The following is a 111,505-nucleotide window of genomic DNA, read 5'->3' as shown; positions in this document are numbered from 1 at the left end:
ATTTTCATTTTTAGAACAACTAATATAATTCAACAAATAAACAAAGGAAAAGAAAAAGAGAATTGTATCAAATTGGCATAACACTTACAACATAAAAAAATATTTTAAAATTTGATATTCTCCTATGAGTGATATTGATAAACAATGATAGAAGTTTATATGTGATTATCATAAATAATATTTTAATCTATTTTATTATTTTAAAAAATGTTTAAGGGAAGGAAACATTCACAAAATTGGAAATAAATATGAAAAGGAAACGATAGCAACAGACAAGAGAGAGGGAGAGTTAAAGGGGAAGAGATTAGAATAGCAACGATTGTAGTGGGAGATGTTGAAGTGGTGAGGAGTGAGAGTGACATTGAAGCAAATCACATGCCTAACGATTCTTGCCATTTTTTTTTTCTTTTTTGAAAAAAGTTATTATAAATGAGAAAATGTTATAAAATATTTTTAAAAAAGGAAAAGTTCATCGATGTATAATAGAAAAACAAAAATAGATATTAGGAATGGTCAAAATGATAATAATAAAAGGGTGTGAAAGTGTAGTAGTAGGAGAAGAAGGGGAGGTGTGATGTGAAAGGGTAAGGAGTTTCTTTGTCGAAATGTAATTGGTTTAGATTTGCCAATATTGTTGGGGGAGATTACCATGTCAATGCCATGTGTCATCGTTTCATTTTGTCCACCTTTTAATGTGGCTTTGCTCTTCTTCTCCTTTCTATCACATCCAATTTTTTGTTCAACAACTACTTCTATTGGAAAATTGTCAAAAAAAAGAAAAAAGAAAAAGAAAAAAGAATATACCATAATTTTTTAAGTAAGATTTACAAAATATTTACAATTTATAGAAAATTTTATCATGATAGTTATTGATATACTATAATGATAGAATTTAAATTTTTGTTGAAAATATTTTAATTTATTTTGTTATTTTTAAAAATATTTCAATTTGACCGTATTTAAACTTTATAAAAAAATATAATAAATTTTAACTTTCAGTGGCTTTGTTACCTGAAATCTAAATATTTTATCAAAAAATTTATTTGTGAAAAACCTCATTTTTGTTCTTTCTAACTTTGTAATTTTGCATTATAGTCCCTTTGTTTTTCATTGGTTTAATTCCTATAACGTGAATTTATATATTTAATAGGTTAGTTTTTTATATATATGTTATTGAGCTTTGTCCTACAAGGAGGACTTGTTATACTAATATAGGTAGAGATTGAAAGGGTTGGATAACAAGAAAAGAAAAATAAAAGTAATTGTACGTATACATAATATTTAGATTTTATTATGTGTTTTTTTAATCTATACCTCATGAATGGGATGAAGTCCGAGGAAAACACATAGGCTACGTGCATGTCTTAAAGTAGAGCCAAACTCGCCACTTACACTCTACAACGTTAAGCAACACACCCATCTAATTTATTATGAAACTATTGACATTACAACATATCATAATTCTTTCTATGTTTAACTTCGATAGATTTTTTATTGAGCTAAGTCACGCATGAAAATGACTTAGCTAAGTCTATCTACTTTTTACTTCAATTAGTTTTAACAACCTGTTTGAACTATAGGAATGAGTGGAAAAAGTGCTTTTATTTATTGCACGAGTTTTTCATGTTAAGAATTCAAAATTTAAAGAGTAAAAATAACTTATAATGTAACCAATATTCCACAAATATTTCCATCATAACTAAAAAAATAATAATTAACATTAGACAGAAGGTTAGGTATAATTCCACCATAAAATGCCAATGATAAGTGCTTGTGGAACTTTTGTAATTCTTTTAAAAGGATGGAATGAACTACACCTAACCATTGACTCTATTTATTAATTTTAACAACAGAGATGAAGACGAAACTTACAAAATAAAGTTTCCAATAAAAACATGAAGTTCCTTCAAAATAGACGTAGGAGTGATCGATCGGACGAAGTCAGTTTTGTACAAAGATCAGTATCGAAAACCAACTTAGTCGATTTATACTAAGGAAAACCGACAATGATGTTTAGACAGATCGGTTATGGTCAATTTCGATCGGCTTTTCGAAACCTTTTAATTAAACCAATCATAGGATATCGATTAGGTCAATTAGATCGGCTTTTCGGACGTGGATGTTCACCCCTATTATAAATGTGTAAATTTTTTATAGGAAAGACTACAGAAAAGATAAGATTAGGGTGAGCCAAACAGCCATTTACAAATTATAAAAGTCAAAATTGGAAATAAAGGAAAAGAGGAAAGGAAAGGATTGGTTGGAAAATGACATATTTTTGCACATAGAGTTAAATATATACAACTAAGGATTGGTTTTGATTGAAGGAAGGTACAATGAGTGAGAAGTGGAGGAAGAACCGTACACTGACAAGTGATAGATGAACAGAGAAAGGATCAGACAGATAATTGCAATTTAAGGGAAGAAAGATAAGTTGTTTACATTCTTATCTCAAACTTGACTTGTTTGGAAAAAAGAAAGACTCTAAGACAATCACCACGAATGGATGGATGGAATGCAATCAATATATGTATATATATATACAAGTGAAAAGGCAAAAACATCTAATAATGCCAAGTCAATCACATTTGCTTCCCTCTGTTCATTTCAACTATGTATAACACTACAAATAACACTCTGTCCTGAATTTAATCATTTGAATTTGATGGAAGTATAATTAAGATATAACATAGTAATATGTTATGCTTAAGAACGATAAATCTACTGATCAGCGCAAGTTTGTTTGTCGTTTTAGGTAATGATATAACTAAACTTACCATCAACTATCAACTTAAATTTAAGTTTTTTTGGTCAATTGATTTAAGATGATATAAGAGTAAATTGGTTAAAGAGATCCGATTCAAACTCTTATAGTGTTGTTTTTTCTCACATGAATATTGATTTCCACTAGATTGTTTTCTTGTTTCAAGCTTGTAAGTGAATGACCATCTTAAGTTTTGAGTCACAGTTTAAAAACTCAAACCACTTGAGTTTACGTAAGTCTTAGTATCTCATGTTTAATGAGAAGAATACATCCAGACATAAAGTCAGCTTGAATCCTTAATGGTCTACGTATTGATTTTAAGAAGCAAACTTGTGATAGCTCTCAAAATGAAAGATGATCAAGTCCAATATCGATATGCAGACAAATTCATAAGAGATTTATGAGTGAGATACAGTACCTCCAGTTTGGAATGATATGAAGAAAAATGTGAATATCCACAAAGACAATGGCCTGGAGAAGTTAGAGCAAATTTTACAATCAGCAAAACAGCAAACTTGTTTAGATTATGGTAAACAAGAAGGCAGTAAAAGTTTAGTGACACTACAATAACTCATATCAAAATACAATGATGTAGTTTTCAGGAGTGGATAATTTCACAGGGGGCAATGTAGCAAAATTATGTTGCCCCACTACCCTATATATATTATATTCAAGGAAAACCCCAACCCTCTCCTATAATCTGGGTTCCTCCTAATAATCAAACACATTCAGGGAGATGATAACAAATACAATGACCAAACAAGACAAGGGAAACTCATTCATAAAACAACGTTAGACACACTATGTTATTTCCAGTTACAAGCTAGGTAGCAAACACCGCGAAAAAAGCGCAATCAGCAGTGGGTTCCTTTTTAAGCAGCCACATAAATCATTCTTGCTAATCTTTCCATCGCCGTTGGTATCGAATAGTTTCAAGAGCTCATGAGCCTGCAATCACTCGTATATAACAAAGATGGAGTTACGATTGATACTTGAAATATACTGAGTGATTAGTTTTTAAAATGCAGTTCATTTTCTATATGAGAATGGAATGGCACAATGAAGACAAGTACCTCTTCGGCATTCAGATCGGGTGTAGCTGGCCGTATCAATTCTTCTAGCTGATGTCAGTAACCAGAGAATGAGAAATCAGCATTCATCAAAATCTACGAAGGTATCTGAAAAACCAATAAAGGAATGACAAGTTCACCTTTTGTTCTGAAATTTTATCTCCTTCGTTGCTACATTCAGTATAGATCAGCTCGCATGATCGCTGAAAACCTTGCAGCTTCATGACATGCAAAGAACCGTACAGGTACTGGAAGAAACCAACAACTTTAATTATGAACAACGTGGATTCAGGAAAATTAACAAGAAAGAAATCTATGTATGCATATGGATAAAATGTGATTGTTTGAAACTTTAGTTTCCGACATCAAGCTGATGACACGGTCTAAGGTTTCGAATCGAGAATGTTTGCACTCTAACAGGAAGGGAGAATAAAGGATAGAAACATAAAAGAAGTGCCGAGAGAGGAAAATACCTGCTTGTATGTTATTGTTCCCATCTTCTCTATATCAATAAAAGAAAATATCTGCAGCAAATAAGCAGTAAAAATGGACTTTCAATAATTCAGCTTGAAAAAAAAATCTTAAAGAACAAGGAAAATAAACAAATGAAAATGAAAAATAGCAGTAGGAATAGATAGAGAGAGATCTAATTGGTAAGAACAAAAAACATGAAAGCATCGACATGATTACATCAACACCGATATTTTCATAATAGATAGAGAGAGATCATATCTTTCCACCGAGCAAAGTTACATAATCTAAGGACAAAACAACTGCTATTCAAGTTATAAGAATAAGTTAACACTACTCTTTGTGGAGGGTGAATCTAATTGCACCAGAGAATAGACTTCAACGATCAAAAATTTTAATTGTGTTTACTGTAAGTTTAAGCATAAGCAACGTACATTAACCATTAGAAAAACAACTGCTTGTAAAGGTATTGAAGCTAGAGTCAACTCACATCTTCAGCAACCGCACAAGCCTTGAGTCTTAGAGCTCTTACAAATCCATCATATGTAGCACGGCCACTACAAGAGGGACAAGACAACGATATCAGAAACTTTTTGCTATAGGCATGTGAGTGCTGTCTTGTATGAAGAAAGGTTGGCAAGTGCTTATTATCATTGCTTTTTTTGGGTGGAAAAATTAACCTTGATTGGTTGATTTTTATTTAGTTTTAGGAAGTTATATGTCGTGCCATATTATTTAACATAATAGCAGTAATAGTTTTTTTGGTGGAAAAAATTAGCTTTGGTAGGTGAGAGCTTTAAAACATTAGGGAATTTTTCTAGCTTATTGAATCTTCGTATTATAGGCACATGGACGCAATATATATTTTGGTCCCTAATGTTTAGGTACTTATTCTGTTTTTTAAAAGGTAGGTATTTATTCTATTTTCTTATAACAAATTCTCAGTCTGTATCCCCCAGAATAATTCTATTCCTTACTTTATCACAATCAACACTACCAACAAAAATAGAAAGACCATAAATATTCTGTACATGTGGAAGTAAAAAGTAGAATAGTACCTGGAGTCAGGATCCATTGATAGAAACTTATCAAGAAAATCAACAGCTTCAAGGCTGCTCACCTAGAACAAATAGGAAGAAGAAACTGACCTTTGTAATATAGATACAGAAGCGTGTGAAATATAAGGAGTGTTAATTCAGAAGGTAATTAACTAAAAGTCTAAAACAATACAATTGTCATAGATACTGAACAAAAATTTGATCATACCCTGGGCAGCACAATGCTCGTCAGAGTTGAAATTTTACAAGAAAACCGTTGCACCAAATTTAATGGAAGATTAGAGGGGGGAAACTCTCTTTAAAATTGCATCCAAAGTGAATGAAAAAAATTATTAACTTTTATGTCTACGGGGACTTACTTGTTCCATCTGCGACATTCCGATCATATAATCAGAGGGTCTCTCCTGCAAAATTGTTACAACAACCAGGTAAGGATAAAATAAAATACAAGCATTAATACAAGAAAGTAAACCAAATGCACTAAGACCATGAACATCAAGAGAAGTTTAACATGACAGTGCATGAACAAAATGACAAGACAAATAGTGTTAAAAACCATAAAACAAGTCAAGTGGAGATCGGTAAAGCAGGTGGTGCATGATAAACCAGATCCATCATTCAAGGTTAAACTCTATGTACCAAATAAAATATTCATCATTACTCACTACTGAAACTTGCTTAAATAATATATCAATAATTAGCGGAAAATATAAGTTGAAAAGGGTTTAAAGGAAACAATAGAGATAAAATATGAATAGTTGGGCAGAATATAGATATTGAATGCAATACTAAAAAGAAAAAAAAGGTACATACTTGATTTGCCTGGGCAGCCTTGGTCAGTAGCATTAAATCTCCATATGAATGAGGTGTTTGGACAACATTCAGTGCAGTGGCCATTGCACGGCTAGTCTGCATGAATAATTCCAATTTTTAACAAGAACAAATATTAAACTGTCCGCAAAACAGAACAAGTGATCAAACACACAAGTTCTCAGGTCATAAATAACTTGATTGAGGGGGGAAAAGATTATTATACACTTTTGTCCGGTACTTTGAAACTTGTTCTATTTTAGTCCCTCTACTTCCAAATGTTCAGATTTAACACATTTAGTAAATCTTTAAATTTTCTTTGAACATGTGAAAGAACATAAACGAAACCCAAAGTACAAGGACCAAATTGGTATTTTAACCACACAAAAAAATAAATAATAATTAAAAAAATCTTTAAAAGGCACAATACACACACCGTCCAGTTCATAAGTAGTTTCCCACCAAATTAGGAAAGAATCACTAGCTATGAATACTTTTCAATCACTGTTCAAGCAACCTTGATTCCACAAACATTAACTGAGTTTTACTGTTCTCAGGTTTGGAAATTTATCAATTATCCATCTTTTTTTTTTAACAAGAGACACCTTAATATTTAAATTCATCCAAAACAAAACGGAACTTGGGGGTGCAGGATAAAGAATAGTTTGGAACAATGAAAATGAAATGTAGGCAATTGGTGATCTAGAAGATAGTGTCCATACGCAGATTGAAAGTTTTTCAGACAGACAGTTTTAGTTAAGGAAATTTACATGATGATTAGAAAAGGAAACTAGACTACTAGCTATGAAAGGAGCACCCACAGCATACTTCAAACTTTAACTAGTACAGATTATAAACTTGAAAAAGCAGAACCTTACCCTCTTAGCAAAATCAGAAGAGCTTTCTTTTCCATTATATCGTGGTGAAATAATAGGAAGATACTCAACCTGTTCAGGTAATAAAGTGTGGCAATAACATTGCCTAAATCAAATAAAATCGGAAGGTTGTAAACAGGTGAAGGATATGAAAATGAATGGAAAAAATACCTCCATGTAATTGTGAAATTGCATAAACATTCTAATCATGAGCTTTGGTAAAGAAACAAGGCCCCTATACAAAATAGCATTATCACAAACATCAGAGTAAGACAGAGTTGGCACTAGATAAACAATCAAACGAGGAGTAGATACCTACCATGATTGGTCAAAGTGAACGTGAGGGTAACGGACAACAACAGGTTGGATTGAATAACCAGGAAGGAAAGCACCAAGTTGAAAAGAAATAAGAGCCCTTCCATTTGTAGTGGTTCCCTCCGGAAATAACAGAACTCTTGGAAATCTATTGCAAGAAGCCTTTCTCTGTTTTCACATCCTTGAAAGCACAGTTTTCTATCAAAGATCTTATCACATCTATTCAAGTCAATCATCAAACAAGAAAATGCAAGAAGAGAGATATTATATCATTCATTCGTCATTGTCTTAGTACTACAGCTTGCCATAATTTTTAACCTTAGTTTAAAATAAAATATAATAAACAAACAATAAACAACAGTTTAACTGAAACTATTAATAGTCCCTTTGAGGACATCCAATAAATTGGAACGACAAAAAGAGACCTAAATGCTAAAAACTGATTGATGCACAAACAGCCCAAACAATGTTTTTTATTATTTTCGGAAAAAAAAAGAGAATATGTGTTAAAAAAACAACCATTCTTGAACGGAAAATTTTCCATAGGTTGTACCACTAAGTCCTTTGAGTTCTTAGAAAATGTGTTACAAAAGCTCCCAATTCATCCAATGGTCCATGGAAATATATCGATCGAATAAAGAAGTATGTTTACAGGAATATCAATTTTAAGGTTGGCAACGACCCCAAAACACAGTCATCTGTTTATTTCATGTTCCTTTTCTAGATCTTCTTGGGCTTTTATCTCCCAGAGTTTTGGATGGCCGTTGACTTTGCCTACAAATCTATGGTCTCTCTTTCAGATATTACCTTTCTTGGCCATCTCTTCAAGAGCGATAAGGAGACTCTTTGGCTCAGTTTCATACTATCCCTTTTATGGTTTTTGTGGCTTGAAATGATCTCACACATTTTCTCGAGTACACAATATATTTTGAACTCTACCTGCTCTTGCTTGGTGTAACGATTTCTTATATGTTTTTCAATGATCAACACTGTGAATATGTCAAAGAGACGTTTAAGTACATGTGAAAGTTACTGAAACTTTTTACCTTTATTTCACTAATGGCATGCTTCTTGGATGTAGGTGAAAATCTATCTACATATATCACCTGAGAAATGTAAACAACAATTGAGTCTTCCTCTTTTTTTCCCGCAAGAAACAGATATCATGTCAGAGCATATAGCTAACTAAATATGAAATGTTTTAAAAAGCCAAGCGCCCCTAGGGCGTTAGGCCCGCCCCCAGCATTTCCCTTCTTTTACTTGGAAATAGTTAATCGAGAAGTAAAGGACAAGAAATAACCTGCATGGCTCTGATGATGGTCCCAACAAAGGGTATGGAATCATGGGACTCAGCTGCGACCATAGTTGGAAATAACTCGTAAAAATAAAATATAGGTTCTATATAAGATACATGATTTGATACAACAATTGGTGCAATTTCCCTAGGAGCAGGCTTCCCTTTTCTTGTTATCCAATGATATCTGAGAGAGAAAGACAAACCGGGAAAAATCACTAGATTGAACAAGAAATAACAGTAGAAAAAGTTGAATCTCAATTAAATTATATAACAAAATCAGCTCAAGAGAAAAGATAAGCAGTCAAACAGAGCAGGAAATCTAATTTCCACCAAAATTGAAAACTATACAGCAAACCAAAATTGTCTAACTCGAAAATATCGATTGATCGAAACATCCAAAAAAAAAAAAAAAAACACGAACAAAGCATAGGTAAAGATAAAATACAAGTATATCCCGGTTCAACCAAACAGAAGCACATCTTACTTACCCAAAAGAAAATAGAATACACCGTCCGCAAAGCCTCGTAACTCCCATAAGCCTACATCTCCATTTAGGCATCGGGTTCTCCTTATCCTTCCACCCATGAAGCGCCGTCTTGGTAGCAATATATCCAATCAAAAGACAAAGCCCAAATAACACAAGACGAGCAAGCGCAATAGGTATGCAAACCACAATCTTAACCCACTCATAAATTCCATCAACACAGGGCGTGTTGTTTCGAAATGGATCCACCGTAGTCGTCTCGGGAACAGAGAATCCATTGGAACCAATAAACCCGTAAGGATTGGTAAAGCAGAGTCGAGGATCGTGATGATTGCCGTTTTGATTGTTGATCTGCTCCGGTGTAGCGCCGCCGTCGTCAACGTCGTCGTCTTGGATTCTGAGGATTACGTCGGCACGGTCTGATGGTTGTTGGGCGGGGAGCAGCGTGGAGGTGAGGTCGTGGTCCGTCATTGTTGGGATGGGGGAAGAAGAAAAGGGGAAAGAGAGAGAGAAGAAAAAAGAGAGAGAGATGAGTGATTTATGGTGCCAAATTGGCGTCGATGTATTTGCGATCTGTAGCTTTCCCAGGATTTCTTTTTTCCTTTTTTTTCTTCAATTGTGATTTATTATTATATTATAAATCCACCTTATTAAGAAAAACTAGTATTCTAGCACGTGCACGCACGTGAGGGGAATTTGTGTGTTTATGTGTGTGTATATATATTATGAATTTAGATCTAAGTTTGAATATTTAAACAACATTTTTTGAAGTCTACTAAACCACATGTTATTATTTGGTCATGTGAGTTCTCTAAATGCGTTTGACTTTGCTTCTATCCCCTAACATGTGGTTTTTGTGTCGTACTTGTATGTGATTGGTTGTGTTTGTTTTTCGATTAAAATGATTGGACAGTTCGGAATTTCTTATTGTTTTGAAGTTGTTACGTGGTTCTATTAGAACTATTAGAATTCCATCAATACAAGGTGGGTAAGAAACTCTTGATCATATATGGCATGTGTTAAAATTTTAGTTGTGTTTATATGTCTCGTGAGTCTCTTATGTGTGCAGGGTGTCGTTGTGAAGGTGTGGGCTAGATTGTTCGTGACTCCATAAAATCTCCAATTTGTGTTGGTTGAAGGAAGATTGTGCACGAGCAGGCATTAAGTTGTTGGAAGCTTGAGTTGTGCTTAATAGTCTTTTGCATGGATCCTCTATTCAAGTTAATATCATCTCATTGGTTAATTTGATAAACAATACTAGTCAAACTTCAGCGAGGTGAATAACGCAATTGTTGTTACTATGAGGCATGACTAGGAATGGTTTATTTTCCTTAATGTCCACATGTTTGTAATTTTGTGACCTATTCAGAAGCTTGTTGTGTCACTAGTTACTTGAATCTTATTATTTTATTGGTTACTTCTAAATCGAAAGTTTTTGTTAGAAGATGAAATTCTCACTAAGTAGTTCAGGATGTAATTGTCAATAGCCCTCGTCCTTCAACTAGTTATACACATACATACATAAAGTATACACATATACAAACGTGCAGGTATATATATATATATATACATAACTCGTTCAATATTTGTGGCCTGCCCAATTTATTTTTATATTCTAAAATGTATGTATTCACTTTAAACAATATTTATAAAATTTAAATTTCATTTTTATAAAAAAACTTAATAAATTTTATTAATATATATTATCTAATTCATAAAATGTGAAATTTGATTATATTTAAAAATGTCCGATTTTTAATGATTTATAAATATTTAAGTTTATAAAGTCCATAAAATTCTAAGCAAAAAAGGATTTATGGATTAAAAAAGAAGTCGGCAGGAAGAAACGAACGGCAAGTACGTGGGAGAGAAACGCAAACGAGAAAAGGCGAGACCTTTTGGACGCATTCAGCGGCCATGTATTAAATTGGAACGTGAGGCCACGAGTCTTCTATTTTTCATTATCAAACATTTAATCTTAGTGGACACCTCTTTACCTTTCTTAATTTACGCATTTTATTATAATTAGTTATAAAAACAACCTTTTCTAAAATCAATTATTATAAAATCTGTCAAAATAGACCAAATATTTATAGACATTGATAGTTGATTTTAATTCTCCAAATTATTAATTAAATCAGACGTGTGTCTATTAAGAACCTTTAAAAGTTATCTAACAGATCTAAAAAAGATGTTCTTGAGTTAGATCAAAAGTTGATAATATTTTAATTGTACTAAAAATAAAGTGTTACATACTCTTTTGCTATGTTCAAAATTCAAAATTCAAATGATTACAATTATTATACAAATTTAAGATATTCATAAGCTTGTAAAATATTTTTAAACTTTGATACATGTTAAACACTACTATGAACAAATATTTATTTAAAAGTAGTTATAAGGATAAAAGCAAATTGATTTTTTAAATCATTTGCAACAAAACTGACGAAGTTGATGAGAAAACTCAAAGTCATCAATATTTGCTTAAGAGTATATTTGGTTAAAAATTTTAAGTCATCAATTTAAAAAATTTTTAGGGGGGAAAATGATGTATTTGATCATTGCTCGGCTTTTTGAAACACATGATAGTTAATTTTTTTAAAAAAAAGCTTTAAAAAATATGTCATTTCCAAGTACATGTTAATCCAGACACATGCTAGCTAATACGAAACTCATGAAATTGTACTGTTTCTAAATTCAATCTAAATAGACACTACAGTTAATAATCTATGATCATCCAATTATACATTTTAATATGCTAATATGGACATAAGACAACTCAACTCAGTTTCGACATAGTTTAACTCGTTAAGATATGTACCTTTGACCAAAAAATTAGACATTTGAATCTCCGAACAAGATTTTCACTTCTTCCCTGGAAGAGCATGAGAATAAGGCAAACAGAAGATATGGGAAAAGAATATGTTATATGGGTCAATCTTCAGGCGAAAAGGATCATAATATTATTTTGGCAAAATGATTTGGATGTGATATGAAGCAACCAAGAAACTACTCACTGTCACTGTTACCAGAATGAAAGCCCGCATCACAGTAATCGATGTTCATGTCTCCATCACGACCTCATCGTCAACACAACCTGTATTCCCATCAACATCATCAAAGGTCTCTCTGACTGTAAGATAACCAGTGTCTAAGGGCTGGTAATCCTTGCCCCTCCAAACTACAATCTGCTCCTTATCAAATGTCACCAAGATACAAGGCACGAGGTCCTGATTCAAGAAAATAAAGTTGATCAAAAATGGAAATAATTTAGCCATGAAAAATGGTGATCGGATAACAACACTCATGTCATGGCATATTATAAGGCTCTTTGCTTTATAAGATTTAAGAATTGAAGAATAGTTATGCAAAGGCATGAAGGGCATGGCCATTACCCGAAGCTTGCAGCCAATTTTCTTGTAATCACTCCTCTCAAGGCCTTTACAGTCAATTCGAACCAACTCACAGGAGAGAAAAGCATCTCGAACCATGGGTACTAAACTACCATAGTAACCATTCTTTGCTAAAATCCACAGATATCATGTGATAGTTAATGACCTCGTGATAATACGATAATTAGTGGAAAGAAGTTTTACAAAAAAAGGTTCTCAAACACATACCAAGCTTTGTCAAAGCAGGAACAGCTAGTCCTTTCTTTCTCATTTCTTTTGTTTCATCGATGCTTAGTCCATCAATCGTAGTTTTAATCAGCCTGGGATATATAGGTTCATGGGGTCTCCATAACATTAAAGGAATGAATGGCCTTTTCTTGGGATTATAGTTCCTCCCTCTGTATAGAACAAGAAAACCACCATGCCTATGAATGATCTTTCCAAATGTCTTGTCCTGCAATCATGAACAAAGCTTGAAGTAAACGGACATTAAGAAAAGTGCCAAAGGGTGTGAGTGACTCAAAAAATATTTTTAATTAGTTGATATAATTTGTGGAATGCAAGCCAATATAACTTAAGAAATGAAAAACTAAAAACTTGTATCTAAAGCAAGATGATTCCAGCCAAAGAAACGAAAACCATACCTCAAGTTGCGTGCACACGTTTTTCATATCTACAGTGGGAACTCCTAGACATTTGATCCTCACTGCTTCACCATGTCTCCAGTGATTATGAATATCATTCAACATATTGTGAGTCAAACCATCTCTTCCTACAACCACATAGAAAAAAAAATGCCATTACTACTATAGAGCTAGTCATTATAGGGATCATATTATAAGATTTCTCAGTAATATAGGCACAGAAAATAAGATATTTTCAATATCCATGTAGCACCGGTTAATTAAAGATGATGAGGAAACACCATCCTCTATACCAGACCACCGATCTTATCATCCACCTCAGTATTTTTTTCATCGAGGGTAAGAACCAAATAGTGAAATAATGCAGAAATATAAACAATTTCCAGGTATCTAAAGTTCCTCGAACTATTTCAAGACCTACAACTTTAAATCAAACGATAGATTAATGAAGCTTCCGCAAAGGAATGCCCAACATACATATAATATCTGAGATGCTTTGCTATTCGATTTCAACATTCGAAATCAACTTATCAGAGATAATGCCACAAAATAAAGGGTTCATGATATAATAAAATATCTACCAACATGTCAATATTTCCCTAAACCTCGTGGTTCAAACATCGGAATGAGGAGTTGGAATGGTAATCTATCATTGAAATGACAAAAGAAAAACAAAAAATTATAAAAATAATATCATTTACATGTATGCTAATAAACAAGTATAACAATGCCCATTCGTTAGTTCAAATATTATTTTTTCTTGAACTACTCCAGAGTACAGACTCTAATTTTGAGAAAATCAAACACAATAGTCTAATACAGCAAAAATACCAAGGTAACAAAATAACTTGCAGATTACAAGACAAACATTGAACAACCCATTAAAAGGATGGAAAGAAACAACCACACGATCGCCTAAATTTTCAAATACTTTCACCACAATTCCACAAAATTTGGAACAAAATCATCAAATTTCCAATCTTTGCAGCTAGCAGACCCCATAAAATCACATACCCAAATTAATCTGCCTCTTTGTTTTATTCTTTTGACATTTCTCCACCAAGGCCTTTCTCTCGGCTCCTGGCAATGGCTCCCCTTGAATAGCCTCTCTCATGACCCTCCTCTTTCCTTCCAGTCTTGGATCTTCCATGCCTTCTACAGAGGTCGCCTTCGGGTTCGCCGCCGGGGCACACACCCCAGTCCATTCCCGATCAAGTCGGCCAGGACCAAACGGCGAATACTTCGGTTCTCGAAGCCCAATAGGCCTCACAGAGGGACTAGTCTCTGTGTAACTGTACTGGAAATCAAACGGCAAATTTGAACGCCTTGGCTTCTTGCCGCCAAGATCGAGCGACGACGGCGGCTTGTACCGCGGCTTCGGAGGTTTGTTTGAGCGGGGTTTGGGCTCCGGCGATGGGGAAACCGAAGGTGGGGCTTCAAATGCGTAGAGTTCGCGGAGTTTGGAGTAGAAGAAACATGGGTTGAAAGATGTATAAGGATGAGAAATTGATTTTTGGCGGAAAAGTGTTCTGATGACGAACATGAGGCAGATTGAGCATTGATGAACACTGACAAAGCACCGGAAAGGGTTTAGGGTTTATCGGCGAATAATCGAAGAGAATAAAATTGGCGGTTTTTTCTTTCTATTTTCCCCCTCGACTAAATTAGGTTTTTAGTCGTTGAAATTCGAACGATGTGTATGTATTAATCTTTTGGTTTTCTATATGAAATTTTTAGTTCCCAAACCTAATATTAAGTTCATATAACAAACCACATGAATTTTGAGATTTTAGTAGTAAATTTGTTAGTTAACCTTGTATTTACATTTACTTGCAAAAGTAGGTACGAATAATGTTAGTTTTTTATTTTTCAAATTATACAAAATATTGATCTACGTTAAAATTATGCCAATTTTCACGAATATAATGAGACACTGTTATTTACAGAAATCACATAAAATATTTTTATAAATTTCATATTTGATATTTATAGTACGGACAATTTGTCTCTTCTCTTTATTTGCAGTTTATTAATCATCTATTATAGATTTATTTCGCTCAATTTTTTTTTCTTCTTCTCGCTCATTTTAACAATCGTTTGTCTAGTCAACATGATCGTTTATATTTGAAACATTATTCACATAAAAGAACTACACGATCGTTATCATTATCAACGTGATCGTTTATATTTGAAACATTTTTCTCATCGTTAAAAAAAAAAAAACCACTAATACTGCTACACGATTCGCGTATGATTATTGTTTATAAGAAAATTACACATGTTGACTAGGGCATTTGTTTGGATTTCTCACCGCGGAGTTAGTAATATTTTTTTATATTTGTCACTGTTGACCAACATAGTTTTTTTTGTATTCTTCACCGTTGGTCTATAGTATTTTTATGTTTTCAAAATTATTGTAAATATTTTGTCTATTCTATTTTTTAAAACACCTTATCATCGATAAGTCAAAGTTGATTCGATAATAATCGATCTAGTAAATGTTCGACTTGATTTGAGAATGTGCTCGTCCGTTTAACTATTCCAAATATTCTTCTAATTTTTATATTTGAAAAATTTCCTAACAAACACTCACCAATCTCTTCGGTTCCATCCACTCGGTTTTTCTCTTGGACTATAAAAGAAAAAGTAATCGGAAACGAATCATTGAAAGAGGAAAATTTCGGTTTAGAAAACGGAAGGGCAGAGCCCTAAGCTCACAAACCAATCTCCCGCCGAAACTCACCTAACAACGTTTTAGACTATCCACTCCGAATTCCTCTCAGCCTCTTTCGCCGTGCAAAATGGCGTCTCCGGTTGAGTCTCATCGTCCCGAACTTCGGAAGGACTCAGTGACGAATCGTTGGGTCATATTCTCACCTGCTCGAGCTAAACGACCCTCCGATTTCAAATCCAAATCCCCAGCTCCTTCTTCTACTGACTCTCCTCAAACATGCCCCTTCTGCATTGGTCAAGAGCACCAGTGCGCTCCCGAGATCTTTCGATTTCCTCCTCAGAACCCCGATTGGAAAGTTCGCGTTATTCAAAATCTCTATCCTGCTCTCAGTAGGGACAAGGATCTCGATTCTTCAACTTCCCTGAGCTCCGATTCACTCTTATGGGGTTGCCTTTTGGACGGGTATGGGTTCCACGACGTCATCATTGAGTCTCCTGTTCACTCAGTTCATCTCTCTGATTTGACCCCCGAGGATGTCGCTCAGGTTCTTCTTGCGTATAAGAAGCGGATTCTGCAGCTCGCAAGCGATGACAACATCAAATATGTTCAGGTTCTTATTCTCTTCTGGATAATGCTCGTTATTGGGGGTTTTGAGATGATTTGAATTGCTATCTCTTTTCATTTCCGATAGGTGTTTAAGAACCATGGTGCCTCAGCTGGGGCATCAATGACGCACTCCCACAGTCAGATAGTGGGTCTTCCAGTCATTCCCCCCTCTGTTACTACTCGACTCGATAGTATGAAGCAGTATTTCAATCAGACGGGGAAATGTAGCCTTTGTCATGTTCCTACAAAGGACCTTTTGGTCGATGAATCAGTCCATTTCATTTCTGTTGTTCCTTATGCAGCTTCGTTTCCGTTTGAGCTCTGGATCGTTCCCCGTGACCATGTTTCTCATTTTCACGAGCTGGACCATGAGAAGGTAAATCAAAAGTTAAACCATATAAGTTTGGCTCTGAATTATGTTATGTCTTATAAGATTCATTTGTTAATTTCATTATTTTAATGCTTACATTAAATTGAGTTAATGGTATGACTTACTAGACACAAATTTTAAAAGAAGTAGTAGATTGATACAAACCCTTAAGAGTTCGGAAAGATGTGAACAACATTTGTACTTGGTCTATATAGACACAATTCTAAAACTTCAAGAATCAAACTGTAATCTAAACTTTATTCAGAGTGGATAGATACACACCCTTACGAGTTCGGTAAGATGTGAAAAACATTTAAACTACATAAACTAAATAGATACAATTATAGAACTTCAGGGATCAATCGTGTAATTCTAACTTTATTCAAATCATGACTCTCATTTGATGGGCACAACAACATATGGTGTGATTCATGTGCAGTGCAGGCTGTTGATCTTGGAGGGCTATTGAAAGTGACACTCGTAAAGATGTCTCTGCAGCTGAACAAACCACCATTCAACTTCATGATTCACACTTCTCCCTTGCAAGCTTCGGATTCAGACTTAGCTTACAGCCACTGGTTTCTTCAGATTGTTCCTCAGCTTTCTGGTGTAGGGGGGTTTGAACTTGGAACTGGTTGCTACATCAATCCTGTTTTTCCAGAGGATGCTGCTAAAGTCATGAGGGAGGTTAATAGTTCTATATAGGCTCAGGCCCAGGTATGTTTTATTCTGATTGAAATCTCTCCCTTTTCTTTTTGGTGCGAGATTAGAACTGGCCTTCCTTTTTCCTTAAGAAAAGTGTGGATTTCAGCTTACAATTTGACATATTTACATTATTTGAGATTTATACATAGTTGTATTGAATAGGTTAACACTAGTTTTTTTTTTTTTTTCTGTAAAAAATCTGTCATAACTTCACTTGGGATGTTTATGGGAAGTCGTTCGTGAGTAATGGCTACTTGTCTGTTGATGATTCTCCTATTTGGCCCTTAAAGCGAGATCTCTTACTTTGAAATCTATTGTGCACAGGATATATATTACATAGATAGCACAAGAACAATAATGAGATGGACACAACATGACATGGACCTGGTAACACACTCTTTAACATATATCATTTTTATACATTTTGATGAAAACTGGATCTTAATTTTGATTTTGTTTCAAAACTTTGCAATTAATCAATTGATTTGAATCAGGGTATTGCTCTGGATAAAGAGACCGGGAGCACGTGTTATATGGTTGGTGCAAGAGACCAGGACACCAAGAATAAGAGAATGTAGATATTATTCCCACTTTCAATCCAGGTGCTCAAATAACCCTTATATTACCATTAGGTCCATATTTATTGATGTTTCTGATACATTTCGTCAATTATTTTATGATAATGGAAACTCCATCTGAGATCTCGTGGTAGAAATCAAGAGCATAATCATTCGATAGAGAAATGTTGGTGTAAATGGCCATCATCATCATACTTTGGCAATTAGTTAAGCAGACAACGTTATGAGGTATCATTTATGGAGGTTGTGAAAGAGTGCACAGAATGGTGTCTCTTGATAGCAAAGCCAACTAGATAAGTTGCTATGAGGATAGGTAGGATGCCTTCCCTTCTTTAGGAGACAGGGCAGTCTAAACTGCTACTGTACACCATGGGAGCTCCACGAGCAAACTAGTTGATTGATAGGACACAGGGACTGACTCACTCTCTTCGATATCATCAATCCTTCTTCTAAGAAAAATGAAAGAGCAAAAATCATAAGAGAAGCAAAGTTTATTTGATAGAATTACGCACTCCCTCCCTTCAAGTTAATAGATTTCTTGGACTTTTCTAAGCATGGATTAGACATGAGATTTTGAGATCCATAGTATGTTTGATAACTATTTGGTTTTTATAAACACATTCTAGTTGAAAGTTTTTTTTAAAAAAAAAAATAAAATCACGGAAAGTTGTAAAAATTTAGTCAAGTATTTTTCCAAAATTTGTTTTTGTTTTTTTAAAACTAGTAAAAATTCAAATGTTTTTTTGGAGGATAAAAACAACTATAAAAAATAAAAACTCAAAAAACAAAAGATAATTAATTTCCCGTTGATCACCATTTGATTTTTAGTTAGTTTGTCATTTTTTTTTAAAGCTCATAAACACTATTTCTACTTATTAGCAAGCTTAATATAATCACTTTTTGTTCGTGTTTTAAAAATCCAAGCCAAGGTTTGAAAACTAAAAAATGTACTTTTTAAAAGCTTAATTTTGTTACCGGTTCTAAGAAAACAAACACAATTCTCTATCAAATAGTTTATAAATAGTGATTAAATGAGACGTTAGATATTAGTGTGATTGTGTTTGGGAGGGAGATTTGAATTTAAGATAATGTATGGTTTGTTTGGAATACGTTTTCAAGTGTTTAATTTAAAAATAGACGATTTGAGGGAAAAAATATAGTTTCTAGCAACTATTTAAAATAGCTTTGAAGTGTATTTTAAAGATTTTAAAGAGTTATAACCATTGTGGGGTTGACCTAACGGTTAAAAGGAAATGGAAATGCGATCTCAATCATCTTGAAGACAAAGCTTTGATATCTCAACTCCACATATTGTCCTAAATATCTGAGAGATCAATGACCACTTTTAGAGAGCTTTCTACTCATCAAAACTTGAGGGATGATGGGAAATTTTGATGGAAAAAACTGTTAGAGCTATTGAATGCAAAACAAAGGGTAAGGATATATCACAAACACTAGTTCTCTAAGAAGAAGAAAAAGGTTGATGATATTTATTACCAAAATATCAGCATGGTATTGTTGACATCATTTTTAAGTGTTATTGTAACTGATGTCATGTATGCTTTCTAATTTTTAGACATGAACTATCGTGCGGATTTTGATTGTGGGATCAGAATGAAATATATTTCAAATTTCGTGGACATAATTTTAAGCCTATGCTAATTAGGAAATGGAGACACCAAAGGCTTGTTTGAGAACAATGCCTCCAAGTTGTCCACCACCAACCTAGACAATCCCTCCAAAGTTTCATGTGTCATAACAGCAACATGTGGTGATAATACAACATTATCGAAATTAAAGAGCTCTTCAGGAATTTCAGGTTCATTCTCAAACACATCTAACCCAACTCCCCCAATCTCTCCCTTGATCAAACATTCAACCATAGCCTTCTCGTCGATTATCGCCCCTCTACCAACGTTGATTATCACTCCATCTTTTCCTAATGCAGCCATCACCTCCCTATTGATCATATGTTGGGTTTCTTTCGTTAACCCACAACAAAGTACGAGGCCATCACAGTTGCTTGCAAGTTCATGTACATTGGAGTAGTATGAGTATGGAACTAATGGCTTTTTGGTCCTTGAGTTATATGAGATTTTGCACTCAAATCCCTCCAGCCTTTTGGCAACTTTAGACCCTATTTTCCCCAATCCAACTATCCCAATTCTTTTCCCATTTAACTGCAAAAAGTGATAAAAAAAAAATCAATTATGAAATTCATTAATCAAAAGGGTTTTTTACAAACTATTTACAATCGACAAAACCAAATTTTTTACATTTAAATATTTGATTATTTTTTTGACAAATTTTCATTTTAAAGTATATTTGTTTTTTCTCCCAAGTTAGCATAAGTATTTTTTTTTCTTTTTAATTTTTTTTTGTAATATCTGAAAACAACAAAAGAAATTGGTCAGTATATAGTTTTCTTAATTTTTTTTATATAGAACAATTTTAACTATAGTAAAATAAATTAAAATATAGCATTTTTATCAGGGTTACTCTTAATTTTTTTTCTGTTAAATTTATCATTTTTTACTATTCCCTTTATATATATATTTGGTAATAATGACAAATTCCCTCGAAAAAAGTAGTTTTGAGTTAAAATAGGAAAATCCATGGCACCTTTAATCCGAGAGGCGGAAATTCCGGGTTGGTAGTAGGCGGAAGCCGTAGCCTAAAGCACCGATCTCTCGCCGAAACCTTCATGAGAACATCAATCAACAACCCAACCGCAAGATCAGCGACATCTTCAGAGTACAAGTCCGGAACGTAGGCAATAGCAATCTGACGGCGACGTAATTCCGGCAAGTCGAGGTGGTCAACACCGGCGCTAGTAGTGACAAGGAGCTTGAGCGCCGGAAGGCAATCGAGGACGGGGGAGGTGACCAGAAAGCAGCCGCCGGGGATGAGCAAGGCTTGTGTGGATTGGGCATAAGAAGAAAGGAATTGGAGGAGAGGGAGATCGGAAAGAGATGGTAGGAGGAAATGGAATCGGTTTGAGAATTGAGATTGGAGAGCGGGTAATACCCACGGAGAACCTAAAACCAAAACTTGATGAAGGTCGTTGCTATTGCTATCGCCTTCAGTTTCTTCTCCCATTCTTCTTCTTCACTTGGGTAAGGCCGCTTCTACCAAAGTACATAAAATGCAAATGGAAATGGAAATGGATTTTCCCAAATTTGTTCTTTTTTTGCTTGGATAAGACTCCCTATAAAGATTGTAGTTTTGTGGACACAATTATTTCATAATATAATATATAACTATTTTCTAATATAACGTAATAGAATAATAAAATTTACATAATATCGCACGAACTAAAAAGAAAAGAATTTAAAAGTAAAATTAAAAGATTTTAAAGACATTTTTTTATTAGTATTTAGATTTTATGAACTCTCAATCACTTAAATAATTAAATCATATTTTTGCACGATAGAGATTAAGATTCAGTGAAAATATTAAAATATAAGAATTAAATCGATACATTTTAGAGGTTAAATTAATATGTTTTCATTTAAATAGAATAGTGATTAATTAATTTGATTATATTTTGCTTTTTGAAAATATTAAATAATAAAAATAAAAAACCGCACAGTTAAATACGAAAGATTCTTTTCAAGTGCTGTGTCGAAGGTTTTGTCACTCGCAGTCGCACCACCACCGCCTCCCTCGCGCGAACGACGTCTTTCTCCCCGCCGTTTTCTTCTCTCGCCGGAACCTCGATCTCAGGTACTTTTCTCAATTCCTCTCTCTTTCTTTCACGTAGTTGAAAGATATTTCTTCGATCTTTAAAAGCAGTTTATATTGGGATTTCGTTTGTTGCGTAATTCTGCAATTTTGAAAATAGGGCATGAAGCTGTGGGGGTTATTTGGATTAGCTTTTGTATTCTAGACTAGGGTTATGGAATTATCTGTTATTGATGTTAATTTCACACTTGGATAGCTTGCGCGTTAGCCATCTTCAGAGTACAAGTCCGGAACGTAGGCAATAGCGATCTGACGGCGACGTAATTCCGGCAAGTCGATGTGGTCAACACCGGTGCTAGTAGTGACAAGGAGCTTGAGCGCCGGAAGGAAATCGAGGACGGGGGAGGTGACCAGAGAGCAGCTGCTGGAGATGAGCAAGGCTTGTGTGGATTGGGCATAAGAAGAAAGGAATTGGAGGAGAGGGAGATCGGAAAGTGATGGTAGGAGGAAATGGAATCGGTTTGAGAATTGAGATTGGAGAGCGGGTAATACCCATGGGGAACCAAACACCAAAACTTGATGAAGGTCGTTGCCATTGCTATGGCCTTCAGTTTCTTCTCCCATTCTTCTTCTTCACTTGGATTTTCCCAAATTTGTTCTTTTTCTTCTTCTTGCATAAGCCATTTGTAGTTTGGGATATTATCAAAAATAGGATAATTTGGAAGGGTATAAAGAGTTTTGGAATGAATTTTCAAAAAGATTAGTTCTTTGCACCTAATAGCATCTTAATATTCTTTGCGCCTTCTACGGAACTCAAAAGTAAGAAAGAGAGCCTAGCGAAGTGAAGCTAATGGCGCAGAGAATATTACTCTCTTTATATATTGTGCTCCCTCCTCAGTCGCAATTTAAAAAGGATCCAGTCCAAAGGTTAATATGGATTTCTTAGTCCGAAGGACTATCCATATTCAATCAGAACCTTCTACGTTCGTTTCTCATTGTTAGGACAATTAACTAGAAAAAGCCTATATTACCCCTAAGTTAAAAAAAAAAACTCTAAAATTCTATTTATGGAATTCTTTCTTTTCTCCTTCTCCCTCCGTTTTCCTACTTCCCAAAAAAATATTTCATTTTTCTCTCATCTCTCCCTCAGTGTATTCCATTTCCCCCCATTTTCACAAAATTTTCCATTCTTCGATTCGTTTTCTTGAAATCCCTTTCTCAAGCTCCTCTCATAGCCTCCCACCGGCCTTTGGAAACTTGCTGTCGTTCCTTATCACCACATCCTTCGCCTTTTTCAAGCTTCTTCCTCTCTCGAATTCAAATCCTCTTTCAAAGAAGACATTCAAGCTATCACAGCTCGCTGCCATGGCCGTCCCCCACTCTATATCATCTCCGATATCTTTCTTGGTTGGACTACCAATGTCGCTAAACAACTCGGCGTCTACCATGCAATATTTTGCGGCGTTAGAGGTTTTGGCCTAGCTTGCTATGTCTCTCTTTGGCTCAACCTTCCTCACTGGACCGTCACTGCCCACGACTTTCTCTGCCGAATTTTAAAGAAGGTACTGTTTAGCTCCATAAGACCCAGTTGCCGACTAACATCGTGGAAGCTGATGGTGAAGATGGTTTGTTGATTTTTCAAAATCTCTCTATTTTAGAAACTTGCAGCCCGTTGTTACTGTAGCTAAAATTGAGCAAGAATTTAAATATTTTGGTAGATTTCTGCCTAATGGTGTGTATTTATTAGGTCTCGGAGGCCCTTGCTATTGATTATTTGTTTGGATTGGCTCACATGGATGGTTTTTGATGCATTTATTGGTGGTGCCATGAACAGGAAGGGGAGGAGGGAGAGATAGTTACCAGTCAAATGCTCCTAGGGGGCGGTTTGGTTCTCATAGTTTTGGTCGAGGAAGCAGCCAGGAATGAAACGACTATAGTCAGTTGAGAGGCAACAACTTTCCTCAGTGGGGTTACCACGAAGTTCAATAATAATGTTAATTTGTGGGGAATTGATTATCAAGATAAGATGGTACTTTTTCCCCTTATATGGTTTTTAAGATGCAATTCAAGTGGAAAAATTTTGGCATTTCAAGTACAAGCACTTGTTAGACAATAGGAGGGAAATAGACTTGAGAGATGATGACCATTTTCATTAAATCTTATACTGAAACTTGTTTGCTTTTACCCTTTTGTAGTAGTTCTGTAGTCAATAGGTGAGTATTGTTGCCATTTTACAATCAAATAATGTATGATTGAATGGGCATCTTGCCAGATGAATGAACAATTTAGATCCTTGAATGCCAGTTTTTTCATCCTGCTTTGTAGTGAGATTTCGTTAATATATATCCATTTTTTGGTTCAAGAGATTTTGGTATTTGATGACCGTCTGAATTTTGAAGTTTAGTTTGAAAAAAAAAACTCATGTGTTGCGTATAATTTTTTTTCAAGGATAACGTTGGATCATGATGCATGTGAGTCTTTTGATGTATAACAATGACACAGTGGAGTATGGAAAAAAATTAAGTGAATTTTTGTTTTATGTTTTAGTTATTTTTCTAATTTTGCAAACATATATATCCATTTTACGCATGTTTAGGAAGTCTTTTTAGGTACATAGAGTAATTCTATGCATGTTTACTAAGTTTATTAGGTCATTGTGCTATCTCATACCTATCTTGCACGCTTCTCGATCCTATCTCATAGCATCTCGCACATTTCAAGCTTTTACAATGAGTTTCACAATCAAATTGCTATCGCTCCTCACTCCTAAGCCATTTAGAGTGATTTTATGCATGTTTAGTAAGTTTATTAGGTCCTTATGTTTTATCTCGCACGCATGTCGCACACAGTATTTGGAAATAAGAGGTTATGTGAAGATAGGGAAAAATGGAATACAACATTTCACACACATTGTTCGGAAATAAGAGGTTATGTGAAGATAGGGAAAAATGGAATACAACATTTCACACACATTGTTCGGAAATAAGAGGTTATGTGAAGATAGGGAAAAATGGAATACAACATTTCACACACATTGTTCGGAAATAAGATGTTATGTGAAGATAGGGAAAAATGGAATACAGATACGATGAGAGGTTTTTTTTAACTTAAGGCAATATAGACTTTCCTAGTTAATTTGTCCTAAAAGTCGTCTTTTAAAAATCCATTCCAAAACTCTTTATACCCTCCAAAATTATCCTATTTTTGATAATTTTCCTTGGTAGTTTGTGGATAGAATTATTTCAGTTTCTCTATATAATATAATATATAACTATTTTCAAATATAACTTGAATATTTGCAAAATATCAACTTAACCAAAAAACTTTAAAATTATATTCTATGAGCATCTTCCTACTCTCAATCACTTTAAATTATTCTTGCCTACTAAGAAATTTTATTAAATATTATTCATATTTTTCACTGTAGAGACGGATAATCGTTGAAAATATTAAAGTATAAGAATTAAATTGATAGATTTCGAAGATTACATTAATATGTTTTTATTTAAAATGTATAGTGATTAAAATTGACTATACTTTCTTGTATAATTACCAAAATGACATTTTAATACGTTTATGGACTTTGTTTGTTATTAACTTTTATGATAGAGACTAAGAATCGATGAAAATAGTATGCCAAGTTTATCAAATCATAATGAAAATTGATGTAATTTTAATGAAGTTTTATTTGATGTATTAATGGTAGTGAGTTAGAATTGCAAGTGTAATTGGATTGTCTTTGATATCACATACTTCAAATCCATAGAATTTAGTGTTAACAATAACTATGCGATGTAATCCTTAGGCATAATCGAATTGAACACTCTTCATTCATCAAATAAATTAAGTTATTTTATTACCGATTTGAATATGAGTTTCATGTGTCAATACAATTGCATAATATATATAAACCACTTCAGATCTACTGGTTTATTGCGTTTTCACTCCATAAACATGTCTATTTAATTCATGATATTTTAAAATAAAATAAAAAATTATATATCATAAATTTACGAGACGAGAAATTGTTAAAAAGTAGTTTATAAAAACCAAACTTTGTTAAAAAACTAGGTAAGCATTTTTTTTCCTAACAAGCAAATTGAAAAATAGTATATAGAAAATGTTAAAAATAAAAAAGAAAAATTGTTATGAAAATATTTAAAAATGAAAATATTTACAAAATATATATGTAAAAAAAAATCGGATTATATTTTGCTTTTTGGAAAGGTTAAATAATAAAAATAAAAAACCGCACAGTTAAATACGAAAGATTCTTTTCAAGTGCTGTGTCGAAGGTTTTGTTACTCGCAGTCGCACCACCACCTCCTCCCCCGCGCGAACGACGTCTTTCTCCCCGCCATTTTCTTCTCTTGCCGGAACCTCGATCTCAGGTACTTTTCTCAATTCCTCTCTCTTTCTTTCACGTAGTTGAAGATATTTCTTCGATCTTTAAAAGCAGTTTATATTGGGATTCGTTTGTTGCGTAATTCTGCAATTTTGAAAATAGGGCATGAAGCTGTGGGGGTTATTTGGATTAGCTTTTGTATTCTAGACTAGGGTTATGGAATTATCTGTTATTGATGTTAATTTCACACTTGGATAGCTTGCGCGTTAGCCATTTGCTTGTAGATGGGTTATAGAAAGCTTTGGATTGGAATCTTACAAATAATTCTTGATAAATCCTAAAACATGCTCTTCATTAGTTTTTTTTTCACGGTTAAATTCTAATGATAGAGGATTTAGATAAGTTAGCTCATAAACTTAAATACTCTATTCTCACTCTCATATCCCCCTCCAACCTTTAATTCAATGATTTTACAAAGAACGAGACCAAAAGAAAAGTATGGAAGGAAATTAGAATCAATAATCTTCAGCGTAAGCTCATGCCTCCAGATAATGAGAATGGAGAAATTAGAACCAGGCCCGTAACCGTGAATCTGCTTCTGCAAGCTATTATGAAAGCCTATAACTTGAAGACAGGTATCCATACCAGTCCAATCAACGTTATTATAGCGTTTTTTTAGTTAACTTCCACCAATTCAATGCCCTTGTAGAATGACCAACAACATGCAAATCCCCACAATGCAGATTTAAACCCATAAATTATAGGTGGGGTCTATTCACTAGAACAAGAGTTTTGGCATGATTTAAAAGTGTAAATTTAACACCGAGAGGTATTTACTTGCTCGGTCTATTCTCAAATGTTAGTGTTGTTCGTGAATCGTGCTCTATTCGCTACTTTATGAAAGAAAGTTCTATATCATCTCAAGCTTATCATCTTTTGTGTTATTAAAATCAGGATTAAACCATTCAAGTTTGTTAGGCCCCAACTTATTGATATCCCTCCAAATTTCTCTCTTCGGTTCAAAGAAAGCTTTCTAGTTTCAAGTTTCCCTCAAAAGAAGAAAAAGTATAAAGAAGCAGGTTAATCAAATGACATTCTACTGTGCGATGGTTCAAGGACATAAATTTTAGTTTATGATTGCTGACTTGTAAATTGTTTCCAAGAAAAATTAGTTTAGCAATATTTTTTTGTTGTGTTTTCCTTTTTTATGGTTGTCCATCTAATTCTGTCATATTTCTCCTTGATTGAAAAGTTACTTAAAATCTTACCAAGTATTTGATGGGGGAAAACTGTTGGTCAAGTCATATAATTGTTATTCTTACTACTATTTTTTGCTTGCTAACACATTCGTGTCTCTCTATTAGATGAAAACTTCAGAGTTGATTGTTCAAGATGAAGAGGCGGCTCAGCAGACAATGAAAAATACTGAATGGCCAGATGGTTTAGATAAAAAGGACGAAAAAAAGAAGAAGAAGAAGAAGAAGAAGAAGAATAAGCAGAAGGAACATAAAACCCAAAAGGACGAGCAGAAAGAAGAGAAAGAATCTGATACAGAACCTTGGGTTAAGAACGAAGAAATAGGATTTGCTACTGGGTGGCGAGATTGTTCAGATAAAAAGGACAGAGAAAAGAAGAAGAAGCATAAAAAGAAGCAGAACGAACATAACGCTCAAAAGGACGAGCAGAAAGAAGAAATAGAATCTGATGCAGAACCTGGGGAATCTGAGACGGAAACTTATGTGAAAAAAGATGATGAAAAGCCAAAGAAGAAAAAAGCTAAGTTGTCTGAAGGCATTGATGGAAATAATCATAAAAGAGAACCAAACAGTGGTAAGGAGAAGAAGAAAAAGAAGCAAAAAACTGAGGATTCTACAGAAAGTTCTTCTCCTATTACCAAGGAGAAGAAGAGGAAGAAAACTAAGTATGTTGAAAAGGTTCAGGAAGGAGGAGCAGGATTGAGGGAGAACGAGGAAATTAGTAGTTCTCCTGAAAGACAATCGCCCAAGGGATCATCCAAGAAAGTAAGATTTTCAGAAGATGTGGAGATCTTTCCACTAGTTGATGACCAAAATAGTGGGAAAACTAAGGAAGATGACGGTTTAATTAGAGGGAAGCGGTTTTCCAAAGAAGAAGACGAGATAGTGAAAAAGGCTGTCTTCGAATACATTGAGAAACACGCTCTTGGTGATGAAGGTCTCAAAATGGTTCTTCATTGCAGGGAGTATCCAGAGATCAAAAGTTGTTGGAAGGACATAGGAAAAGCCATACCTTATAGGCCTTATTTGAGTGTATATTATAGAGCTCACATCTTGTTTGAAAGGGATGAGAAGCGTAAATGGACTCATGAGGAATATGAACTTGTTCGAAAGTTTCATGACACACATGGGTCAGATTGGAAAGGATTAGCCGATGTCCTTGGAAAACACAGGTTTCATGTGAAAGATACATGGAGGCGTATAAAACTCCCCAATATGAAGAAAGGGCAATGGACACAAGACGAGTACCAGAAATTATTTGATTTAGTTAACAAAGACCTGCGACTCAAGGCTTATGAGGAAAAAAGATCCAAGCATGGGATGCTTCGTGACAATATCTGCTGGGGAGCAATCAGCGACGTGTTGTCCACAAGATCAACTGCTCTTTGCTGCCAGAAATGGTATCGCCAGTTAACATCGCCAATGGTTGCTGAGAATGAATGGGCAGATGTAGACGACTACCGGCTTGTTGATGCTCTCTCTAGCTTGGATGCCTGCTCCATTGAAGATGTGGAATGGGACCAACTGCTTGAACACAGAGATGGTGATGTATGTAGAAAGCGGTGGTCTCAAATGGTCAAACACATAGGTGATAATGGGAACAAGTCATTTTCTGAACAAGTTGAAATCCTCTCCCAGCGATATAGCATTGATGTACTTGATGCAAGAGAAGCCTATGACAATGCGCCTGTAGTTGATTAGGCAAAGCATAGTTCAAATCTCGTCAAATTTCTTTTCATTCAGGAGGTATAGTATCAAGATGTCTAATTGCAGTAAGTTGTCTTCCTCACAGCCCAGGATTTCATGCTAGGAATATCAAGTTCTTTATGATCTTTTTCGACAAAGAAACACATATCAAGTTCTTTATGATCTTTTTCGACAAAGAAACACATAGCGTCCTTATCAGTTGTTATTGTTATGTAATGGTTATATTAGTTGCTACTTTTGTAATTTTCCAAGTACTCTACCCAGGTGAAAAAGTTTTGGGAGTTTCTTTTTCTTATGTCTTTAGTCCTTCAGTTTCTCTTATTTTTGTAGATCATCATTTTTAATGTATGGAAAAATCCTCCAAAGCAGCAAATCCCTATTAATTTTTCTTTATCTTTTCATTGTTTGGTAAGACAATCTAGAAGTTGAGACTGGAAAATCTGGAAACCAATTCATGTGGAGAAGCAATATATTGAAATTGTATAGTTGAGAGTGCATCCTTCTTACATTTGTAAGATGAAATTTGAGAGAAAAAAATGACAATAAAACAGGATCCTAGTAATTTAAACCAAGGGCCTTCTCTCTTCATCCTTTTCAATTTCTATTTGATGAGCCATTTCATTGTCTTTGCCATTGTTAGCAGGTGGTTTTGAGGTCCTGACATTTGAAGAAGCTTTGTTCTTGGGCTTGTAATCAGGTAATAACTTCAACGTAATCCCCATGCCTATGAGCAGCAGCCCCGTCGCATGTTGTTCACTTAATGGCTTCGTGAATATCAAGTAAGATAGCAATAATGTCACTGCCTTTCTAGCAGTTGTTATCTGTGACAGAATTCAATTGTTATTAGTTGTTACAACTAGGATGATCACAAATAGTACAAGGTTTAAATCATCACATATATTCTCATTCTTTAACATTTATGTTACCATCCATTTTTAGTTCTAGATATTTATAGATCAACACAGATGAATAGGAAAGTTTTATGACCAAACTAGGATTAACGTAACAGATGTATTCAATGTTGATTCACAGACCATATCATCTTTAGAATGCTGAAACCTAGAGGAGAGCATCATTTCTGAAAATGTTTAAAAGAAAAGGCTAGGACAATAGTGACGCTGTTGACATTTATGGCATGCTTGAAAATGCATTCAAAACTCCCTAACTTAGCACATGGAGGAGTGGCAAGTAAAGTGTGAAGTGGTTTAAGAAGCGAATAGTACCATGGCTGTAGTAGCTGCCCCAAATAGGGCAATGAGTGAGAGAACAGAGACTTGGCCGATGTATGTTGCCATAGCTTCAAAAACTAACACACCGTATACGTATTTGTGCTGCATACAACATGTGGTATTTGCTAAGAAAGTGTATTTCACCCAGCAAATTAGGGAATGAAAAGAAGGAAACAAGGGAGAAAGGTTTTTTTTTATCAAATGTAGAAAGAGAGAGAGATTACTCTTACCTGAGAACATGAAGTCCATGCTTTAAACAATTCACCCGTCAAAAGCATGGGTGGGATCAAGAAAGGCAATCCAACGACGGTTGAACAAAAGAGCATCTCCATCTGTTCAATCAGTTTGGAATTAGGTTTCCCTTTTTCATATGTTAAAGTCAACCAACCACAGGAGAAAGGTTGGGACAATGAGGATCACCTGTGTGGTTTCAGGATTCATAGTAAAGATAGCTTCTTGCAAATTACCAAGAAACGAGTCCATGATTAGAGCGCCCGATATCATGACCACACCAAGAATACTAAAGTTTGGAGATGTTTGTGCATCTGCTAAAGTGAAGATGATCAAACCCACCACCAAAAGTACAGCCGAAATGTATTCATGAGGTGGATATTTTCGCCTGAGGCCGGGTATGAAAGCACCCATTATCATCACTGGCAAAACCTGCAACATCAAATCTTGATCAATTCAATAGAATTCAAATGATTAAATCTCTAAATTGGACTAAATATTTGGCCATTTTTTTTTTCAATTTTTAGTTTAGTAAATGTTCTATACCCCTTTGCAATTCCATGTTAGTCCCAAAATTTCAAGTCATTGTCACATCATAGGCCTCAATTTTCATTCTAACATTCTTTTGCAACATTAAAATGAATTTATGTTTTTTCATTTGTTCGAGAAAGAAAAGAGTGAGTTTTTAAAAATAAGGGTAAAGTTCATATATTTGTGGGTGTGTATGTAAATTAGGCAATATAGTTTATTAAAAAGATTGCAAGCACTAAGCCTGTCTGCCCATTAAATACAAAAGCTACCAACTGCATACGACCTGCGACGTAATAATAGCTTAAAGTGAAGAGCTCTTTTCACATTTAGGCTCAGTTTGTTTGTTTGTTTTTTCAATTAATCTTATAATCCACACCCATAAGTTTCTATATTTTGGAATTGATGTTTTCGAAAATGAAAAACCATTGAAAATTTTGAAAACAGAAAGAACAAGTTTTTGAAAACTGATTTTTATATATATAAAAAATAGCTGAGAATTCAAATGGTTCTTTAAGTAGTCAAAAAATTCATACAAAATTTCATTTTAAAAAAAGAAGAAGAAAAAACTGTTAAGGGCCCCTTCGTAATTACGAGAATTTAATTGAAAAAAAAAGTCAACTCAATTTAATTAAAAAAAAAACATTCAAATTAAGGGTGTTATGAACTTTGCTCGTTGTTTGGCACAACGAGTTTACATCAATTTTATACTTTATCAATTTCGTACACCGTGAAGCTCACAACTCTCAACTTATCATTATTCAACTTCTAACCCCGAAAATGCATAATTCAACTATTCTAAGAGAGGAAAATAAATCCTTCCATTCGCTCTATTTGTCGGATCAATGAAACTCAATCGAAAAAGCTATCAATGAGATTATCAACCGACATTCGTAACGCCAACTCATAAAGACAAGTTAGTTTCCAATATGTTGTATTCCCAAACAAAAAAGAAAGAATTCCATTTCATATAGAACAAGCTCAATTTGCCAAAAACTGCAAAATTTTACCTTTGTAGATTTGAACATAAGCTGAGCTGGATAGTTAAGAAAGGCCAAAGAACCTTTGGTGAGGCCATGGGAACCCATCAACACAGCAGAAAGCTTGACATAAGTTTTCCAAGGATTCACCATTTGTTTAGCAGTGAAGCCTTGAAGATAAATCAGAAACAGATACACAAATCCTTGAATAAATGTGAAGTACCATCCATAGCTACACCAACAAACAAACATATAATAACAACACAATTACTTGAGTTATGAAATGAAATTTCAAGGCCATAATTTCTTTTCTTTTTCTTTTTTGTTCTGTCAAAAGGCTCACCTGAATTGTAGCTTGTTATATACATATTCCTAGAAATTAGACAGAAAAATTGAGATTCAGTTCAGTTAATCTTTGGAGAGTTTGCAAGTAAGAAGATCAATGTCAAAACTAAATATCAGCAACCCATATTCGTCTCATAGGTTATAAGATTAAATAGAAAATACGCCCATTTGTGGATCCTTGAATGAAAGAAGCAACCCCACCAATAATTGGCTAAATTATTTAAAAAATTCATAAGATAAAAAGGATCAGAGTGAGGCTCTCAAGAGTTGTAGACTGAGAGGCTCTCAGCTTCTCTGATCATTTCTTGTTTCGGTGTTCATCTCTCTTTCTTTCTCGTGTTCTGAACATCAGAGGTTGTGGTTCTTGCTTTGTGCATACCCCATTTTTGTTTTTTAACTACCCTTGACATTCATAGACTTTCATAGATGTTTGAAAACCATTGATGGAGAAGAAATCCATTAAAATTATAAATAAAATTTAGGACAATGAACGAGTGTCGTGATGTTGGGTCATTTTTAATTCTTTTTTCTTCCTTGATATTGATGGGTGGTAGTACCAACTTACGAGTTACCCATGCTTCCCTAACAACCCGCTTTATCCTACTATGTTTGGGTGTTAAGAAAACTAGTACGACTTAACCTACGATGATTGAGCACAACCCATTCAATCTTAGCCTAGGCGAACAAATGATGGTTATTGGTTAGTGTTTGAATCCCAATTTATTTTAGATCACCGCCACATAATTTCCAATCTCAATTGTAGTTGGATTTCCAGTATAGCAATAGTTTTGAAACATTTACTAATGATCAAATATAATACTACAGCTTATGAGAGAAAATGAAAGTGGGGATATTTTCTGACACAAAGGTCAAAGTTCATGACTACTATCATGTTTTTGAATAATTTGATTTGATTTAGAAATGGAATATCAGGGAAGAATCTCTAGCTTGACTGCTAAAATCGAAGGGTAATGAATTTTCCGAGTGATTTTCTTTCCCCTCAGACTTAATTTTCTCGAGAAACAAACAGAGTAGTAACATGCAACCAAACAATCACAAAATCCTTCCAACAACAAACCGAAAACTAGCAATAGCCTTCCGAAACTAATAAAAACAGAGCAGAAAATCCATTGAACCATAAAACAAATTTTCTCAGCAACCAAACAGAAAAACAAAAAAAGAAAAATACCTCACAGATGCCATTGACTAAGTAACCAAAGAAAAACCCAGAAGAGCAAATGAGGAACTGATGCCATTTAGGCCTATCAGTAAGGGAAATCCCAAAGAGAGTCCGGACTTGCTCGTCGTTCTTCATAATGTATGTTGATGGAATGATGGGCAGTAGAGAAAATGGGAATTGAAGGGATCAAGAAGATGAACCGACGGAGTCCATTGAAGGAAGTTGCATGTTTGAGAAAGAGAGAGAACAAATTGATTGAAAAATGGGGTTTTATAGAAGTGACGAAACGTAGGCGCGGGGGAGACGGTGAAGGGGAGAAAGTGAAAGTCTCTCTCTCTCTATTGTTCACGTTACGTTCCAACCGAGTTGCTGTGCTGTGCTGGCTTTTCTCGTAATCCTCATTTTCTTTTACTCCATTTTCCATCTTAGCAATCTTATTTCTCATCCCCTCCTTCTCAATTTACTCCTCCTCTTACGCCAAAATTAAACAAAAACCACTCAAATAGTTTGAATATTTACTTAACCGATCAACCAATCCGAGTGAATCACTAAATATTTATAGGAATAAAATGTTAAGATTTTGTTTGATAGGTTAATGTCAATTTAGTTTTTGAAAATTAGATTTAGAGACGATGATTTCACAACTAGATTAGCATAAAGTATATATATATTATATGCTTTAGTTGTTTAATTTGTATATTGTTAAACTAATAAAATCAGGTTAGTTTCACTTATAAAAATTTAAGTTAAACTAAACTATTTTAGTTATCCAATCGAGAATATAAATTTGGTAGAAATTTGAGTTTTATTTTTTAAATGTCTTTTTTTTCTTTTTAATATCTATGGAAGTCAACAAGACGATGTAAAATTCTAAAAAGAAAAAAGAAAAATCAAACGATTTAATAAAATTAAAATGCATAAGTTATCTTCAACAAGTGTGTTATTTAAATCTATCAACATCTAACTTCTAATCATCCACTTACAATGAAGAATTAAACTAAAAAATGTGTAAAATAAAATTAAGCAAAAGAGAATAAATTGATTAAGAACAAAATACTTTGAAATAAGAATTTAAATTTTGAAACCAACGTTTTCAAATATAACATAATAAATAAAATTTCAAATTATATACCTAATAAATATATTTAATATAGATGATATAAAATTTTATTATATTTTGTAAACTTTTTTTTTTTTGCATCTAAATATATATTCAAAAGAATATAAGATATTAATATCCGCTCGAAATTATACACACAAAGGGTAAAGGGGACTGCCTCCATCATTGACTTTTTTTGCGTCATAGTCAATGTCGTCCATGCGATCATATGAGGTTTTGATCTAACGGGCAATAGACACTCAAATGTTTAGATTGGGGTGTAGTAGATTGCAGCTCTACTCCGACGTCGTTTAATTAAAAAAGGGAAATTCCACACGGGTGGGGGGCAGGGGTATATAAGTAATTTAACAGTTTACACTTTAATATATCCAAAAATGTTATGCATAAAAATAAATAATATGTAAAAAGGAAAAGGGGATTTCCCTAAATATTAGAAAAGAATAAAGCAGTGTTGGTCTAAATTTAATTTTGATATTATTTGATTTCTTTTAGTTTTATTAGTATTATTATAACATCTTTTTGAACTTTTATGCACATATATATATATATGTGTGTTTATTTTTGTATTTTATTAGTTTTCTTTTGGGAATTTAGCTACAATATAAAAAGAAGAATTATCAAAAATAATAAAATTTTAAAAAATATTTATAAATATAGTAAAAGTTTTCGATTCTATCAATAATACATATTGATAGTCACTTATGTGTTTCCATCAGTGATATTGGTATTGATAGACGGTGAAAATTTTACTATAATTTATTTTGCTATTTAAAAAATCTATAATTTGAAACCAATTATTGTATATTGCAAAAACCAACTAAAATAATTAACGTAATGTTATACGAGTTTACTTAATAACACCTAATTTTTGTAAATAGAAAAAAAAAACTAACAAAAAGTTAATACACACTTTTTGTAGGGGTTGGACTCGAATTTATTTCAATATTAAAGTTATGATTAATAATGATTAATTGTACATGAAAAAAAAGTCAACTTTTAGATTTTTTTTTTTTGAAATAAACATTTGGAAGCCGATATACGAGCATTTTGATTACGAGTTCTTAACGACATCACTCATCTCCATCTTGAAAGTAGATTGATAGATGAGGAGATTTATCGCTTAATTAGCATCTTCCTTTAGTGTTGTTAGTGTTCGCTTTGTCCATAGAGAGCGTAATTCGACAGCTCACACTCTAGCAAACAAGGGTTTCTCTATGATCTATCATTCTTAGTCGAAGTTTTTTCCTAATTAGTCAATGAGTGGTGGTTTATTTATTGGGTTCTTCTCTAAAAAAAAAGTAACTTTGTGAAGTTGTTGTTTTGAGTTGTTAGAAATTTAAGGCACAAAATATGTTTAGGATTAGGCAATACCAAACATTTAAAAATATACCATAGGGATTGAAGAAATAAAATGTACTTTGAGAAACGAGATTATTAATTAAAGGAAGAAGCAATAGGATTATTTAATTACCAACATTAACTTTACCCAATGACCTCATTTTACTAATTTCCACTTTTCCCTTTTGTCTTCTTTCATTTTTCTAATTATATATATATATATATATAAAAGATCCCTTTTGTCTATATATTTCTAGTTATTAATATTTTATTTATTATCAACATGCATAAATAAATAAATAAATAAATGTATGGGAAATATTTAAAAAGGTCAAATAACTTTTTTGGAGATTGGAGAAAATCTTCCACTCTAAGCCTTGAAAAATTATATTTTAATTAACTTTTTGTGAACTATTGAGATATTATTTGAAACAATATCATTTTAGTGATTACATGAGTGATTGACTCAACAAGTTACATTAATAATATAATATATATATATATAGACAATTTGCATAATTTATGCATTAAGTATTTAATTACCCTTATGAGTTAGAATTATAAATTTGATATATATATATATATACTATTTAGAATTGACTCGTGTATAGAAGACTTTTAACTTTATGTTTTTCTTTTATCTACCATTAATGTGTTGATACTAAAAGCTAAACTTGTTTAACAGAGGAAATAACATGACCTTGCAAAATGAGAACATTTATACACAATACGACAATGCATGTCACACACGATTAGATGCTTGAGTTATAAAGTGAACAAGTGCAAAAAGCTAAAGGGATTGTGACAACCAAATGATATAACGAGAGCATACTTATTTGGTCGGCTCGACTTTTAGGGGTTTTTTTTTTTCTCTATTCAAATATGTTATTGTTTGACTGTGATCGTAACTTTTTTATTATTATTAACTCCACGTAACAATTAGCATTGGCTAATGAAAAAAAGATTAAAACATGTCTTCTAGTTGGTCTCTAACATTTATGAAAGCAAGAAATAATTTATTAAAATTAGTTGAATGAAAATGGGGGTTTGATTGAAGAAAACGATGGAGTTTTGGAGAAATAAAGAGAGCAAATAAGACAATTCTGTACATGTGGGTGAAGTCAAAGTAAAAGGTTTTGCCCAATCGCCAAGCATGCCTTTTAATTATAACATTTATCAACTATACTTCTTAGACTTAAATCAATCTCACCTTTTTAATTAATGTGGCCTTTTCTATTGTTTTTTTTTTTTGTACATTAATTCTATTATCACTATGAAATTCTAAATTTCTTCAATTAAAAGAAACAAGATTATTATATTAAGGTTGAATTTGGGTTTTGAATAGGATTGTTTTAAGTTTGTAATTAAAAGTTATATTAAAAGAAGTTCTTCGTAATATGTGTACAAGAATTTAAGGGTATGTTTGAGAGCGATCTTTTCTTAGAATTTAACAATCCATTCATCTCTATTCGTCAATGGCCCAAGCCCAAGTTGTCAAATTTTGCGCAATTTGGTCGTTAGGTTTATGACAAATTTGATTGAAAACAATAAATTTTTTCACTACAAATTGGGATGAAGGATCTGAATTTGAGACATTTAGTGTGAAGTTGATGATCCGATCATCCATTTTTCATTGTAGTACGAAAAAGATTGGATTATTGGCAAAATTCATTTGTATAAAAAATGATTGACGTTTAAATTTCATAACTACACAAGGGTGTTTAAAAATAAAATTTAATTAATAAATGGTCCATTTTGGCTACTATGGGAAGAGTGAATAAAATCTTCCATCTATACATTTTACATGCCGATGTTTGGTAGGATCAACACGTACGAATGTGACGATTTCTTAGGCATGTTAATTCGAAAACGAGACCAAACCGAAGATCAAATCCTTGAGTGGCTTGCACCAACAACGCTTGTAGACGAGATCTCAACCCCGACACATTTGTAGAGGAAAAAATAAAACTAATAAAGCAACTTTTCTAACAAAATGTTATTTGAAGTTTGAAGTTTGAATTAATCTAACAAAAAACGAAAGAAATATTTTCTATTCATAATGAAAAAATGTCAAGTAGAATTTCATCAACCAAACATCCCAAAATCTCTCCTTCAATTTCTAACCCTAATTCAATTTTCTCATCAACACCAAAAATCTCCCATTTCCCTTCCCTCTCCATTTCTCTCACATAACTTTCCTTCCCTTTGTGAGACAAAAACCAATCACACACATATTCATCATCTTTGCCATTCTTCACCCTAATTCTTCGATCATCGTTTCTCACTCGTTCGTCAACGTCCTGAACATCCGCAAGTTCACGTCGAAACAATTCTCGAATCAACCAATCCAACCCACAACGCTCTACTAATCTACAACTTTTTGATAATGAAATTGCTCCTTTAACTTGCTCTAAAAGTCGTCGTGTACTTTCATCTAGTACCTCTTGTTCTTCATTATCCTCTCGTATCAATAATGCATTTACCTGTAAAACAAGTAAAAAACTTAAATGAGCCGCAAAGATTTCAATATATTTTGTTATATTTAGTAAATAGTTTCAATTATTTTTTTTATTTCACTTAATACGGATAATAAATAATACAAAATTTAAGGATTTAGATAGAAAAATATGAACAATAACATGTAAAAAATAATGATGATGATATCAAAAGATAAAAATCTAGAAAACAAGTCAAATATACTACTAAGTTTAGTTTAAAATCTACTTTATTATTATTATTATTATTATTTTAATTAAACCCTAATTTTTTTTAAAACATACGGTGTCGTTTCTTATTACACGGGCGAATCTAGTATTGTCATAAGAGAAATTGATTTAATCTAACGGTTCACAATCGCTCGTTCTAAATCTCAACGAAAATAAAACGGATCGTAGGGTAGGAAAAGATTGACCAAATATAGAAGATGACAAATTCCATTATAGGTGTGAAGTACTTTGAATTATTGCTCACCTCTTCGTCGTTTTGTGCGTATGCGGCTGTCGTTTCGTTCGAATCTTCACCGACACATGGGAAGTACATTTTCCCCATTGTACCGTCGTCGGACCAATCTCTCCACGACGGCGACGCCAAATCCTCCGCCGTGAAATCGCTCTCACACCAGCTCGAACTCTTACTACTACTCGTCGTCGTCGTCGTCGTCGTCGTAGTCGTAGTCGTCGCGGCTGCCGTGTAAGTGTAACGATCCGGCGATTCGGCGAAATCAAGCGGTGGAGCCGCCGCCGTCGTCTCGTCGATCAAGTCTCTAAACGATTTCCATCGAATAATGTCCTTAATCTTAACAACAAAATCGCCTCCGGTTTCTCTCTCATCTCTCTCTGTTTTCTTCAAGAGCCTCCGCGAGAGGCTTCTGGGGAAGATCCTGGGCGATTTCACAGACGGAAGTGAGATCCTCTTAACGGCGGCGACGACGGCGTGGAAAGCGAGAGCTTTAAACGACGTGGGTTTTGGTTTAGGAGATGCGAGTCCATTTGGATTGGTCTCGTGAAGAAAATCCTTGAGCATTCTGGTGGGTGCTTCTCGATTAAGAGGAAAAGGGGGAAATGAGAGAGTGGGCGCCGCCATTGAAACAGCTTGAAGAAGAACAGAGGAGAAATGAATTGAAGTGAGTGAATTGAGTGGGAGTGATGGGGATGTTTATAAATGGATGGAAGAGGGAAAGTGAGAGGCAATTTCGAAGATGGAGTTGAAAGTTTATGAAGAATTAATTAAGGGTTATTGTGAAGAGTGTCAGTGAGTTTCAGCCATGGCTGAGTGAAGAAAGCAATGTTGAGAAAGGAAAAGGACAAAAGAGGGGGCAGAGAGATTTGAGTTAGAGAAGAAACTAAGAAGGATGCTTCCTTTTTCTTTTTTATTTTAATTTATTTTTTGGGTAAATTAAATTATATTTACATCAAAGAAAAGTTATTTGTAATATGAGAAAAATGGAGAAAGCTTTGGGATTGAGTGAGATCTTGAATGAATGATGAAAAAAGCATATGTTGTTTTGTTTTGTAGTTTTGGACATACAAAAATCACACATAACATATGCTTTTTTTTTGCTTCATATTATTATCACTATAGACCTAGTGGGGACTAGTTGAGTTGATTCTATGTACCTATGTTGGAAATAGAGATGATGCATGACAATCGAGCATAGTTTAAATAGAAGATAAAACTATAGGTGATCATGGGTCAATTGGAGTCGGTTTTTCAAAAAAATGACTATATAGTCGACTTAGTAAATGACCAATCGACTCGATTTTTCAGTCTATCATGCTCATCTCAAGTTTAAAAGAAAAGAAAAACGACAGTAGAGGTCAACCTAGCATGAGAGTCCTCGGTTTATGGTTTATTTGTTAAACTTAATTTGGTTTGAAATTGATAAATTTTTGTGACGTAAATTCGTTTTAATGATAGTTTTTTCTTTCTTTCAAATTCACTCCAATTTTTTGGATTTCTCACAATTTATATCTCACCCAAATCTACCAAATGTTAGTGTATAAGCAATTTGACAACAAAGATGTGATATTAATAAGATACATCGATAATAGGTAAAATACAACATTTAGACTCAAAGAACATTAAGCATGGAAATCTATATTACACCTATATAACAATATATATATTCAAGCTTTCCCTTCTCAAATTTAATTTTTAGTCTTACAACCAATATATTTCTTTTAATTAAAAAGAACATTTTCTACTCATTAAATCAACATGAGAAATTAAAAGAAAATGTGTACATGTTTATTTTTTTCTCAAGGAGAAAACGAGAATAAGAGATTATGTATGATTTCGCAACGTGGGGTGTGTGATTTGGCCCAAAATTTAGACATATTTTACAATCTCACTTTCAATTATTATTCCATAGTTGCAATGATTTACACATAATTAGGCAATATTCAATGAAATCATATAGGACAATATATTTTTGTCCCTAAATTTTTAGATTTACATGACCGATAAAATCTAAAACTTTACTTTATTTTGTAAATATTTTGATCATTTTATTATATTTGATAACACTTTGTAATCTTACATCATTTTCCATGTTAAGGTCTATTATTAGTTAATTTGGTATCCATACCATTTTTATCATCAATTTTGAAACATGTTTATCTATTACAATTTCTTTTGCATGAGATTTATTGTTATCATTTAATTAAATTTCATTTTATGGATGATTGTGTTTTGGTAGCCATCATCCTTTACTAACTTTAGTGACCATTTGTGCCAACCTCTAATCACCGTTTTTTACTAACCGCCATTTCAAACAATAGTTTTTCGCAGCCATTGGTAACCATCTTAAATTGTTAATTAAAGATATATGTATTAAAGTTAACAAACTTCAAATTATTATTATTTACCTCGATCTTTATAGCCTATTTATGTTTTTTTTTTTCTATATTTTTGTAAATAGCTTTGTACCGAAAGAAACTTAGACGGCACAGATGTAAGAGTGAAGACGGCGTCGTTTCAACAGTTTCCCAATTCCCATCCACACAGAGCTTCGAACAACGCAACAGCGTCTTCCTCATCCTCGTGTGCCGTCCTCCGAAAAGATAATGGCGGCACACGTGTCTCTCAACTACTTTCCCTCCTCCTCTTCCTCTTCCCCTTCCCTGCTTCGCTCTCCTCCTCTATCCTACGCCAAACGCCACCCAGTTTCCGGTGAGTTCAATTCTCTACATAAATTTACACTGATTAACCTGCAAATCTACTTCATTGTTTCCTCCATTTTCCAGCTTTACTTAATTTTTGTGTTTAATAGCCGTTCCTCTTATCTTGTGTTCTTCTATTCCAAATTTGAGTTGGTGGGGCTTGTTTTCTTGTCATATGAGGCATTTGGCTGCCCTTGTAGTTGTGGCCTTCTCACTTGTGCATTCCCATTGTGTTATGTTATTGATGATTCTCTTTTGTTGTTTTTTTTTTTTTTTAATTTTTTTAGGATATTAGCAGTTTGTATCTGGGTTTCTTTTAATTAGAGTAAATTTCAGCCTTCTGTCCGCGGAAGTTTCGTTACAGATTTTTGTTCATTTCAATTATTCAATTTCTGGGATCTTTGTGTCTGGTGGAATTTTGGAGGTTATTCTCTGAACTGCATGCTTTCACTAAAGATATTTGGTATTAGTGAACTTTCTTGGTGACCTGAGTCGATTGAGTTTATGATTTTCAATTGTTTCAGTTGCAGCGCTGGGTGATGATCCTATAAAAGAATGGATTCTCTCTGAAGGAAAGGCAACACAGATAACAAAAATTAGCCCAGTTGGTGGTGGTTGCATCAACCAGGCAAATCGTTACGACACGGATGCAGGGTCTTTCTTTGTGAAAAGGAATAGGTAAGAAACTCTGGGTTCTTATAGTTGACAGGTGATAAAATGAAGTAATAGAAATTGTGAGCAGTTATGAAACTTACTCAGGAGCATTGGACCCTCAATGTTTGAAGCTGAGGCTCTTGGTTTAAGTGCAATGTACGAAACCCAAACTATCCGTGTTCCTAAACCATTCAAGGTTCGAAGATTTTCAGTTCTGGGAAAAGTTATACTTCATTGCCCAGTCATTATTCATTCACCCATCGTTTCACTAGAAGTATGAACTAAACTTAAACTTATTTTACTTGTTACAGTTCGGACCATTGCCTTCTGGTGGTTCATACATCATTATGGAATTCATTGAATTTGGTTCCTCCAGAGGAAACCAGGTGAGAAATGGAGCATCCTCTTTTTCGTGGGAATTGATATGATAACTTATAAATCTACCCTTTTACACTGGCCTCAGTCTGAGCTGGGAAGAAAGCTTGCTGAAATGCACAAGTCTGGAAAATCTGATAAGGGGTTTGGTTTTGATGTCAACAACACCATTGGCAGGTAGTGTTTCAAGTAGAAGCGTAGGTCGGAGATAAGTACCATTATTAGCAATTGAAGCAGAGTAATCTCAGTAAGTTCTTATTCTAATTGTGTGACTTATGCTCCTAGTACTCCACAAATGAATACGTGGTCATCGGATTGGGTACGGTTTTATGCGGAGGAAAGATTGGGATTTCAGCTGAGGCTAGCGGTTGACCAGTATGGCGACAGTACGATTTATGAAAAAGGTGAACTTTGTTTTTGGAGAATAACACTTGTGTTAGTTTGGTTGACATTCAACAATATAAGTATAATCACTTCTCTCAACTGTCTCATAAAGATAAATGAGATGACATTTTAGTTGGATGTTGAACGTGTTTTTCAGTTTTCAGTTTTGAATGATAAAAGGGCTGTTATGTTCTGACCACTTTCTTCAAAGTTAGTAATGGACCCTAAAAGGACTAATATAACCTTAGATTGCTTTAGAAGATTAGGTATTCAGATATGTATTGTAGGATTTAGTAAATTCTTGTCATCATGTTGTGATGAAGAATTGTGGCTTTATTCTTTGTATAGACAGCTGCCCTTGGCTATCTTTCTGATTGAAAATTATGGTGCTACGAGAATGCTTCAAGTGTAGCTTTTGCATTTAACAGGACAAAGGCTGGCAAAAAGTATTGGACCTCTATTTGATAATGTTGTGATTGAACCGTGTTTGCTTCACGGGGACCTGTGGAGTGGAAATATCAGCTCTGATAAGAATGGAGAGCCTGTTATACTCGACCCAGCATGTTATTGTAAGTTCAACTTTCCTTGTGCTTTATCAATTTGGAACGAAGCAAAATTGTGCTTGGTTACAAAAAGAACAGATAGATTGAAATAAAAGTAAAAGTAGAAGCAGAGATAGTAGATCTATGAATGAAGGTCGGAACGCTAATACCTCCTATTTGATTGGGTTCATAGGAATGCCCTTTTGTCTTCAAATTTCTGTCCAAAGAAAAGTCATTTATCTTAGCAAGTGTATGGTTTCTAAGGCTAGATTTTTCAGATGGACACAATGAAGCAGAATTTGGAATGTCATGGTGTGCTGGATTTGGAGGTTCTTTCTATGATGCTTATTTCAAGGTATCATTCCAAGTTAATGGACTCCTGATGTAGCCATTCCTCTCTATTTCTTTGCTTTTAAGAGCTCTTGGATATTTAGTTTTTACATTTTGAAATTTTTGGTCAACTTTTTCAGGTTATGCCCAAGCAACCTGGGTTTGAGAAGAGGAGAGATCTTTATCTATTGTATCATTACCTAAATCATTATAATCTTTTCGGTTCCGGGTACCGTTCATCTGCCATGTCTATAATTGATGACTATCTGCGGATATTACAGGCTTAGAAATTCTTTTTCCAAGAGAGGTTTGTTTGGTGGTTCATAGTCCATTTTGGTGCTGGCTGCTGCTTCTTAGAGCTGTATAGAATATGTATCCATTTCTCAACTTCTCTGTATTTCTCTATGCCATGCAGCTGAAAGCTTAAAGAGAAGTCATTTCTCTCAGGCATTTACTTCCAATCTAACAGTTAAGTTCATGTAGAAGGTGTACATAATTCTTAAACCACCAAGCATTGCGAAATATATGTTAAAATTCTAAAGAGATTAATGAATGACAAGGGATTCAAATAAATCAGAATTGGTGAATTATTTTTTTGTAGGGACAATAGTGGATATTGGAACTAGTAACAGAAAAAGGAAAAAAAAAAAAAGATCCAGGTGACTCGGAGAGCTCGTGAACTTTTAAATTTTGAATTTTTTTGAATTAGTAATAAAAGATAAGAACTGAGTTTATTCATTTGCGTAGGATTTAACATTTAATAACTTACGAGTTTTTTAGTTATCAAATATTAGAAGGTTTGAGAGTGATGGTCGAGATGGTCAAAACATGCGTAAGTTAACTTGGTTATTTATTCTCAATTCTTAGCCTGGTTTTTCCTTTAATGTTTTAAGTTTTAGAAAATGTTAGTGGGAACTACATAACAAGAGTGGAATGAGTGTTTGATTTAGTTTTCAAAAATTAAAATAAAAAGTTTAGATGATTAATAAATGGAATCTAAACTTTTAAGTTTGTTAGTTTTGATTTCCTGTCTTGCACAATAAAAAGTTATCTAATAATTTAAAATTTAGTGCTAAACAATAAATTGAAAGTTTAAAATCTGAGTATAAACTTTTTAAAGTTAAATTTATTCAACACAATTTTGAAAATTCAAAGAGTACTTATGATCCAATTTAATATTAAAATACACCACCTAGACACCTAATACTAATATATAATATATCTCCTACATGAACTTTTTTGGATCTGCCACCGCTCATATCTAGCATGTACGGTGTCTAAAACATAAAAATAAAAAAATAATCTAGCATGCTTAGAGATCTTCAACCATTAGTTGAAGTATTAAACATTCCAATCCAAAGGAGCAGCTCATAATACGTTCATTACAATCCCAACTTCTCAAACCTAAGTTAAAAATGGGGTCATTTTCAGTAAGACAATGAAAAACAATCTGAATCACCAAGGCCCTTGAAGTTGAAAGTGACCTCTCAATGGGTGCTCGATAGTTCACATATCAAGTACGCAATTTTCAAGACTCGAAGATGAAGAAGACTGTAAATGGATTTGCCCAACAAAATGAAGGGATGCATGATTTTAAATTTCAACTCACGGACTTCTATCCTTTCCAACACTAGAATTCAACTACATACAAATACAACTAAAAGAGTTCATTTCATGCTAAATATGAACAGTAACAACAAAGTTGCTCATATAAATTACAAGTAAAAGAAGGAAAGAACAAGAAATTAGAAGAATTGAACCTGCTTTTTCGCTTACGTAGCTTCCAGTGAGTGATCCTTCTCTCAGAGCTGTTGTGGACGCTGCCTTTTCCGTCTCAGTTGACTTCACATACTCCATCCCCTTCACTCTCCTTCCTTTCTTCTTTTATGTTTAGGTTAAAAACGGTGAATGAGGAGATCTTATACTGATACTCCTCCTTCCAAACTTCTTCGCAGAGCAACCAATAGTGTGTTTCTTAGATTCTTAACTAGTGATGGTTTCCAAAGTAGGAAATAGTCATCCTGTAGGAACTTGAACTGATCATTTTTTCAAGTTAATGCCACAGTAACTAGTGTTTCACTATCAAATTGTGCAACTTAACGAAATCGTCTAAGCTTAGCTCCTCCGGTCTTGACTGCAAACAAATCAAATATGAAGAAATCAATTAACAGATTCTGAGGAAACAAAAAATAGGCAGAGTAGAGATAGATATGCGTTACAGTTGGGAGAAGGCTAGAATCTTCTAAAGCTTTTTCTATTTCTAGGGATGTGCATATGTGTTGAAGAGACTTTCTTAACATTTTACGCTTTCCATTGAATGCTGAGTTAACCTGTAATACATTAACAATCCAAGGCGTGTCAAAAGACAGTAGCAAATACGTCAAGGAAGAAATTAAGACGCAGTAGCGAATTTAGTAGCTCACTAATATAAGTTTAAAAGTGTAAAATTTGAAAACATGAAATTTGTATACAGTCATATTATACTATAGCAACACGGGCTGTAGGCACTTTCTATGCAAATGCAGTGATATATTTTGGTCGAGCCAAGATTTTCACAATAGTGAAAGAAAACGTGTGAATTCAGAGCAAAATATATAACCATTGAGAAGAAACTTTTGGTGGATGAAACTGCAGGATAGTCTGCAGCTCGCTTCAGCTTGAAAGATACAACAGCTGCATCAACCTATAAAATCGTAAACAAAAAAAAATTAGTTTTCAAATTCTGTGTGAGTGAAGAATAAAGTTACGGATAGAGTTGGAAGTAATTTCATATGTCAAATGTTCTCTAAATCGGAGTTTCATTATCTTTTTCTCCTTATTATTCTCATTCAGGTGGCCGGAAAATGTAGGAAGAAGAGGCTATTAAATATGTAAAGACTTTGGTGGTTATTTGACGGATACTTCTAGGAAAAGGAAGAGAAGCAATTAGAATACTTCAGCAAATTACAGATCACTTACATTAGGCTGAGGAAAAAAGTTTGTCCTCGGAACTTTAAATTTCAATTCAGGATCTACAAAGGAAATGAGAGAGAAATTTTATATATAATTTCATAAAAAAGTTGCAAGTATTGAAGTTATACGTGGAGTTGGTTATTTGTTTATCGATGCACATAGGAGCAACTTATTTTATTTTTCATCCAAGTCTAATATAGTTTAACTCTGCTTAAACAAATTTGAAATATTTAAACCATAGTTTCCATTAGTTAGATCTGAATTATTTGTTTAAGATTTTGTATACGTTAATCATTAAAACCTGACAAAAAAGTAATAAGAGTGAAATAATTTCCAACTTTAGAAGGATAATGCTTAGATAGGTTGTTAAGGTTTGGTAATTTGAATCAAGTAATCGATCATTAAATCAGTTCCTTTTAGGAGATAGAGATCTCAATGCATTCATAAATTTTGAAGCGTGTCTGGATAAGAAACACAAAATTGTGAACAATATGGAAAGAGTACAACTAGTAGGGTACCTGAATAAAAATTCACAAATACATTGATGGGTCGATATTCAGATGTCCTCAGAGATGTTTCCACCAAGCGTAGAGCAGCCTCTTCCTGATAGTTTAAATACAGATCAGTTTCACTATAGAAAAGACATAGACAATATCGTAGCTAAATTGAAACTTGAAAGTTTGAAGATTTGTTTTTCTTTTTTTTCCTTTTCTTCCCCCTCTCTCTCTCTCTTGTTTTCTTGTTTTGTATCTTTTCTTCTTTGTATAACGAAAATAGATTTTAAAATTAACCAGATAAAAAGAATTAACCACAACAAGAAAGTCCTAATCGAACTTGTTCTCCAGAGGTAAGAAATAACTAGATAATGTAGTGGTTAGAGCCGGTCGAATATACCTGGAGTAAAAGAACAACTTCTGAAAAAATGTCTCCCATTGGAAGAAGTTGTTTAATTATATCTGTACTTATATTGAAAGGTATGTTGGAGACTACCTGCCGACAAGAAATTCAATTAAGCTAATTTAGAATAAAATAGTTCACTTCAAATAGGTACACTGTTTGAAGAATAAACTAAAACATACAACATACTTGAGTTTCCCAAACAATGTATACAAAAATGACAAACGCTTTATGATCAAAACAAAAACTTCATGCAACCATTGAAAGATATCAATCTTGCATAAGCACTGGTTCTTGAAATTATCTAAGAAAATGCAAGAACTTGAGAACCACTGCATAAAAAATAAGAAAGAAAAAAACACCAACACCAACAACGACAGAAAATGGTTACTGTACTGGGTATATCTGACACAATACAAGCAAACGTGAGAAGTGAAGAAGCATATCTAGCAGAAGTACTCACTTTAGCAGGTTGTGATCTTGCTTCAGACAACTCAATACTTTTGAGCAAAGACATCATATGTGAGCTCACATTGCATTTAACAAAGTCCTCATTCAAAACCTGCATGTTCCAGTTGGAATAGTACAACATTGTCTAGACTGTAAGATTAAACATGGCAAATTTTATATTAACTACCTATGCATCAAGAAACTTTTAAAAAAAAGCTCGTCATATACATAGATCACAAAATTTATTGGCACCACCAATCTTAAACATGGCAAATATAATTATTCCTGGCACCACCAATCTTATTAATGTCTGCTAAGCAACCCCACAAGAAGCATTTTTTAGTGATTTTTTTTTTCTGAAGAAACATTTCCTAATGATGAAAAATGAATCTGAAGAGGGTGCTTGTTGAATGGGGAATATTCAATGATGCAACGTCAAGTGTTGCATAAAAGATTGGCTAGTTACATGACCCATCTCACCAGTAGCTTTCTCGATTGACTTAATTGTGAGAAAACTTAACAAGAAGAAAATGAAATACCGCCTTATAGGAATGATCTTCTTAAATAAGAATTAAGATGTTTTAGTCCTCAAAGAAATTTGATCAGCAATCCTTCTAAATTATCACGAAAGGGGAAAAAGATAATAATACTGATGATGTCAGATATAACTTACCTTCAATCTGTTTGTGTTAGCGAATCTTTCATCTACTAGACCAGCCATATATGAGTCCTATACTTGAACAGTATATCCAAAACAAGAAAGATATGAGATGTCAGAGTGCATAGTCAAAGTAAAAGATAAACTTGCATCTGAGAACCAAAATTTCAAGTTCTTATTTTCATTGAGTAAAGGATCCTTTAAAGACTTGACAGGTTAAACAATCATGTAACATTTGAACAAAGATTCAAACATTTTAGGTTAGAATGAGCATTATTTGCCTAATAAATTTCAAAACGCATTTTCCCATCTGGATCCAATAATTGATATCTGACAGAAATCATTCATGAGAGAGAGAAAACTAACCTTCTCAACTGCAAGTACCGTTGCTCCTGAGTTAATAAGGACATTGGTTAACGACCCAGTTCCAGGCCCAATTTCCAGTACCACGTCACCCTCTTTAACATTAGCTGCAGCAGCCAACTGCTCGTTAATTGAAGAGTTCAACATATAATGCTGCAAACATATAAGATGCCAACAAATCAACCGATGCTCATCTTTGAGAAGGGATCATCATCAAATCAAACTTGCCGTTAACAGTTTTCATACATTGAATTAAATCCTAATAATACCCTCCAATGTCCTATGTTCAATCCCCATATTCACAACTTAACTTAAAGCTTCATTGTCTCCCTAGTTTAGGGTAGGCGAAGCTTCTATGGGCATTAGTAAGATGGGCTGTGAGCTGACCATAATGCAAGAAATAAACCTCAATACCCATTATCAAAATAATCATTTCCTAATGATTTATGTGAACAAAAACGTTAAATACACATAGAATAAATCTCCCCAAAATTATCCAGATACATGGTGTATTCTCAAATCTCAAATGCTATCCAGAAGAAAGGCCACCTCCCGTATTCCAACATATAATCGAAGAATATATTGTATATATCATCTCTCTCTACCTCTCCATGTACATATCGGGACTTCCACACAATTTAGAATTTACAAAACGGAAATTACTGATTATCATAAACACTTCACAATTTCCCCAAACTTTCCCCGTATTTCAAACGCAGCTATAACAAATTAGCATCATACATTACTTAAACAACTAGAAGATAATCATATAAACAGGGTGTCGGGGAACGAACCTGGCCGAGAGATTTTCTAGGCACGCGGCCTTTGGAATTGAGAGCTCTTATAGTTGAATGATAATCATCTGGATTGACTCCTTCTCCAACTCTGACGGAAGCAGCAGAACAAGATACAAACGGAGTAGCCCACCGTGAGCCGACGACGGAAGTACTAGGTGGAAAATAGAAATTAGGGCTCTGTGTAGAGCTCGTGGGTGAAAATGGCGGGAGGAAAGGATTTGGAAGGGGAGATGCCGCCATTTTCTTGCTCTCCGCAACTCCCAATGCGAACGAACTTTGGATAAAAGTATTTCCGAATTGAGCAAAAATGTTGTTTTGGTTAATGCCATGAAAAAATTGTATATAACAAATTTTTATTATATTTATACATATTTTTATTCATTTTTATTATATTTCAAACTAATTTTATTAATTTTGGAAAGTAAAATAAATTTTAAATGAATAAAAATATTTTAATTTTGATTTAAATAGTATAAATTTAAGGAAACACTTAATCGAACCGTCAACTTTTAAAATGATAATGAGTCAATATTTTCTATATAGTTAAAATAAACAGTGGTGAAGAGTTCGTACTTGATAGTGTGAATATATGTAATTTAATTAAATAAAAATGGAATTGTCTATTGATTTCTTCGTTAGTGAAATTGATTACAAGTGAAAGTCTAAGTCTTTTAAGTTATTAGTTTACTAAACCTCGATTACTATGGATAATCACAATGTCGCACTTAAAAAACTCATTTGTATTAAGATATTTTGGAATGTTTATACAACAAATTTAATGTTGTCTAATAAACATATATCAATCAATATGAAATTTTCAATCCATCATTAAATCGTCAATTCAATAGATTAAACATCAATATAAACACGGTATAGTTGTAAATGGGCCGAATTGGATTGTGTTGGTCAAACTTGGTTTTGAACTTAGCTTATATCAAGTCAGATCGACCTTTAGGGTTGGGATTCGGTGAGGACTGAGGAGGCCAAGGTTAAAGTGAGGGTCGGTGCACGTAAATTGATAGAAATTCGATGCGTTTGTTAGACAAAATGATGATTTTGGTTTACTTTTAAATTCTTCATTTTGTTTCTTGATATTTTGTTAGAACAAACAAAATGGTAAGGTGACAACAGGACTATAGTCTTCTACTATATTATTGCGTATGATTTATCAATGAAAATACGGTTGGCTGTTTAGTATGGACATCATCCATCCTTGAATAAAAATTTGGACGAATTTATCATAAAAGAAACTCATTACTACCAACAAACCAAAGACAAGTTTTGATAAGTAAAGGTATCAATACTCTATAAAACAGAACAAAATCAAATTTGACATCGTCTTAAAAAAAAAAAAATATTAGAAACAACAAAAGAAAACAGTAATCATACGAGCAAATTTCTTAAAATTGGAAAAACATAATCGTTTCAAATTTTACAAAATTTGTTCGGGAAAAATATTGCAAAGCAAAGTATAATAAAAAGTAAAAAATTGACCCCAATCTTTTAAATTTGTAAATTTCGTATCTATCAAACAAACATTAAAAATAAAATTGAATCAATTAGACTAATCAAAACTTCAAAAACAAATGAATCGATCAAATCTAACCAAACTACGTAAACATTCATACTTATATTAACAACGAAAAATAATCGATTAGATTAAGTTAGTATTTTCAATTACCTAATTTTAGTTTTATATCTTAAAAAAATTAATTAATTTAGTCTCCAATAATGGTTAATTTAATTTTATTTCATAAAACAAAATTGAATAGATTTGATAGGAAGAGGCTAACGTATTATTTGAAGCTAATAAATGATTAGAAATAGTTATCTTAAATTGGACTCAAAAGCCAAGTTGTTGAGATGTGGTTTCCCAGAAAGTGATTTTCCTATCCAAATCAAAACGACGCAGTTCTGGAGCCCACAAAAAGTATAATTCTCCATCCAATTGCTATATTCCAAATATTAACACTTTTGTCCTTTTTCACTAATTATTTTTTTATTTTTACAATTAATTTATGTTGCCGATTTTTATATTTCTAATTTAACGCTCCGTTTCTACAACACAACAAATTCGAACGGCCCGTTTTCTGTCCGTTTTCTCCTTTAGACCTTTGCTTTCATATTCTTAAATTTTCTAACATTTTAAGTCAAATTTCGATCATTTTTAAACTATATATTCTATAAAATTAAATTTTAAATTAATATCCCATTTAATTAATTATATTATTTAGGAATTTTTTCAAAAATATAAAAATTCCACCAATTATTTACCTTATCCGCAACAAAATCACTAAAAATGACAAAATTTATTAGACTTTATTTTTCTATAAAGCGTAAATATTTTATTAAATTTTTTACAATTTTTATTAAAAATTATATATTCACATAGTAATTTGAACTAAAAAATAGTAATTAAAGACATACATATTTTTTAATTTAAGAGTATGCTTAGTTTTTTATATTTAATCTTATAATTTTAACAACTCACGAGCCTAGCTAATTTACAAAATGACTCATTTAGCTAGCATTTACCTTTTCAGGTTTGTTCATATCGGTTTTTGGCTAAAATTAGTGTTGGGCCGTTGGCCGCCAATTTTCTTCATAGTGGTATTGTCGACCCCGATCACTCGTTGACGTAATCGATCAATTTTCATCCATTGTTTTGGTCTCCATTCAAGATAGTCATAAATTTAACCCTAGAAAAATCACACACATTATATAACATTATCATAATCATATGTTAGATTAAATATATAAAATGTATATCACTTAGTATGAGTGATCATTAGTCGGTCGAAGTGTAATTTTTGACAAATCCGACCTCGAATCGACCAGTAAATAATTATTGAAAATTTTTTATTTGAAACTTTTCGAAATCGACATCTCTCGTTTTCTGACCGACTGACTTCAATTTGATCTGTCGCCTCATTTTTTAGTTTATTATACTCACCCTTATCACTTGGTAAGAAAAATCTTAAACAAACATCTAACCGTTGTTTTTAGAATCAATTATTTAATATTATTTGTTACTATTAATTAATTTAGAAACCATATTATTTGTATTGAAAAATGGCAAATTATTGAAGGAATAATCAATATCCATTTAGCAACCACATGAATATTATACAATAAGAATTAAAGTTAGGTTTAGGAAAAATCCAATCTTCACCTTTCGTTGCTTATTGTCTTCTTCCCTCGAGCAACTTGGTGGTTGTTGCACTTACTTGTTTATTTATTCTTATATTTTCAAATTCAAATCGATACGGTTAACTATCAGTTATCTTCTTAAAAATCGATGGTTCAATTTTTATCATTAAAAATGTAATAGTACAAGATTACTTTAGCTATAGTAACAATTTTCTATTACTCGTGAAATATAGTTTGAAGTGACGTGATTCAAATTTCATGTCACTTGAATTACGTTCGTTCATCATATGATATATATACCTTTAAATTTATTGGAGCTTTCAGGGCATGATGATATAGATTGACTAGAGAGTAAAAAAAAAAAACGCTTTTTTATAAATAACTTTTATTTTAACTATATTGAAAAGAATATACGAAGACCAAAATTGTTTCAAATGACTTGTTTTTCAAATTAAACACTTTGATAGTCAAACTCAACGTTCGTGATCATAAAGACTAAATGGCAACACGAATATATCCCACAAACAACTATTTTATTTCAACCTACTATGCCAACAACTTATTTTTATCAATACAAGCATACCCAATAATAACTTATATTTTACTCTCTTGGATTTGTTTGATGAGACGTAATATCATCAAAATTACTCGAAATGAGAGTAGTAAAAAAAATTGGTATTAAAATCGGTTGAAACATAATGATTTAATATTACATTACAAACTCATCTCATCAGACACTCGTTAGAGGTTTAAATAACACCATGTCGTATTTAAGAAGCGGTTTTATTTCATAATCCACAAATCATAAAGAATACAAATACTAAATCTATTTTGAAACTCCATTAAAATATATCAAAGATCCAAAAACCAAACAAAACCCAACACTAATTTGATTAAGATGGGTATATGCCCTTCAAAATATTCACAACTTTTCATCAATATAAAACCCTTCAAATTTCTTCATCTTCTTCTTCAATTCAAACACCAAACAAATTAAAGAAAATCAATCCCACAAAATCCCCATGGCCGCCGGCAGAGAAACCAAGAGATCCGCCACAGTTTCCCGCTGCATCTCACATTCGCAACCCAACAAATCACCCGCACGGAGGTTCGTCGGAGTACGGCAGCGCCCGTCCGGGCGGTGGGTGGCGGAAATAAAAGACTCTTCTCAGAGAGTCCGCCTTTGGTTAGGCACTTACGACACGCCGGAGGAAGCCGCCCGAGCCTACGACGAGGCTGCCATTGCTCTTCGCGGCGAAAACGCAAGGACCAATTTCGTGTCTCCGGCGACCGGTTGGTCACCGGATTCGAAAGTCTCGAACATCGGCGTGTTGAAAGCGAAATTGAGCAAGAATCTGCAGAGTATTATAGCGCGAACGAGCGAACAGAGCAAATCGTTGAAGAACAGAGTGAGCGATCGGTTCACCTTTGGGAATATTTTCAATTTCAGAAGCTATCAGTCGGCAACAATGGCGGATTTGACGGCCATTGATAAGGCTGCTGTACAGCCGAGCATAATTGTACCCCATGTAGAAACCGATCGTTCCGGTTCGTGGGATAGCAGCGATGGCGAGGGAATCCGGCCACTGGGGTTCAGCTCCGATGGGTCGGAGGTGGCGGGAGATTGGTGGGTGGATCGAATATTGGAAGATGATTGTTACAACGAAGGTTTGATGAGTAAGAGATTTAGGGTTTCTTCTTCGGTGGTTGTTCCTCCAACGTTTAGTGGCTCTCCTACCTATGGTGAATGCTAGATTTTCTTAAGCAAATTAAATTGTAATTCCTAGTAACAAAGATGAACACAACTCAACTAGCATAACCTAAACTAATATCGATTCCTAAATTGGAGGGTCGATAGTGATTAAAAAAATTATTAAAGTTGTTTACACCAAATATTTAGTTTAATTGTTTGGAATTGGATTAGGGGATGGAAGTTGAAACTATATGTATATTATTTGAATGAAATATTGAAATATTTGCAAATTATATGTTTGGTGGTCTTAATTAATATAATTCTAAGCTCAATATAAGTATGAGTCTTAATCTTTCCATGACAAAAACTATCAATTTGTAATATAATTTAAAAATTATTTGATAAAAATGTAATTTAATTACTAAGATTTAACAAATAACTTAGTCCCTATACTTACCTTTTCTAACGATTCAATTCTTGGTAATCATTTTTTAATAAATTTAATAAAAAAAAGTACATGTATAGGCCAATAAACTGTCCGAAAATTATTTTTAAAAATCGATAAAGACTAAACCCTTTTATAATAAACTTTACACTTAATTTATTTGTTTTTTTAATAATTTAACTAAATTATTGTAATTTTTTTTATAAAAAAAGATAACGACTAAATTATGCGTCTTTTAAAAATATAAAATATTGACAAACTATTTACCTTTTGTAAAATAAAATCACTAAAAAACAAAAATTATTAAACTTAATTACTTTATTGTTTATAAATGTTCGGTAAAATGTTCTATTTTTACAAATTTTTCTAAAAATTAAATTATACTAATTTCAGTTTACCGAGTACTAAATAAAGTTGATAGACTAAAATAAATTAAAATATTTACAAGTTATAACCAAATTATGAGTTTTACTAATAACAGTCACGATGAACTTCTATCATTGTAGTATATGAGATAGAATTTAAAAAATTTAAATATTCTGTAAAAATTACTATTTTTGAAAATTCAACTCATTTTAAGCGTATATAATTAATAAGAATAAAAAACAACTTTGTATAAATATTAATTAAAATATTTAAAAAGTGAAATCATTGAAATTTCCAAATGACTTCTTCATACCCTATTTAAGTAATGATGATGCCATAATGGTCTATTGTGAAAGACTGCCCCCACTACTACATGTAACTTAATTAAACAAATTGCATAATGTTTCATTCGCTTTAATATTAATTTTATCCTATGCTTTTAATATTATTGTTCATGAACTTCCCTCCTTTGTCCTCATTGATCTCATGTTTGGATCCATGATTTGGTCTTTAGGTCATTTGACTTCTTTTGCTTGTATTTTCTAATTTGGCTATAAGTAGTAAGTAACATCACTTGACTCGGTAAACTATATAGTTTAACTCAAAGTAATTAATAAATAGTAGCCTAGCAAAACTATACTATACATCTAAAGAATAGACGACAATTAATTAAATAGTACTACTCGTATTGGTTTTAAAAAATAAGAATACGATTGCGATGGTTGAGGAAAGTACTCACGAAGTTTCGTCAAACCAGTGGGACCAAATTATATATGCCGTTTAAACTTTAATATATTAACGACCACCGTCCAATTACTCAAATGACAATAGGAAGTATAAAAGAACGAGATAAGTGTTGAGAAAGACCGATTGATTTATCATATGTTTTCGTTACTTTTTGTTTTATGTTTATTGAATCATCGACTTTTGATATAGTAATTAGTCTTTTATCCATTAAATTATAATTAAAAAAATTGATCAATATTTATTTTAGTACAACTACAAATAGCAACTCAATCTCGATTCAATTGATTTAAATGAAATTAGTTTAATTCTTCATTTTATTTAAATAACTAATATTTATACATTATAAAAATTGTAAAACGTTTCTAGTACGACACGAAATACGTTCGAAAGTTGAATACGCATAAAATCATCAAACTACGTTCACTTAAACAGATTTACGATAAAACTACGTATTTGATTAAACCTTGAGTCAAACTCATCACACACACTAAAATTTATCTATTATTTTTAAACAAAATTTGATTCATATTTGGACCGATCGCATCTTTCACTGATAGATTATGCAACCTCTATTATTAATATACCGTTAAATTTTGATATGTTGTAACGAATCTAACGCACGTATATTTTTTAATTACATGAATTAACAATAATTTGATCCAAAAAGAAAATTCCATTGACTTTTTCTTTTTTTTTTTTGGTTATGACTTTAATTTGAGGATTCATGTAATGTTATAATGTATTAATAATCATAAGGCCTATTGATTGTCTGCCTGCCCCCACAAATATATGACATTGCATTTTCCACATCTCATTGCTTTCTTCATAATTTTATAATAATCTTTTTTGGTGTATTTTTATAATAATAACTTTATGTTTATTGATTCATTCATGTGCTCATTCATCATATATTTGGGTCCCCATAGCTCATATTTTAATACCAATATTATTTTCAAATTATATATTTTAAACTTTAATTCTATTTTGGTCATTTGTTTGATTTTCATTTTTAAACGATATTATATTTTGTAATTATTTCTAACAATTTTGTCATCTATATGTTTTTTTTTATTTTGTTATTGTAAATAGCAAAATGCCAATGTGTTTATAACACCCTGAGTTTATGAGAGAGACACGAATGAATCAATATCACATATGAATGACAAAATAATTAAATGATGATATGAAAATAATGTTAATAAATACTTTAAATAATTAAAAGTTATTACCATACTAACAAGATGTATCTTCTTTTTCGGTGACCCGATCATAAAAATTTTAAAGTTAAGCGTGCTTAGTTTTGAGGAATTCTATGTTTGGTTGATCTCCTAAGAATTTTTCTATGATGCATGTGAACTGGGGCAAATTTATTAAGGGACTAACGGCACGCCTTACATTTTCGATTTTTGTATTTTAATATTAATTTTAAATTGTTAAATTAAAATATATATTAAATAATGCTTCGTTGCCATTTAATTCTGCCACTTATAGTGATTGTGCATGTGAGTGAGGACGGAATATGCTGAAAAGACTTGACTTTCATTATATTAAGTACATGCAAGGATCGATACAATGTCGAGAATCGTGGACTGAATCCTATATCTAGGTTTTGTAGGTGTTATAGTGTTAGGTCAATTTTGTCATAGATATATTAGGTAAAAGAAAATATAATTTTATGTTTAATGGACTACAAATTTATATTAATAAAGATAAGAGGAAAACAAAATTGAGACTTTTTAAAATTAAAGAATGGAACAATCTAAATAGAAATTGAAGAGACTAAAATTATAATTTTATTTTTGCTTTAAATCCATAATTTACATTATTAATTGGAAGTTTTAATAAAAAACAAACAAATTATTTAATGCAAAGTAAAATTACTAAAAACAAAACTTATTACACTTAGATTTTTTTTAAATGTTTTTGTCAAATATTCTTTTTTTCTTTTTATAATTTTATCTCCTTTTTTTCTATTTGGATTTTTGCTCTTTTGGAAAGCAATGTAATATAATATTATATTTTTATATTCATCTTCTCATAATTAATATTCTCATTGCAAAAAGAATACATTTTTATTGAATTTCCATATACGTATTTTCTGCCATTACCTACCACACTAACACTATCACTAAATGTGATTTTAAATATTGTAAACAAAAAGAAAGAAGAAAAAAAAAACATTATATTTATATTGCTTTTCAACTTTATACCTTTTTTCTGATTCTGCATTACCAATGTATAATAAGAAATTATAAATATAAAAGTACATTAGCACAATCAAAACTAAAATATTTAGAAAATATAGAAAGAAAAAAAAAACATTGATGATATTTTAAAAGATAAAATCCACATGTTTTTTCTCACTAAGAATATATTATTGTTAATTTAATCTAGAAGGTTTATATTTATAATGAAAAATTAATTTCAAAGGGTCTCTCATTTATCTATAAATTTAATTTAGTATATAAATTAAACATCCACCATCCGATTTTTTATAATCTCTCAACTATCTTTTTAAATAAAATAATCTTAATAAGACTTTTATCATTGATTTATATAAATGCATAATTTTGAAAGATAAAGTTACGGTAATTACTTTATTATACTTTTGAATATTTTAATTTATGTATGTATTTTTAAGAAAAATTATCGAAAACATAACACTTCCAAAATATTTACACTTCATTTAAAAATCAAATGTAATAAATTTTACTTTTTCAGTAATTTTGTTCTATGAAATGTAAATATTATCAATTTTTTAAAAAACATCTATTGTTAACTATGTTTTATGATCATGCTTACGTTATATAATTATATTTTAAGCTGTCATGACAATTATCGTCGAAGAAATAAAGAACGTCGATTGAGTGAAGATCGTATTAGATACAAATTTGATTTAATAAAAAAGTTATATATTTTGTTCTCACACGTGTGTTAAAATGAATGGTAGGGAACATTAATGGAAATAGAGGGGTCCACACGTGGGAAAGATGCCACGTCATAGGGGGTTGATAATGATGGAGCTCCTAATCTTTACCCGTTTCCCCACGAAGATTTAAATCTACCCCTCGTAGGCTCCATCTCTTTCCCTATTTTACAATTTAGAAGTTCACAACTTATATATGTATTTTTTTTGTAAATAAAGGAAATTGCCATTTGAATGTTATTTATTTTAATTTAATTATGGAAAATCGTCGTGTGTAAACAAAATATAACAAAGAAAAAGAAACTTAAACGAGAGAGGGGATCGAAGAAGAAGAAGAAAGCCTTGCAGAATAAAGTCGAGTAAATATACTGGAATACTCAATATGAGATAGGGGGACCGAAGAAGAAGAATAGCAAATGACTTATATTGTATTATTTCGAGAAGAAAGAGGAGACTTAGGGGGCATTTCATTCATTTCCCTATTCCCTCCCTATAAGGTCCCGCGGTTCCTCTTTAGCTTGAAGGAGTCTGAGCAAGCGGGTCTATTGTTATGGATTTAGAGTTTGGTATATTTAATTATGAAGTTTGTTGTATGTTGTATCTTATAAGTAGTTTCGATATTTTGCTATTCTTTTAAAATTATCTATTAGGAAAAATCTTTCGATCAAATAGAAGTTGTTGGGTATTGAGTTTGGAAAATTTTCAAATTGATATTTTAGGAAAAAATGATTTTTTGTCATGTGAATGAGTACTTTTTTTAATAAAAAATATTAGATATAAATAAAAACCGAATCTATAGTTACAAAATTGAAAATTTATGGTTTTTATTTAATTTTAAAATTAGATCGAACCAAACTTATAGGTTTTTTTTTAAAAAAACAGCATCAGATGACAATAACATTTAGAAAAAAAAATCAGATTATGACATTTTTTTTTTTACATATTGCGAATATGACAAATATGATAAATAATTAACGATATCGACTATCAGACGACTATTAAGTGATTATTGGACTTCTGAAGGTTATTAATTTTTAAATATGTTACTTGTGCAATATTTAGAAAATACAGTAACATGGGTTCTAAAATCATAATTTTTTCTGCTATTTTTTTCGAGCATCCCGTTTTTTTAAAGTAAAAAAGTTAAAATATTTGTAATAAAAAATTAGAAGTCAATGTTAAACATTATGAAGTAGTAATCATGTTTTCCCTCTCACATGCTCTATATGTATTATAAGAGTGATAAAATAAACATCAATATTTTCCTATATTAATTTTAACATAATCAATAGGTCAATACTATTTATTCAACATAACTATATTGTATAATAATGAGTATTAACCATGCTCTTAGCTTATAAAATCACTAGCAAAAAAACTCCACAAATCAAGCATGACTATTTTGTTAGACAAAATGTCAATTATTACTCTAAAGGATAATAGTTCAATCATCTACATCTCGGTTTATCGAAAGAGAAAAAAAACCCCTAAATTTTAGTTAAAGTAACACTTATTAGAGTTAAATGTTAACTTGACTTTAAATTTTGATGTAAGAAAATATGAGTAAATATGCAAATTCAATTTAAGTTAATATTAAATACACGACTTCAATATGTCATAAAAATATATCAAATATCTATTAGTATATATTGTCACCATACCTTTTGTTTTCTTCTAAGTTGACTTAATGTTAACCTTTTTAAAAATGTTCGTATGTAATAAATTTAGGTTTTACGGTAGAAGAGTTATAAAGGTGTAATAAAGTCTCCTATACAAACTATACGTGTTTGTGAACTCCATATACTAAATTGTTATAAATGAGAAAAAAAAAATACACTTTTGATATTTGAAGTTTAATTTAAGTTCCATTATGCCCTTTTCGTCATTTTAACCGACGATCATCGATTTCTTTTTCTTTTATTCATTTCAATATTGTAATTTTAAAGGACATTCATTTGAAAAAAAATCATTTTTTTTATTTAAAAAGAAAAAGGTGAAAAAATATTTGAATTTTTAGAATTTGTAGCACATTTTATTTGATTTTATAAAATAGTTAAATAAAGTTTAAAAAAGATTTGAATTTGAGGGAAAGAAAGACTTTATTCAAAATTAAAAAAGATTTGAATAGAAAAAGGGATTTGATTAAAAATTTTAAAAACATGAATCGATTTCCTTTCTCTTTTTTCAACCCTTAGCCCTCCAAATTTCAATCCATCCCAAGTTTGAATTTAAAATAGGTTTTAAGTTACATTAACACATCAATCATTTTTTGAATTTACCGACAAAATTGAAGAACATAGATCGAAGAAGAAGAGCTTAATCGACATCGGTTTGAAAAAAAGTTAAAACCAAGAAAATAAAGAAAACTATAGTATTAAACCAACCAAACGACTTGCACGGTTCGAGTTTGATCGACTGCTACACTATTATGAGTTTGAAAACTTATATATTTAGATGTTAAAGGTAAAAAGCATTTTTTTTAAAATAGCTTTTTAGTTCAACAATTTACTGTTCGAAAGATACGAAACTCAAAACGTTTAGTCAATAGTTTATACTTTATACAAGTTGACTTATCGGGAATAATCGTGGATTTGACTCACCATCGCGTGATTAAAATTTAAATAAATAAGAATATTTAAACATATTTTGAAGAAAAGAAAATTAAAATTAATACAAAACTTGTGTGTGTGATTTTGTTTCATCTGCAGCCTTAGAAAAGAAGAGGACAAAAATATCCAAAGAGAAAATTTACTTAAAGCTCTTGTTCATTGAAACAGCCATCTTGGCCTCTTCTTCAACAATCCCATTGTAAATTATTTGTTTATCAGACAGAATCTCAGGCGACGCGACAGTGGGGGCTGACATTTTTTCTCCTACCAGAGAGAGAAATGTTTTTGCTATGACTTGTGAGAGCTTCGAAGAAATTTGATTTTTGAATGCGATTGTCCTTTTATGTGTCTATTTCTGTTAAAAAAAGCTCTGGGTACTTCTTCCATTTTTTTTCAAACTTCGGTTTCTCGATCCTCTTTTAGTGTGTCCTTTCCCTTTTTTTGCTGTTCATAGCTTCGTCTTCTTCTGGACTAATGATTTTTCGACCGTTTTCTTCCCATTTCCCCAAATTAGTAACCAATTTGGCTTCTGGGTTTTCTTGATTCTGTCAAATTGTTTATTGGGTCAGTTCCCCTTTTCAAATTAGAGCAATGGGTCTTCGAGATCAAGCCCTTTCTCTCAATCACTGATGTTCAAACCATTTCTAGGTCACTACAAACAGAGGAAAAATTTTGGGTCTGGTTTGGTTTGACTCATTTCTCACTCTTTGGTTTGAGGAAGTGAGAACCAATTAAGAAGCGATTTCGCTTCTGGGTTTTCTTGATTCTGTGAGATTTTTTGTTGGGTCAGTTCCCTTCAGCAATAGGTTTTCAAGATCAAGCCATTTCTCTCCATCACTTATATTCAAACCATTTCTAGGTCACTACAAACAGAGGAATAATTCTGGGTCTGGTCTGGTTTATCTCATTTCTCACTCTTTGATTTGAGAAAGAACAGTTCGAGTTGGGGTGGGTTGGGGCGTGTGAAGATCAAGCTTGACTTGATTTCTTTTCTTGAAGAAAAAGTGTAGTTTCTGAGTCTTGAAGGTTTGCTCTTAATGTTTCCCTTTGTGCTTGCTTTTTACTTAGTAAAGAAATTGGGATCTCATCCCTTTTTGGTGTTTTCTATTGTGTATGACTAAGCTTTTGATTCTGTGCTGGATGTTTGTTTATCTGGTATTGATGGGCTTCATTGTGTTCTTTACAGGTAAAGGAGAAACTGAAAAGCTTAAGGAAGTAGAAAGCATTTGGTGGCTGTTTTGTTAATCATGCTGGAAATCTTCTATTTCTAAAGCAAATCAGATCAGTTCAAGGTATACTTCAAGCTGGACCCATTTGAAAAAAAGAAAAAAAAAACAACTTTTTTCATCCAAAACAACTCAAGATTCCTACAAATTTTTTCATTAAAGAAAGTAAAAAGCCCAAACATTGTCTTATCTTCTAAGTGAAGTCTCTCTTTCAAGCCAAAATTAGCTCATATGATATAAAATGGGAAAGAAAAATGGGAAATACAGCTAAGATAGACTCCTCCAACTCATTTCTTTCTTTCTATGTAATTTGAGGCATTAACTATGGATGGGGACCAAGTTGCAAAAAATAACTTGCCAATCAGGACATCTTTCTAGTCGAAAAATGAAGCTGTGCCTCAGATCTAGACAACCTGAACGGTCCTGTTGTTGTTTTTCTAATCTGCTTATTCAAGTCCTTTGTTTTTCTAATGTTTAAGGGTTGTGTCTTAAATGCTGACTTCTTTATTGGACGGCTCTGGTTAGCCAAATTGCTTTCCCTTTCATTCACCTACCATCTTTATTTCTAGTAAAACTTTTATATGGATAGATAGAAGATTAGATTACCCATGTGGCAACTATACATTACTCTAGTTTTGTGTTTTTTGCTTGTCTGTTCATTGTTTCCAGCATAGTTTTGTGTTTTCTTTGATCATACAATATTCTCGAAGTTCTTAACATGTGCCTATTTGAATTTTCTTATTGGCATTTCTTTAAACCTCAACTACAGGTTTTGTGTTTGTATTGTAACTGTTCCAATGCCTTTCAATGCGAATATCATGGTGTTTTGCCTTTCCGTCCTTTGGGTCATTGCTTAAACTGGACTGATTTGTCTGAATTTTTCATGATAGTTTAGCTTTGTACTACTCGAATCATTTCCAATTGGAGAGTCATGGTGGAAGATAGTATGAAGGCACGTCTTGAAGACCGTCAGTCAACTGAAGATTGGTTGTCATATACGCAAGAGCTGGTTCCACTTGTACTACTAAAGGCTAGGGAGGTCAAAGTGTTTCCTGGTAGGTGGAAGATGATTATTACCAAGATGGAGCAGATCCCATCTCGTTTATCGGATTTGTCTAGCCACCCCTTTTTCTCCAAGAATGCTCTCTGTAAGGAGCAACTGCAGGCTGTCTCGAAAACGTTGGAAGAAGTGATTGAATTGGCAGAGATCTGTGTCCAGGAAAAATACGAGGGGAAGCTTAGAATGCAGAATAATCTTGACTCTTTATCCGGGAAATTGGATTTAAATTTGCGAGACTGTGGTCATTTGATCAAGACAGGAGTGCTAAGCGAAGCTACTTTGCCCTTATCTGTAACTGGTACTTCGACTGAACCTGAGTCTAATGACCATAAAAATGTGAGGGAATTGCTTGCCCGGCTTCAGATTGGACACTTGGAAGCCAAACACAGAGCTCTTGATAGCCTTGTCGAGGTCATGAAAGAGGAAGAAAATACCGTCCTGGCTGTCTTAGGACGTAATAACATTTCTGCTCTAGTCCAATTGCTTGCTGCAACATCTCCATTCATTCGCGAGAAAGCAGCAATAGCAATTTGCTCAATTGTGGAATCACGGAATTGTGAAAAATGGCTTATTTCGGAAGGTGTTCTGCCACCTCTCATACGGCTTGTTGAGTCTGGCAGTGCTCTTTGTAAAGAAAAGGCTGCAATTTCCCTCCAAATGCTATCAATATCAGCTGAAACTGCCCGTGAAATTGTTGGCCATGGAGGAGCTCAGCCACTACTCGACATCTGCCAAACAAGCAATTCCGTGGTGCAGGCGGCAGCTGCATGCACTTTGAAGAACATGTCAACCATTCCCGAGGTTAGGCAATCTCTAGCCGAAGAAGGAATCATTCCAGTAATGATAAATCTCCTTGGGTGCGGAGTTCTCTTGGAATCAAAAGCTTACGCAGCCGAGTGCTTGCAAAATCTCACTGCAGGCAGTGAAAATTTAAGGAACTCTGTGATTTCACAAGGTGGCATACAAAGTCTATTAGCTTACATCGATGGCACACTCGCTCAAGAATCTGCTATTGGGGCACTGAGGAATCTACTTAGCTTAGTTCCGATTGAAGTTATAACATCTCTTGGCGTTCTTCCATGTCTACTGCGTGTGCTTAGAGGAGGATCGGTGGGTGCTCAGCAGGCAGCAGCATCAGCAATTTGTGTGATTAGCAGCTCACCAGAGATGAAAAAGATAATTGGGGAAGCGGGGTTCATCCCTCCACTAGTTAAGATGCTCGAGGCGAAGTCGAACAGTGTCCGAGAAGTGGCAGCGCAAGCGATCGCAAGCTTGATGACACTATCCCAAAATATCAATGAAGTGAAGAAGGATGAGAACAGTGTCCCAAATCTTGTGATGTTGCTAGACTCTAGTCCTCACAACACAGCAAAAAAATATGCAGTTGCCTGTCTTGTGAATCTTGCTTTGAGCAAGAAATGCAAGAAGCTGATGATTTCACATGGAGCCATTGGGTATCTCAAGAAACTTGTAGAAATGGAGGTTCCTAGTGCTAAGAAGCTATTAGAGAGATTGGAAAGAGGGAATTTGAGTATTTTCAGCAGGAAATAAACAAAAACCGGAGACATTACGTCGAAATGCTCGTGATCAAATGCTCAAGTTATTTTTGTTGATCTTCACTGTTCAAATCGTTGCGGATTGTATATATTCGAGTACGACCAAAAAGAGCAAACCGGTTTCCCTTGTTTGTGAGGATCTGACTGAAACAATTAGCTTCAAGAGCCCTCTCCATCTCTTTCCTTTTATTTTCTGTTGGTACATTTTGTGATGAATTCAAGAACAAACTCTGGAATTCTATCTGTATTTATATTTTAATCCAATAAATTATATTAGAAATGCTCTTTCTAAAGAAGCTGACAAGTTATGGATATTTAAAGAGTTTATTTTATTTTCATGGTGAGAAAGGACAAACTGTATGTTAGATCAAATTTGGTGGCTGCAAAAGGTTATTTTCACAAGGTTTCTGCACTATTTCACCTGCACCTCACCTGCAGCGTATGTTCCAAAGCTTTTCCCAACTTCTCAATTCTTTTAAAAGTTTACTATAATACATACAAAAACAAATTATTATTATTATTATGCAGTGCAACAATTCTACGTTCACTTACCGTTCGCACAAAACTTGTACCATCGATCTCAAGTTTACTTAGATTTGACTTTTGTATTCTTTAGCAATGTAGGAAAATTTTGTATAATTAATAGTTAAATTTTAAAGAAAATCAAAATAATTCCAATGTAAGCTTATGCCAAATAAAAAATCCTTCGATAGAAAGGGTGCAATGTAATATCGAATTTGCTTTGAACTACTATTATAAGACTATCGTATTATGGCTGAAAAAAAACTACATTGCAACGATGTATAAATATTTTATTTTGTAATCGTTTTATTTTTGAAAAATTATTGACGTAATAATCAATTTATTTTTGACGTGGTTAAATAATATTTTATTTTCCAAAATTTGTAGATGACATGGCAGTTATGTGGATAGCGGCAAAAAGGGTTGGGATATTTTTGTTCGTTTGTTTGGGAAGGAAGAGGACCAAACACGGCCTTATCATGATCTTCCATCAGCGGGAACTTGGCATATGGAAGCTACTGCTGTTGCTGAGAGCCTTAAATCCCAGCTTTAGCACTACAGAGCGCACAAAAACGAAGCAGAATTCCCAGTTTTTGTAAAATTTCTTATTCTCACCTTTTTCTTTCTAGTGTTGTGTGATTTAGACTCCCATTTCTGTGATTTTCTGTTTATTTATTGAAAACCCAGATGGGTTTTTCTTTTTTATCAATTTAATCATCTTGGTTGTTCTGTTTTTTTCTTCTTTCTTTTTCATGTTCTTGTGGGTGTTTCTTCTCTGAGGGAGAGTTTGCTTAGTGGGTATTTAGTTCCTTAGTTTTTGTGTTGTTGCTGTTGTTGTTTTGGGCATGATGCTGTCCGATTGCTGTTGGATGGTTAGTTTTCTTGGTTTCTTATGAGTTCGAGGAGAAGAAAGTGAGGGATGGTTGGGGCTTTTTTCACATAATTTGGTTCTGGTTAAGCAGGAAAGAGAGGTTCATGGATGCTAAAACCATCCTCACAGTACACGAGCTTACATTTGTTGTTTCAATTTTTTGCTTGTTGAAGAGGAATGGACTGCTGCTGCCATGCCCAATTCCTGTTGTATTTTCTTTCCCTTTTCCCCTTTTTGTTCCTCAATTAAAGAATTACTCAATGAGACCACCATACTATGGTTGTCGAACATGGATGTGAATTAAAAAATTAGTATGTTCTTTATAACTATCCTATATAGATACGAAGTAATTTTAGAGTTTCTCACTTCTAGATTCAACGGTGTCAAATTGTAAGACTGCAGTGTGGCGACATTTTCCAACATTTCAAAATCATTGGAACAAATTTTCTAGCCTACAATGTTCAATGTATGATATAGGATAACTCCCCTGGAAATATTAACACTTATAAAATTTCTTATTTTAGTAAAGAGCGGCAAACTGGCAGTGAGAATGTTTCATTAGCCTTTGAACTCCCAGGCTTAAGGGAAAAAAAAAGAAAAAGCAAACGATCACTTTCAACTATTGGTGAGACAAATTACACCTTCCAAAAGTTCTAATTGTTTGGAGAAAAGTATCACCAATCTTGAAGCTGATCTTAGACCAACTTTGCGAACACGTCTAATCCTGTTCAAATCTTACTTTGTGCACGAGCTCAAGCACCTAACACTAACTAAGTCCTTTGTTTAGATGAAGGGACTTGAACACAGAGGTCTAGAACTCTAACACTAACTAATATAGACTAGCCACAATCAATCCTCCCAAAAGCACAATAGTTTGTAGAATTGCAATTCGGTCCTAAATATCACCCAAGATAAGCTCCATGGCATAGCTCTCCCAGCTTACATTGTTCAGATCCTATTAAGTCCTTTCTAGGTGAACCCCACGTTCCTTTTGAGACTTAATTCTATAGGGTCACCTCCATATTCAAATGATGTGTACATTACTTCCTTCCCACCAAGCTCACTCCAGCTTTAGATTTGTTGTGAATTGGCTTCTGGACCTTGTGAAGTTTATAAGTCAAAAATCAGTTGTTAGAATGCTATAGCTTGCTCTTAGTTTTTTCTTTCTTCAATTGCCACCTAAATTTGAAATCTGTATTTTTTCACTTTGAAGGTGCATAAGTTTAAGAGATGAGCACATTGGACGTAACCAGAACAGAACTTGCACTCGTTGTTTTGTATCTGAATAAGGCTGAAGCCAGAGACAAGATATGCAGAGCTATACAATATGGCTCAAAATTCTTGAGCAATGGAGAACCTGGAACAGCACAGAATGTTGATAGATCCACTGCCTTAGCACGTAAAGTCTTTCGTCTTTGCAAGGTTAGCTTTTGTCATATTTATACTACTGAAGAATTTGGCTTGTTCTATTGCTGTTCTGTAGGTTCGGTTACATATTTTAGGTAGCATCCTTTTGGTTACTCCTTGAATAAATTAAGTGCTTCCATCAAACTAATGGCTGCAATAAAGAAAATGATGTGTGCTTCCATCCCAAAGCATTAGACCTAGCTTTCCATTATTAATCATGTAGATGAGTAGGCTCTTTTTTATTTATTTTGGATGTTCATATGCAGTTTGTCAACGATCTTCATGGACTAATCAGCCCTACTCCCCAAGGAACACCTCTGCCCCTTGTTCTTTTAGGGAAGGTAGGCATTTAAAAACTTTTATAAGATACTTAAATTTTAGCATTCTTATTCACTTCCTGTCCTAACTTGAGGCTTCTGACAGTGCAAGAATGCTTTGTTATCAACTTTTCTATTCCTCGATCAAATTGTTTGGCTCAGTAGGACGGGCATCTATAAGGTACTGCTCAAATCCCAGTCTATTATCTGTGGTTGGTGATAACTTTATGGCTATCATCAGCACTGACATTACACTTTTTGATAGAACAAAGAACGTGCAGAGCTGATTGGCAGGATATCACTGTTTTGTTGGATGGGTTCATCAATCTGCTCCACATTGGTTGAGGTCAGTGTTTTCCCATATCTACATGAGTTGAACTATCTCTTCCACATGATGCAACTGATTTCCCTTGTCTGTCCATGTATTAGCTTGGAGAGCTTGGGAGGCTTTCCTCAGCAAGAAAAAAGCTGGAGAAGGATCTTAAGAACAAGAATAAATATGAAGTATGTTTTTCTTACCTCTCTCAACAATGAACTAAATATTTTACTTTTTCCTTCTTAAACACATTTTTATTGTACTGTATTTTTGGTGTATCAATTGAATCTAGGATGAGAAATACTGCGCAAAGGTCAAGCAATCAAATGAACGGTCCCTTGCACTGATTAAAGCCGCCATGGATGTTGTTGTTGCGATTGGACTGCTTCAGTTGGCACCTAAGAAAGTAACTCCTCGCGTTACTGGAGCATTTGGTTTTGTCACCTCTTTGATATCATGTTATCAGGTACTCACTGATTCTTCATTAGCATCTCTTTTCAGCATGGCATCAGTGTCTTTTTTCAACACTTCCATAAATTAAGTGCAGCTATACATACACTAAGAACAATCTGTGCAAAAACATGGGGAAAAACCAGTACTAATATTTTAGATCTTTGAAGATTGATGCTTATAAATGTTGTAAGATTTTTCTAAAAGAAAGAAGTTCACTAAATTTTTGTGATAAAAATCAAAATGGATTTTAAATATTTGAAACTTCAAGGATAAAAATCAAATGAATTTGAAAACTCAAGATTGGTCCCTAAACTTTCACAATGTCTATTCTAATCTCTAAACTTTTTAAGTTTTTTCTATTTTGAACACCAAACTCTCAAACGTCTTTTTCCTATCTCTGAACTTTTTGTTTGATGATTTTTCTTAAGCCACCAAAGTAGATATTTTGAAACTTTAGATGTTAAAATAGAACAAACTTGAACTTTCTCTAAACTAAAACGAGATTTAAACCAAAAATATCTGTGGTGTTATATTGTATCTTTGAACATATAAGAAAATTTCCAATATAGACTGTGAATGCTTAGATTGTTTGTAGTGATTACATTTTATGTTTGTAAACTGCAGTTGCTTCCATCAGCACCAAAGTCCAAGGCCTCCTAATGAAAGAAACTCTCTATGAATGTCATTGAAATAATTATTTTAACATGTAAAAAAAAAAAAACAAAGTTATTTACTGTAATACCCTTGCTGCATTGACTGACTTTATGGTGAATGAAATATTCATATATATATATATATATAAATTGGTTGTGTATTTATTATATATGGTCTAGTAGATGTCTAAATGAAATTCAGGGTGGCATTATTAAGTTATAATGTTTGCTTGTAGTGAAGATGGAAGATAAAGACAGAAGATGTGAATAACTTTTAATAGAAAACCATAGGTTTACTTCATAAGCTTTTAAGTTATTTGTCAAATGGATTTCTTAATTTTGATTTGACTTTTGTTTCTAAGTGATTCTTGGACTTTGAAAAATGTTAATGAATCTATGAACTTTCTATTCTTTCTCCAAGAGATCCACAACTTTTGAATTCTTTTCTAATGGATCTTTTACTTATTTAACTTTTTTTGAAAGAAAAAAAAATCATTAGTCCATATGATGGAAGTGAAAAATTAATAATAATCATTGAAGATTTAGATTATGAAAGTTTAGTATATATAACAATAATTTTAAAATATTACAAATAAACTTTGTTATATTAACACAAATCATAGTTTTCAGGCAATTCAATTTTATGTCATATATCTTTCAATCCCTAAACTGATTATTTATTCCATTCCAAACCATCATGACATTTGAACTAATAATCAGATATCAAAATTGAAAAACAAGTTAAAAATATTTCTTAAAACACAATCAATAAAATAGAAACAAAACAATCCATACATAACAAATATCAAATTATTATGAACCGAGCCTAAAGATTCTATGATTAGATATGTTTTCGAAAATCTACTACAACGTAGGCCACCAACCCATCAAAGACAACAATTCTTTAAACCCAAAGTTCCCATTCATTACTTCAAAAACTCATTTGAGGATTCAGAACCCAAGAGAGTAACAACAACAAAAAAAAAGTCCAAATGTAAAAAAGCAAAATAATGTATGCTTTCCAGTGTAGGAGTAAGAGTACTGATAATATTTACTACACTCCAATTTTATGAAGCAACGAAAAGAAGAGCTGTGCTTTTCACATTCATATACACAAACCAGCATTTATTTGTCACAATTCTAGATGGATGGGATTCAGTTTTAAGGCAAAATGTAAGAGAAATCACAAACAACAATCTTCCTCTTTTCTTCTTATGTTATCTTCATCATCTGTCATCTTCATCCTCACCCCATGCATAATCCTCACCTTGAACTACGTTACCCCGAAGCATATTCACAATCTGTCGCAATTCAATTACACGCCTCCCCAAATACGTGGGAAGGATTGTACGCGGCTCATTCTCAAGCATGCTTAATTGGTTAGAAGCCTTTGCTTGATGGTTACATTTCAATATAAAATCCCATGAGGGTTCAAGGATTTCAATATCAAATGCAGGCGACAATGGCCGCCCGATAACTTGAACATGAGAAACACTGCAGGGAAAACACGAGTTGTTAGGATGTCGAACCATAACTAGTGCAAGATGTAACAAACTATACCTTGATAATACTGCATACAAAAAAAGTTATCAGATAGCATGGTGAGTTGTATGGCTTCACATCCTCACCATTGTCATCTCATGTAAAGAAACTACAGCTTCCATACTGTAGTTGAGCATTTCTTGGTTCGCTCCTTCTTGTGTAACATTGATAGGGCAGCCTTTTCTTGGTAACTCTTTTGTGCTAAAAGGAAATGTTCCTACGGAATTATGCAAACAAATCGAATGGTTCTTTGGGAAGTCTAGAGGGAGAGAGAACTAAAAACTTCCAACGAGAAATCCTAAATGAAAAGATTTGGATGGTAGACGTACTTTGCCAGATCTAAAGAAAGCTCCTTTTGTTCCATTCCCCCCAAAATAAAAACAAAAACAACGCGTATTTGCAGAACGTTACGCAAACAGACAGAAGAGAAAAAGTATATATACTACTGAACATACATACCATATGTAGAACAAAGCATCTGTTTCTTGTCTTTGTACCCTGCCAAGCAGCTCAACTTGCAGAATACCTCCTATGCAAAGAACAGGTTCAGGAAGTTTGAACCTCTGCAAGTAACTTTCCTGTTAAGTAAGATGTAACTTGAGCAGTTAATTACAGAATCGTTCCAAATAATAACACGAGGAATGAAACGAAACTATTACATTACATCTAAATTTCATGGATTTTAACCATGTTCAAGTGAATCAAATAAAACACCATTCTTGTAATATGTACAAATCAGAGCTCCAACAAATCCGACAGCTAATGAAAGCTGGAAACTGATAGAAGATATCAAATTCTCATGTTAGATGCTGCATTGTAGAAAACCACACTTTCATTGTAAATTGAAATAACCAATTAGATAAGGTTCATGGACAGCATATTATGTTGCATACATTACTGGAATCTAAATTTTTAAGAACTGTCTTCAATAGCAGAATGACAGGCAAAAGGTAATGGAATTTGACAATTAGAGCACACGGAATGCATTAGCAAAGCATAGACTTAAGACGGACCTGAGCCATTGGGAATTCTGGAGAAGTATATGTCCATATAAATGTTTCTTTTGCAGATCCACAGTGTGACTCTCCAACCAAATCACTCCTATGATCGATGACGTGTGTTAAGTGACCAAACCGAAAACGCACAGCCTTCGCAGAGTATATAGGTAAACCTGTCTGAAAAAATGCTGGACAAAAGAACAGACTTCATCAAATAAGCAAACGATGTAGAAGGTGAAAAGACGGTATTTGAAGTTTGAAATCAAATTTGAAAAGGAAAAAAAAAAAAAAAGGAAAGTATACAAAGAAATACCTTGGAAAGGTCGTATGTTAATTTCATATACAACACATAAATTGGAGACCAATTTGTATATTAGCGTCTCCGGTACATCAGGTTTAAACTGTCCTTTACTTGACCAATATGAAGCCCTCCTTGCAACAAGATCTCTTGCATCCAAGGTGTTATTGATGCTTTCCTCAGGCTCATTATCAGTGCTAGAAGCAATAATTGCCTCGGAAATGCAATGTCTCATAAGAAATGATGTAGATGCATGTGCAAGATAAGCATAAACTCTGTGATCTCTCTGCGCAGATTTGGAATCTCTTGAACTACTACATGCTACTTCTTTGTTCCCATTCACTTCCGAATTGTTCACTTCAACAATTGAAGCTACTCTAGACAAATGAGGGAATGATCTAAAGCAGAGCTGCTTCGATAGACCATTTTCTATCACTGCATAAAGTAAAAGGGAAAGCCTGTCAATAGAATGAAGGTATAAGGTTACCTCTGTCTCTTTCTTCTTCGCATCGTTCTGTATCAAACCTTCTTCACAAATCAAATTTCTATTGGGTTATTTCCATCACTCAAACTTCTCATTATTATTTACTTTTCCTTGATCACTCCACATATCTGAACTAAATCATATCTTGAATACGTTACAATCAAACTGAAAGTTGAGATGGACTTCTAACTCATGTACTCACCCAAATGTTGCCAACATCGTGAGACGGCACTCGCACGAACAATATCAGAAATATCATCCAAGCACATTAAAATCTTTCTCGACATGTCGGGTTGAAGCAAATCCAAGAAATCCAAACGGACTTCCATTCTGGCTACTTACCATAAGAAAATCCGGTAGCTTCCAAAATTTAGACCTGAGTTGAAAAGAGGGGAAAATCATAACTTATAATTTCCCAATCACACACTGATACAAATTCAAAATTCTCGTAACCCACAAACCAAAAGGGCTCGAACACAATTCCAATGAACAATCGGCGAGTATGAAAAAAAGAGCATACAAAATTTTCAATACAAAAAACAATGAAACTTACAATTATGGCGCTGGAGTTAACCCCTCGAAACGAAAAACTTCAATCGCAATGCAAAACCAAAACTTCCTCAAAAGATGAACAATCAAAGGAGAATATTAAAACCTCATTAAAGAACCATGGAACAGAATCCATTCAAAAACCCCAATTCACAAAAATGCAAACAACTTAAAAACACCTCAGAAGATTCAAGAAAATGGGGAAAACATAAAAAATGAAAGAAACGAGGGAATCACTCAAAATTTCCCATTTTTTCTCAAGAAAAACTTCCAAATGAAATCACTAACACATACCCATTTCATGAAATTAAAAGGAGAAGCTAATGAGTGGTGATAAGAAGAATGAAAAGTGAAAAAATAGAACAAAGAGAGAGATTTTCGAGTACTTACTTCCACCAAAAACCGAAAGTGTCCCCTAAGAAAAGCTTGTTGGAGAATCAGAGGGACAGAGATTTGGTAGAGAGAAAGATAAGCTTCAAATAGATGATTATGAAAACGAAGAGAGAAAGATAGAGTAAAATTGGGAAGCAGTTCGAAGGACAGCGATAGCAAGTTTTTGTTTTGTAATTAAAAATGCTTAATCTTTTTGCATTTGCATCACCGACCTTACCTTACACACATTATTAATTACTTTTTAAATTTCCTTACTAATATAATACAATTTTTAACATTCTTCCACCCAAACTCTTCATAATCGCCATCTCCTCTCATCTTTCTAAATTAAAGATTGCATTTTCTCCGTCCAAAGATTCCACATAATTTAACCATACTTCAGTACATAAAATCGTTGTTTCAATGATAATAGTTTTACCCTCTCTTACCCGTTCAATTATTCGTCTTTTTGTGATACACATTGATAAGATATCAATTATCATCTTAAAGATCGATAGTTCAATCTTTACGTCTTTTACAAGAAAAAGATCAAAGTTTCAATTTTTTAACCTCTTATATAATATAGATGCCACATCTTTCTACAAGATTAACCATATTCAAGTCGTTAAAGTTGAATGATCAAATTTAACTCTCTATCAACTACGTAAAAAATGCATCTTCTTGATCGATAATATGCGTCAAAGTTTGACTTTGAACCTATGATTTGTATAGCTATGGAATTCTATGCTTTTAGATAGTTCACTTTTTCATCACAAAAGCTTCTGCTGCAGATTCGCGTTTGTCTCAATTACATTCTCAAAAATCAGATCAAACCCAATAACTAATTAACCAGTGAATCCATATTCCTTCTTCCTTTTTGTTACCTTTGTAACATATTTATCCAAAGTAACATTTTATTAACACAATCTTCAAAAAAATCTCATTAAAACATCAAAAAAAGAATATACACAAAGTTGAGTGGGAAAAGGAATTACACAAAAGGGAGGAAAAAATTACAAAATATCCTCAAAATCCCAATAATTTGAAAATAAACATTGCAGCTAATGGAACTTTCAGCATGATTTTCCTTTCTTTCTTTTTTTTCCTTTACACATTTGACATTTTATTCCCTATTCTGTTCATTTGGAGATTCCAAAACATATAATGACACCAAAACTTTCAAACAAAACATGTCTGAATATTGAAAAACGAAACATTGCTCCAACAAGTAAGTGATCAATCTCCCAATTCATCGAGCAGATTCGGAGTCCTCATCTCAAACGCGCCATCAGACTTCCGATCCAACCTATAGAACGTAAGAGACGCTGCTCTTTCGGACAAACCACGTTGTCTGAAAGTTGGGGCATTGCCACAGTGCCACACACAGAAAACGGGCAACAGATAGTTTCAATATTTTACCTGTTCATTTTAACTACAAAATCTCTACTTTGCCTTATTTGCTAGAGAAGAAGGTTGAATGAGCACGGAGTCTAGGCATAGCCCTCCTTTAGTGTGAGTGCAATCAATCTGAGTCAATGAGAATTTGAGCTTCATCAAACTGTTGCTCCCACTACTTCCAATGGTGAAATCTCCCACATAGTAGTTCACCCAATTCCCAGGACTCCCCAGGAAACACTTGGATTCAGTGTGCTGATTATCGGAAGTCGTCAATTGAAACCTTACCGGCTTTATGTCCCAGCCATGGACTTGTTCTGTGTTGCAGACTCGACGACCGAGTCTCTTCGATGGTTTGCCAAGATGGAGCCTAAAGAATACCGAATATCTTCCTTCGGGAAATTGGAACTTCAGCTCCCCATTCACCTCCAACCACCATGTTTGATAAAGATAAGCTATGGTCTGAAATCTGGATTCAAGAATGGAAAACAATTTCATCACTTCATTCGGACATTTATTTTAGCAGATGTTCATATATGAATCTGATACAAGAACAATAACACTTTTTCTGCTCAAATATTGCTTTCTAGATTAAGAGGTTATTGAGAACTCTAACGTATAAAGTATCAACATATCAAAGATCAATTGAATCTCCACTATGTTCAGCGTATTTCTATCAATGTTTTAATAGTTTTGAGGGCAACAATAGCTTTTGAAAACTTTATAGAGCTATGTGATCGGATAACTCGTAAAGGTTTTTGAATTTACTGTGTGTGAATCTGAAGGTCGAGGTTACTTGATCGTTTCCTCACCACAGCTACACTTGAACTCATTGTTCACAAGCTCGAGTTTTTTGAAAGTCGAACTTCGGCTGTTCTAAGAAACACAGGTCATCGCGAAAACACATTAAGCAAAGCAAAACAGTTGTCTTAGAAACAAACAAGTACCAACAAGAAAAAACGATCTCAAAGCTCATTTCTGTCTTTCACATCCTCCAATATGGATAAACAATGAACTCTCTCACCGGGCTTGTTTCGAATCACTTTCTAAGCGCTTAAAAACCGTCCTAAATCATACTTAGAGTTGAAAGTTAACCAAAATTATCAAATTCCCAATGGTAAACAATGTTAGAATGTTCAATAACATTGCAGAATCAAAATTCCTCAGAGTTTATGAAGTTTCCTCACCTGGAGTCCTCCGTGAAAATATGATTCCAATATCTCCTATCATCAATTCCAGTAATTGTCAAGGCTTTCCATGAAATCGCCATTGATAACCCTCCAGTTTTCTTGTCCAACCAAAACTCCTTCACCAATTGAGAAAAGAAAAACCCAATTCAGGGAACCCGTAGATCAATTCATATCTAAAATCCAAATTACATTTTAAAGAAGAAGAAAAAAAGAGCAAAGAACAGAGAGAAACCTTTGAGATGCCATTTAAGGGGTTTCTTCTACAAAGCCTAGCATAAACATCTTTCTTCCTCAAATTCACCATAGCTCTCTTTTTCTCATCGAACTCGAATACTTTGTCCATCAGAAACTGATAATTACAAGGCAATTTAGATTCCCAGATGAAATCCGCCGACGCTGCATCGCGAAACAGCCGATTAACTCCGGCCAATTTACAAATCTCCGTCGGGTCCATATGCATCAAAACCAGAGCCACACAATTCTCCGGCATAGCTTCAAGCCCAGACATTCTTCCACTAGTATCCGATATATTAGCACCCATCAGACTGAACCCACTTAAACCCACAAACCCAAAAGAAGAATCCCCACAACCCAGTACTCCAATTCAACTCTAAAACTTAAATTTGAACCTGAATCGGAAGATCTTAACCACAAGATTCAAGGGGAGGAACGCGAAGAGGACAACACCCCACCCCAAAACCAAATCCAAACTCATTTATTTGAATTACCCAGAATCAAAACTCGAGAATCCCAAACACCCAAATCGAATTCTCTTTCAACCCCAAGAAAACTACATGACCCAAAAATTTGGAAGAGAAAGAAAGAAAGAAAGAAAGAAAGAAGGGAGAGAAAAAAAATGAAAGAACACCCCTGATATTTTTATAAACCCATAAACAAAATGGGACCAAAAGTAAAAAGAAAAAAAAAAAAAAAGACTAGAGAGAGAGAGAGAGAATTCAATTCAATTCAAGAATTCTCTCTCTCTAAGAAATCGAAAAGCTGCTTTTATCTTCTTGTTGTTAAGGATAAAAGTGAGATGATGAATGGGGGATATCATCAACTAGCGAGCGAGGGTGCACATCCAGTACAGTACGATTCATTGTCCATGGCCACGAAGAAATAGAAGCGAATTGGGTTACGTACTGTCTTCTAACAAGCTCGTGGAATACACTCTCAAAAAGTAAAGAAGAAACAATAGCGCGTGGTTGATAAGGCTCTTGTTTTGGAGAGTTTAAGTCGGATTTCGGTTTTTAAAAATCGGTTTTGTGTAATTGTAATTATTGGGTTTGAGGATAAGATTAAATCGATGGATAAGGTGTTGCTCAACAAACACACACACACACACACACAGACCCCTTTCTCTTTCTTTTTGTATTTTTTTCTTTTAATTAATTCACTTCTTTTCTTTTTTCTTTTTAAGATACTTAATCTAAGTTTTATTAAAATAACCCTCACTCTTTTTCTCATATTTGATTTAAATTCAATGTATAGTAATAATTTTTAAAAATGCAGATATAGTAAAATTTAAGACTATTTTTAAATATAATAAAATATTACAGACAATTATTTTTTTCTCGTTGACATTTTGAGATCAGAGACAAGGAATGCATTTCTCGATCCCATCCACAGACTAATTTCATGCTCTTGAAAAGATGTGTATATACATATATATATATATATATATATATACATACATATTATATATATTTTATTATTATTATTATTTATTTAAAAAGTGGAAATTATTTTTACATGGAGAATTCTCGTCCTATTCTCCATGGGATGGGGAATGGGATAAGGGAGTGGCATGCTCGTTGTGGGGACGGGTAGTGTATCTTAATCTATTGTGAACTATTATAAATATATTTTAATATTCTACTGTATTTATGAATGTTTTTAGGAGTTTTGTCGTTTACGATAGTTTTTTAAAAAACTTAGATTAATTTTAGAGATAGTCTCAAAAATAGCAAAATATCGAAACTATTTACAAATTTTAATAAAAATCATCAATCTCACTGTAATCCTTTTAAGTTTTTTCGTTATATTTTATAAATAGTTACATTTTTTTTGTATGGATAATAATTTCTCTAAATTCTTAAGATGAACAACATCCCTAGAAAAAGAACTTATCACCAAGACTATATCATATAAAAAAAGGGAAATAGTTTATAGTTTGAATTACGAAAAGAAACAAAAAAACAAAAATCTTGTGGGTATGTGAATGAAATAAATACAAACAAACAATAATTACTTTACTTTTTTGTATTATATAAATAAATATATATATATTTGTCTAATAATGTTAAATGATTTTGGGTTAACATCTAATTGTTTAGAGTTAGTTGAAATGTCATGAAATTATGTTATAAGTTTATAAACTATAAATATAAAACCTCCAAAAATAAAATTATTATATACTTATAATTTTGGTCTCACGAAAGAAAAAAACTGTAATAATAGAACTCATGTCACTACATTTTTTAAATTACAAAAATAGCAAATTTAAAAACCGATAACCCTATGATTATTGTTAAATGGTAATGTGATATCACTAATTTCGTCGTATTCACGGTATGCAACAAAAATAGATATCACAAGTTGCTTTTTTAAATGTTTTTGTCATATAACGCAATTTTTCTTACAATTTTAACGAATGATTTTAATTTTGTTTATTTGCAAATTTGAAGGACCATTTAATTGGTTTAATTACAATTAAGGGAAAATTGTTATAGTAATTAAATATTGATTTCAAAATGATAATTAATATTATTGTAACGATTTGTATTCAAATATAGCAAAGTAAATCAAAGTATAAGCCTTTTCTAAAATAACAAAATAAATTAAAATATTTATAAGTATATATTTTATAATAATAATAATTAGGATTTGTGTTTGAATTTAAAATAAAAATATATAGTATTTAACGACCACTTTAAAATAGCTTATAAAGTGTATTTTAAATCGTCCCTGTCAAAAAAGGTTAAATAAAGATGGATTTTTCTCAACAATTTTTTCTTGAGTTAACCTAAACGCATATTTAAGTGTCATAATTTATAGTAGTTTCGACTAAAATCAAACAAGATAAATAATATAATCGTTACAAACTAAAGTTTGATTGTTCGTTGGATTTTTAAAACACAAATAAACAAATTATCCAAATCATATCCTAATTTTCACCATTCCATACCATACCCCATTTGATACAAAAATGTTAAAGGGGAAAGTAAAAGATAACAAAATAACAATGATAATGTGAATTAATGACGTGGCAGTGGATTAAAAAGTGCAATTAGTTTAAGTTGAAAAGTTCCACAACCACAAATTAATTTAATACTTTGGTTTAAAATTTAATTTAACAGCTAAAGCATATTCATAAAGTTTGAACTTTATTTATTTAATCAAAATAAAAAATAAAAAATAAAAACTAATCCATTATTGAATTTTGATTTATTTAAGTAATGGAAATGTTTAAACAAATGCATTGTAAACTTTTTAGAGAGGAAAAAAATATACAATAATAATGTAATATAAAATAAGTGTAAATATGTGGTTGATGGGTTAAGTGCTGACTCAGATCCACGTAGGATCCAAATCTATAATGTTTTAATCATTTGATTGTTGAGAGAGTGAGAGAGAGAGAGAGAGAGAGAGGAAAGCTTTTTGTTTGATTGAATCTTTAGTTAGGTAATAAGACAACTCCTTGGAAACTATTATTCTTTAAAATAAGGATTCATTTTTTCTAATCTTACTTTTTGGTTTTTGTACTCTTCATTTTGATTTACTTCCACTTTTATAATTTCAATACCTTAAGTTGTTTTGGATCGTATACTTTAATAAATGTAAATGTTGGTTTCAGTTATTGTTGTACTTTTAAAAAGGGATTATTTTAGTCGTTTTTTAAATTATTTATTACTGTTATAAAATTAGAAAATTATAAAAAAAAGTAGCAAATTTGATAAATTATTTATAACATATAGCAAAATTTTCAGATTTTATCAATAATAGATATTGACAGACACTTATAAGTTTATATTAGTAACATTGATAGACAGTGATAGAAGTTTATATGTTTATATCATTGATATAATCCAAAATTTTATTATAGCTTGAAAATATTTTAATTTATTTTACTATTTTAAAAAATGTCCATAGAAAAAGTCAGGATTAGAAATTTATAACGAACCAAAGTTTAGATAACAATAAATGAAGTAATCGTCTTGAAAATATAAGATCAAGGTCAAAATTCAATGTATACGAACCAATCAAAATATTTATAAAATATATCATAGTCTATCGTAGTAATGTATGATATATAAGTATTGACTAATATACACGTTTACAGATAGACACAGACAGTAGTTTATCTTGGTCTATCGTAATTTATCGTAAGTAAACTATGATGTTTTTGCTATATTTTAGTTAATTTTGTTATATTTGAAAATAACGGTAATATTCGTAGTCTTAATCTTCCAAAATCAAATAATTTAATTGTTTTCTAAGCTAATTTAAATTGTTAGAACTGCAAAGGGAAAAGAGAAGGGTTATAGCCATTAGCCACATGGGCCCATTGGGATAATGTGTAATGGGCCATGAAAGGAAGTCCAATGGATCAGGCCTAGGCCCATCTATAGGCATTGCAGTCTTGTTTGGACATTGAAGGAAAATATTTTTAGCTCTTTATTTATTTATTTTAATGGTTAACTTACCTCCAATTTTAATTTTAAATTTAACTAATAATCATATCCATTAAAGTTTTAATCTTTTCTAATGATATGGATTTATAATAGCTCACTTTACTAATATAATATTATATTATATGAAACTTATAAATTGAGTCAAATAATTCTTAAATTTTCATAAGTCAATCAATATAGACGATTCGTTAAAAAAAGCCACAAATGTATTAATTGTCAAATAATATGTAATCTTCTTCAAATGTCCTTTTTACACAATTGACAATTGAAGTAAATTCACTAACGATTCTCAAAATAAATTACAACTAATAGTCTAAATTGTTTCGTTCATAAAAGTTCGAGTATCAATTTCAATACAACACGATATTTATTCTTTCTTCTTTTTCTCTAATTTTTGTCGAGTTAAAAATAAAATATACACGTGCAAAAAGTGTAGAGCATCACTTACAATTTACTCCTATTATAGTATTGTTCTTGAACATTTGGTAGAAGTCACCTTAAACCTCCACTGTACTTTAGAGTGGTAGTGAAGTAAATTGAAAAGATTTGTATAATATTTATAAAGACTTCAAAATATAATTACAAAATCCATTTAAATCGTAATTTCATATTAAAAAACGACGATAAATATTAATGACTAAATCATAACGTACAACTTCATAGATAAATCAAATATATGAATATATCGATACAATTTTGTTAACATGAACCTATTTTGTCGATTAATGTCAATATAAACAACAAATTAAAATATTAAGAAATAATAAATTATCTATATATATATATATGAGAATGATACCAAATTGTTTTCGGAAGTTAAGTGGCAAAGGAAAGTTCTTAGCCACACCTTCCCTACTAAGCCCTTTTAGGACCCCACCATAAAATGAAATTCCAAAAAAGTATTGACCCACAACTCACCTATATAACTCCAAATCAAAGAAAAGCATATCATTATCATTAGAAAATTATAGTGTAAATTAATAAAAATGACATAAATATTTATAAATATAACAAAATTTCACCATTTATCATCGACATATATTAATAGACATCAACGTCTATCAACGATATTAATAATCTACTGATATTTTACTATATTTGAAAACAATTTCAGTTATTTAAAGTCATTATCATTAGGTAAGAAAATGCACCATAAATAAAATTCAATAAAGAATGGATAATCGTTATGAATAGTACGAAATATGAAACTGTTTACTAAATATAACTAAAAAAAACTTAAAAGAATTACATAGAATTTGATGAATTTTGTAAATAGTCGAGTAAAATAATATATTTTAGTTTTGTTGATATGATTGTGTATTTAATTAGGGGTTGAAAAAAAGAGAGACAACTGTCTCCCTTAGGTTATTCTTATCAAAATGTTAAAATATATACCTGATTTTGTCCCTCTCCACATCCACATTTACACAAATGTGTTTATATTAATTTCTATTTTAATCATATAATATATATAAACATTATCATTTATTTATTATTTGGTGTTTATGACACAACATTTTTTAAATTTATAAAAATATCCAATTTAAAAGTGATGATCATCTAATAATTCAATGATTATTGTTTGATAGTCGTATGATATCACTAATTTTATTATATTCAAAATATGCAAAAAAAAATAAAAAAAATAATCATAAACGGTTTATTTTTAAATATTTTTGTCGTAATTTCCATATATATATATATATATATAATATATTATTATATGGAGAAGGTAAAAGCTAAAAAAATGAAAAGTCAAAAAGAAATGTGATTAGTTGGTTTATAGTTAGGAGAAAGGTGGAGGCGTTGAGGGCAGTCCACATGGGCGCTGTACGGAACGTTTTCTATCGGCGTTTGCAAGTCACGCGCCGATAAGTCGCGTGGGGCAAGAGGCTGTGTAGATTAATTATAATATAACATAATAATATTATTATTATTAAAATTAAAATTGCATTTATTTAAATAAGAAATCTACTTAAATTTTAGTGCACACCTTTTTGGAAATTTATTTTTATTTACTACAACCTTTTATATGGTAGTTTTCATTTCATTTTATTTTCCTTTTTGCACTAATTTGTTCTTCAATTTTCTACATTAACTAAGTTTTTTAAATTCTATTTTGCTATCTCAAACAAACATCTTGTTTTCGGCTCTTCTTTTAATCTCTACGTTTAAATAATTTTATTTTATGGTAGTTGTAATGGATGACCATTTCAGGAATAATAATTAAGGATATAGCAACATTTAAAAAAAATTGCAAATATAGTAAAACTATAGCTGATAGACTTGTATCATTGATAGATTCGTATGGTCTATCAGTGATAGATCAATATTTACAACATGGTCTATCGGTGGTAGACTTGTATCATTGATAAAATTTGACAAATTATGCTATATTTGCAAAAAATTTAAAATGTTGTTATATATTTAATTAATTTGAATCTAATTGCTAAATTTGTAACTATCTCTTTATTATATATAAATAAGTTTTTCTTGTGGGTTAAGATTTGTTTGTTAATCATCGTTTCCTTTTATTGATTTTGATAAAAATATTCATACTATAAGAGATTGATGATACATTAAAAGAGTATGTGTTTGTTGAGCTATGCTCGTATTCTAAATTTTATTCGATACTTGAATGAAGCGTACACTACAACCCACATGTGGTTTACGACTCAAAATGTTGGGTCAAGTCTGGTACTAAACTTTTGTCGTTTAAAATAATGAGAATTTTGTACTAATAGAACGTAATTCGATTGTATTTTTCGAGATTTGAATCTCTTACTTTGTATCCTTAAAAAAAAATTATCAATTGCGATCTTTAAATTTGCTGCAACATTTACAATATATATATATATATATATATATATATATATATATATATATATATATATATTTGTTTCATACATTAAACAATACAATTTTAATGTGTTTTTTATAGACAAATATTTATTAAATGAAACATTTTAAAAAACAACAAAATATTATAATTATTTACAAATTATAGAAAATTCATCCAATCTTTCTTATTAAATTTTTTTTTTTTGTCACATTGTTCGACTATTCGTAGCAATTTCCTTTGTTAATTTTTTAAATTAACACAAAAAGAGAACTTTCATGTAAAATGAAGAATGGATTAATTAGAGATATTATGGTGATTAATTAATGATTAGGAAGGAGTGTAATTTTGGCATAAATACACAATTAGACAGATGGGATTGCTTTGGGTGCACAAAAAATAAATTAAATTAGAAAAAAGAAAAACCAATACAACCAAGCAAAGTCATTCATTATTATTATCATTATCTATTCTAATTTTTATATGTTGTTGTTTAAATATTAATTTTGTTTAAACTATATTAGTCAATGTTTAAGAACACCCCAACATAGTATAATTTAACTAAGCTATTTAAAATATAGTTTTTCATCAATCAAAAATCAAAATCCACAACCTAATTATATACTATTAATTGATCAATCAATGATAACTAAGAAATCAAGAATTCGATTAAAATAGCGTAACGTCGGATTTAATCATCTTATCTTTATGGTGTTTGACATATAAACAATATTTTAATATGTGTAGACATCTCATTAAGATATAACAATTTAATGTGTTTTTTGATTTAGATAATTATTTTTTATAAGAGTAGTGATGGTTGAGTAGACACATATTAATTAGTGAGGAGAATACTAAAAGTTGGTAAACTTTTTTTTTTTAATTGTAATGATGAAAGTAAATACTAAGAAAATTTAGAAATTATTCCAATTTAAAACAAAATAAATCTATGGTTAAATATATATTTTATTAGCCATTAATACAAAGAAATCGTTCAAATTAAATTGATCAACAAAAATTTTTAATGTGGTACTTAAAATATAGTTTTGAGATTCTCGAGTTTTATTTTAAACGTTTATATCAAAATAATTAAAATAAAAATATTTTAAATTTACTATAATCATCCCAAACATGTCAAATACGTGCAATAATATATAAAAATCAAAATTTCTAAGAAGTTTGAAAGAATAATTAAAGATTTTATCTTCTAATTTATTCTTATAATATTCTAAATTATTGCTATCCAATGTTATAATAAACTAATGTTTTTAAAATGCTAAATACAATTTTCTTTTTAAAGAGTTGCAATCATGGGATGCATGTAAAATATTATACTTTTGAGATGATAATTAATGTATTAAACCGTATTAAAAAATTTAGCATGACTTTCAAATGTTCATGTACGTAGATTAGTATAATTCAAGTGACCCACCCCATAATTATAAAATTGTTAAAAATAATAAATTTAACAAAGGCAAAATTTTCAAGTTTTATAAATAATAAACATTTATATACTTTTATTATTTTCTATTACTAATAGAATATAAAATTTTGTTATAATTCGTAAATATTTGAATTTATTTTGCTATTTTTACAAATGTGCGTAACAAAAATTCATATTTATCACTCATAGACTTATTTAAACCTGAATTAGTGATATTTAAAAAAAATACTTTTAATTGTTAAATTTATAATAATAAACTTCATTTCACAACATTTTTTAAATTTGTAAAATTAATGACTTTATGATTATCGTATGATATTACTAATTTTTTATATTCGTAATATGCAAAAAATTAATGCGATGAACTGTTTTTTTTAAATGTTTTTGTTATCCGATATAATTTGCGGTCAAAATAGTTGTTCATATATATATATATATATATGAAAAAGAAAGAAAAGAGAAAAAAGGTGTTAATGAGACGGAAACGTAAGTAAGTGAAAGTTGTGAGAAAAAAGAGAGAAAAAGGAAAACATAAAATGAGAAAAGGAAATATGATGAGGATGAGTGGTTTTGGAGCGTTGGATCTAAGTGGACCATATATTTCGGGTATGAGTGGGGGCCGCAGCATATCTCTACCCCACATGCTTCCATATGCATTGTTATGTAAATGCCTCTTCTTCAAACTCATCTATTACACAATTCTCATGCAACCAACCAACCAATTCTTTTCTTTCTTTCTTTCTTTCTTTGCCTTTTTTTTTTTTTTTTTTTTTTCATTTTAATCCTTTTTTTTACTAACTAAAAATAAAACCCAATATTTTATTTTCCATATTTCCACCTCAACATCCCATCACACCAAATATTGAATCTATTTCCCACTTCAATACGCATTCTACAAAGTTATTTGGTGTGCTCTTATTTAACCATATTTGTGTTCATGAAAACTATACACTGACCAGTTAGATCGTTTGGTATTACTGACATGTGTCTTAGCTTTTTTTTTTTTCTTTTACTATATATTCATATGTTTATTGTAATGATATTATTACAGGTTTAAAGGGTATGTGATTTTACTAGATTCACTAGAGTTAGATTTAAGATGTAATTAGTATAGGTAAAACTTTGTCGTATGCTTTTCAAAAGGTATTAGGTTTTTCCTTGTCATTCTCCATAGCTTAAAGTTTGTGCAGAGTGTAATCGTAAATGATTGTTTGTTCATGAGAAAACATGTATTCTATGTGCTTTTTAATATTTAAGTAGTATTAATTGTGTGATGGGAGGGATAGACTAAATAAATTATATACTTAACTATATTAAAATAAAATACTGTTTTTGTTGTGAAATCAGAAAATATTATTACATCTCGTAATAGTAAATGACCCATAAATAATTAAATATGTAAGAATACGAATTTCGAAGGTTACTAATAGATTAAATAAACTTTGAAACTCTCTGCTTGGAAAATAGAAATGAATGGATTAAATTTGTAAATATTGGGGAACAAAATGGAAGAAACCAAGAATACGACGTCGTAATCGAATAAGGACTGATTTAAAAGTATGTGCACAAAAATCTCGAATTTCAAGAACAAGAACTTCCATACTAATTAAGAAAAAAACAAAGGATATTCATCCATAAATATTTGTTTTTTTCATTTTTTACAACAAATTAATAAATCAATTTCCTTACAACTTAGAAAGTAAATCCACAAAATTCCTTTAAAAAGAATTCTAATCTTTTTTTCTCTCTCTATCTCCGCCATCAACGGCGGCGCTTCCGCGCGTGTTCCTCATGCGCCGCCATCCTCTTGCTTTCTTTCTCTCCTTCCCCTGTTCTTGAATTCCTCGGTCGTCACCTTCCCTTTAAAAAGTCCAAATCTCCATACCATTTTCTTCAACCTTCTGCTTCTTCTTTTCTTTGAATCTCTTTATTTCTCTCTCTCTTTCTCTTCCAATGAAATTAAATTCATAGAGTGAGAGAGAGAAAGAGGCTCTGTTTCTTGGGGTCTAGTTCTGTTGCTCTGTTAATCCCTGATTCTTGAACTTTCCAATGGCGGTGAATAATTTTTCATTCAAACCCGGTAGGCTAAATCTCTATACAATTACTTTGGTTGCGATACTTTGTGCCGTCTTTTACCTTGTTGGCGTTTGGCAACAATCCATCGGAAAATCCCTCATCTTCGCCGGCGGAAATTACGCATGTACAGCATCCACCGTTGCGGCCACCATCGAAAATTCCACGGCTACAACCGTCATCGACCTTGATTTCGCCGCCCATCACACGGCCGCTGACCTCCCGGTTGTCCAGAAGGCGCGTCGCCCTAACTTCCCGCCGTGCGATTCGAAGCTTTATGAATACACTCCCTGCGAAGACCGAGAAAGGTCGCTCAAATTCGATAGGGACAGATTGATTTACAGAGAGAGGCACTGCCCGGAGGCCGGAGAGATTCTGAAGTGCCGCGTTCCGGCGCCAGCCGGTTACAAGGTGCCGTTCCGATGGCCGGAGAGTCGGGATTTCGCATGGTTTTCGAATGTTCCGCATAAGGAATTGACAGTGGAGAAGAAGAATCAGAATTGGGTCCGGTTCGAGAATGACCGGTTCAGATTTCCCGGTGGCGGTACTATGTTTCCTCGTGGCGCCGATGCCTATATTGACGATATTGGAAAGTTGATCAATCTCGCCGACGGATCCATTAGAACCGCCGTTGACACCGGCTGTGGGGTACGTAACGGTTTTTGGATTTAAACCATCCGGTTTAAACCGGCCACTTGACTGAAAATTAATTCCGTAAAATTGATTTATTTTTCATACATTTTAAAAATTCCCTCAATGGGAATAAATGAGACTTTTCATTAATAAGGAAAATTTAATTGGATTTTTTAAAAGAAAAGATAATATCCATTTGCACCATAGTTGTTGTCTTTGTTACTTCTTGTTTTTGACTTGCTTTTTCATTCCATAGGGTTGAAATTTAAATTTATATATAATATTTTATTTTATTTTCAGGACAATTATATATTATAATTTGTTAAAAAAATCTTATTATTTTAATAATAATAACAATCAATTCGGTGACTAATTTAACGTTTAAGGTCCGTGAAAAGCGGCACCGACCAATAGGAAAGTGCCACGCACGTCATTAGGTGAATATGGGATAGGGATATATAGGGAAGTTCTATATATATATAAATCGAAAAATATCTGTAAATCATTATGAGGTGGAAAAAAAAAAAAATGGAATGGTTTTATTATATTTGGTAAATAGTTTCAATTTTAATGAGAACTTTAATTTGAATTTAAATTAGTAATATTAAATTTGTTAAAATATGGAAAATTTTATGAGCATATTCATGTATTGGGTAAAGATGGATGCATGTGATTCTAGCTAATAGGCATTAATTTTAGATAGTATTATGAATGAGTTATTGGTGAATTTCCCCATCACCATTTCATTTCATATCTTAATTTTTTTCATTAAACATTGTGATGGTTTTGTCTTTGAAACATTGGTAAAAATGTAAATATATATCTACAAAAGTATCAATATTAATATTTATTTAAAGTAGAGATGGAGTGTAGGACTGAGTATATTTTGTTATTTAGCATTTATTAATTTTATTCACATTTGAAGGAAAATATTGGCAGTATATGTTTATATATTTGGTAAGTGAGGAAGGTATAGTTGAATTTGAGAAGGAAAGAGGGAATCTGCATTAAATATGTTGACCATAAAAGCTTAAGTTGGAAAAGAAAAAATGAAACTTAGTTTTTTTGAAAATTTACCTATTTCCTCAATTTATTTTCGTAATTTTCTCTCTCGTGTTAATAATAATTTGACTAACTTTGAAGAAATGAATATAATGCTGTCAACGAGTTTTGTTGAACTGTTTTCCCTACTACTAACGTTGCATTAAGATTAAGAAATAATGATTTGTTGTTGTTTGATAAGGTGGCAAGTTGGGGAGCATACTTATTGTCAAGGAATATAGTGACTATGTCATTTGCACCTAGAGACACTCATGAAGCACAAGTTCAATTTGCACTCGAGCGAGGAGTTCCGGCTTTGATCGGTGTTCTTGCTTCCATCAGACTCCCCTATCCGTCTCGAGCCTTCGACATGGCGCATTGTTCTCGTTGTCTCATTCCCTGGGCTCAATCTGGTATTTTTTTTTTCTGCTTATTTCTTCCGTTCCAAGTACTAACTACAACATGTACGTTTCTCATTCATTCATTTTGATTCCTAAGCTATTTCATCTTCTATGTGAGGCAGATGGGATGTACTTGATCGAAGTTGATAGAATTCTAAGGCCTGGAGGCTATTGGGTTCTTTCGGGGCCACCGATAAACTGGGAAAATCACTGGAAAGGTTGGAACAGAACGACCGGGGATCTCCAAGCCGAGCAGTCGAAAATCGAGGCTGTGGCTAAGAGTCTTTGCTGGAAAAAGTTGAAGCAGAAGGATGATATTGCAATTTGGCAAAAACCAACCAACCATATTCACTGTAAAAAGAATCGAAAAGTTTTCAAATTCCCCAACTTTTGCCAGGAACAGGACCCGGATATCGCATGGTTCGTAACCTGTTTCACTTTGATTCTTTTCTTTAGAGAGATATATTCAAACCTAAAATCCAGAGTCTGCTAGTGATACCAAAACCAAAGTGATTAAAAAGTTTGATATCCAAAAAGATGCTCTCAAGGGGGTTGAGCTCTTTGCTTCTTTCACCAGCTATTTCTTTATTCTAAGCTTGGTTTTGTTTCCAAGAATCACAACAGAAATTCAATTCCTCATTTGGAGAAGAAGACAAAAGAGAACAGTTTCCATCCTTTTACGTCATAATAAATACTTGTTACCTTGTATTTATACTTATCTGTCTAATTGCAGGTACACTAAAATGGAGCCTTGTCTGACCCCACTTCCTGAAGTGTCTGATGTAAAAGAAACAGCTGGTGGGCAGCTGCTCAATTGGCCAGAGAGACTGACATCTGTTCCACCAAGAATTAGCAGTGGGAGTTTAAAGCAAATCACACCTCAAAACTTCACTGAAAACACGGAGTTATGGAGAAAGAGAGTAGCACATTACAAGGCCTTGGACGGCCAGCTTGCTGAGCCCGGGAGGTACCGCAATTTGCTTGACATGAACTCGTTCTTGGGTGGTTTTGCAGCTGCCATCGTTGATGATCCTCTGTGGGTCATGAACATCGTCCCTGTCGAAGCAGATTTTAACACCCTTGGAGTCATTTACGAACGGGGACTTATTGGAACATATCAAAATTGGTATGTAAAACTAAAATGCGTCCTTAACTGCACAAATACAGCAACCTTGTATTAGTGTTTAGATTCATAGTTCGTTTAATCGCTTTGAATTGAAAACACTCGTTGATCTTATCTTTAGGTGTGAGGCAATGTCAACTTATCCTCGAACGTATGACTTCATACATGGTGATTCGGTCTTCAGTATGTACAAGGGCAGGTAATAAGCTAGACCATGCATATTATGGTATTCTTTCGTATAATGCTCGAAACTAACGTATGAGGAAACTATACCTGTATTGCAGATGTGAAATGGAGGATATTCTGCTGGAAATGGACAGGATTCTGCGGCCACAAGGCAGCGTGATCCTGAGAGACGATGTGGATGTGTTGGTGGAAGTCAAGAGCATTGCAGAGGCTATGCAATGGGAATGCCGAATCGCAGACCATGAGAAAGGACCCCATCAGAGAGAAAAGATATTGGTGGCAACCAAGCAGTATTGGACTGCATCTGCAACTGAAGAAGAAAATCAAGAAAAGCAAACATCTTCTGAGAGTTAGCAGTGTCCCACTCAATGCTTGATTCAAAATTCTGTTCCTTTTTTCCTTTCTAATCTTTGGGGTCAATAACTCTTGATCATAAATTCATTTTTTTGTTTTTCAATACCCATTTTTTTTGTGAAGGGGCTCTCGAAGGTTGTATCACAGTATGAAATTATTTTAAAGAGAAAAACTATTGAGGTACCAAAGTTGAAATATCAGTACAGCATTTTCAAACACAAATAAATAATAAACAAATCTGTAATATGCTTACAAACGGATCCTAAACCATCACATTCACATCCAATCTTGAAGTCAACGTTTTACCACGAGCTGGAAATTTAGAGTGAGAGACTGTTGAGATGAGAACAGCTTTGATGTTTAGTAGTACAAATGGCACAGTTACCTGTATTAAGTACAAAACTCAAACGTTGAAATTTCTTTTATGATAAAGAATGAAAGGCATTATGGAAATTTTGCATGAAAATTTTCCCTAACAGGGACATGGACCAAATAACTTTTGTCAAGACTTCAGATCTGACATGCAATAGAATTTAATCAAGTCAACTGATTTAAACAGAATCATCCATCAAGTAGGATAAATTAAGATCACTTAAACAACCCCTTGTTCAAAGAACTCTTGTTTCTTTTATCCACTGACACACCAATAGTTTTCAACTATTCATATACATAATCTAGATGGAGCTTGAGCACCTGTCTGCATTGCACCCATCAGTTCAATTATTGGCCTCAATTCAAAAGTAGTTGGTACAAAATGTACTATATTAACTCCACAAACAAGGCTTCTTGCTTGCCAGTGAGGCCAAGATCTCTCAACATCATCGAACCATCTTCAACTCCAAAAGTACACCTCGGATATGGCCTTGCCTGTTCACCAAAAATTAAATGTGAAACTCAGACCGATCATTCATGATGGCATTGTGAATGTGTTCATTCCGTTTGGCTTTGGAAGCTAAAATGTTATAAACAAAGAGTAAAAGTAAAAGGACATGGTTGAAATTTGAAGACGCTGCAGGATAATGACAACCAAGTTAGCAACTGTTTTAGGAATAAAGGGCAGAAAACTTTCAAGCTTACCACTTTATATGTGCCAGGCTTCATAGCTAGTTTGTCATCAATGAAGTTGAAAAGAAGCTTCGAAACAAAAAAACCAAAGTCAGTTGAGTGAGAAAAAAGGGCTAAATGTAATTTTTAATTTAATCCTTCATATTTTATTATTCTTTAACTGTACCCTCCCCAAGATGAGGTTAAAACTGGAAATACAAGCTTTCAGCCTTTCATTGCATGGTAGTTAACAAAAATTTAGACGTAAATTAAGCCACTTAAGAAAAAGAAAAATAAAAATTTATTCTACCACTTGCGAATTTGGAAGAGAAATTAGAAAATTTTCTTATGTGAAACCTAGTTCCTTCTCTAAATCATACGAACAAATTTGGATGAGGAGTTATAATCAATTAGAAAGAAAGAAAAAAAACAACTCCTCCAAACTATATACTCACTAATTACTGTGCAATGTAAGGTTATCACAAACCAATTTTAAACATTCACCAACAAGCAGCATGATTATTGCCAAAACAAAAGGGAGTAAATTGAAAAACATCGCAATATTAGGAACAAAAACACATGTAGTCTAAACAAAATTCTGGCAATCCTACTGAGCATCCATGAAATTTTACCTGAAGCTTGTCAGACTTGAGAAAGCGTCGTTCATGGCGGTGTCCATCTGGCAATCGAAGAAGAAGGGTCACTGAATTTTTATCATTTATTTCTGGTTCAGGAGGAAATTGAGCTTCTTGAGCAGCTAAACTTCTCACTGTCTCCTGTCATAACATAGCGAATCAGAGGTTCAAGGATGAGAATTCATTGTTAATACTTGCTTTCTTCAAATATAGATAGAGAAGTTTGATCCATTATTACAATATATTGAAAAGGGGTGGGTTTAAATGATCATGATGTCTGAACTCAAAGTACAAGGATGATATTCAGTATAAAAATAGTTTGAATATGTCTATGAAGGCATAAATTTTTCAAAGGAGGGATCCACATGCTATGATAAATATAATGAATGTTTTGTGCTCAAAATGATAATGTCCTATATTACCTAAGAATTTAAGACCAGAAATAAATTGGTGAAGGCTGTAAGTGAACCACATTAGGCACCATCACCATCAAATGCACATCAACAATGCCAAACCAAGCATGAAACGTAATTGAATACTTTTCCATTAAAATTTTGTTGTTATTTTCTAGGACAAAAAGGTAAGAATAAAACATGAAGTCCAGTGAAGGGTGAGAGCATGAGTTATAAAAAAGAAATAAATAAAAATAATCCAGAAATATATCACAAAATAGATTAGTGACATTTTAAAAGTCATGGTTCAACATAAGGTAGGCTTAATACTCATCATCCCCAGGCATCACACAACATGTCACAGTACACATACAATACATATGGCACAAATTATTTGAAGCTTAAACCATGGGAAACAGGATCAAACCTTTTGTTGTTGTCGAGGTGGCTGTGTCGATGAAGATGGTATTGAACAGCACGGCACAGGTTGCATATCACTGCCCTTACTCTTGCCTTGAATTTTATCATTTTGCAAATGAGATGCAGGCAGAGAGTTTTTCTCTGAGAAGTTGTCAGAAACTCCCCTGAAAAAGGCAGCTTCGAGCAATACTGATTCACTTAACTCGTTGGAAGTGATGCCATCCCACTTTAAGTTCAGGGAAAGAACAACACGAATCAAGTTCCCATAAAAATATGAAAGACATGTTAGTTGGACGTCCAAACATATTCTCAAAATATAAAGTAGAAAGTCAATGTCATAAATGTTTGGTGCATGAGTGTGCGTGTGCCTCACACACACAGACAATAACGGGTAACAAGTCAAGAGATAAACATGTACCATACTACCTGTTTAGGATAAGAAGCACCTTGTTCATGCTGGTGATGAGTACTAGTGCTCCCTTCGCAATCCTATGCATTTTGATGAACAAATCATTTTAGTGAAATGGAATGGAGATCAAAGTTCAGCGAGAAGCATATAAAGCACAAAGGCCACAAATGAAAACAGTGATACCTTTGGTCCACTGTTGCTAGGTTCTCTCCTTCCTATGCTTGTAGCTTCATCTTTGTTCTCTACCATCAGCTCACGGCCTGCTTTCTCTTGCTCAGCCATCTGAAGTCAATTCAACTTTTGAGGTATGGACAAGAATCAAACTATCATTTTTTTTTTCTTTAAGAAAGGGGGAGTACAGTACTCTCAGCGACAAGGAAACTGCATGAGCAAGATCCTCCTCCTCCTGCTGAAGTTGCCTTTGCAAGAGCTGGAGATCAGAATCCTGCAACAGAATATGCAGATTACGTTACTTGAAAATATATATAACATACGATCAAGAACATGCATATATGTCCATCAATGCTTGCAAGCATGGATCAAATGTTTCAACTTGTTTTGAAGCCTCAATAGCAGCTCTAAGCATTTCATCCTCGGTGTCACTCTCTCTTGTTTGATTCCTGGATGATGAAGTGGGGTTTTCATCCTCGAAGTTGGTTCTCCATGCTTGATGAGATGGTTGCGCAGGAAAGCTATTGAACTCTGAAGGAATTCGCTCCATACCTCCTGGTTGTGAATGTGAATTAGAAGAAGGAAGGCCAGGTGATGGATATCCACGCATCTGGTCAAACAAATTTCTTCTATAATTTGGATCAAGAAGGTTTGATGGTCTGAAACTTCTGGCAGCACGAAGAAGTGGCCAAAAGCCATATTGTCCACCTTGACTCCCGCCACTTGCATCAGTGAAGTTATTCTCTGGGTAGGTGGGTGCAACATATTGACTGAGCAAGAAGAACATAACAGAGAAAAGAGAAGATATAAACGTTGTGTACAACTAAACATACAAAACCAGCATATTGCTATATAAAAATAAAAGAGGGTAGGGACTGAAAAATTCTAAAATTTTATAATGTGAAACTACATACTTGAAATTGTACCCTTCACTGAAATGAGAATTTACTGCTGCATTGACATTGCCTCTGTATTCCTGCCCATGACCATAACGTTAGATTACTAGAACACTGGCTCGAATAAGTTTAGGTGAAAAGTCCAAGCAGCTAAATTTTCTACGCTCACATTCAAGTTACATGTTTTATAGGTCTAGAGAATAAAATGAAGCATGCAATAAAGATAACATAGGAAATCAAATGATCAACATTCTATATGTCATGTAAAAATATTTTAATAACACAAACACGGAAGATGTCTTAACGATGAAAGTCTCTAATAACCATTATTGAAATAAGAAATGAACAAAAATTAAAAACGATATGGAGACGAAGCCATAAAACCAAATGCCCATCGTATGAATTCGTGATTCAAGCGTTGGCTTCCAAATTTCACCACATTGCACTCGCAGATTCTCAAATCAAAGCGATGGATCACCAAACAAGAAAATAACTAAAACAAAATGCCGATTAACAAAAATAAAACGCAACGAAGTATATCTGCCGGTGGAATGTGGCTTAATCGACTACATTACGATGAACATAGACCACGATAACGAAATTAAAAAGAGAGAGAGAGAGAGATCGGAAAATTATGAACTGGAGCAAGAGAATTGTGAGGGGAAAAGGGAAGGAGAGTGAACCTCGAGCTTGCGGAGGGCGAGAGATTCGGAAGCTCCGGTGATTCTCATGAAGGTTTCGATGGCTTCTTGATCCGGGCGGACCATTGCTCCGAATTGTCTCGGGAATTGGAAGAGGCAAGAAGAGATTTTCGGTGGACGGTGGAAGAAAAATGCGATACGATATATATATACATATTAGTTAATATGTAGATACGAACTTCGAGATTACGCGCCTTTTTAGTTGTGTGTTTTCTTTCTTTTGTTTTGATTGAAAGTTAAAGCTAGGAGAGAAATTCCATTACCTCCTCTTTACCGTTAAACTAATTACCGTTAAACTAATTAAGTATGCAGTAATATTTTAAAAAATTTATAAATATAGTAAAATTTATTAAATTTCATGAATGATATAAGTTTATCATCGAAAGTTCATGTTACAAATATTGATCTATCATTTATGGATCTTATAGACCATACGAGTCTATTATCATCAATAATTTTGCTATATTTATAATTTTTTTAAAGTTCTTGTATCTCTAATTATTATTCTTAAAATAGTCATCAACTACAATTACTTAAAAATGTATTTATGTTTACGTGTATTAAAAATTATGAAAGTTGTCAAAAATAATAAATTTGACCAAATATTTACAATATATAACAAAATTTCACATTATGATAATAATAGACATTGATTTGCTTATATTAGCAACGTTGATAGATAGTAATAGAATGTTATCAGTTTCTATCATTAATATAATAAAAAAAATTGCTAGAGTTTGAAAAATATTTTAGTTATTTCATTATGTTTAAAAATGTCCCTAAAAAATATCATCATACTTTGTTGTTATCTTGAGTTTTTTTAGTACAACGGTCGTGAAGATGTGTGATCGAATCTTCCATTTCTCGGATAAAAAATAATGCAATTACTGTTAAGATGAACTCATTTTGACATTGAATTTTCAATTTTACGGTTATATTAAATGAGCCTTCGATCAAATATTGATATGAACTTGTGTTCTTGTAAATGAACGACTTCTAAAAATTGAGTTGACAGTTAAATTGTTTTTCCTGTAGGAAATGTGTTGTTTTGATTTTTATCTTTGTTTTCAAATCGACGAATTATACTTTGTTACAAATTATAAGTTTTGTCACATAGTCTAACAGATTTTATTTTAATAGTAGTTTTGAAAGGTTCGTGACAAAGTAAAAGAACGATGATTGCAAAATTTAAAGACATTTTAAGAGTAAATATCATATAACATTTATTTAAACCACAATGATACGAAAGAAAAAAAAAGGAATAGTCAAACAATTTGTGAGTTAAAATAAAAAACTAACATAAATGCTATATGAGTCTAGTACAAGTTGATATTTGTTAGTGACTAGTACAAGCGCAGGGGCTCGAGATAGCTCCCTAAACTTTATATATAAAGTTTGACAACACTATTGTCATTAGCTAGTTTATAGCTAAATTTATACTTTAGACCATTATAAATCACAAATCAAAGTTCAAGTTTTACTTCTTACAATTTTAGATTATTTTTATTGATCTATAAAACCTCTATCAACAAAAACAACAAACGAGTGTAGTGTAAAAATGTATACCTTAAAATATAGGAGTTATTGTTTTAGTTTATAACTAAACAAGAGTTGAATTTAAAGCAACGTCTCATTTGGTAAATGTTTAGTTGTTTGTTTGTAATTTCTACAAACTAAGCATATTTTCTACTAATTTGTTAGAGTGGTATGCTATTAATACCTTTGATAGAATCATATCAGTGTTCATTAGAATCATATAAGTGTTTATTATTGATCAAATATTTGCTAAATATTTTGTGAAATTTGTTATTTTTGACGATTATTGAGTATGTATATATAATAATTTTATAAATTGATATGTAATTATTGTTTGCAATGAAAAAGTGTAAAAGGACAAAATGGAGAAGGAAACGACGTCGTTAAGGAACACGTGAGAGTGATCGGGATCGCACGTGGCATCGGATCTCCCCGTCTCTTCGGAGTCCGAGTGGTGGGAAGGAGAGAGGAGTGTAAAAATTTTAAGCGAGAGAGAAACTCACACACATTCCTGAAACACACACACACACAAGTACGCTCACCTTCTTCCCTCTCAGTAAACCCTAATTCTCCATCCCCAATTCCCATTTCTTCCTCTCAATTCTCCCGATTTCGATCTTCCCATCGCTATGCAAGGCGAGGACGAGCCCTCTGGCAGCGCAACGATGGTCGAAGACGAGATCCACGCCAACGGCACTACCTCCGACGACCACAACCGCAATAGACCCATTATTACTGGCGAACAGCTCGACATTGAAGCTTATGCTAGTCTCTACTCGGGTCGTACCAAGATCACTCGCCTTATCTTCATCGCTGACCACTGCGGCGCCGAGACTAACCACACGATGCAGCTCGAGGCGCTTCGCATGGCTTACGACGAGATTAAGAAGGGCGAGAACGCTTTGTTGTTCAGGGAAGTTGTGCCGAAGATTGACGGTAGGTTGGGGCCTAACTATGGGATGGATGCCGCTTGGTGTGAGATGGTTGAGCGGAGGGCTGAACAGAGGAAAGATAAGCTTGAGAATGAGCTCAATGCGTATAGGGTACATTACGTTTGATTTCAACTTTCCCACTTTCTATTAGTGTAATTCTGCTGTTGTTCTCTTGTCAACGAGAGGGGTTTATAACTCAAGTTTCATAGCAAATGCTCGAATTGAAGTTATGTACTAAAAAGGGAAAACAATTCGTTTGAAAATCTGGATGCTGTATAGTTAGCAACTTCTTTAGGAATTTTCTGGTTTCCGTTTTTAATTTGTTTCTGTTGTTACTTTTTGCAGACTAATTTGATAAAAGAAAGTATAAGGATGGGATATAATGATTTTGGGGATTTTTATTATGCTCACGGTGCACTTGGTGATGCTTTTAAAAGTTATGTTCGTACGCGTGATTATTGTACTACATCAAAGCATATCATTCATATGTGCATGAGCGCAATTCTTGTCAGCATAGAGATGGGCCAGTTTACTCATGTCACGAGTTATGTCAGCAAAGCAGAACAGACCCCGGAGGCCCTTGATGCAATTACTAGTGCAAAGCTTCGTTGTGCTGCTGGATTGGCCCACTTGGAAGCAAAGAAGTACAAACTTGCTGCTCGCAAGGTTTGTTTTCGTATGCACATTATGATCCAGTAGTTCTGTTTGTTCGAATTATATCGACCTTCTTAAAACTAGCTTTCTTTGGAAGTTCCCATACGGAGAGTGCATATGATCATGCTTTAATCTTATATCATTTATAAGTTGTGTCTGTGTATTGATCTGGAGTAAAAAACAACACGATCATCATAGGTTTTCTTTATTGTATCCCAATATCTAATCTATATTTTGCACTTGAGTTCTGCTAAACGTCTATTAACGTTGATTGTGGTGTTGAAGGGGTTTCTTTTACATTTCAATTATGTGATTCCTTGTTATATTTGCAGTTTTTGGAGACAGGTCCTGAACTAGGAAATCATTATAATGAAGTGATTGCACCTCAGGATGTTGCAACATATGGTGGTCTTTGTGCACTTGCAACTTTTGACCGCTCAGAGCTAAAGGCACATATTCTTTGTTTCTTTTTCCTGCTAATCATGTTCCCTATGGAATGAAAGGCAAGTGACTTGCTTATTTTTCTGACTAATTGTTTTAATCTGGCAGTCCAAAGTTATAGACAATGTCAACTTTCGAAATTTCTTAGAGTTGGTTCCTGTAGTCCGAGAGCTGATCAATGATTTCTACTCAAGGTTTGTGGAGTTTTTATACATTGTAATAAGCAGTTGTCACTAATCTTTGCAAAGACATCTATCTCTAGCCTTAGTTACATAACATCACCTGAAACCATCATTTCATGAACATAAATCATAAATTGGACTAGACATACCTCAGATGTTTTAGTAATTGCTTATACGGGTTACCTTGTATGCTCTGATGCTCCTATATTACCCTCAGTAGTTTGTACGGAAAGATATCTATTTGTCTGTTTTTCCTCTCATGATGAAATGTTCATTTTTCTTTGCAGCCATTATGCATCATGCCTAGACTACCTTGGGAATCTTAAGCCTAACTTATTGCTTGACATTCATTTACATGACCATGTTGAGACACTCTATGATCAAATACGTCACAAGGCTCTCATCCAATACACACTCCCATTTGTGTCTGTTGACCTCCACATGATGGCCAATGCTTTTAAAACAAGTGTGGCTGGTCTTGAGAAAGAGCTTGAGACACTAATCACTAATAACCAAATCCAGGTTTCTTTCCTACCATCTTTTTTTTATTCTGTTTTTATTTTTATATATTGTTGTTGTTTGAAATGTTTCGTGAGGGATTGATAAATTTATAATCTGCCAGAGAATTTATTACGAGGTTTTGGAACCATTCCACTGCTTGCTGTGTACTTGTAACTAGGTTTATGTGTTCACGTGATAATGAAATATGCATTCCTTTCAGCTATTTTCACAATTGCATAGTTGCATCTGATATATCTGGTTACCTGAAATTATCTTGATGATGACTAAATCTTAGTCAGTTAGACCCACCCCCACAAACCATGCAACTGATTATTGATTAACTCGGATCAAATCAGCTTCACCCTTGAACCTAGCCGCCAAGGTTGGCTTAGGGACATATTCTGTCTACTGCTACCACCTACCTAGATGTCTCATGTTTGAATGTTTGGGTGATAACTCCTGATGTCTCCGAAGTTTGGGCCTTAGAGCAGGACTGGGGAGCAAATTTTTTTAAGGGAAAGTGCACCATCGAACCTATTAACCACATAATTTGGTAGGATGGATTCGATCAACTACTTAAGTGATTTTGGCATATTTTAAATGACAGTAGGGTCACTTAAATGCTTTATGACTTCATAATTCAAAGGATTTGAACTATTTGATTTTGGGGAGTTCAATTTCCTAAAAGTGCGGAAATTATTAATATTAAGACCAAAGGTAGAAAATTGACCAAAGTTTTCACTAACCATTGCCCAAATCATCGGTTTACCCAAGTCCAGCCCGGAAAAGGTTGAAAATTATGGATATCTAAACTGAGCTAGAAATCCGAGGGAATTGATTCTGACTCACTAGCTAAGTGCGAGGTATAAAAGAATATTATTTAGCTCCTTGTTAGACAACTATTTTGCTATTGAAATTGTAGCTTATAAATACTAATTTCAACAATGTATTTATTTATTTTGTTAGCTATATTTTAGAAAAAGTTCTTAAAATCTAAGCCAAATTTTATAAACTTATAAACAGTAGTTTTAAAAAACTCACAATTATTTCTTTTATTTAGGTTAGGAATTAGTTTATAAGAATGGTGAAAATCACGCTGTAGAAATTGTAAGTAACTAGGCACAGGTTTTTAGAAACAGAATGGTTATCAAACGAATTTAATTTTTTGTTTTGTTCTTTCTTTCTTCTAGTTTTCATAACTTGTATTGTGAAAACGTTCTCAAAGACTAGATAACAACTTAAAGAAACCTAAGAGTGAAAGCAGGGTTTATATGCTTAACTTTCCTCAAAAAACAAACAAACAACAATCAAATGGGCCTCATTTATGGTTTCTCAATTGTTGGAAGCTGTTCTCAAGTCCGGAACTTCCCTCCTCTTCTCTTTGCCTTTTGGCGCTTCAAAAGTTATTGGCTTGCCCCAACTCCTAGATGCAATTAATCTACCACTACCTCTCTATCTTTCCATATCTGTACCTTTCCTAACCAGCTTTTATCGACTTAATGATGTTTGTCGTGTAACACACTTTGTATCCAATGAATTTTTGTGAGGTACTGAACAAATATTCAAATCGATAATAGTGTATCATTTAACTATTTCCAATGGAATGCAGGCAAGAATTGACTCACACAATAAAATTCTTTACGCACGGCATGCGGATCAGAGGAATGCAACCTTCCAAAGGGTCTTACAGTCCGGAAGCGAGTTCGACCGCGAAGTCCGATCGATGCTACTGAGAGCAAATCTTATCAAGCATGACTATAACCAACGAGGGGGATCTAGAAAAATTTGATATTTTTTAATAATTGGGCTGTACACCCCCCTTGTTTCTCTCCTTGATTGGCTTTCATTGCTTTGGCCATGAGTACCGTTTGCATAGAGAGCGAGAGAGAGAGTCAAAGAGACTTAAATTGAAATTGGAAGTTGGATGTGAGGTGGTGGATTGTTAAAAAAGCAAGAAGAGGTAGAAGGAATTCATGCAACAATTACACATAACTGCTTGTTTTGTAAATACTTAATTTTTCTGAGTTGGAGTTATTGATTCTTCCAGTTTTTCCTTACAGATTCCAAGGACACACCATGTTTCTGACTTTGGCTGTGAGTTGAATTTGCAAAGTAATGAGAATTTCTTCATTGTTTTCTCTCTTTTACAATCCTCAACCCATTCAATTTCTCTAGAGAATTTCTCTTATAGATCTGTGTAAGTTAATAACCAATAAAGATTTGAAAGTTCCATATTATAAGGTGTCGTCTTATTATTGTTTGAAACTATGTTCTTGATTGATATGCGTTACTTTTAATGACAAACATTTATTGTTCGAACTCTTCTACTAGTAACAAAACTTTTGTTTCTTACTTGAGCGATTGTAGCTTGCAATGAAAGAAGACGTACTTCTATTTGTAACTTGTTAGAAGTTGCATGTGGTTTTTGCTTACGGTCTTCGAAGTTAAATCTGATAATTTTAAATCTATACTATATTACAATTCCATAACTTTAGGTTTAAGGTTTGAATACATGTTCTATTTTAACCTAAAATATCACTTGCAATTTTTCGTAAGACTTCAAAAATATTCCATCTCTTAAATCTATTCATTCATTTGAAAGTTGTATTATCAAACACCTAATCTCACCCCTCCAATAAAAAGGTTTTTAAAACCTCAATTTGTCTAGACGTCGAGCAGCCACTAGTTAAGACAAAACACCTCGAAACGATAAGCAAAAAGTAGTAATATAGTCGAGATTGAATTTTCATAAAGTTTCTTGCTTTCAACGGTATTAAAAATAAATAACAACTATCTAATTGTAAATCATGTTTAATGTTTGACTAAAAATCTAAAATTATATAACCTATGAAATAGTTTTGCAAAACATTAATTAATTTTTCTTTCCCAAAATTTCTCAACATAAATAATAATAATAATAATGTTATGAAGATGACATAGCCCATTAAATATTGAGAGTAAGACCATTGTCTCTCTAAACCATCGAAGCTCTCCAAGGGGAGTGAGATTCGGACTCGACTGTGGATTCCCACTTCAAACTCATCCTTAATCTTCTTCTCCAATTGCTTTCAATCTCTTCTCCCATTCCATTTCAACTTAATTCTCGTGTTCTTCCGCTTCAATTTGAGCTGAATCTATCCATTTTCAGTTTTCATTGGACTTAGATTTGGCTATATAACCGATCATACCTCCACTTTTCTTCCTCACATGTTCCATTGATATCAGATCCAGATTGCTTTCACCATGGGTCACGTTAACTTGCCGGCTTCCAAGAGAAACGGGCGGCAATGGCGTCTCCTTGATATTGTTTCCGCGGCGTTTTTTGGTTTGGTGTTATTGTTCTTTCTTCTCGTTTTTACTCGTCTTGGTGACTCGCTTGCTGCTTCTGGTCGACAGACTTTGTTGCTTTCGAATGCTGATCCAGGGCAGCGTCAGCGGATTATGGAGTTGGTTGAGGCAGGGCAGAAGCAGGCTATTGAAGCTTGCCCTGCCGAGGCTGTGGATCACATGCCTTGTGAGGATCCAAGGCGAAATAGCCAATTGAGTAGGGAGATGAATTACTATAGGGAGAGACATTGTCCGCTACCTTATGAGACGCCGCTCTGCTTAATTCCACCGCCCGATGGGTATAAGATACCTGTCCAATGGCCGGAGAGCTTGCACAAGGTATGGCGGTTTCTCTAATTCTTGCTTTGTTTGAAAAATTGTGAGATCTTTAGTTTTATGATTCCTGCTTAACAAAGAGTTGGAACTTCCGTTTCTAAGATTAGAATAACTTGCAATTTCCAAGGCGTAATTAGCTTATTGTGTGCTATGCTTCCACTGAGTGTGAACGACTTAAGTAGGAAATCGATGAATTAGCAACAGTTTGGATATGAACTGTGAAGTGCTTCATTCTTGGAGGTAACCGGATGAAAATTTGTAAATTAGTACATTTGAATGTCATGGGTAAGTCATGGGTAGTTCGCTACCTGATTGATTGGATAACCACACATAGCTTACTTGGAACTGCAGATCACTATTATGCGCTTAAGATGGCTAAGGGGACTGTGGGTGAGGAAGAAAGAAGATTGATATTCATCTGATAATTCCTGGACTAAGAAGTCAGGGATAGATTATTAACTGTGACTTATAACTTGTGTTCCACCATGAGTTTTCAACTATTTTAAATATATGTATATATATATTTGGGTTTGAGCCGAGTAGGGATGGGGGCTGAAGTAGGAAAAATATTGAGAGCCATCTGTATTTTGTATTTTGTGGCAGGTTATCAATGTTTTTCTAGTGTTTGGAGTGTGTTTGTTTTGGTTCCAAGATTTTGTCTCTGATTTGATGTGTGGGAGGAGATCAAGGTTGGCTTTAATAAAATCCTTAACATCTCGAAGCATATACTAGCTTGTATTTGTGATTTGATAAAGCTATGGATTGAGACTAAAGAGACTCTCGGTTGCCGTTTTTGTTCTTTTCCCCACAAATTTAGATCTAGATTACGATGTTCTTGAATTGAATTAATATCTGTAAGTATACAGTTTCAGGAAAGAAAAGGAAATTAAGAAATGAAGTAATGACTAATATTAAAAGAAATAGATTATGTCTGGTTCTAGGCAATTCTTATCTTACTTGTCAATTTGTCATTAAGAAGAAAATAATATTGATGCTTCCAGTGAAGAAGAAAACTTCAGTTAAATTTTCTGATGAGCCCTGCCGAAGCTGAAATATGTGAACAGCGCATAAAGGATATTGTTCCTTACACTTAGCTTATTTCCCTCTGTCTGACGGGAAAACATGCACAAATAACTTCCCACCACCTCCATGCCAAAGGAAAAAAAAAATCATGTTTCCAAGTTGCACCTTGGTTAGTATCAAACGTCAAAGAACAAATATGTGTATTTGATATTATCTTGACTGGTCTTTTGTTCCTTTCAAACATAAAATGGTACCTGAGTGTAGTATCAAGTTCTCATCAAGTGCTATGATCATTCTTCTTTAAGTACTGTCTATTTACATGTGCTATGCAGATATGGCACAGCAACATGCCTCACAACAAGATTGCTGACAGGAAAGGACATCAAGGATGGATGAAACAGGAAGGTCCACATTTCATTTTTCCAGGGGGTGGTACCATGTTTCCAGATGGTGCAGTGCAATATATCGAGAAACTTGGACAATATATTCCTACAAAGGGTGGCATTCTGAGAACTGCGCTTGATATGGGCTGTGGGGTAAGAGCAATCCTTTTTTCCTTACTGCGCCCATGTTGAAATTTTGTTTCCTGTTTTAGTTTTAATAAACAGATCACAAATTTGATGCTCTTTGCAGGTAGCCAGTTTTGGAGGGTATATGCTTGCCGAGGACATTCTGACTGTGTCATTTGCTCCAAGAGATTCACATAAAGCACAGATACAATTTGCTTTGGAAAGGGGGGTTCCAGCATTTGTTGCCATGCTTGGAACTCGGAAACTCCCTTTTCCAGCATTCTCGTTTGATTTGGTGCATTGTTCACGTTGTTTGATTCCATTTACTGCATACAGTGAGTTTTTAATGACCTTATTCTGCTTGAATTAAATGCAACTGGATTGTGTTTTTGTGAGCTCATAGGGATGTTAATATTCTTTTTTATAATTATAACTGAATCAACGTAAGGTTCGGGGTGTTTTTCTTTCCCTGAAAAAATAAACCTATATTATATGTATAACAGCCTGATTCATAGCCAATAAAGAGTATTAAGATTCTTTTGCTTTTATTCACAATTGATTTAGATAATACTGAGGAGTTGGAGGTCCTGTGGAAGTTGACTTAAAATTATCATATATTTCAGTTATATAGTTTGGCTTTTAAACTTGAAGTGAATTGTACACAACGACATTACAAGGTATAGTTTTTTTTTAATCATAAAACTATATGGTTTTGCAGATGCAACATATTTCATTGAAGTTGATCGTCTACTTCGCCCAGGGGGGTTTTTGGTTATATCTGGACCCCCTGTACAATGGCCGAAACAAGACAAAGAATGGGCAGATCTTCAGAGTGTTGCAAGAGCTTTATGTTACGAGTTAATTGCTGTGGATGGAAATACTGTCATCTGGAAAAAGCCTGTCGGAGATTCATGTCTTCCTAATCAAAATGAATTTGGTCTTGAATTGTGCAATGAATCTGATGATCCAAATCGTGCATGGTAATTACTGTTGGAAAGCCTGTTTTGAACTTGACTTATTGATGTATGGAAAATTCATACTGATCCATTAATAAGTTCTTTGATATGAGTTTTGTATTTTTGTAGGTATGTGAAATTAAATAGATGCGTAAGTAGGACGTCTTCTGCCAAGGACGAGTTCGCTGTTGGGACAATTCCAAAGTGGCCGGATAGGCTAGCAAAAGCTCCTCCAAGAGCTGGAGTTGTGAAAAATGGTCTTGATGTGTTCAATGCTGACTCTCGGCGGTGGGAAAGGAGGGTCGCTTATTACAAAAAATCTTTAAAACTGAAGCTGGGGACCCCAGCAGTACGCAATGTGATGGATATGAATGCATTTTTTGGAGGCTTTGCTGCAGCCATAAAATCTGATCCAGTTTGGGTGATGAATGTTGTTCCTTCTCACAAGCCATCCACTTTGGCTGCAATATATGACAGAGGCTTAATTGGAGTCTATCATGACTGGTGAGTTTCATATTAATTGCTTTAGTTCTTTAACGTGGGCCTACTTCTGTCCTCTATTGTTCCTAATTTTCCTCGTCTATCTTTACAAGCATCAAACAAAATGCTTTTGAACTTTACCGACCAGTTTTCTAGTGGAGCTAGTCAAGTCATATTTTTTATTATACCTTTTCTACTTGCAAGGACAAAAATTTGGAAGGTTAGCGTTTAACTATTAGTCTAAGTCCAAGGCGGTAAAATTTATTGTCAACAGAATGGGAAAATAAATGATTTAGCCAACGTTGTCTTGTTCTTTCTCGTTTCTATTCTTTTTGTGATTTTGATGAGGGCCTGCTCAATGGCATAGATATTTGGAAATATTAATAATTACCGGGAAAATGATAGTGAAACAGATTAGTGATCTTCTTCGGGATTAACTGAACCTCACTCTCTTGAATGCTTAAAAGTTAGAACATTGTCTTTTAATTATATATATTTAAATTTTTAGGCAGCCACTTCAAAAGTATTATTATTATTATTTTTCCCTTTTGAGAGCCAGTATGCTATGCAGGTACCTTCATAACTAGGAAGTGTTAAATGCATTTTCTTTATATAGATGGACTAATATTGGATGGTTTCAGGTGCGAGCCTTTCTCAACATATCCGCGTTCTTATGATTTTATCCACGTATCTGGAATTGAATCCCTCGTTAATTATCCAGGTTCAGATAAGAGTAGGTACGTATTTTTATTTTCAGCCATCAGTATATACTTTGTTTAGATCTTCTCAGTTATTTCACATTCTGCTAAAGCTTTGAAAATGATTGGCATTGGCACGAAACCCAAGAATATTATCTAGGACTAAATTAATCCTAGGATCCAAAAGTAATCTGATGAATAGTATTGATATATTTGGAGTTTTTTATTTTAAGGGAAAGAGTTTAGGGACCAAAATCTGATTTTTTGTTTTTAGTCTTTGAAAATTAGGCATGTTTTCTCACAATTTCCTACTCATAGTTTTTAATTCTTTTATGTGAACATCTGGATTCATAGCCAATTGACACCTACAAAAACAAGTTTTTGAGAAGCGCTGTTTTTAGTTTTCAAGTTTTGGTTTTGATGATTTTGAAAACACTCCTAACATGTAGACAACAAAACATAGAAATTAACACATAGATTACTTTGTAGGCTTAATTAAATTTCAAAAACAAAAAATAGAAGATCAAATGATTACCAAACAAGCCTTTTAAGTTATAACTTTAAAATTGAGCCAACAAAAGCTTAGCTCAACATCAACTGACATCTAAATGTACAAAAAACCAAGAGATTCTTGGTTTGAAACCCCCACCCCAATTGTACTTGAGAAAAAAGTTAAACTTTAAAATGAAGAGCTAATAAATTGAATTTGAACGGTTCAAAATGTTATAATCTACACAGTTCACTAACTACAAGTCTACAACAAAGAAAGTCAGAAGAGTAATTTAATTTGAATTATTGCCCTCTCCCCATGAAAGCTTATCTATTATAATACTTTCATTTGTATGACCTCCAGATGAAATTGTGGGCGTTTACTTCAATTTTTTTTCTATATCTTGTATAGTGAAAAGAACTACATAAAATTGTAAAGAGAAAACTACAAGTAAACTTAAAAGGAAGATGATCATATTTTCCATTACTTGGATATTCATGGGCATCTTTCTTATCCTAAGAAAATGAATATATTTTTGCTCCCTGCAGGTGTAACCTTGTTGATCTAATGGTCGAAATGGACCGTTTCTTGCGTCCTGAAGGAACTGTAGTGATTAGGGACAATCCTGAAGCTATCGAAAGGGTAAGCCGCATAGCTCGAGCAATCAGATGGACCGCCACAGTACATGAAAAAGAACCTGGATCACAAGGAAGAGAAAAAATTCTTGTTGCAACAAAAAACTTTTGGAAACTACCTTGAACATTCAAATGATGATAGAGGCTGAATTATCTTATCCCAAATGAAGGAAGGCAGGTATTCCCTTTTGTTGATCCATAATTTTTGAAGCCAACATAGTAGTGAAAAATTAGAAGGTCAAGAAAGCACAAAAAGAAAATGGAAAAGAAGCATGCAGGTTTATTATCCGAGAAGTTTCCAAATATTCTTTGTTTTAGTTTCTTAACATTTCAAAAAAAGGTTAGCAGCTAAGTTTATGCCTCTTTCTTCTTCTTATCATCACCATTGTCAACTTCTTGTATTTGCTATATTTTTTCCTTTTTTTGTTATCCCTCTCTTTGCAGTAACTTTATCTATAGGGGGACTTTTGGTAACATAAAGTGTTCATGGTGGAAAATGGAGGTAATCCAAATAAAGAATTCCACATGTGAGGTGTTCTTTATATATTTGATCATGTACATGTATAATTTACCAGAATCCACCCCTATAAAATCCTATCTCTATTTATATTTCTCATTATTAATGGTCTTTACTCTTTATACATTTGTTTATATATATATCTTTAATGTTGTGTATACAGTTTTGTTTGGTAGAAATATTTGCAGAGCAAAGTGTAGAGATTTGTGTTTTAAGCTCTCTACACACATACATTGGGGAATATATGGATGATTGGCATAAGGTATGTGTCCAATTTAATGCTATACAATCTCTTTTCCTCTTTTTTTTTTATCTTCACAAATGTTCTCAAAAAATAGAAAGATCAAAACTAACATGAAACGTCTTCCTTTGAAACCTTTTTTTGAAAAAGTTTGAAACATATATAATAGCTAATCGGTAATTAATTCTTAATTCAGTGTTTAATAGCTAGGTTAAGTGTCTAGAATTTGATGGGTCTACAATATCAAACAAGTTTTCAAATTAATTAGTCTATTGAATGTTTGATTAAGTTGTTTAAATACAAGTTTGAAATTCCAATATCACATTGGGTACGAATCAAACTCCTTTCTTAACTATTCCGTTTTTTCTTAGAATAAGAATGGTTTTTCTCAAATTTTTACAATAGTCTAATTGTTTTTAGGTATGAGTGTTGAAAAAAAAAACTTTTGTTGTTACCTATTTTTTTTTTACGAAAATTGCATTAGATGACAATTTTTTTTTAAAAAAAGAACAACTCATATCACCTCTTTCTTTACATGTTGCAAATTTGGCAAACATGACTCGTAATTGATGCTATGAAATGGTAGTTAGACAATAATATGCTATTTTTACAATTTAGAAAATGTAGGTGACATGTCTCTATTATCATAAGTATTTTTTTTTTTTTTTTGCTATTTTTACAAACTTCTGGAAAGATTTGGGAAAACTAATGGTGAGCGAACAAACCATAAGTTACGTTATTGGATGAACAAATTTTTTAAAAAGATGTTGTGCATATAAATTGAGAATAATGAAATTTGGATAGCAAAGTGTTGATCCACCTCCTTTTCCTTAAAATCATTCCATTATTTTACTAAAGAACCAGAACTTCATACAATTGTCAACTAAAAACAATGACTTGAAAATTAATATTTATTTGTCAACATTACTTGAGTTTAGTTAAGTTTAACGGGTATATCTTTATACTCTCGAGGATAACAAGTTTTGGATTTGAATTCCTTTAGAATTTTTTAAGTTGTACTTATGATAAAAGGTTTTGGATTTGAATGCCTTTAGAATTTTCTAAGTTGTACTTAAAATACCCTTAAAAAAATATGTATTTTTATCAGTGTTGATGATACAAAACACGAATATTTTTTAAACAAAACACAAGTCTTCTTTGAATTACTTTTCAATATATTTTTTTCTTCGAATGGATATGTGCGACAATGAATACTCCCTCCAATCAACTTACATACTTTCAACATTTGTGATTTGAAGTTGTGTATTACCAATACCAATATTTATTTTACAAGAAATACTTAGTACATCTTGAACACCATTCATATA

At 33.0% G+C, this 111,505-nt stretch overlaps 18 protein-coding genes across 34 annotated transcripts; 9 read left to right on the top strand and 9 right to left on the bottom strand.

Annotated features, from left to right (window-relative positions):
- Positions 1–3,254: 3,254 nt before the first annotated feature.
- On the bottom strand, positions 3,255–9,728 carry LOC101209255 (lysophospholipid acyltransferase LPEAT2). The gene is made up of 14 exons (XM_011652475.2): positions 9,149–9,728; positions 8,664–8,844; positions 8,410–8,469; positions 7,368–7,531; positions 7,220–7,283; positions 7,052–7,120; positions 6,177–6,272; positions 5,723–5,767; positions 5,364–5,425; positions 4,796–4,862; positions 4,308–4,358; positions 3,975–4,082; positions 3,838–3,885; positions 3,255–3,712 (listed from the first exon to the last, which is right to left on the bottom strand). Exons 1-14 carry the CDS (start codon positions 9,613–9,615, stop codon positions 3,581–3,583), a joined length of 1,614 nt encoding a protein of 537 aa, XP_011650777.1. The 5' UTR covers positions 9,616–9,728; the 3' UTR covers positions 3,255–3,580.
- Positions 9,729–11,805: 2,077 nt separating this feature from the next.
- LOC101209010 (CRS2-associated factor 1, mitochondrial) lies at positions 11,806–14,862 on the bottom strand. The gene is made up of 5 exons (XM_004133845.3): positions 14,195–14,862; positions 13,181–13,308; positions 12,765–12,990; positions 12,540–12,667; positions 11,806–12,374 (listed from the first exon to the last, which is right to left on the bottom strand). The coding sequence occupies exons 1-5, from the start codon at positions 14,721–14,723 to the stop codon at positions 12,207–12,209; spliced, it is 1,179 nt and encodes a 392-aa protein (XP_004133893.1). The 5' UTR covers positions 14,724–14,862; the 3' UTR covers positions 11,806–12,206.
- A 964-nt stretch (positions 14,863–15,826) lies between these two features.
- On the top strand, positions 15,827–24,174 carry LOC101208525 (ADP-glucose phosphorylase). Of its 11 annotated transcripts, none has more exons than XM_031882266.1 (9): positions 15,827–16,464; positions 16,546–16,836; positions 17,275–17,547; positions 17,860–17,922; positions 18,030–18,137; positions 20,705–21,229; positions 21,706–21,839; positions 22,054–22,382; positions 23,632–24,174. In XM_031882266.1, the coding sequence occupies exons 1-3, from the start codon at positions 15,982–15,984 to the stop codon at positions 17,533–17,535; spliced, it is 1,035 nt and encodes a 344-aa protein (XP_031738126.1). In that variant the 5' UTR covers positions 15,827–15,981; the 3' UTR covers positions 17,536–17,547; positions 17,860–17,922; positions 18,030–18,137; positions 20,705–21,229; positions 21,706–21,839; positions 22,054–22,382; positions 23,632–24,174. The 11 variants fall into 11 exon arrangements, with proteins under 11 accessions (XP_031738126.1, XP_031738125.1, XP_031738122.1 ...); XM_031882265.1 differs by having other exon boundaries at positions 22,054–23,359; XM_031882262.1 differs by having other exon boundaries at positions 22,054–23,359; positions 23,545–24,174.
- LOC101208766 (glyoxylate/hydroxypyruvate reductase HPR3) lies at positions 19,603–21,375 on the bottom strand. Its single transcript, XM_004133844.3, has 2 exons — positions 20,736–21,375; positions 19,603–20,293 (listed from the first exon to the last, which is right to left on the bottom strand). Exons 1-2 carry the CDS (start codon positions 21,210–21,212, stop codon positions 19,772–19,774), a joined length of 999 nt encoding a protein of 332 aa, XP_004133892.2. The 5' UTR covers positions 21,213–21,375; the 3' UTR covers positions 19,603–19,771.
- A 1,856-nt stretch (positions 24,175–26,030) lies between the features above and the next one.
- LOC101215013 (cyclin-D-binding Myb-like transcription factor 1) lies at positions 26,031–29,400 on the top strand. Its single transcript, XM_011652472.2, has 2 exons — positions 26,031–26,188; positions 27,507–29,400. The coding sequence occupies exon 2, from the start codon at positions 27,507–27,509 to the stop codon at positions 29,097–29,099; it is 1,593 nt and encodes a 530-aa protein (XP_011650774.2). The 5' UTR covers positions 26,031–26,188; the 3' UTR covers positions 29,100–29,400.
- A 156-nt stretch (positions 29,401–29,556) lies between these two features.
- LOC101208286 (UDP-galactose/UDP-glucose transporter 2) lies at positions 29,557–34,015 on the bottom strand. Its single transcript, XM_031882260.1, is given in 7 exon segments — positions 29,557–29,926; positions 30,329–30,541; positions 30,544–30,666; positions 30,755–30,997; positions 32,104–32,305; positions 32,417–32,445; positions 33,608–34,015. Coding segments are annotated over 7 exon segments (1,194 nt in total). The 5' UTR covers positions 33,734–34,015; the 3' UTR covers positions 29,557–29,668.
- A 4,060-nt stretch (positions 34,016–38,075) lies between these two features.
- On the bottom strand, positions 38,076–39,877 carry LOC101208043. The gene is made up of 2 exons (XM_004133841.3): positions 39,027–39,877; positions 38,076–38,539 (listed from the first exon to the last, which is right to left on the bottom strand). Exons 1-2 carry the CDS (start codon positions 39,636–39,638, stop codon positions 38,111–38,113), a joined length of 1,041 nt encoding a protein of 346 aa, XP_004133889.1. The 5' UTR covers positions 39,639–39,877; the 3' UTR covers positions 38,076–38,110.
- Positions 39,878–41,491: 1,614 nt separating this feature from the next.
- LOC101207798 (protein-ribulosamine 3-kinase, chloroplastic) lies at positions 41,492–44,574 on the top strand. Its single transcript, XM_004133840.3, has 9 exons — positions 41,492–41,726; positions 42,241–42,394; positions 42,476–42,566; positions 42,682–42,756; positions 42,834–42,922; positions 43,031–43,149; positions 43,558–43,698; positions 43,950–44,026; positions 44,142–44,574. Exons 1-9 carry the CDS (start codon positions 41,621–41,623, stop codon positions 44,286–44,288), a joined length of 999 nt encoding a protein of 332 aa, XP_004133888.1. The 5' UTR covers positions 41,492–41,620; the 3' UTR covers positions 44,289–44,574.
- A 739-nt stretch (positions 44,575–45,313) lies between these two features.
- LOC101207555 (ribosomal RNA small subunit methyltransferase, chloroplastic) lies at positions 45,314–50,431 on the bottom strand. Its single transcript, XM_004133839.3, has 10 exons — positions 50,116–50,431; positions 49,325–49,474; positions 48,974–49,030; positions 48,314–48,412; positions 47,848–47,943; positions 47,472–47,556; positions 46,960–47,012; positions 46,601–46,684; positions 46,221–46,331; positions 45,314–46,135 (listed from the first exon to the last, which is right to left on the bottom strand). Exons 1-10 carry the CDS (start codon positions 50,356–50,358, stop codon positions 46,070–46,072), a joined length of 1,044 nt encoding a protein of 347 aa, XP_004133887.1. The 5' UTR covers positions 50,359–50,431; the 3' UTR covers positions 45,314–46,069.
- A 3,859-nt stretch (positions 50,432–54,290) lies between these two features.
- Positions 54,291–55,022, top strand: LOC101214775 (ethylene-responsive transcription factor ERF071). Its single transcript, XM_004134289.3, has one exon. The coding sequence runs from the start codon at positions 54,291–54,293 to the stop codon at positions 55,020–55,022; it is 732 nt and encodes a 243-aa protein (XP_004134337.1).
- Positions 55,023–62,168: 7,146 nt separating this feature from the next.
- On the top strand, positions 62,169–66,228 carry LOC101206580 (vacuolar protein 8). 4 transcript variants are annotated; one of them, XM_011652470.2, is made up of 3 exons: positions 62,169–62,351; positions 63,241–63,346; positions 64,176–66,228. In XM_011652470.2, exon 3 carries the CDS (start codon positions 64,212–64,214, stop codon positions 65,889–65,891), a length of 1,680 nt encoding a protein of 559 aa, XP_011650772.1. In that variant the 5' UTR covers positions 62,169–62,351; positions 63,241–63,346; positions 64,176–64,211; the 3' UTR covers positions 65,892–66,228. The 4 variants fall into 4 exon arrangements, with proteins under 4 accessions (XP_011650772.1, XP_031738281.1, XP_004133883.1 ...); XM_031882421.1 differs by having other exon boundaries at positions 64,171–66,228; XM_004133835.3 differs by having other exon boundaries at positions 62,169–63,080.
- Positions 66,229–66,847: 619 nt separating this feature from the next.
- On the top strand, positions 66,848–70,585 carry LOC101207061 (peroxisomal membrane protein 11D). The gene is made up of 8 exons (XM_004133837.3): positions 66,848–67,013; positions 68,503–68,711; positions 68,963–69,037; positions 69,120–69,194; positions 69,279–69,359; positions 69,443–69,517; positions 69,622–69,795; positions 70,407–70,585. The coding sequence occupies exons 2-8, from the start codon at positions 68,520–68,522 to the stop codon at positions 70,440–70,442; spliced, it is 708 nt and encodes a 235-aa protein (XP_004133885.1). The 5' UTR covers positions 66,848–67,013; positions 68,503–68,519; the 3' UTR covers positions 70,443–70,585.
- A 753-nt stretch (positions 70,586–71,338) lies between these two features.
- Positions 71,339–74,924, bottom strand: LOC101206825 (F-box protein At4g00755). 4 transcript variants are annotated; one of them, XM_011652466.2, is made up of 7 exons: positions 74,697–74,863; positions 74,311–74,376; positions 73,960–74,133; positions 73,289–73,708; positions 72,991–73,163; positions 72,437–72,555; positions 71,339–71,929 (listed from the first exon to the last, which is right to left on the bottom strand). In XM_011652466.2, exons 3-7 carry the CDS (start codon positions 74,084–74,086, stop codon positions 71,662–71,664), a joined length of 1,107 nt encoding a protein of 368 aa, XP_011650768.1. In that variant the 5' UTR covers positions 74,087–74,133; positions 74,311–74,376; positions 74,697–74,863; the 3' UTR covers positions 71,339–71,661. The 4 variants fall into 4 exon arrangements, with proteins under 4 accessions (XP_011650768.1, XP_011650767.1, XP_011650770.1 ...); XM_011652465.2 differs by having other exon boundaries at positions 74,311–74,372; XM_011652468.2 differs by having other exon boundaries at positions 74,311–74,347.
- A 728-nt stretch (positions 74,925–75,652) lies between these two features.
- Positions 75,653–78,259, bottom strand: LOC101207304 (F-box protein PP2-A13). Its single transcript, XM_004133838.3, has 3 exons — positions 77,496–78,259; positions 77,261–77,379; positions 75,653–76,542 (listed from the first exon to the last, which is right to left on the bottom strand). Exons 1-3 carry the CDS (start codon positions 77,802–77,804, stop codon positions 76,122–76,124), a joined length of 849 nt encoding a protein of 282 aa, XP_004133886.1. The 5' UTR covers positions 77,805–78,259; the 3' UTR covers positions 75,653–76,121.
- Positions 78,260–87,951: 9,692 nt separating this feature from the next.
- LOC101206343 (probable methyltransferase PMT16) lies at positions 87,952–92,273 on the top strand. The gene is made up of 6 exons (XM_031882467.1): positions 87,952–88,961; positions 90,190–90,400; positions 90,511–90,808; positions 91,122–91,514; positions 91,633–91,710; positions 91,796–92,273. Exons 1-6 carry the CDS (start codon positions 88,290–88,292, stop codon positions 92,049–92,051), a joined length of 1,908 nt encoding a protein of 635 aa, XP_031738327.1. The 5' UTR covers positions 87,952–88,289; the 3' UTR covers positions 92,052–92,273.
- A 275-nt stretch (positions 92,274–92,548) lies between these two features.
- Positions 92,549–96,859, bottom strand: LOC101206103 (plant UBX domain-containing protein 9). The gene is made up of 10 exons (XM_004133833.3): positions 96,702–96,859; positions 96,037–96,098; positions 95,505–95,892; positions 95,316–95,396; positions 95,135–95,233; positions 94,969–95,031; positions 94,550–94,768; positions 93,728–93,871; positions 93,129–93,185; positions 92,549–92,918 (listed from the first exon to the last, which is right to left on the bottom strand). Exons 1-10 carry the CDS (start codon positions 96,783–96,785, stop codon positions 92,811–92,813), a joined length of 1,305 nt encoding a protein of 434 aa, XP_004133881.1. The 5' UTR covers positions 96,786–96,859; the 3' UTR covers positions 92,549–92,810.
- Positions 96,860–98,730: 1,871 nt separating this feature from the next.
- On the top strand, positions 98,731–103,115 carry LOC101205870 (COP9 signalosome complex subunit 1). Its single transcript, XM_004133832.3, has 6 exons — positions 98,731–99,298; positions 99,533–99,853; positions 100,174–100,290; positions 100,391–100,476; positions 100,752–100,986; positions 102,575–103,115. Exons 1-6 carry the CDS (start codon positions 98,885–98,887, stop codon positions 102,752–102,754), a joined length of 1,353 nt encoding a protein of 450 aa, XP_004133880.1. The 5' UTR covers positions 98,731–98,884; the 3' UTR covers positions 102,755–103,115.
- Positions 103,116–103,913: 798 nt separating this feature from the next.
- Positions 103,914–110,058, top strand: LOC101205635 (probable methyltransferase PMT13). Its single transcript, XM_004133831.3, has 7 exons — positions 103,914–104,631; positions 105,984–106,187; positions 106,285–106,495; positions 106,879–107,140; positions 107,246–107,620; positions 108,238–108,333; positions 109,333–110,058. Exons 1-7 carry the CDS (start codon positions 104,209–104,211, stop codon positions 109,541–109,543), a joined length of 1,782 nt encoding a protein of 593 aa, XP_004133879.1. The 5' UTR covers positions 103,914–104,208; the 3' UTR covers positions 109,544–110,058.
- Positions 110,059–111,505: the final 1,447 nt, after the last annotated feature.

Source organism: Cucumis sativus, chromosome 3, assembly GCF_000004075.3.
Source record: "Cucumis sativus cultivar 9930 chromosome 3, Cucumber_9930_V3, whole genome shotgun sequence".
NCBI classification, from domain to species: Eukaryota; Viridiplantae; Streptophyta; class Magnoliopsida; order Cucurbitales; family Cucurbitaceae; genus Cucumis; species Cucumis sativus.
Note: the sequence above shows the minus strand (reverse complement) of the source record. Positions and strands in the feature narration are given on the sequence as shown.

Excerpts from the sequence above, each read along its gene's own strand:
- LOC101209255 (XM_011652475.2), bottom strand. The coding sequence starts at position 9,615 with ATGACGGACCACGACCTCACCTCCACGCTGCTCCCCGCCCAACAACCA. Across the intron at positions 8,470-8,663 it reads CCATCATCAGAGCCATGCAG|GTGATATATGTAGATAGATT; the intron begins GTTATTTCTTGT and ends TACATTTCTCAG. Across the intron at positions 7,532-8,409 it reads ATGCCATTAGTGAAATAAAG|AGAAAGGCTTCTTGCAATAG; the intron begins GTAAAAAGTTTC and ends ATGTGAAAACAG.
- LOC101209010 (XM_004133845.3), bottom strand. The coding sequence starts at position 14,723 with ATGTTCGTCATCAGAACACTTTTCCGCCAAAAATCAATTTCTCATCCT. Across the intron at positions 13,309-14,194 it reads AAAGAGGCAGATTAATTTGG|GAAGAGATGGTTTGACTCAC; the intron begins GTATGTGATTTT and ends ATGTGGTTGTAG. Across the intron at positions 12,991-13,180 it reads ACGTGTGCACGCAACTTGAG|GACAAGACATTTGGAAAGAT; the intron begins GTATGGTTTTCG and ends TCATGATTGCAG.
- LOC101208525 (XM_031882270.1), top strand. The coding sequence starts at position 15,982 with ATGGCGTCTCCGGTTGAGTCTCATCGTCCCGAACTTCGGAAGGACTCA. Across the intron at positions 16,465-16,545 it reads ACAACATCAAATATGTTCAG|GTGTTTAAGAACCATGGTGC; the intron begins GTTCTTATTCTC and ends CATTTCCGATAG. Across the intron at positions 16,837-17,274 it reads ACGAGCTGGACCATGAGAAG|GCTGTTGATCTTGGAGGGCT; the intron begins GTAAATCAAAAG and ends TGTGCAGTGCAG.
- LOC101208766 (XM_004133844.3), bottom strand. The coding sequence starts at position 21,212 with ATGGGAGAAGAAACTGAAGGCGATAGCAATAGCAACGACCTTCATCAA. Across the intron at positions 20,294-20,735 it reads TTCCGCCTCTCGGATTAAAG|TTAAATGGGAAAAGAATTGG; the intron begins GTGCCATGGATT and ends CACTTTTTGCAG.
- LOC101215013 (XM_011652472.2), top strand. The coding sequence starts at position 27,507 with ATGAAAACTTCAGAGTTGATTGTTCAAGATGAAGAGGCGGCTCAGCAG.
- LOC101208043 (XM_004133841.3), bottom strand. The coding sequence starts at position 39,638 with ATGGCGGCGCCCACTCTCTCATTTCCCCCTTTTCCTCTTAATCGAGAA. Across the intron at positions 38,540-39,026 it reads ACGCACAAAACGACGAAGAG|GTAAATGCATTATTGATACG; the intron begins GTGAGCAATAAT and ends CTTGTTTTACAG.
- LOC101207798 (XM_004133840.3), top strand. The coding sequence starts at position 41,621 with ATGGCGGCACACGTGTCTCTCAACTACTTTCCCTCCTCCTCTTCCTCT. Across the intron at positions 42,395-42,475 it reads TTCTTTGTGAAAAGGAATAG|GAGCATTGGACCCTCAATGT; the intron begins GTAAGAAACTCT and ends AAACTTACTCAG. Across the intron at positions 42,923-43,030 it reads GTCAACAACACCATTGGCAG|TACTCCACAAATGAATACGT; the intron begins GTAGTGTTTCAA and ends TTATGCTCCTAG.
- LOC101207555 (XM_004133839.3), bottom strand. The coding sequence starts at position 50,358 with ATGGCGGCATCTCCCCTTCCAAATCCTTTCCTCCCGCCATTTTCACCC. Across the intron at positions 47,557-47,847 it reads AAGTTGTTCTTTTACTCCAG|GAAGAGGCTGCTCTACGCTT; the intron begins GTATATTCGACC and ends TTAAACTATCAG. Across the intron at positions 46,332-46,600 it reads CCAAAAGTTTCTTCTCAATG|GTTAACTCAGCATTCAATGG; the intron begins GTTATATATTTT and ends AATGTATTACAG.
- LOC101214775 (XM_004134289.3), top strand. The coding sequence starts at position 54,291 with ATGGCCGCCGGCAGAGAAACCAAGAGATCCGCCACAGTTTCCCGCTGC.
- LOC101206580 (XM_011652470.2), top strand. The coding sequence starts at position 64,212 with ATGGTGGAAGATAGTATGAAGGCACGTCTTGAAGACCGTCAGTCAACT.
- LOC101207061 (XM_004133837.3), top strand. The coding sequence starts at position 68,520 with ATGAGCACATTGGACGTAACCAGAACAGAACTTGCACTCGTTGTTTTG. Across the intron at positions 69,038-69,119 it reads CCCTTGTTCTTTTAGGGAAG|TGCAAGAATGCTTTGTTATC; the intron begins GTAGGCATTTAA and ends GGCTTCTGACAG. Across the intron at positions 69,796-70,406 it reads CTTTGATATCATGTTATCAG|TTGCTTCCATCAGCACCAAA; the intron begins GTACTCACTGAT and ends TGTAAACTGCAG.
- LOC101206825 (XM_004133836.3), bottom strand. The coding sequence starts at position 74,086 with ATGGAAGTCCGTTTGGATTTCTTGGATTTGCTTCAACCCGACATGTCG. Across the intron at positions 73,709-73,959 it reads ACGATGTTGGCAACATTTGG|TGATAGAAAATGGTCTATCG; the intron begins GTGAGTACATGA and ends TACTTTATGCAG. Across the intron at positions 73,164-73,288 it reads TAACATACGACCTTTCCAAG|CATTTTTTCAGACAGGTTTA; the intron begins GTATTTCTTTGT and ends TCTTTTGTCCAG.
- LOC101207304 (XM_004133838.3), bottom strand. The coding sequence starts at position 77,804 with ATGGGTGCTAATATATCGGATACTAGTGGAAGAATGTCTGGGCTTGAA. Across the intron at positions 77,380-77,495 it reads CCTTAAATGGCATCTCAAAG|GAGTTTTGGTTGGACAAGAA; the intron begins GTTTCTCTCTGT and ends CAATTGGTGAAG. Across the intron at positions 76,543-77,260 it reads ATTTTCACGGAGGACTCCAG|ATTTCAGACCATAGCTTATC; the intron begins GTGAGGAAACTT and ends TCTTGAATCCAG.
- LOC101206343 (XM_031882467.1), top strand. The coding sequence starts at position 88,290 with ATGGCGGTGAATAATTTTTCATTCAAACCCGGTAGGCTAAATCTCTAT. Across the intron at positions 90,401-90,510 it reads CATTCCCTGGGCTCAATCTG|ATGGGATGTACTTGATCGAA; the intron begins GTATTTTTTTTT and ends TATGTGAGGCAG. Across the intron at positions 91,711-91,795 it reads TTCAGTATGTACAAGGGCAG|ATGTGAAATGGAGGATATTC; the intron begins GTAATAAGCTAG and ends CCTGTATTGCAG.
- LOC101206103 (XM_004133833.3), bottom strand. The coding sequence starts at position 96,785 with ATGGTCCGCCCGGATCAAGAAGCCATCGAAACCTTCATGAGAATCACC. Across the intron at positions 95,893-96,036 it reads AGTGAAGGGTACAATTTCAA|TCAATATGTTGCACCCACCT; the intron begins GTATGTAGTTTC and ends CTTCTTGCTCAG. Across the intron at positions 95,397-95,504 it reads CTATTGAGGCTTCAAAACAA|GATTCTGATCTCCAGCTCTT; the intron begins GTTGAAACATTT and ends ATTCTGTTGCAG.
- LOC101205870 (XM_004133832.3), top strand. The coding sequence starts at position 98,885 with ATGCAAGGCGAGGACGAGCCCTCTGGCAGCGCAACGATGGTCGAAGAC. Across the intron at positions 100,291-100,390 it reads TTGACCGCTCAGAGCTAAAG|TCCAAAGTTATAGACAATGT; the intron begins GCACATATTCTT and ends TTAATCTGGCAG. Across the intron at positions 100,987-102,574 it reads TCACTAATAACCAAATCCAG|GCAAGAATTGACTCACACAA; the intron begins GTTTCTTTCCTA and ends AATGGAATGCAG.
- LOC101205635 (XM_004133831.3), top strand. The coding sequence starts at position 104,209 with ATGGGTCACGTTAACTTGCCGGCTTCCAAGAGAAACGGGCGGCAATGG. Across the intron at positions 106,188-106,284 it reads CGCTTGATATGGGCTGTGGG|GTAGCCAGTTTTGGAGGGTA; the intron begins GTAAGAGCAATC and ends TGCTCTTTGCAG. Across the intron at positions 108,334-109,332 it reads CCAGGTTCAGATAAGAGTAG|GTGTAACCTTGTTGATCTAA; the intron begins GTACGTATTTTT and ends TGCTCCCTGCAG.